We start from the raw sequence: 126,635 nt of genomic DNA, 5'->3' as shown, positions 1-126,635 counted from the left end.
AAATGCATAAGAAAGATAATGTGCCTACCATATCGAACACATATAAATTCACTGCCTTATTACTATCGAAGAGAGTATAGTTGAAAAAACGTGTTTGCCTCAGGGAACATTTATTTAAATATGTGTTCTCATCTGATCTTGGAGGGTAGTTCGTATATTGTCAGCAAAAAGCTCACGAGGTTAGCCAGAAAACATACAGTTAAGCCCTAAATTATTCATACCCTGCCAATTTTTCTATATTTTTGCCGGACTTTCGTGAAAGGGTAATTTTCTTCTCAGTCAACTGACTTGATGAATTTGACAGAATTGTAAAAGAATTTATTGCAGAGTTATTTCATTTATTAAAATCCTTTTTGTGTTTTATTTGACAGATACATCTGTGTTCAGAACTATTCATACTCTCAGTCAATGGGATAGCGTTTGTTTGCGATCACAGCCTCCAAGCGCCTTCTGTAATTGACACAGAGGTTTCTGCAGGTCTCTACGGGAATGTTTGCCCATTCCACCTTAGCGAATGTCTCCAGTTCTTTGAGGATAGACAGTTTCCTTGCAGTTACATTTCGCTTCAGGTCTGTCCAAAGATTCTCTATCGGATTTAAGTCTTGGCTCTAGCTTCACCAATGCAGAACATTGACATTGTTATCCTGGAACCATTTCATGACAATTTTGGCAGTATGTTTGGTGTCATTGTCCTGCCGAATTGTCCAATGCTGCCCAAGGTGAAGTGTTTCTGCAGACTGTTCGACGTTTCCCTCCAGAATTTCAACATACTGCTCCTTCCTCATGATACCATTCACTTTAACAATGCTACAAGGCCCACTCGCAGAGAAGCCAGCCCACAGCATGATGTTTCCACCACCATGCTTAACGGTTGGGACTGTGTTCTTCGGGTTGTATGCTTGACGTTTTTTCCTCCAAACGAAGGCAATGTCCCTGTGCCCAAACAGCTCCACTTTTGTCTCATCAGACCACAGTATTGATGACCAAAAGCTTGGGTCCTTGTCTAGGTGCGCTCTTGCAAAGGCTAGACGGGCTTTTATGTGCCTGGCTGTTAGGAGTGGTGTCTTCCTTGGTCTGCATCCACAGAGGCCCTCCTTGTGTCATGTTCCCTGGAGTGTGTGCCTTGAAATATTGATCCAGGACTTGCTCAGGTCCTTCAAGAGAGCCTTGATGGTTATCCTTGGGTTCATGGTGGCCCCTCGCACAAGTTTTCTGGTTGTTCTTGGTGACTACTTTGGCTTCCGACCACGCTCCTTGAGGTTCTTTACAGTATTGAAGTCATTGTACTTTTTGATAATGCTCTGCACTGTGGCAACTACTACTTCAAATTGTTTTGAAATCTTTTTGTAACCTTTCCCCTGTTTGTGAGCATTAACAATGCGCGACCGAAGATCTTCACTGAGTTCCTTCTTCTTTGCCATGTCTAGGGTTACCCTACTGACTAGGAAATGAGAATGCATGCATAGCAGTCCTTCTGATTTATAGTGTCTAGGTATGATATGGCTTGGAAATATTGCATGATGTATGGGAAGATCATCAAGTTCACATGGCCACTTCATTATTGTACTCCAGCAACGACCTCAAACACATTTTGTCAGTGAAGAGTATGAATAATTGTGAACGGGCATAACGTTTGAAAAGAAACTGTTTATCCATTTTCATGCTTATTATCATGCCACCACTCTTTCTGCAGGTTTGTGTGTCACCTAATCATAATTAAACACAGCCAAAGATTCACCGCTCTTTTCTGTTGTAAAATAGAACGTTAAATTCTCAATTTACCGTAGGGTATGAATAATTTAGGGCTTCACTGTAGTTTTGATAGGCACGATATCAGGGAAACATCCCGGTATATTGAAAACTGGACTGTCGGTATCGATGTTTATGTAGCATTCAGGAGATCTGCACATCAGTTAAGGGAACTCATAGAAATGAAATGTGCAAAACAATCTTTGAACGTGGGACGAAATACCCAAATCATCGTGGCGCTGTGTACTATTAAGTGATTTGGTTATAAGTTCACATATTTGGCGACCTATATTTGAATTTTGTTTTCTGTATTCTGCATCTGTATTGTGAAGTCAAATTACCATTGACACTCCAGCACCCTGCACCGTTCTTTGCAGGTGCTGACCCCATAATATGTACCTATTCTGCAATTCAATTTCATTTTAATTGTCTGGCGGATGTGGAATATTTCAGAAACATCTGTCAAAATGTTTGTACAGAACTTGAAGCAAATTTGCATTTATTGAAATATGCTTTTAGTCCAGATGCCTCCCTTTGTGAACGTCCGCTCATAATTTTACTCCCAGACGCTCTGATGAAAGTGTCCTATCTGTGCGTGAGCATACAGTACATTTATTGAGTACTGCATGGAAGTAAGATGAATTTTTGCAAGCTCCCGCATCAAGATAAAAGCAAGCCTGGATCCCATTGCATTGGGAGGGGGAGGATGGTGCATGGTGATGGCTTAGTGGGACCCCGCAATCCTCAGGGGATACCCTAAGGTACACCGTGAGAGAAAAAGATACCTCGTCTTGAGGGACAAATAAACCACTCCGGGGACAGACAGCTTATATTGTAGGGCACGATAAGACCTTACATTCACGTCGTCGCCCCCCCCCCGTCGCTTTGCACTTCCGTCATGCAGACAAGAAAGCGACAGTACGCTCACTCACCGCTAGGATCATTGTGAGGAATTTTTAATCGGACACTGTGAATTCTCCTTACCACGCACAAAGGCAAGTCATTGTTGGTTAGTTATGCAGGGGCTTAATCATGATCAGTTACCTGGGCCCGTATTCATAAAGCTACTTAAGTCAAAGTGGGGTACCTAAAATGCATCTTAAGTTTAGGTGGGGTAGTTACTTAAAATAAGTCATATTCATAAATATGCTTAAGTCAGGTTGCCCACTCAAATCGAATCTTAGATTTGAGACACCTCCGGGGCAGTCTTAACTCTAAGTGGACTGGTTCTTTCAGTTCATTTTTAGCACGGCGCTCATCGGAGATGAGTTTGTTAATGTTGGCTTGGCAACATGAAATTGCAAACAGGCGTGCAATTCGCAGGGAAAGGGTTTTTCGTGATCGCCTCCATCCGCAAGACTTCTAAAACGACTTATAATTATATCAGCGATATCGGTTTGATCGGCAAACATTATTCTTGTGAGGGATGACCACGAATCGGAAACTAGGAGGAATTACGCGCTGCCTCCTGAGTTAAAACTGCTAGCGACTCTCCAGTTTACAATTTTTACCCTTGCGGATCATTCCAACAGCTGGTGATACTGTCAACATTTCCAAACCAACCACGAGTCGAGTAATTGCGGAGGTAACAACCTTACTGAACCGAATTTCTGAAACAAGATGACACTCCTCAATTATCTGTTTTTATTATCATTCTTCGATTTCACGGTGTTATCAGTGTGGTCGATCGAATGCCAACAGTACTTGGATTCTAGGACCTTCGTTTCATGAGTGGAGATAATATGAGACGTTGGGAAGGGGATGAGGTCATCCTTAGGGGTATCCATTGCGGCCTTAGCTTATGACGCCATTTTTGAACCCTAACATCCCCGGGCAACGATGATACAATTGTGTACAGAACAATGATTTGTAATTTGCACTATTGAATACCCACGATCAATGAATAATGATATAATTTATAGGCAGAAATCAACAAGAAATGTGACACGGGTATACCTGATGCGTCGTTTGAAGAAAGATAAGTGTTACACTCAAACTTAAGCGGTCAACCTGGCTAAGTCCCGGCCCCCTCACTCCATTAATTTAGGGGGTACCTATGCTTGTACCAGAATTTCAGAGTGACCCACTTTGGTAGGGAACACAGAAAATGATAGACCCCTTAAGTAGGGGACAGGACTGATTTTTACCACCCTTTTTGAGGGATTTTTCTAAGAAATCAACCCCTTTATTAAGGTGAACCCAATATCAGTGCCCCTAATGTAAGGACAATTTCCTACTACTTGCAGGAAGTAGCTAGGGTCCTTTCCTTTCCCCTTTGCTGGTACCACATTTCACAGAATCTTCGTCACTCATGAAGTCGGTGCATTCAGGACACCTTTTGCAGCGGCCTCTCGCCACTCCATTGACATCGGGAGCCATTTTGCCAGGTGATGTAGGAGGCCCGAAAGCGTAGCTGGAGTTGATATAACATACTGCGATATCGATGTAGTTCGGGATATGAGACCTCCCAATCTCCAACGGTCCTCGGGGTCCTCGTTGATGGAGAAAAACCGGGAGAAAGCACGTGTCTGCGGCGTGGTCGTTTACCGAACAAAAAGGATACCCTTAAATACGGGGTGTGGACCCTAAAATACGGGGCAGATAAAATACTCTCAGCATACCCTTTTTACAGAAATTGAACGGAACTGATCGGCAAAATTGACCCTTTCTTCATGGTTTGAACGGGGTTTTCTCCGTACCTCAAACCTGAAAAAGTGACCCTTTTCCGTACATTTCCCGTACGCGCATGCGGTCACAAAAAATTTTGAGTGAGGGGGCCGGGGGCTAAGTGGGGCGCTGAGTAGTTTTATGAATCCCATTTTAGGTGGGGAACTTTGGGAAGTTGACCACTTAGGGCTTTATAGCACTTAAGTTAAGAACTTTTATGAATATGGGCCCTGCACTCCATGTAGGGTGACTAACACAATCTGTTGAACAGCTGGGTGTAGAGGGATGATTGGAACGGTAGTTGATAAAGCTTGGAATCGGTGAAACCTTGGAACCAGTGATTAACCTTGGAATAGTCAGTACTAAACCGTGGAATCACTGTGCAAGTACCGCGTGAAATCGGGTGCGTTCCTTCCACGATTTATACCTTTCGAACTGCCAATCTCGTCCCAGCTGACTTTATTGATAGCAATTTGCCAGTAGTTCCAGAAACCACCTTTTTATGGAGGATGACGTCATCATGGAATGCATTTGAAATGCGTTGTTGTCGTTAGAATATAAACTTATATTCATGACGGGCCGCAATTGCAAATATCTAATGATTTCTTTTCAATGAAAGCAATAGAAAGGTTTTGTGATTGTTTTGTATTCCTTATACTGAAATAAAACGTTTTTGGCTCACCTGTGAGCCTTTACAATGACGCAGCGTCGTCGTCGTCGTCCGTCGTCGTCCGTCGTCGTCCGTCATCGTCGTTAGACACCAGTGGCACGTTTCGTAACCGCTACAGCTACTGAACTCAAACTTGGTACACATGCACCCCTTGGTGACTGCTACTCAGAGACCAAATTCTGACCTCATGTAGCTCACGGTTTGGCCACCAGGGGGCCAAAGGTCAAAATTAAAAATCTGCAATAACTTCCTTAATACTGGTTCAAAAATTTCGAAAAAAATATGGTAGGTACTTCTACTAAGGACACATCATATATCCTCCGGGCTTTTGGATTTGATCTACTTTTGAAGGTCAGAGAGGTCAAAGTATGATCGCGGCACCGCCGTTAGTCAATGGTGGCACGTTTTGTAACCGCTTTAGCCAGAGATCTCAAACTTGGTACAAATGTACCCCTGGGTGACCCCTACTCAGAATTCGAATCATGGCGTTATACGATTCATAGTTTGGCCAATAGGCGGCCAAATATCAAAAGTGAAAATATGCGATTGCTTGCTTAATACTGGTCTGAAAAATGTGAAAAAAATATGGTAGGTTCTTTTACCAAGAGTACATCATATATCCACCGTATTCGTTTTTCGATATACTTTTCAAGGTCAAGGAGGAGAAAGTGTCCCGATGGCACCACTGTTAGACAAAAGTGGCATGTTCAGATACCGCTGAAGCTACTGAACTGTAACTTGGTACAAGTATATCCTTGGGTGGCCCCTACTTCCACACCAAACCCCGGCTTTTTATGATTCCCAGTTTGGCCTCCAGGGGCCAAAATGGTAATCTCACCTTTTTATGATACCTTGTCAAGAAATATTGAAAACTGAAACTTACGGGGGGACAAAAAATCTTCTTTTTTTTTCTTTTTTTTAAAAGTGAAAATAACCTCCCTGAGGAGTTTTAAGCACCTTATAATGCCCAATTCTGCTTCTAAATGACATAAATTACCCTTAAAAGTCATTAAATTTCCAAAACCAAACAAAAACAATTCTTTAAAAAAATTTTTTTTTTGCCGAGCGCGCCAAAAAGGGTTAAAAACGCCATACCCGCCCTGTTAAACTGAAATATTGTGGAAAACACTGCTCTTTATGTATGTGTGTGCACTAGTATAAAGATGTTTCTTCACATGGGATAACAATACAATACAACTCAAGCTACAGTGCCTTTGCCCAGCTGTTATAAAGTTCTTTTGACCTAGAAGAAGTTGTTTTCTAATAATTTTCCTTGGAACCAAAAAATTATTTTCATTCATGATTAATCATTGCAAAAATCATTGAAAGATCAGCAGTTTTCTTCCAACCTGTTGTAGGCAAGATTCCCTTCAGTGAGTATTCATTTTCCCCACCCAACAAAAGCAGAAATGGTATTTCTTATTGAAACAGGTCCATGGCTAACCACAGACCAATAAATGCAATTCCACAGTCACTTAGGGTCATGGAAGATGATTCAAGCCTGTGGTTAGCCATAGACCAGCATTGTTACCTAATACCACTTATGCTTTGAGGAAAATGGATTGTCACTGAAAAGAATCTTGCCAATAACAGGTTGAAAGAAAAATGATTCAATGATTCAGTGATTTCTGCAATAACTAACCATGACGAAATGAAAATAATTTTCTTGTTCCAAGGAAAATGATTATAAAAGAACCCCTTCTACACAAAGGTCAAAAGAATTCAGGATTTTTTCCATGTTTTCCTTGTTTTTATGCACCTACATCTATTGTTCTTGGCCATTAATCAACAGAAATATCTTACTTTGATGTGACTGAAATTTAATTCCTGTTATACTTGTTCAGTCCCACAGGTGAGCACATGGTCCATGGACCATTTCATTTATTAGAAGAATCATTTTGTATGTATAATGCTCTGATTAAGCTTAGTAGATAGGACAAACATGCACACGGGAATCACTAAAAAATGTGTCCGCTTAGAACTGGTGACATCACGAAAAGATATTTACATCCCTCGATGTGTACATAAAGATGTACGAAATCGCTCACAGCGAAGGAATTTGTTCACATTTTTCATCTCCAAACCCGGCTAAAACCTTCGGTAATAAACCTTCATCTACGTTTCTTGTCATGTTTAAGATGATGTACGGATAAGTGCCAGTCGGTACTGCATGATGTAGTCAATCTTCTCTGTATCACCCTGTATGATCACACCGCTCCGTAGTGGAAATAGGCCCCGTGTGGTGGCGTAGTAAGCGGAGCGCTGATTGGTCCATATAATGGGTGTGTGGTGGGCGTTACGTGACGTGCATGCCCATATTTGGGAGATCAGTATTGTACACTGGAGGCGAGGTATGACTGGTTTGTTCTAAAATATAGATTGTTGAATCGGATATGCGACTGATTTCTAAACTACCGTCAAATTCCGATCTGATCATGTAAAAATAATCTCCAAATACTGATTCGTAACCACCTTAGGTTCCAATCGCATTATTTCATGTTTTTTATGCATTTTTAGGACTGATTCCAAGGTTTCACTGATTCCAAGCTTTATCAACTACCGATTGGAACAGCCTGTTCCTGCTGACCTGCTCAAGTTACCGGTTTCTATTCACATCAGTCATGCTGATTACATTCTGTCTGGATCCTGCATAAACAGTTATTGAAACTAGGTGTGTTTTGTTGCATGGATTGAGAACACGTGGCAGTAGCATGCATGAAATGGGGCATTTCGTGCCACAAATGATTTTAAATCAGAGCGGGCGGGCCTGATCAATGAAATGCTGCATACAATCTTTCTCCAATGTAGACATTTCGCTTCATCACACGACTACTATCACTGCGCCGGAGTATGGCATGCATCCAAACACTAATGACCATGTGTGCCCATGTGATATTACACGTTGTGCCCGGTACCCATCAGGCGAATCGATTTGACCAGGATCGAATGAAATATATCCCAACATGAAGAGATCACTGCCCGCCAAAAGCTACTTTTGATGAGCACATTTAGAAACTACAAACATGAACAAATCAGTTCCAGACTACAATAGACCTGAGGAGATGAAAATTTGGTGGCAATAGCATCCCGCGAAGTTACTTTTTATAGCCATCAATATTGCGGTGCCGAGCCCGTGACGTCACCAGTATCCCGGATGTCGGACATTATTTTTGTTTGGATGCAGCTAAATGCACTGCTGGCTCGCGCTGATCGTCGAATAAAGTAATATTTCTTGCAATTTACCCTTCGCAATATCATCAGGAATACACGGAATGGTAACTACGAAACATTGCTGCTACGGCAGATGTAATAGTGACTCGAGATATGCAGATAGGCCATATATGGAAGGGGTTAGATTCATCACATTCCCGAAAAAAATCCAGAAAAGTGTAATAGGTAGGCAAGACTGTGTGGTCGTGTGGGGTTAGATCATACTCGTGTGAAAAAGGATACATACATCTGTACAAAACATTTCATCGGCAATGCAGGTCCAACACCGGAGCATCCAGATCCTGTTCCTGCGCTTGCTTCTCCAGAACAGGTAATCAAAACCATTGTGAATAATCATCGATATCTACGTACCATGCATGCATGTGTACTCATCTGTACTGTATGTCACTATGTGTATTGCATGTACTGGGGCTAGAACAATTAACACTGACAACAGTTTTAAAACAACTTTAATAATATAACTCTGAATAGTTTTACACATTCAATTACATGTATTCTTCACCATAGTGGATTCTTTGGGCGTCCTCAAACTGGCACTCAGCATTTGGAGAATGTGGGTTGTCGCATTCTGGGCAGCAGGTTGCATCACTCTCCCAGTTAAAGTTGAGGATGGAGCAACCAGATGAGGGCTCGTGTGGTTTTCCACAATCTGGACAGCAGGTTACGTCACTGTCCCAGTTTCTTTCCTGGTGGTCGACAATGGAATCGGGATAACAAGAGGTCGAACTGTCCTGGTCGGATTCAATTTTACTTCCCTCGCTGCTGTGCCAGAACCACAAGGCGTTGCAAGAAGGACATCTGCCGGATGGGAAAGTGGCTGACTTTTCGGATGAAACTGAAATGTCATCCTCATGATCATCGTGATCATCATCTGGCATGTCTGCTTCTGAAATAAAGAAATTGAATAATATTTAATTTGAATTCTAAATCTTTTTCAGGTTGCGAAAATTGGCAGGAAAAGGAGTGGTCCGAAACCCAGGGCTATGCCAGTGAGTAAAAAGCTGAAACAAGAAGCAGCCCTTGCCTTATTGGACCTATCTGCAACGTTTACAAGTAGTGTTTTAGATGAAAATGATGCGTCTACAAGCAGTGTTTTGGATGAAAATGATGCGTCTACAAGCAGTGTTTTGGATGAAAATGATGAGTCTACAAGCAGTGTTTTGGATGAAAATGATGACACAAACAGTTTTGAAAATGCAACAGCCAGTTTTGAGGATGTTGCAGCGCCAACGGTGATTACAGTAAACATGGTGCATGTCGAGAGTAAACATGGTGCATTATGAGAGACCAGTAAACATGGTGCATTATGAGAGACGTCGGAACTCAAACTGTATATGAAAAGTACACTCTGGGTGCTAAAATTGAACATATTGTCCAAAAAAATGAAAAAGTTTTAGAGGCATGTAACATTACCCAACCATCTATTGTTACAGGTTCTAAGCCTTGCATTGATGGCAATGCTGGTCAGATTCTGTCATTGGAATCAATGCTGTCAATTCTGTCATTGGAATCAATGCTTTCATTATTAAAGGACTTAAAAGTCAGTGTAGTCTGTTTAGGGTAAATTAAAGTAGAACAGTAAATACGACACCAAACCTCGGTTTTATAAAAAAAAATTCAAAATAATTCAATTTAAACTTACAAATATTTTTGAAGAATTCATTACAATTACTTTTAATTATTCATAGAGACAACATGTTTTTCCAGTCATTACTAGTATATTCTAGTGACAGTGTTCTGTTCACTGAGATTTCACTCAAATCACGAGGGGATCTTGAAAGTTCACCAGGCAACAGGCAACAAATACAGCTTGGTTGGTCAAAGGTGCAAGCACCATTGGTATTGTACCTGCTATTAATCTGAATTTCTTCAAACGCTCGTTATAGCGCTCAACATGAATCCTGACTTTAGCTATACGTCTGGTTAATAATTCTTCTTGTGGAGTAAGCCTAGCTCGCCCATGCAGAAATGATGGAATGTTAAGTTCTACATTTCGGTTGTTCAAAATTTCCTTGACTGTGAATCCTCTGTCAGCAAGGACCAAGTCACCAGGATTTAGGAAATCAATGAGTCCACACTTCATAAATACATCATTATCACTCATGGCACCTTCAAATAAATCGGAGATGAAAACACCAGCACCATTTGGAGCAACAGCTATGAGGCATTTAAAAGTATGGTGATGCTTGTAATTAGAATACAGATTTCACTGCCTGGAAAAGTCTCTTGGCATTTCCACAAAAAATTATGTGCAATCCACCACACACCTAATATTTTTGAATGACTGAAATGACTGTGGTAAATTGTTTTTGATATGAGCCCGGTCAGGAAACATTAGATGGCGTAAATCTTTGAAATGGCAGTGTAGAAGCTGCAGCCACGTCGTGAATATTGTCCTTAAACTAGTCTCACATAACTTGAAAAAAGTGTTAATTGCAAAAAAGGAATAGCCTCTGCGTAGTCGAACAAGCATGATGAAAAGTTCCTCCTTTGGTGAAGTTTTCCTATTTGGACCTCGCCTATAAGTAGTAGTCTTAGTGCTGTCAGTACTGTCACTTTTATTAGAAGTAGTCTCACCTTTGTCACTTGAACATGTTCCGATATCCCTGTATCTATATTTGAGATTGTTCACTGCATCCCCAAGAAATTGAAATAGGGCAATGAATTGAAAGTAACGCAAACCAGTAAAGAATTTCATTTTTTGTCATTGTCACAAATTGATTCCAATGACAGAATCTGACCAGCATTGCCATCAATGCAAGGCTTAGAATCTGTAACAATAGATGGTCGGGTAATGTTACATGCCTCTAAACCTTTTTCATTATTTTGGACAATATGTTCAATTTTAGCACCCAGAGTGTACTTTTCATGTACAGTTTGAGTTCCGACGTCTCTCATAATGGGTGAACACTGTATCTCGACATGCAACATGTTTACTGTAATCACCGTTGGCGCTGCAACATCCTCAAAACTGGCTGTTGCATTTTCAAAACTGTTTGTGTCATCATTTTCATCCAAAACACTGCTTGTAGACGCATCATTTTCATCCAAAACACTGCTTGTAGACGCATCATTTTCATCCAAAACACTGCTTGTAAACGTTGTAGATAGGTCCAATAAGGCAAGGGCTGCTTCTTGTTTCAGCTTTTTACTCACTGGCATAGCCCTGGGTTTCGGACCACTCCTTTTCCTGCCAATTTTCGCAACCTGAAAATGATTTAGAATTCAAATTAAATATTATTCAATTTCTTTATTTCAGAAGCAGACATGCCAGATGATGATCACGATGATCATGAGGATGACATTTCAGTTTCATCCGAAAAGTCAGCCACTTTCCCATCCGGCAGATGTCCTTCTTGCAACGCCTTGTGGTTCTGGCACAGCAGCGAGGGAAGTAAAATTGAATCCGACCAGGACAGTTCGACCTCTTGTTATCCCGATTCCATTGTCGACCACCAGGAAAGAAACTGGGACAGTGACGTAACCTGCTGTCCAGATTGTGGAAAACCACACGAGCCCTCATCTGGTTGCTCCATCCTCAACTTTAACTTGGAGAGTGATGCAACCTGCTGCCCAGAATGCGACAACCCACATTCTCCAAATGCTGAGTGCCAGTTTGAGGACGCCCAAAGAATCCACTATGGTGAAGAATACATGTAATTGAATGTGTAAAACTATTCAGAGTTATATTATTAAAGTTGTTTTAAAACTGTTGTCAGTGTTAATTGTTCTAGCCCCAGTACATGCAATACACATAGTGACATACAGTACAGATGAGTACACATGCATGCATGGTACGTAGATATCGATTGATTATTCACAATGGTATTGCTTACCTGTTCTGGAGAAGCAAGCGCAGGAACAGGATCTGGATGCTCCGGTGTTGGACCTGCATTGCCGATGAAATGTTTTGTACAGATGTATATTGTATCCTTTTTCACACGAGTATGATCAAACCCCACACGACCACACAGTCTTGCCCACCTATTACACTTTTCCGGATTCATAATTTGTTTCGGGAATGTGATGAATCTAACCCCTTCCATATATGGCCTATCTGCATATCTCGAGTCACTATTACATCTGCCGTCGCAGCAATGTTTCGTAGTTACCATTCCGTGTATTCCTGACGATATTGCGAAGGGTAAATTGCAAGAAATATTACTTTATTCGACGATCAGCGCGAGCCTGCAGTGCATTTAGCTGCATCCAAACAAAAATAATGTCCGACATCCGGGATACTGGTGACATCACGGGCTCGGCACCGCAATATCGATGGCTATAAATAGTAACTTCGCGGGATGCTATTCTGTCCACTCGCGTCAGCCATACACGTGAGGTTCATCGATCATGCTGCAGCATCCAAGGCCGGGAACCGATGGATTCCGTAGATTCCCGCCTTTGGATCGCCGTATGATAATGATGAAGTTTCCCCACTGGTTGATCATGACCAGAGTCTTTCAATAAATTCATAAACCTATTTTGAAAGGCTCTGCGGTGACTAACATTCACAGTTAAGAACTGGGTCTGGAAAGACTAGTGTCGATATACGGTGAAATTGCACAGACAACTATTGGCGTTCTATGTATTTTTCAAATCGCTTTGTTTCGGCTGCAGCACTAGTGGTGTCGCAACCTTCCACGTAATATCACTGTCCTTTTGGGCAGCTGGCGCTGAGCGAAAACGGCTCGGCTTATTTCTTCAAAAATTGCTTTTCCTTAAATGTGACTTTGCGACCAAATTTTTATTTAATCTGCGTTTCGGCGATCAAGTACGTACACTAAGTATTGTTAAAAGTCCGCTAATATACGCAATTGATCGCTAAAATTATGTCGGATGATAAATTATACTTAAAGGACCATTGGCATTGGCACTTTTCTGAGTCCGATTTGACCAGAGTTAGCTCTCCATGCATCGACCCTTTCCACGTGGAACGATGCACCAGTATCCTGGAGTTAGGATCTACCCTAATATCGATTTTTCCGACGTCACGCTGATGGCGCTTGATTACCACGTAAACTGCGACGATAATGGAAATGACCGTTGCTTTTACACGAGGACGGTTTTAGCCCTCCTCACCTCGAGCCACTTGAAGCCGGATCACCTGTAACTGGCTTTGCGCTGTCTACACGGAGACGGATCAAATCGCCGGCCCCAGGTCAGTTCAGGCCACTTAAACCACTCACCCGTCGCATGGTGGCGCGTGTTTTCATGAACTGCTATACACCGCACTACTCGATTTTAGTACCGTGCGCAAAGTGACTCGAGGCCAGATCGGTTCAACACGAGAGATTAAGCGTCTTGAAGTGCCTCCAACCCGCCTCAAGTGACTCGAGACTGCAGTGCTAACGCGCCTCGGGTCAGGTCACTTGGAGACGGTTCTGATTTCGTTCTACACGGTAAAAATTATCCTGACCCGCCTCCAGCTGGCTCGAAGCCGGTTCCAACTGTCCTCGTGTAGAACGGGCTATTTGACGTGAACTCGGATCTCGGCGTGCACTCACGTGGTGGAAAGGTCTTTCGCGCAAGGACTTTTGCGTACTAGAAATAACGTATAACGCGTTTTTCTACTATCTAAGAGCTGAAACAAAATTGTAAAAACACCAAACACGTTTTGAAAAATAGTTTACTGATGAAATAGATCAGAGGAAGAACAAACATTCTGCAATAAAAAGCCGCATATAACTTTAAATAAAAACCAACTTTGAAGATATCCGCCAAGTGTTTTTCGAACAGCAGCCTAAGAGGACGGTGATATTTTCTTATGAAAAGTACTAAGCGGAGAAAACAGCGCATTACCCATTTCCATTAAGGCTGGGGTTCACCTATGACACATCTGGTGTGCGCGCCCAACAAAAATACCTATAACGTATTATATATATGTTTATTTCGTACTCGTAGGTACAATACAGTGCAAGGGGTGCATTACAAATACTAGTGCATTACAACGCGATATTACAAATGGAAATTAAAGAGGAAGAGAAACCGACATCATGTAAGACATGCAAAAACTACGTTCAAAGGTATAAGCAATTAAGAAACGCACAGTACAAATAATATGTCATCAATTCCCCCCCCCCCCCCGTGAGTATACACATCCCTTTATCCCGGCCACATAATAATTCCCTAATCTGTCCCGCCAATCTTTTCTGCACCTCTGTTACATTTGACCTCCCAATGTCCCGTGTCATAAAAAATACATTTGGCAAATTGCCCCTATCCTAACCATACTTAGCTAACAAAAAATTAAAACTTTTCCCAAGCGACGATCGAATCCCATCCTCAATGATACGTTTGCATAGTTTGAGATATACATTTTTAGATTTCCCAAGAGTTTTAAAAAAGTTAACAAAACGCTTCTCTATTTGAGCCTGAATCGGAGAATCATGTATGATTAATGGAAGTAAAAACTTATGAGTGCGAGACGGTAAACTAAGAAGTTTTCTAATACATATCCTCCATGCCACGTATACATTCTCAGTTCCTTGAAATTATATATCCCACCCCTGGAACCCGTAAAGAGACATGCAATAAGATTTGAAAAGCCTGTATTTTACATGGTGAGTAGCAAACCGAAATTGAGATAATAGAATGTTTGTTATTTTGTACAAGTCATTAATCGCCGCCTGAAACTTTCTCTTTATAATGTCCGGCCCAAATATCATACCCAAATGTACCTCATAGGGAGATGGTCGAAGTGCCACTCCCTGAAACCAAATGACAATGTCGAAACCCACGGTAGCACCAAAAATAATTAGCTTACTTTTGGACGCATTGAAAGTTATCATAAAATCAACTGAAAACGTAGAAGCTACACGTAACATTTTGTTCAAAGCACATACAGTCGGAGCTAACAGAACCACGTCATCGGCATAGGCGAAGGCGCCAACAAAAAGTAAACCGATATAACACCCAACGCCCGACTTTTCAAGAGCAAACAAAAGCTCATCTAAGTAAATACTGAATAAAACCGGAGACAACACTCCACCCTGTTTTACCCCGTTTTTAGCCGTAAACTCGCCTGACATGTGAGTCCCCCACCTAACTCGTATCCCCTGATTTGTACACAATATAGCAAAGAACCTAGCGACCAGGGGGCATAGCCCCTCACGTAGGAGAAGTCGAAATAGTTTTATAAAATGTACCTTATCAAAGGCCTTAGAGGCATCAAGCATTACACAATATACATTGGTAATTTGAGAATTAAAATAATCAATAACCTCATTCACTACCGTACTGCAAGTGGCAGTAGATAACCTCTGTTTAAAACCAAACTGCATGTCAGACGAGGAAAAAACATTACTATATTTATAAAGGAAAGCGTAATCCAAAATCTTGCCCATAATGCTGCTGAGTGAAATGCCCCTATAATTATCCGATGCGGTCAATGATTTTCTTATGAAAAGTACTAAGCGGAGAAAACAGCGCATTACCCATTTCCATTAAGGCTGGGGTTCACCTATGACACATCTAGTGTGCGCGCCCAACAAAAATACCTGTAACGTATTACTCACAAAAGGATATTTATTTATTTCAATGTATGTTTTAGTTTAACCTTTATCTTCCCATTTGCATTCAAAAATATATAAATTTGACTGATCAGAATAGAGTTTAAAATTAGCTTTTAATTAGAGACCATAATTTAAGTTTTAAACGATTCTGCAGACTTTACGATGAGTCATATCCGTTTCAGATTTTGATTCACACATCGAGGCATGGTGCGTGCAGATGCTAACGATCCATCTTTTCTAAAAATACATACCATTTAGTTGGTATAAACAAATGAATGCCCTGAAAGGCATCGGTTTACAATTTTCTGAATATTGCCTATTTCCGCCAAAATATTAAAAAGCGATCGTTTGGATCCGGAATGTATCCGTCCACAAATTAAAAGAGAAACTTGTTACAAAACCCTAAAAATATCGCGTGCCGACCGCCAGTTACCGCTTTGTTATTACAATTCTCTTCATTACCGCCGCTGCGTATATTATGTGAGCATTTGTGGTCACTTGTGGTCAATTGCAAACCAGATCAATGGGCCTATATATCTTACTGACCGACCATGACAGCCGAAAACTGCATTGAATAAAATTTTCGACAAGAGCACATCTGCGTGACGAAGGGAATTAAATCTGCATGTAAATCGTGTGAAGTCAGCATTAGTTCAGAGGTAGTTCAGACTGGTTGGTATGTCTAGACTATAGTTCTGATATATGGTGAAATTGGAGAGACACTTGCTCTATGTGTTTTTCAATACGCTTTGTTTCGGCTGCAGCATATGGTGGTGTCGCAACCTTCCGCGTAATGTCACTAATGTCACTGCCCTTTGGGGCAGTGCGAAAACCACTCGGCTGATTTCGTTTTCTAAAATCTAACTTAGCGACCCAAATTAACTTTAATCTACGTTTCGCCCCCCCCCCCCCCTGCCAGGACTATTATGTTGGATCGCAAAATCTATCATAAAGGAGGACTATAGGCAGGAGGAGAGGGGGCCAATTTGACCATCTTCAATTGACTAGCATAATTACACAGTAAGGGCCCTTGGTCATCTCAGACTTAGCACTCAGTATATCCCTACTACAATCGCGAATCATCTCGACCTACTGTGAGATGTGAGAGGCCCCTATTGGCGGCTTTGTGTAACTTTGTCTTTCCTGCCTAGCTGCTGCTTATATTGTCCCTTTAAGAAAAATCGAACTTTGAAGATATCGGCCAAGTACCTTTCTTACAGTGGCCCAAGAGGAAATTGACATTTTCTTATGAAAAGTACGAAGAGGGGATGCAGCCCACTACCCATCTCCATCAATGGCAGTATATCTATTCAAATGTCGAAAATAACGTTGTTTTCTGAGTCTCTCTTTCTTTTTGAAATCCTGCCTTACATTCAGTATCTCATTGCAATGGCTGGGGGTTATGCAGGCAGTAGCAGTATACCTGGGAGATGGTGTGAGGGAGAATTGCCGAATTCGTACGGAACCTTCCGCTGAGACGCCAAGAACCTCAATAAACGACACCAGACGTCGTCGATCCTCTCTCATGAAAATTATTTGTTCCTGATCATGAGAGCTGAGATAGTTACGTGAAGAAGATATAAATGTAAAACCTAGCTTTAAACTGCCTTGAATTCTACTCAAGTTATGACGCCGAGAATAGAGGCAAATATTTATGTTTGGTTGTTTAAGATAGCCACCAAAAACGTAAAAATCCCCACTAAGCATTTGAGCTGTGCTTCTCCAATCTCCAGTGCAAGGCGAAGAATTATCTATAAGAGTTCGTCCTTGATTTAAGTAGAGAACAGATGCATTAAATGTTATATTATAGACTTTCACCAACGTCCTTTGCCTGTATTGGCAGTCGACAAAAATGATATCGTTTTCATGTGAATAAATATACGGATATCCCCTTTTTACTTTTCGTTTTTTTTCTCTGACGCACGAATCACCTGCCAGCCAAAATATTGTATGTAAGTGTTGTCCATTCTTTAAATCATATAACAACATTTTGAGGCGCTCGTGATCAGTTGATGGTAGGCGCATGAGCATTCCAAAGATCAACCACATTCTGTCGGCGTGCAACTGAAGAAAGTTCGAATCTGGACGATCCTCTATTGAATAATTGTATCTAACTCGAAAAGAATTGTCTTTGGCATTGTCGTAGTAAACCAGGACTTTATCTGAATCAATCATTCCATCAAAGAAGAATGCGAATAGTTTGTACTCTCCATTACGAAACCAGCTATCCCATCGTCCCAAGGTCAACGGGGGTATAAAAGGAACGGGTGGCAATGTCTTTCTGTATCGTTTAACGGCACACTGTGTGAATTCATAAGAAATTTGGCACGACTGCAAGTCATCAGGCACTGGACAATGATTGAAGCTTATCTTCTTTTTTGTGAATGTCCATACCAAACGGTTCAAAGAGGTACGCCATTCGTAATAACTGGTGATCCAGGAAAAAAGAACCAGTCAGAGTTAAACACAGTGCCACTGTGCATTGTTATGAAAACGAATTGGCTGAAACTTGGTATTCATAGTATTTGTATATCTGTCTACAGTTGTTATTCACGCAATGAGAAATTTTCAAATTACAAATTTCAAATTTTTAACGGAACGGCGTGGGCCTTTAAAGCTCAAATAAAATGCTTTAAATTCAGCAAGTGGCCCGCGATATATTTGAAGGTCTTGAAAATGTATCTCTTGTGGCTGTGCGGTAATAATAACGAAGACATCGGGGAACAGATTTTTTAAATCTAGAATTGACGTCATACACAAATCGTGACTTTTGTACTTTTGTGTGTTGCGTCAAAGATAATGCCATCTTTAATACGTCAACAACGCTATGTGACATTACACAATCTTTTTTCACGGGTTCATAACTTATAACCCCAAAACTTTTTGTCGCATATATCTAACTTACATATTTGTCATCAGACCGTAGTTGTTATTTTAATCTGCGTCGGAGGCGGTTGTAAAATTAAGCATTGCGATTGACGTTGAAGTAACCATCGAATATTCGAATTACCAATAATCTTACCCTCCTCTTGTACAATCTCCACCATCTTTGATTTCCTCCGTCATCACGAAAGTACTTCCGTCCATCCATCTGACACATCTGACGGTTGCCAAGGGAGTGTGTGGCTATTGACCTACATTTTTGAATTCCCAGGCAGAATGTAGCACAGTTCAAACGAGATACAACCAAAAAGCTTCCAATCACTGGCATGAGGATTGTCATATTGGTCATAACAATATCGAAGCATGCTGTTTTCTGCAGGTCTCCCATTTTCTCAGCGACGTTTCCACCCTGAGAGTCAAAATCCTAACTTAACCCTCTCAGACCCAAGTGTTTCATAAATAGCAACTTTTTTCGACCCGATTTTTCCTACATGAACCCAAAAGGCCCTACCGGCCTTAAACCCCGTGTGAGATATTACAAACTGCGTCACACAATGCAAACTAAGTGTGCCACAGGTCGATAACGCCGTTGGAGCTCTATAGGGCTTATTTAGGCCCCAACAGGGGTGAAAAAGCATATTTTCTCAAAAAAGCGACCTCTCCTTTAAAGAGATTCGAACGTCCAATGCATTTTGTTACTCGAATAATGTGCAACACACGAGCCTAAAATTAGCAATGATATATTTCCAAGGTATTTTGATTGGCGTTTGTCCTTTGTTTCTCTAGCCTCCCGATCTTCAAATATTTCTCTGTTGGTGCAATTTTCAACTTTTTACAGAAATCGACCGGCAACTAAACCGGGATTTCTCACTATGTTTCTGACAAAGGAAGGGTTTATTTTGTTTGTAAAGGGGGGGGGGCTTACAATGAAATACCTGAAGGTATTATCAAAATCGATCCACTCGCTACCGTCCTACATAGTAATATACATGTAGGAGATGGGGTGACTGACAAGTATCGCCGTGTTGATTAACTGATGACAACTGTTGTCGCCGTGCCTAAGAGCAATAAACGGAATATTACGCCTGAAAAAAGTCCATGTTCCGAGCATCTCGTACTCCTCAATGAATTCCACGTTCCTCCAATTTATTTTTTTCCCGAAATATCAATGTCTCTGTCCTGCCTTACCTTCGTATGTTTGTAATACCTTCGTTTGGTATGGGTCTCGCGAGACTAGAGTAGGTTAGGCAAAATGGGTTGGTGCAAAATATGGAAGCTGTCAAAAATCTTGTTTTTAACCCAAATTATTCGGCATTCAATTTGAGATGTTTTAGAATAGAAATTGATACCTCACTGTCGGTATTTGTTGTCTCACCAAAACCGCTCGGGTGGCGCTGTTATTATGAGACAACCAACTCCAGTTCCTTAAACGGCCCATAATCTCTCGAACTAAGCCCCCAACAGGTTTTCCTTTTGGCCTTCTGTCATTAAGTCACGTCCCATCTCGTTATCTGCATCACTCAATAAGAAGGCCGAATAAGTTATGCAGCGGTCAATGAGATGTCTGTACCCCCGGGGGTCAGACACTCGACACCTATTCATCCCTTGGAAAAAAGTGAGGGTCAGAACTCGACACTTTCTCACAAATTGCCAAGCATCATTTCATCAGGTTCTCACTTTTCATCAAATCAATTGAGACCAGAGTTCACTATTTTTTCACCATGCCCGAAGGGGAGAACAGACATTAAGTCTATTCACATTTCATTGTTAGAGCAACATATTTTGTAAAAAACCATCGTAAACACTACAAAAATTTGTCCAGGTAACCTCGACCCTACGGCGCGCTAGCGGAGGGTCGAGGGGGATGCGTCGATTCACTTTGAGGAAGGAAGCCCAATGTACAGCTGATGTACACTGCACTGAACAATACTGAACGCTCTGGTATTCTGTAGGCACGAGGATTTCTGGGAATCCCCTTCTCATTTTCAAAAAGGAGTTTGTTTTCACAATAAATATTTGGAGTAAGTACTAGAGTTTGGCCGATTTCATCATTACAGATTAAGTAAGCTAATATTCTTTTGTCGAAATCGGTTTTGAAATTAATGTTTTATTTGAAAAACTCGATAAACCACGTGACCAGACACCGGAAGCCAACGCCCCCAAATCTAGTTCGTGACGAGAGAAATGTCGTGACATAACAGTCTCAGTAATGTGAATGAATGAGACTGGTTCCGAACGAAAGAATTTCCAGCAACCTTTTGCTGCCGGCAGTCATCTTTCCGGTTCTGTGCGTAACACGTGCGTCAGCCGACGATCCGCATTTTCTTTTAATTTTTATTTCTTGTGGTTTATCGCTCGACAGAAACTCGACATTTGCAAAATCCGACTACCCCAGACATTCGTCGAATTTTCGACACCTTTCCCAATCCCATTCGCCAGAAACTCGACGTTTGAAAATAATCAGGCACCACAGCTGCACTCGACACGAACTCGACGTCGAGTGCGTGTCGACCGCTGACCCGGGGGGTACAGACATCTGATTGACCGCTGCATTACACACAACAAAATATCGCTGGAAAACGGAATTTACCCTTGGATATGATATAACATGACTCTCTTATAATACGAGTCTCAATATATACTACATCCTCAGGTCAAAAAGATGTCCCTCTATTTGCGAGAGTTTCCCTCCAAATGCGTCAATACAAGTACGCAGTGTCGTGGTCTGAGATTACCATATACTTTTAATATGCAAACCAAATCTTCAATATACTGTGGTTGCTGTTTCAGACTTCTGCGGTTGTCCGGCCATTCGAAGCTCAATATCCAAAATGCGAGCGCAAGTGTCTTTCCGACGACGACTATCATTCGAAATGATGACATTGCTGCGACGCTTTGTCGGGGGGAATTCTAGCTCTCGGACAATGATAAGACGTCTTCCCTGTATTAACTTTATTACTTCTTTTGTACAATCCGACACGGATGTAGAGCGAACGTGCTCTACACCCGTGATTCCGATCACTGGTTATTCTGGGGATTCTCTCTGGGATTCTCCGAGGTTCTCACTCGAGGGAAAGAAATCCCCCAGATCTATACATTGGTTTGTTTTTAACCTGTGTCTAAGGCAACAGTGATATATCTCCATGGTACAAGTGACGTGGCGGGTCCCTCGAAACGGCCTAAGTTTGGTATTGGTCACATCACTTTGCATCATTGGATTTGTGAATCAATATCGCCTCCCTCTAGAAGGAAAACTCAATAACCTCACGTACCGTAAACAATTCCAAACTCAAGAGTTCACATTACATTTAGCTTGTTTCCTTTTCCGTTTACTGTTCCTTGGTTGCTACAATACAAAAGTTACTTTAAGTATTTCGTTTTAAACATGAATGGAAATCAATTGAATTATTTTAATTGAGAGGCCATATTCTTAGTAAATTTACAAGGGCTATTTGACTTTAAAGGTTAAGTGGAGTCGGAAGTACCCAACATTCTCACAACATTGCGCCAGTGAACATCGTGTTTCTGTCCATGGAGTGGTGGACAACCTTATATCTTAAGACCAAATCGGTTCTGAGGACCGTAAACTGGCCGTCAAAATAACCATTGTGTCTGGAGAAACATTTAAACCTGAATGACATTTTAAGTTTTTGACATAATTTCGCAGTTTATAGCGACAAAATCAACATTATTTAAGGCCAAGCGCGCGATACTCATCCCGTCAAACATTTAAACCCTTCAACAATGATAATATAGGATATGTTCCACCTTAGAAACGGTCATCGCCGCGATTTTTCATTAGTGTTGGTTCGAAAAGAAAAGGTCCGCCGTCTGTACACTCTGTTCACAAACTTAGGAGGTAACTGTTATTGCATTCACGAAGTCCGGCCGTTTTCCACAATCTCATAATTGTTATGCATAAGTCCATTCCGGCGAGAGTCCGTGGGCTGAGGATTAACTGGTTTAATGTCCATCCAAATAAAAACAATCGTCACATGATTTCATCCACCTATTTCGATAGGAAAAGCTGGACATAGAATCTTACAAGTGATACGAGTTGTTGGATTTGGACATGGGGCCATAAATGTCTTTATTTCATACAACATCAATGATAATTTCAATGTGAAATTCTTGTTTCTTTGCGGAGTACTGGGTTTTTTTGGATATTGGACATAGAACTAGTTGTTAGTCCTCAGCCGACGAGTTGTCTATCTTTCAGTAGCTATGACTGCATTTTAGCGGTTCAGCATTCTCAAGGAAGAAATTTTAAAAAAACCTTCAGCGAAGTCCAATGGTCATTTGTAGGGTCCTCTGGATACTCATTGGCCATTTTTTTCTGGATATTTATCATTTGTTCTTCGCTAATGAGTAGATGGACAAACACAAATAAGTAAATGGCCGATACACTACGTCAATGTACACAAATGCATATTATTTCATTACCATGGTAACTAAAATTACAAAAATCGTGTTGGGTTTTGAGGTAAGGATCAATAAAAACCGAACTTCAAAAAAATCCGACCGTAGTTCGTCCTCCAGACCCCAAACGATGCGGATGTAACATTTACGAATGGGCTATAATACACCGCGGTAGCGTTCGATTAACGAGGCCATATCTCTCTCTGCAACGGGTCTGACAAGGCAGTCTGCGGTAAATTATGAATATATACTGATAACAGTGAGGATCTCAACGTATCTGCGATTGATACACTTATTCGAAATCGATAAGGATCGATAACCTTTACGATCGGTAGGTTTTTTTCAAGTTGAGGAAAGTTGAAATTTCATCTTATTTTAGTTATGGTATAGTAAGGATTGTATTATGTACTTGGTATTTTTCAAATGAATAGTTTGGCCTATTCGCTCTGAAAAACACCCGTCTCTGAAATGTTAACCCTTGTACGCGACCCACCTGGTTTTCCCACACATAAGCAGACGGTCGCCTCGCACAAATATTCCCGCTGATATTGTTATCTATGAGATTACTAGTATATTCAGTTTCTGATTCAACTTGACCTCTCTATTAAGGACACCCTCGGGACTGACAAATGCTGTCCTTAGTAGGGAGGTGTCCTGATTAGAGAGGTCAGGTTGAATGTAAACAACCAATTTGAGACCAAAACTAGTGTCCTTGACAGACAGGTTGTCCTCAATAGAATGGTGTCCGCTAAGGGAGGTTCCACTGTATGCACGCAGAGTCGTTACAAGATTACAGAATGTTCACAAGAATATTGTGAAGACAGCCCTCTGTCTGTAATCAAGGCTCAACATTATCTATAGCAAAGGCTCTTTAATGCCCAACATTATTCATTGCAATGTTCACATGGCTCTTAAAAAGCCTTTCCGTTTTTATAGATAAAACTTGAATTCGAAATTTTGTAGTTGTGTAAATACGCACTGAAAATCTAACAATGCCGTTGTGTACTCAGCATTACAACTAAAGTTGGTGAATTTTGTAATTAAAATATTATAAAGTTTCATTATTTTTGCATGCATAACTGCTCTACTGCATTGTGCATTTCCATTTTCCTGATCCAGGTACATAAACGCGAACGGCGTACCCCAACATAAACCTGGTATTTCATCGTATAGGGAAAAACAGAACCCGAGGACATCATAGAGCCCGGGGACACAGGACCATAGACTATCATACCTATACAGTGAACGGACCTAAATTAACTGACCACCTGATATTATATTGGTTCACATGGCACGTCTAATTTTAAGTTTGTGTGAAGAAATCCCAGTGGTTTAAATTAAGATAAGATAGAGGACCGGGAGACGACAGGGAGCTCTTATCGGCTGCAGCGCTATGGTGTCGCAACCTTCCACGTAATGTCACTGTCCTTTTGGTACTGTGTAAAAATTACGCGGCAGATTTCTTCAAAAATTGCTTTTACATGTACTTTAATTTAAAGGATAGAATCGGCTTTCTACTGCTACCTTCGTATTTCAGAAATATTGCTCAGAATTCTAGTATTCTGCATTTAAAGTTGGGTATACTTTTTTATGGACACCCTGTTTATCAACGCAATTTGGCGTGAGGTATATATACACCTTTCCAGAAATGGGGCGCTGAGTGTCCGAAATAGTGATGTCATAAGGGGAAACCAGGTCTTATGGTGTATTCTGCATTTAAAGTTGGGTATACTTTTTTATGGACACCCTGTTTATCAACGCAATTTGGCGTGAGGTATATATACACCTTTCCAGAAATGGGGCGCTGAGTGTCCGAAATAGTGATGTCATAAGGGGAAACCAGGTCTTATGGTGGAGGGACAAAGGAGATAGCCATGGTTGACCAACACACTTGAATGCCTTTAATGACGGACAAGGGGGAAAAGTTAGTTCCAATGCAAGCCACCAATTTCGGGAAGCATGTATACCGTACCAACATTGTTGGAAACGCCGTTTGACTTAAACCATGTATACTAGCATTGTAGGCAAACACATTGCTTCGCCGTTTCAGCAGATTATGATGTCGCATGACATCAAAAATGCATTTGTAACTTGACGTGGAGAGAAATATATGTACATAATTATATAGCCTATGATTAAATCACATGAATTGGCCTATTTAGTGTTCATTTCTCGATACCCGAACAAACAGGGTTTTTTACTGTAGGGTGACAGCACAATGATATACTAATTGCCATAATTACATGTATATCGGGTAACTCAGAAGAAAATAGATTGTCTTTAATTCTATAACAGGGATGGACGGCCAAAAGTGTAAAAATGTTGTGCACATCTCTGATGACGTGAGGACACAAACTGCTCTTGATCATGGTGTGACGTCATTAATTAGTCGAATCAGCGCTTTACAGATGAGTCACGCGTAAATATTTTACTTGGAGAATGGCCCATACTCGTTTTATCATTACTGTATTTGTGCCAAATGTAAAGGTAGACCATACAGCCAAGAACGATGTCGATACTTTTCGTAAAACTTACTTTCTCTTTGCCTGAATCAAATTTCTTAATAAACATCGTTATTTATGGACAATTTAGGACTGATTACGTCATCAGAGCGATAACCAATCAGATGTTAGCAATAATACCGGCCCAAGCACATAGTACGCAAGCAATTACATGAATAACGTCTCATTCAACAATTACCACCAAAATGAGTCAAAGTGAACACTTTGATCTTTGAGGTGATCAAGATTATATTGCATATATTACCTGATCCCCTTGCCGAAATATTGGATAAAATCGTGAATTCTGATACGGAAATGTTTGACGCGTCTCACAGGTTTCAAGGGTGTATAAAATCTACAATAGCGCCAGTGCTAACATTTACACGAGATATTTGTATCATTCCAACTTAGATGTGCAAAACGTTTTGCCTATATATATTTTTTGTGCGTCCATCCCTCAGCTATACAACTTTAAAGAGAAGCAGTCTTTTTTCTGCATAACCCGATATAATATAGACTCTCTTAATTACACTACAACGGTGACAAAGGGATGTTATAGTGAGGTCTTGGTACCGGTATTCGTCATTAAAACATTGCCATTCTTCTTATTCTTGCCGTCATTTCTGGGCATCGAGTTGTGAGGCATTCAAGCGTACTGAAGGTAAGCAAGTTCTTCAAGCAGGGGATGTCTCCTCTATGACCATATTACATCATCAGAATATGGACTGCATAGACATGTAAGTTTGTTGTTCATTTTCGTTTATTTTGAGCTCATCAAGTACGCGTATTTGCAGAGAAAGGAAAATCCGAACTTGATTGTATTTTGGACATATTCGTGCCCCAAATGGAATGTTGACCTGAACAGGGACCCCACACACATCACATTTTTAAATGTCTTCTTTTAATTTTTAGATGTTGTTGCCGATAGTTATATGTTCTTTTTATGCTCGAGTGATAACAGTGGTGTTGTTTTTGAGTTCGAGGACCCATTGTAAGTAATGATTACAGTAGCTGGCATGCCGGTGTAAAAGAAATGCAAGTCCCCACCCCCGGAATCTAAGTCCGGTCCTTTTGTTAAATTGAATAGAGTCGCCGAATTCCTTTGTTGAAGATTATGTAGCTGACCCTAACCAAACCATTAACCACATTCGTTGACAATACACAGTATTGTATGGGGTCCTGCATTCCTAGGACGTCCATTCCTTTTACACCTTAGTCGATTAAAAAATTTCCCTCTGGAAAAAATGCCCCGCCCTTTAGTTTTTCGACGGATTATTGTATATACATGTAGTTCTATAGAGGCCATGAACATCAACGGCCAAGAGATTAAAGCGCATGATAGGATCCTATGTTCCCCCACCAATCTACCCTTGGACATTAATACTTCTACGCTAGGCAGTGATCGGGCGAGGATATTTTCTTATTTATTTCTTATATGAAAGACCTCAAAACAGCAGATTTACATGGCAAATACGACATGGAACTAAATTCAAGTGACTCTATTATCATCATGAATAATGACTATACGAGATTCGGGATTTTGCTTTAGCAGTTGAGCACATAGGAAAATTCGTATTTCGGAAGTTATATGTCACGTATGTGTGCGTGCGTGCATAAGTTTGTATGTTGTGTTGTCGTGTTGTATAAAAGATGCCTCAAATGTTATTTCATGCTAAATAATATTGTTACAAATGGAAGCAGAATTTCCTTTCATCGGCGTGTAGGGCCTACTCATTGGATGCCAAAGGGTTATTCCGCGGCGCTGTCACACCACGACGTATATAGCAGTAATTTATGCCGAGGTAGGCTATGTGACTTTTCAACAACAATGAGCGCTGCCATAAGTAGGGGTAAAGGTTGGTTTGGTATAAGTCGTATATTTCATGTATGTACAGTTCTTCTATGATTTCTCATAACCCAGCGGCAAGAAGACACTCCATCATTTGTTAAAGTATTTTTACTTTCATTTTGATAATGCCATGCACTGTAAAAAAGCTTATTTTTCTCAATCATCGTATGTTTTCACATACCCCCAGCTTGAGCCTAAACATGTCATCAGTTGTTAATGGTTTGCCGCGGAGTGCGGGAACACTAATTAGTCGGATAAAACCCTCGAATCCTCCAAGCGCGCAGATGTTTGTGGACGACTGGCAGGCAAAAATCACTTCAGGATAAAAACTTTACTTTCCTCTTTTAGCTTTGGAACACATTACCAAGTGTGTGGACGAAAGAATCTCCATCCGCTGTCCAAGGAATGAGAGAATTTGGATCCAAAATGCATACGGATGCCTCAATTGTGAAAGATCGTGCGGCAAACGGCTGTATAAAACCCCGGATACGAATTCGCTCTGGGATCTGTGTAATCTACGTGACACCTGTGACCTCAAGGTGACCAAGCATCGTTTAGATTTGGACTACGAATGTGGTAGGTAAAGTTACTTCTTCCCAGAGTGTAACTTTACTTCATTTGCATTAATATCCAGTCAGGCGCGATTCCAGGATTTTTCGCAGGTTTGTGGATCTAAGCTGCAACCGCCGTAGAACGCCGCCAGCTGCCGTTTGGCGCCAGTGCCTACAACACCGACAAGCACCTATTAAAAAGAATTTTTGGAAAACGAACAACGCTCAGATGTTTTTTTCAAAAACTCAAAAACCTTAAGGGGTTTTACATTTCTCTGAAGAACCTAGGGGTTGCATATTTTTGTTGGCTAAAAAGACCTAAAAGGTTTACAGTGGCAAGAAACGCAATTTTCGTATGGGTACCATATATATGGAGAAGTTTCCATCAAATTAGGCCTATTTCCAGACATTCGCTGCACAAGCACCTTACCAATCTCGAGAGGAGCATTGTTTATTTGGCCAACGTCCTTAAACAACCAATGACTGATCTGATCTTCTAAATTAAAAGTGGTGTGACATGGATGTTTGCGCCAGTTCGATCGGTTTATGAAACACCAGCCACAGAACTTTAAAACAATAGGGGATGCCGTACTGTGGTCTCAAAATTTGATTCTCTACCAATCAAATTTATCCTGCTCGGCTGCTGAGGTGTCAAAAATTGCAAATGTCTATTGTAAATGCAAATACATGTAATGCGATCGAACACAGGAAACAAAAACTATTGATCTCAGCTACATGTGACCACATTTCCATAAATTCATTATTGATATCGTGGGAATTATTCAAAATCGAAAGTATATGATCTAGTTTGTGTCACCTAATAGTCTGAAGGCTCGTCTCTACTCATATTTCATAGTTATGGACGAGACGTCTCTTTTGCACTTATGCCGGTGTGACGTTTTTTAGTGTTTCGGTTTCTGAGTGTTTCCCCTCGTTTGGAATTGCTGAATGACAGGTTGATACGTTTTCCTCTTTGTCCCTCTAGCTTTGTCTAGTCATGGTCACTCAAGATGTCTACTGTGTCTACTGTATATGAACAATGGAATATCCACAGACACACCGGCTGTATAGCTTTACCACACTTTCATGCTTTCTACCGATTGTATTTTATATGCTGACGGATTAAGGTTGATCTACAGGGTGACCCAGAAAACTTTTCCCTTGCACAATACAATTCTATTGTGTATCCACTGTGTGAGGTAAATGTTTTCTGGGCCACTCTTTATGAACCTACAGACCTATGGCCCCAAATGCCTCAGATATGCATAAAAAGCGCATGATATCTAATCATTTGTTCACTGACACTTTATCCATCGGACAGATTTTCCTAGCACGATGGGTTCAAAAGAACAATTATCTCGCCTATCGTTATTCCCTTCTTATTGCAGTGCCTTTGGAACGGATTCCGATGTACAGTATATGTACCCAAGGCGAAATCAAGATGACGCCATTTTACCTCCATAGCCCGGGATACCCCAAGGATCTGTCCAAAAACAGGCATTGCGAATGCAACACGGAGTTGACAAAACCAGCCAAATTTAGCGTGACGGTTAATCAGGGAAGATTTCAGTTTGCAGATCCGGAAATAAAGTTTGGTCATTTCGTCAAGAAAATCAGGGGTCCACTCAGTGTCACCATTCCGACGATGTTCAAGGTGGTCTACAAAAATAATAACGAGAGTAAAGACCACCGGTTTTGGATGAAGCTGTCGGGTGAGTTCGATGAAATCATTGTTGCGAAAAGACGGTCATGCCCAGAAATATTAAGTTTAATGTCTCGAAGAGAAATCCATGTCAGAAGTGTGCTGACTCCTCATTGTAGATACCATCGATTATCAGAAATAATTCACGGTGACTGAAACGTGATTGAAAGTGAAAGAGTCATCGATTCTTCCCAGCCTTAGGCCTGTTCTTGTGTTATGTAATGTTTTCTTCGAAGCATGATAAATCGGCTAGGGATATTTGGCAAGCCGCTCGCCAAACTAGCATCCTTTTTTTGTCCTGTTTGGAGAGCCGCTTGCCGAACAACACTGAATTATCAACTCAGTATGTAGCCTGGCAAAAATAACTCTACCCTGTTTAGCGAGCCGTAGACGAGCAGTGACGTCTAATGGAATTAATATGCGCAAAATCAACAATGGGCGACTTCTCGCTCTCGATTCACTTTATCTTAACTCGTGTTTTGTCAACAATCAATGATGAAGATGCATAATACACGTATGGGTCACAAATTAAACGAAATTTAAAATGCGATTAACTACTGATAAGCGTGATAAATACATTGGGTATATTGCTAAGGTCATTCACTATAACTTTTGTTTACGAATGTAGGTGATAAAGGCACTGGAAAAAAGGTACGGAAAAAAAGGCACTAGGAAAAAAAGGCACTAGGCAAAAAAGGCACTGGAAAAAAGGCGCCAGGAAAAAAAGGCACTGGGTAAAAAAGGCACTGGAAAAAAGGCACCAGGAAAAAAGGCACTGGGTAAAAAAGGCACTGGAAAAAAAGGCAATGGAAAAATGGCACCAGAAAAAATGTATGGGAAATCTCGTGAGAAATCTCTACTGCATAGATAAAAAATAAAAATAAAAATTTCTATGTGCATTTCTATGTGTAGTTTTTTTCTACATCAACCGAATACTGGGTGATCCAAAAAAACGGAACAGCCTATTTTCAGTACCCTCCGACCAGAAAAACTAGCCTGGTTAGGCAGGGAATCCTTATAAAAAATGATACAAAGATCATCCAATTTGGTCCAGTAGTTTAATCAAGTTAGATTCAGGGTTCCCTCACCAATAACCTATTTCTACAAGATACAATAGTTTATCACAAGAGTGGCTATTGACATCTAGCAAAACATTCTTGATGAGTCTAATTGCAGTTTTATTGGTGAGAAAGACTTGGGAGCACATTACACATAGCACATTACACATATAGAAATGCACGGGGGGGGGGCACCCCAAATGAATTTTTCACCTAGGGATTTCCTGGTGCCTTTTTTTCAGTGCCTTTTTACCTAGTATAGTGATTTCCTGGTGCCTTTTTTCCAGTGCCTTTTTTACCTAGTGCCTTTTTTCCGTACCTTTTTTTCCAGTGCCTTTATTACCGTCTACCGTTGTTGACATGCAGCATTGCCAAAATGAATGATAATAAGCTCCTAGAATGCTAAGTATGAATGAGTTCTGATCTCCATCTATATACAGGGTGTATCAGAAAAAATTAGACTGTCGAAAAAATCATCATAAAATTAACATAGGGAGGAATTTTGAAAAACTGGCTACACCCCTTTGTAGAGGGTGTGATTCTGCATCGTATTATACCAGTGTCATCGTTAACACTTTACGTTCCAATGAGCATGGACAATTTGAATTTTGAAAAATTAAAGTCCTTTGCGCACGGGAATGTGAGGGTTAAAATTGGATGTGTCAAAGTGAATGAAAAATTTAGATGGAGTTTTACTCGCATGCCAAAGCGTTTTTGAAATAATTAACCCTTTCACCCTCTAATCCTGAAACAAAACTATCGCATTTCTGAGTGTAGATCTTCATCAAGGGGTTAACGCAATGGCTTGAAGTGGTCGTGACCATAATAACCATAAGTCCTCTCTTGTCAATTTCATATTTTCTTCAAATAGCTACCTTATGTTGGTTAGATAATAGGCCTAACGTAATTCCCGGCCATAAATCTGTGAGCATCTGTGCATTTTGTCCTCACTGTTTGGCTTTGGTCCTGTGGTATGGATGCAAAATGGTCAGGCCACAGTACACCCCTCATCAGAGGTCTTTTCTGGTTACTGAATATCTCCAAACCAAAAGTGTCCCTGCTGTTCTTGAGCGGTTCCAACGTCAATTTCCAAATGTGAGAGTTCCAAGTCGTGCCACCGTCTTCAACAACGTCAATAAGTACCGTACTTCTGGAACCAGCCACAATCTCAACAAAGGGAGGTCGGGCCGACGAAGGACGGAACGTACTCCAGCCAACATTGAAGCAGTGAGGACCCTCCTCGACGAACACCATGTCGGACAAGAGAGAGAGGAGACCATCAGCTGCAGAAGGAACGGTCTTGGCATGTCGTCAACCACATTCAATCGTATCACGCGCCTTGACCTGCGATTCCACCCGTACCAAATGATTAAGAGGCATCAACTTCTTCCCGGCGATTTGGCACGTCGCCTACGATTCTGCCAGTGGTTGCTTGGACAGCGGCAACGTTTCCTCGATGACTTTATCATCGGAGATGAGTCTGGCTTCGCCATGAATGCTTTTGTGAACAGCCATAACGTAAGGGAATATCACCCGAGGGGAGAGCAACCACTTGATTTTGCATACGAGCGCAATGACACCCGGCACAAGGTAACGGTCTGGATTGGCTTAGTCGGCAACGGAGCCATCGTCGGACCTTTCTTCTTTCGCCAAAACCTGAATGGCCAGGACTACCTCCAAATGATCAATGAACGTGTGGTTCCCGCTATCAACAGAATGCGCAGGTTTAGACCACAAGGAAGGGATGCCATCGAATTCCGGCGCGCTTGGTGGGCGCAGGATGGCGCGCCACCCCACAGACGGAGGGTTGTTACCGAGCGGCTGACAGAACTGTTCGGAGACAGAGTTGTTGCGTTGAACAGACCAGTGGAATGGCCTCCGCGGTCTCCCGACCTTACACCACTCGACTACTTCCTGTGGGGCCACCTTAAATCAAAGGTTTATGTCACACCCCCTGCCAACCTGGATGATCTTGAGAGAAGGATCACAGCCGAAGTTGAGATCTTAAGGGAAGACGGAGCGGTGATAAGGCGTGCTGTTGGGCACATGTTGCGAAGGGCACAAATCTGCGTTCAAAGAAACGGTGCCCACGTGGAGGACTAAGGAACTTTTGATTGTCCCATTGCACCATGACAGGAAATTCCAGAAAGTACGAGAACTTTGTAAGGAGAATTGTGTGATTTGACAGTTTAATTCATTGTACATTTACATGTTCATGTACATTGTGAATGCTTTGTTAAAATGCCAATGGGCTACTGTACAATTAGGTTATTTTTTCTTTTAAGTGATCTTCCTGAGCCGAACAATGACGGTGTACGCTTACATTCATGTAAACCTAACAGTCAGTACATGTAAAACAGTTTAAGTTTCTAGACCCCTTGATGAAGATCTACACTCAGAAATGAGATATTTTTGTTTCAGGATTAGAGGGTGAAAGGGTTAATTATTTCAAAAACGCTTTGGCACGCGAGTAAAACTCCATCTAAACTTTTCGTTCACTTTGACACATCCAATTTTAACCCTCACATTCCCGTGCGCAAAGGACTTTAATTTTTCAAAATTCAAACTGTCCATGCTCATTGTAACGTAAAGTGGTAACGATGACACTGGTATAATTCGATGCAAAATCACACCCTCTACAAAGGGGTGTAGCCAGTTTTTCGAAACTCCTCCCTATGTTAATTTTATGATGATTTTTTCGACAGTCTAATTTTTTCTGATACACCCTGTATAGGGCAAAAAGTTGTTGTTTGGGAAGGCGAGCTTACCAAATAGTCACTTCCTCGTCACAAGTTACTGACCTAATTAATAAGTCACTGTACATGTGTAGTACATGTATGTTACTGTTTCGATTTTGACAACATCAGCGACGTTTATAGGCCTATATTGTTTGACATTGATTAATGGTATATTTCACAATATCAATATTTGCTCCTGTATTGCCACATTGTATGCGATCGAGGGCATTCTAGGCTGGGCGCAAATCGAGGTAGGTTTTCCTGGAAATGTCTTCCATATTCCCGAGTTCATCTCGCTAAACCACAGAAAATGCTAAAAAAAATATCATAATCACATTTAGATTCCTCGAAAATACTTCTATATGGTGATCCAATTAAAACTACAGTTCTCCAGACAGTTTTATTTACTGCAGAGAGTCATTTAAATGCGCTAGACAGCGAGAACTGAACAAATTCATTGTTCCTTTTGAATGCAGGAGTACTTAGCTCAGTGCCATCGCTTCGAGAAAACGCACACATGGATAGACTGCAATAACAGAGACCCGGCATTCCCGTGGAATTGATAAGAAACAGACATCAAGGATAAAAATATGAAATAAACTAAACCAGAGAAATTGCCTTCATAGTACATTTTCTGATAATAATTTCGAGTCTATGAGGGGATGTTTCAAATAGATAGATAGATAGATAGATAGATAGTTATATAGATATAATAAATATATATAGAATATCTTTCTCCAAAGCAGACATGATTTTCAAGCATGTAGGTCATCGCCTCACGACACTATTATCTAATAGTAGATCGATAGGCGCTATCTATGAGATGATATGATAACAGTCATCTACCCTGGTTCGCTAAATAGGCGTAATATTGCCCTAAATACAGTAAGCTCTGCTAGTCTCGAATAATCACCATTTGCAAGTATGTATTTTCGAGCCATCTACGTGTGGTTTTCTACAAAATTTTAGTACTTTCTGTGATTTAGCGAAATGGCCTGGGAAATAGCGATGACACATCCTAACTCGATCCGAGCCAACCCAGGCTTGTCTGCGCCCTCGGGAAATGTGGTGCTGACTCTCCAGGCTGATATCAAAGCTACCAAACTATATAAGTGCTGGGCCATGCTTTCTGGCATAAACCGACTTCGTTATCCGAACTGATCACAAGGGCGGGGGTCACCCATATTAATGCCTTGGTATTTGATTGATTTTGAAAGTAGAACCATATATATGATATTGACCACCAGAATCAGATGCAATTCTGGAACCATTATTAAAGGAGACCGTATTTTTATCTTTATTTTAACTAAAAAATGCAAGAAAATATGTGATCCTCTCTTACTGAAATGTTTCTGCGCGGTAGAAGCGATCACCACTGAATCATTAAAATTGTGATGAACATGCTTTTTTCAGTGGACAGTGACGAAGACGTTACTTTAACATGCAAGGATGTGAATGCAATGCAATCTGGTAGGTGGACCTGACAACTAGTGAGATTATAAGAGTGGTCATTACGTTATACTTGCAAGAATTATTGTAAACAAGACCGACTTGCTATTTATATTTATTGGCAGATTGAAATTTGTTACCACTTTGGAAAATGTCGTCTGCTTGGGGGAACGACATAACTCCTCGCGTAAATTTGAATCACCACCGTGTTAATGTCCATTCGTAAATATTTTGTCCGGATCGTTTTGGACTCTTGAGCGTGAACTACTGGTCGTATTTATGGGTTTTTACTGATCTTGGCTTCGCGACCAAACCATGATTTATTTTACATCAGCTGAGTGTTCACCCATAATGCATAGGGCCGAAACGACCTATGTGCAAAAACATTCCGAGTGTAATTTTAGTTCGGCTAAAGGATTAATCTTGATGAGCACAATCATAGAATTAAATTGCAAATGATTTGTTCAATGATACGACAGTCAACTATGTAATCATGTGACTTGGTTTGTGAAAAAGAACGTGTTCGTATCTTGGAGCCCAAAACAACCTGCGAGACATTTTTTGCTGTTTTCCCAAGACACGAACATGCCTCAAGGTTTATCTGGCTCTGATAATGATTCCTCTTACGATTATACGATCTTGCAGACCGTCATTCTACGTAGTTTTGAAATCGGGTTTTTGCGAATTGCACTAGAAGTAGGCGCCGGTACTCCATCTTGGACTTCAGTCAATAATCTAATTTTTTGGTCAGATCATATTAGAGATGTACAAAATGTACATGTATAGGCTAATTTTTTATGATTAATAAAATTAAATAATTGCCACGGCAGGCAATGCTGAATGTTTTTTCCCCCTGGATCTAATTTTACCCTATACGTTATCCCCATCAGCTGCATCCTTATACGATATTTTACATCATCGTATCCCTTTTGATCTGACTTTGACCACGATTTGCGAGTCCCCCCTGCAAGATACACCTTTACTATATAATCTGGTGTGCGGTATACTCAATTACCTCATTATGTAGTGAAGAGCTAGAAATTATTTAATTGATGTTTCCTAGAATGGCCCACCAATTTTGTAAAGAAATATCTATATAGATTTTTCATAGATTCTATAGATTCTATAGATTCTATATAGAAATGTTGGCCTGTGATAGATCTTTCACCTGTCATTGCATGCAAGACCAGTGCAATAAATGAAGCATTTTCTCCCCGGTTTCCAGCTGAAGAGAATTTACATACAATAGCTGGCCCACCAATTTCGACCGTTGCTGGTTGCGCCACTGCCAGTATCGTTCTGATAATCCTCGTCGTTGTTGTGCTTCTGGTCCACAAGAAACGGAAAGGTTGGTACATGTATTTCTTAAATTTGTCTCTTTAGCTGGCCGATAGGGTCATACCCCTATCACACGATGAACGTAAAAATTATTCAAGTTGAATCTAAATTGATTGCGTTGAACACATTGAACAAATTATGAGGCCGTTTACGCGGTACCAATTGCAACTAAACCCGACCAGACCAAACCAGAGCAGATCACATCACATCGCTCACATTTGGCTAAACATTGTTTTCAGAATATTTTCAAATGTTTTCAGGGTAACCTGCACACGGCAAACAAAATGACCCAATCAAAAACAAAAGGGTAGTTTTCAGGCCAGAGACCTCTACTAGCCAGCGTGTACAATCTGTGTACATTTTAATGAATATAGGTTGGTGAAAAATGTACACCAAGGGTGCTTTAATTCCCACCAAATTTTATATGCGTTATGAAGAGGCTTTTTATCGAATAATAGTAAAAATTCAAAACATTCCAATACCGATTGCCTGAGAAAAATTGATTTGTGTACAGCATTGCCATCAAATCGTCACTCGCGGACTGATATGGGCCTATAGAATACAAGTTCTAAACTGGCCAGTGAGACAATATTTCCCTAAATTAATTATCAAAAAGTATATCCCTGTTATGGCCTGGCACTGTAGATTAAGAATCCACCAAAGATTGAAGAATAAATCCACTTTCACCCATCACAGTCATGTATTTACCACAGATTCACAGTTCAGTACGGACTGTGCCACACTTCCGCCTGTGGATGAATGCATGTTTCTGCCCTTCAGCATATTTCGCCGAAGACGAAAAACAGAAATATCGTTCCGGGCAAAAAAAACATCGCACACGATTTATATCCGAGAACTTTGTGCTGGAACAGTGTTCTTGGTTTTCGTCACCTTTTAACGACGGACAAATAATGCAAACAATGTTTTTTAAATAATTTTGGTCATTTTGTCCGTCGTGTGCGCGTAATTTGAAGGAACAACATTTTTTAATGGGCGCTGAATCATTTGGATGATTGTCATCCTTGGCTGAGTTTAAGCAACGTTAGCTTTAACGGACGTCTGTGTTTAACTGAACGTGACTTTTGTGCTTTTGAACAAGCGAGCCCTGATCTCTTTTTGGGTCTACACTAGCAAACACGACCAAACAATTGCTTGCAAACATGAGCAAACTTCGTGTTTGGCCATGTTTTCCGAGGCATGTTTGCTCTTGTTTGCCAGTGTGGACGAGTCGAAAAACAAGTGAAAACTACTAGCAAACACGACCAAACAATTGCTTGCAAACATGAGCAAACTTCGTGTTTGGCGAGGCATGTTTGCTTTTGTTTGCCAGTGTGGACTGGTCGGAAAACAAGTGAAAACATCAGCACAAACTTGTTTGAAGCCCGGTCTACACTAGCAAACACGACCAAACAATTGCTTGCAAACATGAGCAAACTTTGTGTCTGGCCTTGTTTCCCGAGGCATGTTTGCTCTTGTTTGCCAGTGTGGACTGGTCGAAAAACAAGTGAAAACATCAGCAAACTTGTTTGCCAGTGTTAGGCCATGCACCTTCTGGAAAACATGTTTGCTGGTGTTTGCAATCAGCAGCCAATCAGGGAACAGATTTGGATTATGTGCTGGAGCTACTCACTCAAATATATTCATGCCAAACTTTTGTTTGGCAATGTTTGCCTGTGTTTATGGTGTGGACGTGTGCCCAAAACATTCGCAAACTCGAAGTTTGGTCATGTTTGCAAACAAATGTTTGGTCATGTTTGCCAGTGTAGACCAGGCTGCCAATAGTATTCTTGAAACAGGAAATATACCATCGTTGGACGGTCTGGATCTTTTTTTAATCTGAACCAGTTGCAGGCAATGTTATCCAATGAGAGCATACTTGTCAAGCCTAATAAGACCATTCGAATAATATTTTTTTACAGGTGCCGTGACGAACATCGTGAACGTTGAAAGGTAGATAAAGCAATCATCAAGCATGCATGCATGCATTCTCCCGGCAGACAACATATTCAAGGATAGTCTCAATGCCAGTAATATTGCGTCAATTGCCCGTGTATTGTACGCGGCGAGATTACTCGAAAAAATGCCGTAAATGTGGCGATTTACTACTAATCTTCGAGTCTGATCTGCTGTATTGTTATCCTGTTTGATAAGGTGAATATTAATTCCATTCTGAGATGATTGAGACGGTTCAAAACACAACTCGCTTCAAATCGTCGTCTGCATGAAGAAATAAAACCTGAACACACAGCAATTTTCCATACGCTATTAAAATAGTGTGCGTGAAACCACCAAAAATCGCTTGGTCTTAGGAGGAATTTGTAGGACAAAAAGACTTACTTGTGGGCCTGTCACATCGAGCCATTAATAGGGTAACGTGAGAAAAAAAAATGTTTCAATATGTTATGGCATTAGCCTATGGCTGGTCAAAAAGTTTAGATTTTTTCTGATGAAATTTTTAAAAAAATGGGTTTTATTTTTGTGTCATAACAAAAATAAATCTCAGATTTTCATCAGAAATCAAGAAACAAATAAAGAATTTAGATTTTTTAGGATTTTTTCTTCACTAATTTATAATGAATTTCCTACAGGTTTATTTCGCAACAAATTTGTTACTGAACAGAAAAAAAATCCCTTCTAATATATTAACCCTCTCATGGGGTAAAATGTAATTGGTGCAAAGCCCCGTCAAATTTTCAAATATCACAAATCCGATTTTTGTGTGGCAGCTATATGCGAGGCACGACGAAAGGCTTTTAAGACATGACGAAATGCCACCCTCACACGTGACGTCTCCAAGCAAATGATATTCACGAAATCTCACTTGAGAAACGAGATAATCTGTTTACCTGTCAAATAACATCCAATATTTCATATATATTTATATAATGCAGATCCTTGGCTAACGTAACAGACCATTGGAATGCCGCATTTCCTCGAGTTCATGATGATGAACTTTTTCCTCAAGGTGAGTTCTTACTTTGTTTGGAGCCATAGCTTCCAGAACAAACCGATGGCAATGTGGGAATATAGCCCCGAAGCTTTAGAGTGTGATACCACATATAGCATCAGGAGAACAATAGTGTATCCTTTTGTATGTTTGCATTCGTAATTTCATATGAAGAAAACTTAAGAAGTGATTTTCAAAATCTAAAAGCCAGAATGGTTTGACTTTGATAAGCCGGGGACTTTTTGACTCCAGGACGTTTTTACCGGACACCAGACCAGATTCCTTATACATGTATGTGTTCGAGTGTTTGCTCCAAATGAAAATTGGCTACATCATTTAACTTACAAAACCTCTCCTTTACTAAAGTGTAGTCTACCTTTTTGTTAATCATGTTAAATTTATACTTCTTGTGCCCTTAGTTCAGGACCGCAACTAGGTTTTTCGTAATAAATCCCTCACCCGGACGATCTAGGTAGCTCTGACTGTTCTCGACTCCTCCCCCACCCTCACCCCAACTCCTGCGAGTCTTGCCTCAGCTATCTGTATGATGTTTTTCCATAACCACATGTTCTATCTTCTCGATCTTGCTGTCAGCGTTTTCTTTTCTTACGTTCCGCATGCCTACTACGAACGGTCTTATTCTCAGTTTCATTATGTTTTTGCCATTACTACACATGTCGCCACCAACCTGGCTTGTAAACCCGGACCTTGTCCAGTCCGCTTGGATAACTTTTTCGTCGTAGTAATGGATATTTCTTAGGCCAATACCTGATCGGAAGTCCAACACTCCTGATTGAGGAATATGGCGAATGACCGAGGTCAATAAAGGTTTTACCATCATTCTGATCTCTTGTTTAGCATCTCCCCTCACGAGTATAGTGACCCGCTACCTCCGGAACGTGTGCAACAACACAAGGAAGAAGCTGGTTGAACTCTTTGCAACACTTGGTGTTCAGGAAACCCAAGACTTGCTGTTCCTCGATGCAAAAGACATCGTGCCACCTCTGAAGCTGGTGGAGGCTAGAAGATTCTTGCAGCAGTTGCAAGACCACGAGCACAGCGGTAAGTGATACCATGGGCGTTTTTGTTTGGTTAAGAAGTTCTACTAGCAAACGTCTTCGTGGAACATTGGTTTAAGAGCGAGTTGAATTCTGGGACCCAAGTCCATCAGATCTTTCGATCGACGTAACACCATATTATTGATATATTCATCATTTAATATTACACATGTAAACTCTCTATTGTCTCGATCCACTCCTCTAGACCGGTAATTAACTGGTATTTCTCATTCCTCTGAAGCTTTTTCCCTGCATCTTTCTCGGCCATATAAAGATTAACTGACTTAACTGACTTATTTTTTGTGAAATGATCGGAGATATTACAATGGTATGAGGTTCCCGACTTTATATTTAAAAGGTGGTGATGATGACGGAGGTATATACATCGAAACAATCGACGATCGTGATCCACAAGGTAATTAAAAGATGCTTCTGAATATTTTGTACACATCTATGATTCATCCGTCACTTAAACCATGCAAACCCCTTTTTCATACGGGTGCCATACTTGTTATTCATCTGACACCCACACCATACCAAACTACACGTGCCTTTGTCTTTCTTCATCTAACACCCAAACCAAGCTAATTCTTTCACTTTACACGTGTCCTTACAATATCCGACACCCAAACCGTTCTGACCTTTCTCCATGCAGGTGCCCTTCTTTTTATTCATCTGGCACGTAAACCGTACCAATCCTTTCCCCACACAAAAGCCCTTCAATTTGTTCAACTGGCACCCAAACAAAAGGGCCACCTCCCCTTAATGCACCTGCCTTTATATTTTTATCATCTGACATCCACACCATATCAACCCCTTCTCCAGACAAGTACTCACTCAATCCGACATTCAAATCGTACCAACCCCTCCTCCTACAAGTACTCTCCTCTTGGCTACTCCGTACCGCGAGTCCATATAATACCGCAGAGAGTCCGTATTCATCGTCCGTCGTCGTCCGTGCGGAATTCACAAACAGTGGCCTGTAACTTAACCACGTAAGCTATGAACTTGAAACTTCGTACACATAATACCAGTATGAACAATCTTTCAAGGTCACACGCGCCAAATGACATACGCTAGCTATTTGACTTGTGTACTTGTAGAAGCACATCTCTTATCCAACGTTTAACCGGTGATCTCAATGACCTTTGGCTGTTTTATCATTTATCGAACGCTCAGACAGTAATAATAATAATGATAAATAGCAATTACTACAAATTAAGTTTGGGGCATGGACACATGGAGTGTTCGATTAAGCTGCTTAATATTTGTGGTGGGGCGTGCCGGATTTGGTAAGGAATAACCAACAGAGAAAAACATTTGCATTTCATATCGATTATAATTTGGCCGTTATTTGCCGCTTCAAAAGAACAATATATACTATTTACAAATATGCTGATTAGATACTTTTAACCGAAACAACTTCTCCCTGAAAATTCAACCGAAAGTTTAGAACACTGTTCCATATAGAGTCCTTTTGGCATTTTCTAGTATGATGTGACATTCCGATGGGATTTAAACAGAATCTGTGAACATGGTGGGACTATGTACACGTAGTTGCCGTTATAATTTATTGTGTATGTACTGAAGTTGTCCGTTTCGGTGTTGGTAGTAACCACTTGGCGTATATATTGGCGTTGGTCAAGGCTCGGAATCTATATTACATTAGTTGGTTAAACTAACAACAGGCGGTGCGCCCGTGTCATATCGCCCTGGCTTTGTCGTTTTCTTCATCTTTAAAGTACGATTTATCTGATTTTATGGGTCTTTATGCACTTTAAACGTGGTCGCATTCAATCCACAAATTTAATGTAAGAATACGTATAAAGTAACAAATCTGCGCGATCAGAACAGCCATATTTTGAAAGATTTTGTCTATTACAGAAAGTGAGATCCACTTATGAATATAGATATATTCACTCCGAAATGATAAGAATCACGGAAAAAATAAGAAGAATAAAATTGACCACCGCGGGTTTCGGGCCCGGGACGCTGGCGTGTGTGGCCAGTGTTTTTACCATTAGACCACCAGGATACTTAGAAAGTCGGAGCGATCTTGTATCTAGACTTCAGGTGCCTGGCTACGATGGCAGCATCGTCTATTACCCTTAGCATGTTAGCCTCGCCAGTGATTCATGCGAAAAAACACACGAAAAACACATTTTGCTAGCTCTAAAGCCAACTGGTCTCACTCGCTCAAAGTACTTCACATTATTACCTCTAGCTAATGGCCTGTACATTCGTGGTTCAAGCTCTACCATCTGGGAGTATCACAGGGATCCAAGCTGCAACTACACAGCGCTCAGGACCATCATTTATAGTGTGCCAACTCTGCCAGAACTCGGTACCCATTTACTCCTGCATGTGTGGAGAGAAGCAAGTAGGGTAAAGTGCCTTGCTCAAGGACTCAAACGCGAAATAGCGGAGACCCTTCCGATAATCGAACCCACGACCTCCTAATAACCTATCCTTTACCTACAAACAATGCGCTTCCTGTTAATCATCTGAAAAAATAGACATCTGACACCCAAATCCGTACCAACCCCTTCTCCATTCAGGTTCCCTTTTCTGTTAATCCGACATTTAAACCATACAAACCCCTTCTCCATGCAGGTTTCCTTTTTTGTTAATCCAACATTTAAACCGTACAAACCCCTTCTCCATGCAGGTTCCTTTTTTTGTTAATCCGACATTTAAACCGTACAAACCCCTTCTCCATGCAGGTTCCCTTTTTTATCAATCAGACATTTAAACCGTACAAATCCCTTCTCCATGCAGGTTCCCTTTTTCATCAATCCGACATTTAAACCGTACAAACCCCTTCTCCATGCAGGTTCCCTTTCTTGTAAATCCGACATTTAAAAAGTACAAATCCCTCCTACCAGGTTCCCTTTTTTATTAATCCGACATTTAAACCATACAAACCCCTTCTCCATGCAGGTTCCCTTTCTTGTTAATCCGACATCTAAACCGTACAAACCCCTTCTCCATGCAGGTTCCCTCTTTTGTTAATCCGACATTTAAACCGTACAAATCCCTCCTCCCAGGTTCCTTTTTTATTAATCCTACATTTAAACCGTACAAATCCCTTCTCCATGCAGGTTCCCTTTTTCATCAATCCGACATTTAAACCGTACAAACCCCTTCTCCTTACGGGTGCCCTTCCTTTTATTAATCCGACACTCAAACCGTACCGAACCCTTTTCTGTACGCGTGCAATTCTTTATATCAATCCGAGACCCAGACCGTACCAACCTCTTCTCCACACAGACGCCCTACTTTTTTGCATTTGCGTGCACTTATTTTTTAAATCAGAGAACCAGACCGTACCAACCTCTTCTCCACACAGACGCCCTACTTTTTGTATTTGCGTGCACTTATTTTTTGAATCAGAGAACCAGACCGTACCAACCTCTTCTCCACACAGACGCCCTACTTTTTTGTATTTGCGTGCACTTATTTTTTAAATCAGAGAACCAGACCGTACCAACCCCTTCTCCATACGTGTGCCCTTCTTTTTATTCATCTGACATTCTCTATACGTGTTCAGTAATTTTTGTTAGTCCAAGACCCAAACCGTAAAAAACCCTTTACCATTTTTTTATTCGTCTCTCTGACACCGAAACCTTTCCAACCACTGCTCCATATTCACAATGGAGAACTTCGGTGTTTTGATTATGCCACTTAATATAGAAATGCTTTGAAAGAGGTTTCGGATTAACAGCTTTATGTATCCCTTTCAAGTTAATGTAATGTCAGTATATGAGGTGAACACTGGGTTTGGTGAACGTTTCACCCGGATGTTACACCAGTATTATGTAAACGTTGAAACGAGCCAAATGAAACAAGCCAAACTAAACGAACTAAAGAAACATTCTAAACATGAAATTGAAGATCACATTTAGATGCAATATGATTGCAAGCGTTAGGTTGATATTTGCCTGAAATGAAAAAGCACTTTTATTCACCCGGGCCTACTTAATTCGGCTCGTTTAAGTTTTGAACAAGCCAAAATAAACGAGTAAATGAAACGTTCCATGGTTCACCTTGTAAAACTTAAAATGAACCAAATCGAATGGGGCTATGTGAATGATATTATATTTTATGCCATAAACATACTTGTCCGAATCCTGCAAAGAATGTTACAATGTAAACTTGGATCGTTTAGTTTGGCCTTTTTTATTTGGCTTGTTTCAACATTTTTTTCAATCACTTTTAACTGCCTTTATCATGATTAAAATTATGATAAGGCAGTTGGGTTGCAAATCATCCCAATTTAGTTTTTCCTTTGTCAGGTGACTGGCATGAAGATTATTCCTACATCAACCCAGATGCAGGAATTGGTCGTAGACCACCGGAGGATGGCCCAGCAGGGGGTAGGCTGTAAAACCGTTAGCGTCCCTGCCAATGTTTGACAAAGCAATTTTTGATATATTGAGTTGAGAGTTTATCTCAAGCTCTGGTGACTCAATGTACAAACTCGCTGTTAGACTAGAGGAGTCTCCGTTAGAATTGTGTAGGCCAACATGGGGTAGAAGTTATTCGACCATGGTAGAAATTAAACCTGCGACACCCTGGCCAGCGACCTCAGTGATGACAACAGTTGATGCTACACGGGTCAGTTGGCCAGCTTTTCAGAATGATAAGATGGCTCGATGGTGACGCTAAGGTGTCGCTCCTCCCAGTGCGCACCAATGAAATCTTCGGCAGGCAGTTCGGGTACAAGCACAACCCAGACGACCAGCGCCCAGAGGTATTTTCCTTCGTGGCCTCACTGCAACAGTGCAATGCGTCCTATCTAACATATAACAGGCTATGAATTATCATACATGCATGTGAACTATGCCTGACTATTCCCCTTGTGAACTAGACGCCAGTTACTTCAGCTAAATAAGTTACAAAATATCACCAAAAATAACGCTAATACAGATCACATGACTCCGAGAATTGCAGTTGGCCGAGTTCTCCCCAAATATGCATAAAATCACGAGTATATCAGTGCCTACGTCAAGCATACCTGCACAGCTGTACATCGCTGTACACATTGGACTGAATAGCATTCCGCGAAGATGACGTCACTGCAGCTGCTGCCCTCTATTTCCCCATCGCTGAATTACAGGCAATGTCGGACAAAATGCGGTTTCGTAATGGATTCAGGCGTTCTAACTTGGGCAGTTAGATTCAATCTGGCACATGTCCGAGTGTTGGAAATACTACATAATTGTTCTGAATATTTCTTTCTCTGACTATGGTATCATTCATGCTAAAAACAATGCAGGGTCAAAGATAATTTACTTTGGAATAAGCTCAAATGCGTAGAAATAAGTGTCGATGTCCGCCTGTCACGTGACTAAAACGTCATCAATATCTTATGCAAATGATCTTGTGAGCTATAAATAGTAACTTCGCGGCATGCTATTGCTCGAGACATATTAATTGGCGATCATTATGTTTGACTGTGGACTTTGTCCAATATGCCTGTTTCTCTCTTTTTCAGGCGGCGCGCCACCTTTATATCATAACAATACGAGGGACACATCGCAACGTGGTGAGTGTAATATTAATCCTGACATACGCTGTTCAAAATATCTGCGGTCTCGCTCAATGCACGCCACAGGCCACCTGTCCACAGCTCCCTGGCAGACTGGTCACGCACTTCTTAAGTTGAACCGGCATTTAATTGCGAGTCTTTCCTCATTTTTATTCAGAATGGCATCTGTCCCTCCATCCATCAACATGGGGTACGTTTTGTAACCGTAAGACCAATGTACTTCAAATCTGGCCATAAGGAAGACCAGCAAAGGAAAAACCCCTGACAGAAACTTTAGCACAGTTCGACTTAAATTCTTCTCACGGGGGGGGGGCTAAAGGCGTAATTACAAATGATTTTTTGTCGCTTTATTCCAATAGAGAGAGGCTTGAAATAAAGTTGAGGAAGACTGCATGCAAGTAGGTTTTTGATATAAAATTTGAACAGTTTTGTTTGTTACTACCAGTTGGCGTTACTGCGTTGACCTAGTTTTATCTTTATTTCAATTTCCCGATCTTGTACAACTCCGAAGGTTGTGGGTTTGATCCCACTTCAGGGCCAAAAAAATCTTTTTTTTCCTTTTTACTTGTATATTTCATTTTCTTTATTTTTTTAATTTGGCAAGCGGCCATCTTGGAAATCATATTTTGCCATTTCGAAGCCTGTGGCTGTACCTAGAGTGGCAAAATGGTTGGTGTATCTAATAAGTCTCAATTACAACCCAGGTTATCGATTTGACCAACGCTTCAAGGTCATGGGCTCAAGTTCTTAAATTTCACTAATAAGTGGCAGATTTTGTCATTATTTGTCCCTGAGTCATTTTACTTTGGTATATATGGTACATATCAATATGGTAACAAAATTTAGGTTGAAAGAGACCTACCAGGTACTTTCCATGTTTTGTACATTGTACCCATGTATTTCAGCTGAGCACCAGGCCCTTGGGTCTCTTGTTCAGAATAGAGCATGAGAGGTTATAGGCTCATTATTGCTAGGTTCATTATTGGTGGCTCTTTCGACAATATTTGGGCGATTTAGTGCTGGTGGACGTTGGGCAACTTGGATAAACCTACATGCGCCGATGAGAGCCCCAATCTCCATCTCCTTAGTATACCGGGAATCAAAACCGAGGACCAAGAGGTGCATGATATGCGCCGATGTGCACATTGCACCAATCCGACATTCCTTGGGCTTTCACGAAAGTTTCTTGACATATTTAACCACTGTTTAGGAATAAAACTAGTTTAGGCGGGACTTGACGAGGCAGGAAGTCAATCTCTAAAGCAAAGCAGCCGACTTGCACTTTAATATTACAATCGCAAAACCAAATAACGGGTCCTATTTTTTTTCAGCTGGCTACCAAACAGACAACCCGGAGTCATCCAACAATCAGGAAAATGAATATCTTTCCATGCGCAGGTCAGTTAAAATAAATGGGGCCTTAATTTCACTGAGAGATATTTCGGGGGTGGCTATAGCCGCAATCGTCATATCAACATAAGGTCGAAAGCTTGCTTCTACTAGTTAACATGGTTGATTAGCAGTATTTACTTCATTTTATGCATACCACCGTTGTGACTTTGTAGCCCAATGGGTTATATAACATGTCGTCAATGCAATACAAAATTATACTTTTTAGCTCACCTCTTAGCAGAGGTGAGCTTATCCCATACCGTGGCGTCCGTCGTCCGTCGTCGTCGTCGTCGTCGTCGTCGTCGTCGTCGTCGTCGTCGTCGTCGTCGTCGTCGTCCGTCGTCGTCCGTCGTCCGTTAGCAGGGCACGTTTCGTAACTGTTAGAGCTATTGAGTTGAAACTTGGTACACATGTACCCTTATGTAATGACACCTTGGAGACCAAGTTTCGGTCCGATTCGTTTCATGGTTTGGCCACCAGGGGGCCAAACGTTAAAAGTGAAAATATGCAATATCTCCCTTAATAGTAGTCGGGAAATTTTGAAAAAAATATGGTAGGTACTTCTAGCAAAGGTGCATCATATATCCTCCGGGTTTTTGATTTGACCTCCTTTTCAAGGTCACAGAGGTCAAATGGTGTAAATTGGCCGTTAGGATGTAACGATGGCACGTTTCTAAACTGCAATGACTATTGATACCAAATTTGGTACACATTTACCCCTTAGTCAGGTGATCTCAGGGACCGAAGTTTGGTCCAATATGATTCACCACTTGACCACCAGGGAGCAAAATCCAAAAACCTTAAAAATGTGATTATTCCTTAACTTCTTGCCCGATTGCCACCAATTTGATATCATGGGTACATCTAACCACCATACAGTATATGTCACACAGGTTTTTAATTTGACCTTCTTGTCAAGGTCACAGAGGTCAAATGGCATAAATTCGCTGTCAGGCCGTAACTTTGGCACGTTTCTTAACTGCAATGACTATTGATCACAAATTAAGTACACATGTACCCCTTGGTCAGGTGATCTCAGGTACCGAAGTTTGGTGCGATCTGATGTGCCGTTTGGCCTCCAGGGAGGGGGCCAAATCCTAAATTCTTCAAAATGCCATTATTCCTAGTAATGACTTGCCCGATTGGCACCAATTTTATATCATAGGTACATCTAATTCTAACAACCACTCAATGTGTCACCCGGGTCTTCTTTGATTTGACCTACTTTTCAAGGTCACAGAGGTCGAATGTACTGTAAATTGGCCATTTTGGGGAAATTGTAATTGCTTGGACCTACATCAAACCTAACACTACATGACACAATACCATGCTCTTTATCCATCTTTCCTCCACATGAGGTGAGCACAATGGCCCTGGCCATTTCATTAATATCAATTTGAAGTTATCAAAATCTAACCAATATTGGCGTTTATTTTCAGGACTTAAATGTAACCTCCAGACCGCAACATATACCCAGATTGAAATAGACACTGGTGCGGGTGGTGTATCGTGATGGCGTCAAAGCACGACCCGAGCATGAAATCACGTGACTTGCTTGCTGTCGTAACCACCTCTGGGCATAATAGGCAGGTTTCGAAACATTTACGAAGTGCAACGAAGTACTAAGTATGTAAATGTACTTTATTGACGACCTTTTTCGAAAGTTTCCCCGATTCCTCGTACAAATCAGTACAGAAGATGATTAACGAGAAACCTGCATTTTAAAGGATTCCATCTATATAATAATACTGGAAGGGGGACGAATAAAGTCACACTTAGAGGCGTTGGATTGCCTTGAAATTTTGCATGAATTGTGGTGACACCTTACCCTGATGCAACGTCTTGGTTTTGTTCAAAAATTTACTTCAGTGGAGCAGTAATGAGGGATTTTTAATCGTACACTGTCAATTCTCCTTACCACTTATTGCTGTTAAATTATGCAGGGGCTTAATCAATTATCTGCACTCCCTCTGGGGTGAATAACATTACCTTTTGAACAGCTGGCTGTGGGGGATGATTGGAACAGCCGGTATACCTGCTGACCTGCTGAACCCAGGTTAATGTTATTCTCAATCCACGATTTCGCGTGAAATGAAATTGTAAACAAACGCATGTGTGCAGTTCAAATGTAAACAAAAATGTATTTTTGGTACTTTGGTTGCTGGACTTGGGTTTTCCCGCAGTAAGGAGCTGGGGTCAAATTGATGGTCTATTGTTTATGGGTGCTGTTTTAGTCAGAGCTAGCCCTTGATTATGAAGGAATTTTCAAATGAAGGTTACCATGGTCTGTTTATGTGCTCACCACAGCTTTCAATACTTGATGTATCTGAAGAGGCACGCTGAACCTGACATGGCCTTATCAAGGAGCTGCTCACGATGCTGAACTTCTAGCTTGCCTGTCGACGAAGTGCCTTGCCCGAGACATTTGGAAGCCGACATGTGAAGGCCTATCTGAGTTCTCCTTCTTCTCCGTATAAAAAGGGGCATATTGCTGACTAAGGAACGAGGCATATTGACATTGCCTCATCATCTCTATCGGACCAATTGACACACTTTTTATGCACACATACAGCACGCCACAGCTAGGTCCGAGTTTGTGGACAAATGGTTTGTTTAATTTGCCTCTTCAATATTGCTCCTTTGATATTGCATTAGATTTTCATTGCAATTCAATCTATTCAAGATATAGCCCATTTGAACCTGCCTGCGCCACGGGTATAATGCTAGTACACTATAATATCCCATACTGAAGACAATAACCGTAACTGATCATTTTGATCAAACTACTAACCTTACGTACTCATATAGCTGTATATATACTATAATGCAAACATATCCAGGATGAGTGAAATGTAATCCGAAGGTAATATTACTAATTGTCCATAATACCCAGACGTTTTAAGCTAGCAGGCAGGGGTGGGCGTTTGTGGTTTCTGAGTGTGAGGGGGTATAGTGGTGTCTGTTGACTGAGGCTTGATGCCAGTCTCTCTTTAAGCACAGTCAACAGACATATGGTTTCAGTATTAGGTCTTTCACTGTAGCAATGCGAAATGTAAGCAATTTTGGTTACGTTCAATTGTTATCACCAAGGAGCTTCTAAAGTGACTCAACCACTCTCTTGATTACAGCGGCCGCCTCAGCGCCACCACGCTGGGCCTAATGGTATTATGCTAATGTTATTAGGCTAAGTAGCTTCGCGCGATATGCACCATTCTGGGAAAACTCAATGAGGAGTATGCTCATTATCATAATATATTCTTAGCACCAGCTCGAGGTTATCTTGCGCAGTGTTTCTTCGGCCCAGATACATTGTGGTGGAAAACGTCCAGTACAAAGAACGCCTGGCTTGCGCCAGGCTTATAAGTGCGCGAGACTACTGTGATAAAAATGACCATTGTAGAGACTTTGTGACGTGCGCGAGACTACTGTGATAAAAATGACCATTGTAGAGACTTTGTGACGTAGGCATATACTTTTTACAATTAAAAATGCTCTCAAAAGACGATAAGGAATGATTATTTATTAACATTTCCTGAACCATATACATTCTAATTATCACTTTACATATATAGCCTTGGTTGGCGTTAGGTCGCGTGCTTTTCTTTCCTCGTGACAATATACAGCAAAATAGTTACAACCCCATAATCGCGCTATAAGTCCATAGCGAGGTCACGGTGACCCGTTATAAATGTTTCGCCAGCTTCGCTATTTTGCCGCTACGCGGCGCGTTGGGTCCTTGCGTCAAGTGCACGTACTTATCTTCTGAATGTAGTCACATGGATTATATACCATAAAGTAGGAGAAGTGACTGGTCTATTGACACCTCAAAAATTACCCTCCGATCATGCATCATTGAGCGCCATAATCATGAAAATGAATGTCAAAATCTTTTTCGCTCAGGCAAGTACATGTAGTTCAGACGCAATATGTAGGGGCAATTTGACAAGTGTTTTAATGTCACCTTTATATTTAGAAAAAACAACACTATAACGTTGGCGAAATAGAATTCGACGTTTACCTCTTTCAAGCAAGGGTTTTAATGTCACTCATTTAACTATGATGTTATCAAAGAGTTTGGAACTTGAGCTTTAAATTGATATCATGGTCTAATAATGTATATGCTATCTGTAACCCGTGAGAGTCGCTGCTTTGAAATTGCTATTTTTGAAGAATCGTGGAAGAATCTCACGTTTGTGATTACATCATACCTAAATTGATGGCGTGGAAACATTCGTCAGATTGTTTTGAAAATGGGATGTCAAAAACGACTTGGCGCACGCATGTCGTCACAACGTAATGGGGTAATTTGATGAATGTTTTGGTCTCAATTTAGATATCGTGATGGTGGTTTGGTATTAAATGGCTTCCATATTTCCAAAGTAATGATGTCAAACATTTTCTGGGAATCCCCAGAAGGGGCCACCTCACCAGACGTCGATGAGCTACCGCGATATAGCAAAATATTATAGAACAAATTTATGCGAATATAGTCCTTTACTCTAGGGGAATATTTTCAACGAAGGTTTCTTTGCCGTAGAGTGAACGCGGTGGCCCTCCTATCTAAATGACTTGCAGCCTCAACATGGCGCCATTGTTGTTGTTGGTGGTGGTGGCGGTAGTGGTGGTGGTGTTGGAAAGCCGTTAGATAACGTATTATGGTGCCAAAAGGCCGCTCGCTGCCTGGTGTGGCTGATGTTGTGTCTACCGCTGAGGATAATGTCCACTTCATCGACAGATACAATGCAGCGGAGCAGACTCTGAGAAAACTCGCACTGAAGGTTGTTTTTGTTGTTGTAATTGTAACTGTTACTTAGATGTATAAACATGTACAATTTTTTATTCCCGTTTGTATTCGCCTTCCTGGCGGTTTTAAGATTTCACGGTACAGCTGGGAGCCACTTTCGATAAAAAAAAAACAAACATATATCACAGGCCAGTCTTGTCACTACCGATTATGACACTCGTCGAACACTTTGACATTAGAGTGCATGTGCATTGTATATTGTAACGTTACATGTTATATTCTGTGGACTGCCAATTATTTTTGCACACTTTGAATTAAATGTGATTTGTGTTTTCGCTTCCATTCTGTATCGCCCCCAGTACTGACCTCAGCTAGCAATGTAAAAGTACATTATGTCCCCTGGGGAACTAGTCCTACTCGACAGATTACATGCTGCATGAATATACAGAATCACAAATGGACAGTGCTTTACATCCGTGACAGCATTAAGCACCGTATTACCTTAATAGATGTAGAAGTAGAATGCCCTAACTCGATTTTTCCCAGTGGTCTGAAGATCACCTTACATCATCTGTCCCCTCACCTCACCTTGTCCTTCTTGTACACGCTTCCCAAAGAAACATTAAAACATTTGCCCGGAACATTAACCAACGCGGAATTTGCGATGTGTTATTCGTTAGGGCTAAATATTGCAGGATTGAAAGTCGGAAAAAGCTTTCTTCATGATCGGGCACCGGTGGACTACATGTATAGGCTTTTGGTTGGTAAAAATGCTCCGAGTTGTTGCCTTTTATTTCATTTCATTATTTATAAATGTTACCACGTGTCCCGTACCAGATCTCCCACCTGAACCTTCATGTAAATTTAATTTATAACCGACACAATGCTTATAATGCTGCACTAAAACTTCAGTCTATGTTCTCTGTATACATTTTGTGCATTTTTGCCAAATCAAAATTAATCAGGCTAAAAAAACACGCGTAATGTTCACTTCCGTACACAACAGACAACCTGTATTTGCCTCACCGCTTCCGTCAGTAGGCCCTCTATCATTCTATCTTGTCACAAATGTCACAATCTTCCCTTTTCGAAGTTTGACTCATTTATGAATGATGATAGAGAAGTTCAGTGTTCAACGCCACTCACGTGAACTTGAGTCCCTACACCCATTGTCAACAGAAAGATTCTTCCACGTTGCGTTGCATGTATATTGCTGTTTAACTCTCTCTTCTCTTATCGCCATATCGAATTTCTCCAGTGTTTGCTCGGATATGATCATCGGGTACCATTGGTGCAGTAGCTGAAAAAGACACGGTGGTTTCCACTGCTCGGGTGTAATTACGATTTTGGATTACGGTCCCGATGCGGGTCAAAGATAAGACTTCCCTCAAAACGGCTTCCGCAAAATGTATCTGATATTACATGTAATTAACATCCACTGCGGTATCTGGTACAGCCGCAAGACCATCGTCACATTTTATTATGAATTGTACTCGGGGAAAAAACATTCACCCACTAACTGCAGCCAAGAAAACATCTTTCGAGTCAAGCTGCGGTGCGAGTCTATAAAGCACCTCTCCAAATATCCATAATTTGCTTGTAGTCCGTGCTTTATTTGGGACAGCAAACAACATCATAGTTTCCTTTTCGAGGTTCAGGCGAGGACGCTCCTCCTCCTTTGTTATGACTGGTGTAATTCGATCACTACCCTGCATACATGTACCGATAGAACTGCTATGAATTTTGTCTAAAATAAGAGCAATTAGTGCAAATTATGGATTACACTAGCGATTCGATATCTCCGGCCCGTGACATTGAACTCATGGACAAAGGATTGGGGGAGAATTGTTGTTTTTGCGGGGGGGCAGGGGAGGGGTCCAGTCAGGCATTCAGGTTATCGACTTCATATTTTGTGACAAGCCACATAAAACGATATTATCCACAGTAAAAATTAACAAGAACACCAGTTACTGAAATAACAACTTTTATTATCAGCAATGTTGCTAGTCCTGGACTCGTTGTATCCCTGATTAAGGGAGTACATGTAGTTCCATTTGTTAAGGGGAGTATTATTGGGCTATCAAGGACATTATTAGACGATAGCTACAAAGGCCGGAGGCAAGTCACAGCCCAGTGCAGGCAGTAGATGACCCAAAAGCAGAAGCCACTCGATCGCGATTGGCTACGAGATCACTCAAAACTCGTTCTGCTAAATAACTGAATCCACCTTCTTCCAGAGGCAAATTCATTGGTCCAGACTACTGCCTGTGTTGCTTTGTTGCGATATGGCCAAGATCAATGGACAATTATTGACATTGGCGCTTATCTCTGGAACCAGAAAACCATGGCAGTCCTTGTCGACCTTTTTAGCAGCCCAGATCGATAAAAATGCCAGTTCTTAAAGGCGTAAAACCCCTATATAATTCCAATGGAGCGCTTTCCCGCTTTCATTGCAACCGCAGCAAAACTACACTTGGCTCCAGCGTTTGTCTGGAAATCGACAATTACTCACTGGTGTGGTTGGCGTCTTTCAATCGACGATACTTGTGTAACATGATCAAAATAACTAATTGTGACTACACGTACTTTTGACTCGCGACAGCCAGAAACCCACTCTTCATTATCATAACGTTCACAGTTCAAGGAATTGATACCGAACTGGGCTTTTGGTCGATTCACCAAACACCGCGAGGGCGGAGCTAAAATGTACGCCAAAACGGGTGAAATGGCAGGTCCATCACCAGATATCGAATACCGAGAGTGAGGTATCAACTTCTACTATAAAATACACCTCAAACTAAACACTGAAATGACATTTGCTGCTCTTTGACTGCATCCATATTAAAGGGGGACTATAGGCAGGAGCAGAGTGGCTAATTTGGCCATCTTCAGGTGACTAATATACTGAGTAAGGGCACTAGGTCATGTCAGATTCAGCACTAATATATTCCTCGTACAAGCGGGAATCATTTCGACGATTTGTGAGATGCGAGAGACCCCTATTGGCGACTTCGTGTAACTTTATCTTGCCTGCCTAGCTACTGCCTATATAGTCCCTTTAAGTACTAAACCAAGCGGTTATGGTTGCGACAGCCAAACCACTACAACGAAAACGAGGTTCTGTGTAAAATAACAAGACCGCAATCAGTGTGCTTTAGAATAATCTATGATCGAAAATATTTCAAATCTCGATCAGCTCAAACATTCTAGATATAAAATGTATCTTCCAAAGGCCTATCTCGAGGCTGACCAAGGAACATAGCGGCCCCTGTACACGTCTTGGTCACCATCTTCAAAGAGTTCGTATATTTTCTCAAAACTTTCAACTATTTTCTTGTTCTTTAGTTTCTCGTCTGCGGCGATAACAATAACGTAAATTTCAACCCCTTCTTTCTGACGTTGAGTGATGGTGGACACATCGAATGGCTCGCCCTCTGCTGGCACAATGCAGATTGAGTCGGGGGCCATGTACTTCGGTGGTTGCCCCTTAGGCCCCGCAAGCATGACTTCGTTCTTGTACCAGAGTTGCATCTCACTGCTATCATCATCTCTAACTGTTACATAACCAATATCGTGAACGGTTAAATCATCGTGAAGTAACTTGTCAGAAATATTGCCGTGGAAGACAACTGCGCAGTCTCTCTTGTATTTCTGCATCACTGCGCATATATCGTCAGCACGTTTTCGACCTTTGCTTTCGTTCAGCACCTTTCCTATCTCGAAAGCCATAGATAAGCTGTTTTCAACTGGGACACCCCTTACCTCGGCGCCGCTGACGACATACGTACCGTAGCCGATGTAGCCGTGGGCAAATGGACCCTCCTCACTCGAAAGCAATGACTTGGCTATTAGCTGTACCATACCTTCTGTCCCTGCCGGAAAGTCCAGCGTGACGGACGCGATGCTCTCAAAAGCTTTATCATCCAGGGGCGACACAATGACAGTCGGGGAAACATTGAAGCGATCGGCGTAGGTGATTTGGCTAATTAACGGGACAGAGCGACCAGCGCCATCACAATCCGCCACAGGAATATTCATAGCCGACGATAGATACAAACTAACCGCGATGTTGACGGCACCCAACTCACCAGTCAGAAGATGCGTCAACTTCTGAAATGACTGAAAACGTGGGTAATCGTCTGGATCCTTCGCTCGCAGACGACACTGTGCTTGTAAAAATCTCAGTGCGTTCCTGGCCGCTACGTTTGGATTCACCACAACGCCATCAGACGCTGTTGAGCCGTCCACACTATCAAAATCAGAACTGTCGACTACATCAACAGAACTTTTTGGGATCAAAGGGCCATTGACGAAGAAACTCAAAGGCGCATCTTTGTTCACCGCGAATTTCGGCATCCGCGCATCGTTTCGGACTGGTCCGTCTGGTACATCAAAGGCCTCAACGTGCCTGCCTGGAAGAACGTCGTGAACCTTTGAGGGTTGCCCAACCAAGGCAATCATAGTCAACCAGTCGTCATCATGGACACTATCAAGTTGTTTCACTTCAGCAGGGCTGGTTATCTCCGCGATTATTTTCCTGAAATGATTTCAAATTTGTGTAAGGTAAACTGGGGTAATTGTAGCCCCTTTATCAGCTATAATTTTGGTTACGCAAGAGATTTCAAGACAGATTCACTAAAACCGGCCTGCATCTTGTAGTGGCACCCCTTCCAATTTTACAGCCTGCAATTTAGTGCACTTAATCTAAAACAATGTCTCTGAGAGACAATATAAGACTCGTGGTCAGGGGCTACAAATACCCCTGACTAAAATTTAATATTGCATGGTTTTTTATGTTTGAGAACATTTTTTCACAGGTTTATGATCTTTATTGGTAAAAGTTTTCAGTATTTTTCCAATCTAGGTTGACGCCAAGAGTTTGCTGGTATCAAACGATATTTATGATTGAACACATTAAGTGGTGTTCGATGCGATCACTTTACCAACAATCTAAACAATATCGTCGCAAATCAGACTGATTTTAAACTGGTGTAAAAACACAAAGTTTTATCTATCACCTCTGTTGTACATTACACCTTGTGTCAGACAACAGCTTGTGATATTCTGAATTGAATGACGGTCTTGTCGTGCGCCATTAAAAACTGAAGTTTCAGCTATGGGTCGTGTATCAACCCAACCACTGAATGGCAATAGATTCCGAGATATTGCAGGAAAACGGGCCAAAAATGGCGGCCATATTGGATTTCAAGATGGCGACCGCCAGGGGGCGTAAAAAATTAGGGTCTTAATCGATAAATGACCCCTAGGGGCTGTTCTACCACTCTGCCAAATTTCATGCTTTCCCCATTAAAATGCACAATTCTTGCTTTTTTCGGAACTTAGCAGCTGGACTATACCTCGAAAAAACGGGCTACAAATTCCCCGAGGGTACCTTGGTCTGAAAAATTTACTTTTACTAATGACATCAAATGCCGCATACAAGACTCTCTACACTCAATACTGATCACCTGAACCAAGTTTCAAATATATCAATGGTCTGCAAGTGTGGAAAATTCGGACCTATAAAGAGTTCAATCCCAACTTATTTTGTGCATGTGTCTGATTTATACTCTTATAGCCAAGAGAAGCCTCAGGCTGACTCTTGCACATTTGATGGCCCGAACCATGTTGCAGTTAAGTAAGTAAGTACTGTTGATCCACCCTATTAGTGACACCCCGATTGGGACTGACAAGTGCTGCTCCGAATTGAGATGTGTCCTCATTTGAGAGGTCAAATTGAATGGAAACAACCTTTTTGGGTCTAAAGCTAGGTGAGAGCTTGAAGAGAGGTGTCAGCGGGGGTCCATTGAACTAGTAATCAGTAGCAGTGTCTTTAGATGTGCCTCTTAGGGAGACGATTATGCTAAGTTTTGCTTTAAAAGTCTCATTCAGGCCTCTGGCGGTACATAGGATTCATTTCTGCCATCAACTGGAGCGGACAGAGTCGATTTCGTCTCAAAACTGACAATATACCTTGCAAATGGTAATGGTCCACCCCCTCCGCTGCCGAGGATCACAGCCCCCTGAACGGTCAGGTCACATTCCTTTTGATTTAGGCTGAAAGCCATGCTTGTATTCCTCACAAGACAGACTGTAAAGGAAGCAAAAACAATGGTATACGTAGTACCTTTATCGACAATAAATAACGGCAAACTGGATATGGTTTGTGCTCTGGTGCCCCAAGTTCAGGTTATCAAGTGGCATCAACACCAGCTAGTCTCATTCAAACCCGCATTCAGAGAACGTGACAATAGCCGTAAAGTGATCCGCCCAATGTTAAAAGCGGTGTTCGGATCATGAATCCGATAACTAAAAGAGCTCCCGCTATATGAAGCAATTTTGCAACCATTTTCTATTCACAAACATCAACAGGATCAATTAAATCATAAAACCTCAACAGGGCCAATTATTTCTTTCCAACCTTGTAAGATAAATATACCAGTAAACCCAATTCTAGTCATCCTCGCCATGCTCATCTACATAATGGAAGAATGACTTCAGAGCCGGAAGTGACACTTTTAACTGGCGCCAAATTATTTAGATATGCACTGACTAAATATTCATCTGCGACTGAGAATGAGCAAGCAACTAATTATAGGAGTCTGTTGTGCCTAATGCACAGTCAGTTCGATTGCAATATTGAAATAACTCGAATTAGAATAACTATGGAGCCTTCGATTGACGAACGATTTGATTTTCGCGAATGTATTGAAAGTAGTACTGTAAATATAGCGAAGTTCACCTGTAGCCTGAGCATCGACTCTTACTTAAGAGTTCTCAACGAGCAATGAGGCATTTCGGAAGCCGAATTCAGTGGGACTTCCAGCAGTTCTGTCCATTCAGAAGCTCTATAGATTCTGCAACAACGGTGCAGTCACTAATAATAAGCCAATCACTGGTCGTGTTAATTCAGGGAGACTTCCGGTAAACTCAACTACATGTAAATCTTTTAATTCGGAAAAGTGTTAATAATGCTGATTTGCAAATGAGGAGAGGAAATCCCGAACGGCGTTTGCTGCCAATTTGGGCGACAATGGCCCAACCAAACTTCCCGATTCGATGTAGGAGATTGCACGGCGTACATGTATCAAGATCGAGGAGTTTCACAGAAGTAGCTCGATGTAGTTGTGCCGGCACGTGGCCGAATGTACAACTTCTCGCTAAATCTTTGTTAAATCTTCTGGCTAAACATCTTGTTGATTATCAGAACTGGTGTTACACCAGTGGACAACTATTCAATTGGTTGTTGCCAAACTTCAGCAAACACGTTTTCAAGAATGAACATGGCGAAACAATTCGAATTTTGCTGGTGATTGGCAACACGTCTAAATTACCAAAAGTTTGTGGCCAGCACGACCAAACACAACGCTTGCTGTATTTTGTGAGCAAAAGTTACATAACCCACATCACTACATGAACATGAGGACCTGATGAGGCCAAAGTTCATGATCAGACACAACGAAACCCTACGCCAAAAAAAACAAGTTGATGAAGGGTATTAAAGGCCACGGTCTGTAGCTTTTGCCGTTCTTTCATTTTCAAAGACCGACTTGAGATTATAAAGCACTGCACCAAAATCACATATAATGGAAATCAGAAATTATGTGATAATTCCTCGTGAGATCTTTATTCTCACCGTCAATGAATTTCGTGTCAAATAAATAGGCCTCTATGTAGATATTGAAAAATCTTAATGGTTTAACTCGAAAAAAACTTTTTTGGTCTTTTTCTATTCTGCTTGAAGGGACAAAGCGCCCTTTTGATCGTTATTGTAGCCTAAACCAAATTTGAGGTAAGATATTTTTACTGACAATCCGTCGGAGTTCAAAATGTCAGGCTTTGTACATGTTCGGGTACCATTCATAGATCTTAAAAGAAAACAAAAAATACAGCTATTCTTAAATCTGTTTGCAAAGATCGGTCCCTTAATTCTCGCTCACTTCTAGCGCTCTTCTTGGGCATGTGTGCTATTCCCGCTTCCCCAGTGAATGTCTGTGCACGAAAAAATGGACTCAGTCATGAACTTCATCCTGAGCAATTTCCAGAAACACTGGACCGAAGGTAAAAATAAGGATAAGGAAGGCGTTGCAGAGTTAGATGTTTGGACTGAAACCGGGGGTTTAACCACTGCTCATACATGTGACGTGCTATCAGAGTCTTTCAATACTGAAAGACTCTGATACTATTTAACAGTGGCTGGGAAAGGTAGTCATAGAAATATCTTCCTGAAATCACTTGTTTGAAGCACCTTGTTTCTCGATCCAACCACTTCCACCAGCACCACTTCCACCAGTCGATCCTCCTGATTTACCTTTGAACCGGGAAAATCGTGTGAAGCCTGTGTACATCTTTATACGTGTCTTATAGCCAATCAAAAAGTATCTACGGCGTCGACCCCTCAACTCCCTATACCGATGCTTGATTGGTCGGCGTTGGCTAAATCGGATAGCCAGGCAGTACGCAATGGTGGTTTAGTTAATATTCTATACTGTAGAACAGTACGCGCGGGCGGATTACAATTATCGTACGGTTTTTAACGCCTCGTGTTTTATACTCTAAGTTTTACGGTCGTACCGCCTGGCTATTCGATTGAGAATCTACCTTGAATGATTGGTCCGTGTTCAGAAAGTGGACGTCATCGAGGTTGCGGCCAACCATGCCAATATTAGACTCTTTCACCAATCATTACAGAGACTGGTACTTGACGGCATTTCACCCGTCATGAACTAGATTAGGGGGCGTTAGCTTCCGGTGTCCGGTCACATGTTTCTCACAAAGATGGGCAACCTCGAGCCAAAGATTACCTGCGGGGACGGTATTGACAGTGCATCAACTGTATGCACGGCTCGCCTCGGGTAAATCAACGAGGCCTCCTCGACAGTCCGCTGCGCGGCGGATAGGGTCGAGGTTACCTGGACTAGGAAGATATTGATATTTGAAAAATAAAGGCTTGAAAAAGAGTAATAAATCAACCAATAAGTAAAACATTGTACATGGACCAACATGAACCTTAGTATGACACACTTACCAAAGTAAAATAAGAAAAGGATGTATCGCGTCGGCGTAAATACGTATATAGATGTAGTTTCTCGTCAGTCCAATTGGTACTACATTTTCTCTCGGCCGTCCCATGCACTTAAATTGCGTTTATATCCTGGATTCCAGTTCACGATTCGTATCGTATTATTGATTTTCAATTGAACCCCGATAACCGAGAACAATTTATGTCACCTATAATTTTCGTGTCCGGCATGATTGTTTTATCCGAACTCATCGATTGAACCTTTCACGACGGAGTTATTTCTAAATCTCATATCGGCCTAGTTAAGCGCACACATTTCAATTCGACCCAGTATACAAGGATAAGAGGCGAGAATTGAACACTCCGTTGGTTCAATCAGAGTCTTTCTATAGTCTTGTATAGAAAGACTCTGGTTCAATCAAGTCCCTGATTTAAGCCTCCTCGATTGTGAGGCAGACCTGCACTGTAAACTCGACTCCGTCCCGCTAACATTTATCGATTATACTCACATGATGCTGAATTCCTGGATTGATCGGTCACTTTAGTCTCTTCTGGAGGGACTTACAGACAAGTGCGACCAAAACGCCACACATAGGCATGGACAAGTTGTTACTAAGACTAATATACTCTAAACTCACCGATTTCTGGATATGCAAGCCAAGCCTCCTGTGATTTTCGAATGAAAGACCGGAGGTCTCGATTTCTTTGAGGAAGGCGCCGAACTCCTTGATTGGGACATGAAAGCGACGTTTCTGGTGTGCATATACAAGGACCAACAAAGGACCCCATCAAATTTGGGCAGCAGCTTGAGATCGAGTCAATAGGCCTATAATCCAATTGGCGCCTCTCATCGTAGATTGCGAGAAACGACACGGTGCAATACTCATTTAAGACTTTTTTTTTAATATAAAAATATTGTAACAAAAATGAGGCCTACTTTTAGTGTCAATGAAATTCCTTGAGGAGAAATCCGAGCATTAGGCCACATTTGACCAATCCCCGGACAAGTGGCAATATTCGACACTCCACTTAGTTTCAAGCCTTCTTGTTAGCACAATAGCTGTAGAAGAACCCGTTATGTTAGGGCTGACAAAATCAGGCGACAATTAAAGTTTAGGTAAAGTTTAAGGGTTCTTTTTAAATTAGGAGGGCAATTATATTATAAATGATCTGTGTTTTTTAACCAAGGTTCTGCAAGTCTAAGCTGTATTCTACAAGGTTATGCAAGTTCATGGTGTATCCTATATTCATTAACGCTCTCGCTGCAAACAGGTGAAAAAGTTTAAAATGTCCTGAATTCAACAAAGATAGAATATCCGGGGAACAACGGATTCTATTTGTATCATTCGCTTTTAATCTCTGAGGTACTGATGGTCACGATCTGCCGCAATCCTCAGACATCTGAATTTTTCCAGGGTAACATTTTCTTCTTCTTCTTCTTCTTCTTCTTCTTCTTCTTCTTCTTCTTGATAACCAGGCTTAGATATGTCTCTAATAAACCTGGCTGTCGTCTCTTGTCCTAAGAGCTTTAGTCTCCAGTGGTGCGTCTCGATGTCCCAGATTGAGCAGTTCTGGAGCACTTGTCCTGGTGTCTGATATGAGGTATATGTGTTGCACTGGCACTTTCCGGACTCGGTCACGTTCATCCTCTTGAGGTAGGCTTTAAGTCTGCAGTTGCCTGTCCTGAGACGAAAGATTGAAGTCGCCTCTATTATGTCCATGTCCAGGAGGGACATTTTTGACTGTCACTCGGGCAGCGGGATTTTACAGCCAACCTCGGAAATATTCTTCATTCTCCATGTACTGTTTAGAAGACGACAATCACCAGTACAGTAAAGCATCCGTAAAATTGGCTTCTTTTAGCCAAAATGTGACCCTCTCTGATAAAACCCGCCTAAAGTCGCCAGGACTAATTATGAGTAATGCACTGAAGCAGCTGACCTTTTGAAAATATCATTTCTAAATAGCAAATGCGATCAATGATTTCTGAAGGAGTTGGGAGTAGCCGGTCTGAGAATTTCATGTCAAACGTTTTCTAAGATTTTACAATGTTATTTTCTTTTGTTTTAGAGGCCTTTAATTACACGATCCCCAGGATGGAAGTTTCAATTCCTTTATGATGAAAAAATGAAAAGTATTGTCTCACCTTGTAATATCAGAAGACAAACCAGGACTGTCATCTCCACACCGACCATTTTCATCTGTAGCCGGCACAAATTTCTTCCAAACTTACTGCAAGCTCATGCAAGAACTGTGCATCATCATCTGCAACAAGTGTTCGAATGTTGTGGAAACTCATGAACAATATTGCTGCGGTCCATCTGTTTGTTTTCACGTTAGATACGTGTAACCAACCGGTTTTGGTATAGTGATGTGCGTGAGTTATCTCTATATTATCTTGATTAACATCAATGCACGCATGTCGCCCATGTCTTATCACTCTTCGGATTTCCGGAGTACTCCCCTCCCACCTGCCCAAGGTGTAACGTTTTTCTTAGTGTTTACTTTCCTTTTCCGAGTTTTTCCCCTTATTGTCTTGGAACGCTGAAAGATAGATTGACACGCTTTCCTCAGCTCCCCTTTTGAAGAGTCATGGTATCTCTAGCCGTCTGTTGTATTGAAACACTGAAATAATGGGGAATAACAAACAAAAATGTTACACCGGCCTTAAAAATATAGACGAAACCGATGATACCGACATTCTTATTATTTCCGGAAATTATTCAACACTCGTCGCTTCTTAATTTCCTCCTTCTCCTTCCTCCTGTTTCTTTTTCTTCTCCCTGCTTCTACCTACTTGTTCTTAGCTCTTCTTAAGGCCAGAGTCCTCTATTAAAACATGTGTACATTACGTGTACATTGTTGTGCATAGGTTTTGGTAAAAAAAGTACTCATTGGACCAATCAATCTGCACAAAATTTTATATGTGTCAAGAAGAACCCTTTGCCAATAGCATAATAAAGTTTTAAAAAATTCCAATACCGATTGCCTGAGAAAAAAAGATTTCCGTACACCATATCCATCAAAACGTCACTGGCGCATTGATATGGCCCTGTCAAAGTACAAGTTCTAAACTGACCAGTGAGACCACATTTTCTTAAATATATTATCAAAAAGCATATTTCTGTGATGGCCTGACTCTGTAGATTAAGAATCAACCACAGATTGAGAATTAATTCCACTTTGGTCCATCCCAGCCATGTATTTACCACAACTTGACATTTTGATAAGCTCTATGTGACTGTGCCACACTTCCGGTCGTGGATGAATACAGGTCTCTGCCCTTAAGTCTTCTTCCTACTTTTTTTGCTTCTTCTTCCTACTTGAAATAAAAATTCCTTCTTCCGACCCTGCGCCTTTCCTCCTCCTCATTCCCTCGTTTTCTTTAATACCTCCTTCATCCTCCTTCTTATTCCTGATAAGTCGCCCGGTCTTCTTCTCCTTCTTCTTCTTCCTACATCTTCTTCCAACTTCTTCCTCCCAATTATTTGTCCTATTTCTTTCTCCTAATTCATCTTCTTAATTCGTCCTACCGGTATACTACGTAATTCATATAGCCTCTTCCATTTCAATTTCTACATTTCCGTTGATTTCTTGTGCCTACATTTTCTTCCGACTTCTTCTTCCTATGGCACCTCTTCTTCTTCTTTTAGTACTTTTAGTACTAATACTAGTACTTTTAGTACTTTTAGTACTTTAGTACTATGTCGTCTAATATCCCACTTCACTTCTTGTTTCAACTTCTTCTCCCACCTTTTAAATTTTCATCTTCCTGCTTCATCTTCCCTTTTTCCACTTCTTCCTACGCCTTTCTATTACGGTCTTCTTCATCTTCTTCTACCGACTTCCTCTCCTGACTATACCCTTCTTTTGAATTCTTCCTGCCGGTCTTGATTCTTCCAGTTTAGTAATTCTCCCAGTTCTTCTTAATTATCATCTCCAACTCCTTCTTCATACTTCTTCTTTCATATATCCTACCTCTTGATTCCCGTACGTATATACTTCTTAATTGCTACTTCTTTTTCGGTCCCTCTTCTCTCCCTTTATCTTCTTCCTTTAACGAATTTGACTTCTTCCTCCTACTTCTTTTTCTACTATATACTTCTTCTTCTTCTTCTTTATTCCTCATCCTGAATAATCGTTTTCCTATCTCTTTCTACTTCCTTACTTCTTACTTCTGGATGGTACTTCTTCTTCCCACTTCTTCACCTAATCAAATTCTTCTTTTTAATTCTATGCCTACTTCTTCCTTTTATCATTCTTCTACCTACTGTCTTCTCACTTCCTCGGCGTATTTCGTCATATGTCGTCTTACGTTTTCCAGCTTCCAGTTTCCAATCATGATGAAACACATTTGGAGCCGCTTTGTGGACTACCCTACTCTACTGTGTCTACCCTCAGGTTGCAGCACAGGCACATTGCAATACGATCACAATCACCTCATTCTGAACCGGGTTTAAATCTTCATAAAATGCAAATTCCTTGGTCAAGATGCAGTAGGCTTAGCTAAGTGCTGCTGGACTTGCCATTGTTGAAAGACATCCTTAGCATTGCTGTGTTGCATGAAATAGAGAGACATGCAAGAGTTACTCTCATTCTTCCTAAATGCCGGGTATTTTGAGGACAAAGTCGCAACCAGTATAGGACTATGCAATAAGATGTCGAATGACACCTCTATCGCAGTTGGTTGGTATATATGCAAATGTAAAATAAAACCACTCTTGTAGGAGTTCTGTGTTAGCTGATCATGATACAATCCTCATGATAATTACATGTCCACGCACTGGGAAAAACTCGTTCTTGTTGTCTTTACTAGCACGTCGGCTGGTGAGGAATTGGACAACGACGCAACAACAATTCACATGCAATTTTCAGCATGTCTGCTTTTTTCAGAGGTCGTTCGGCATTTTGCCGTATTTTACCGTTTTTCGGGCGATCTAGTGGTGCAGGGAGATTACATCTAAATAATGTGTCACCAAAGATCACTTTAAAGTGCCAACCGGCGTTTTCATTGAAGAGGTAACCCTTCAGAACAAGGGCCGAAATGGGTCGCCTGCATCACTTCTAGTGATGTCATTGTTGTTATGTAGACTAGAGTGCGTACATGCGTGCAAATACACACATGACATACCCACATCATCATGACATCAGTAGGCTTTTTAGCCTGGAGCAGGTTTTTGCTTCTTGTACTTTGTTGGTGAATGCATGAATGTTATTGGGGGTGAGAGGTAGGGAGTTAGATTCACAAAATAGGCCCTTTCCCCCCGGCCCCGCCACACGCCGCCTGCCCGCCCCGCAAAAGTCCAAGGCCGAATGCCAATGGTGTTGGAGCGATTACGGGGCAACTCGCCTATTACCAACTCGGCCTGGGTTATAAATCATTGGTTTATTGGCATAAGTTTTACTTATATTGTTTTTTTTTGTTGCTATATGGAGGCCTACTATTTATTCATTCCTGGTGGAAATTTGAAGAGAATTCATCAAGATTTGGAGGAGAAATCCATGAAATCACAGTCAAGAATGTGCATTTGGAGTGCTACCGCGACTTTCCGCACTCGCCGCTGTTATTTCATGGATTTCTCCTTCAAATCCCAATGAATTTTCTTGAAATTTCCAACAGGAATGAATACATAGTAGGCCTATACCATCGTTCAAAAAACAAAAAAATATAAGAAAAACTTATGCCAATAAACCAATGATTTATAACCCTGGCCGAGTTGGTAGGCTGAGTTGGTCATACACCGTTGGAGCTAGTCCAGCCTGAATTGCTCAACAAGGCTGGAACTGGCTAATTGATACCCTCTTGGATAGGCCGTTCCACATTCTGTTGGTCATCGTCTAAATGTCTTCCTGAGCGCATATAATAGGCCTAGTACCTGTTGAAATTTACTGTTGCGGCATGATGGTTTTGTGGTGTAACCTATAGGCCTGCCTAGTCGAATGAACCATCGACGCATATTGGCTGAGACAATCGGATTCACGCCAGCTTCTTTGAAGTATTTTTTTCTTTTATCGTCTTAAGTTTTAAGACTAGTGTATACCTTGTTTGCTTTGGTTCATGGTAACATTGTCGTCACACTCTCTCGTCTCTAGCTGCCTGACGTTTGACCATTTCAATGTTCTTGATGGATTTCTGGTCAAGGGCATCACTAGCCATAGTGCTGCACTAGGCCAGTGCAAAGTAAGCAATCTCTTTGATTTTCCTCGAGTCTATGCATGGGTTTCCTCTTAGAACTTTCAGTTCACTCATAAATCTCTGAAATTGACCACTTGCTAATGGCTGCAAAAGTATGCAAAATACTAGATCGGTGGCCGATTTTGAAGCGTATTTCCTGTGACAAGTACAATGCCCTTCCCGCACCTCAGTAGATATCAAAGCATCATCAAGTCATATGCAGGTTACTGAATGAACCCTATTCTGCAGACTTATTGTCCACATGTTCAGCAGGCCTTATCCAGCTAATTGATCTGCACCTGAGTTATAAATAGGAAATGAGGTTGTTCATTTTCACCACCTGAGGAAATGTAAAAATTAGGCTAAATCGTTGGTGTGCAAAATCCTCTTTAACACGTTCATAGCCGCCCCATTTTTTTTGAGCGCACCGCCGTGTGCCACGTTTGCCAAGTTTTGTGTTTTGCTCCATTACCCCACCACGAGTGTTGGCTGTGGGCATAGAGCTCACCTAGTGCATAATAAACGGCTCTAGGAAAATTCGTCCCCGGAAAATTCGTCCCCGGAAAACTCGTCCCCGGAAAACTCGTCCCCTAGGAAAATTCGTCCCTGGAAAATTCGTCCCCGAGGAAAATTCGTCCCCGGATAATTCGTCCCTGAGGAAAATTCGTCCCCGGAATATTTGTCCCTGGAAAATTCGTCCCCGAGGAAAATTCGTCCCTGGAAAACTCGTCCCCGAGGATAATTCGTACCCAGAAAATTTAACAAAAGTTGAAAGTTTCTGACATTATTTTCTAGTATTCAGTGTTATATCTCTCTTTACTAAGCCACTAGCTAGTAACCTACTCCACTATTTTCATAGTACTAGTAGGTAGAGGTAGGCAGGGGTAATATTTTATTATTTTTAAATCAGTATTTTTACTGGTCAGAATGAGAGAAAAGCTCTAAAGGTGGCCTTATTCTCTTGTTGTCAAGAAAATAGAGGGAATTAAAAGAAAAGCAAATTGACAACAATTACATGTACAATAGAAAGTTTATTGATACGAAAAGATAATTTTACCAAAAATTTTGTTTACAAGTATGTCAGTATCTTTCATTGTCTTTTAAGTAAATTTTCTGGATAAATGCAAATCTGCCGTACAAATGTATATGGCCCTGGGTTGCACAATTTGGTATTTTACATTAATAAAGAGATAATGCCAACATTTTAACATAACACTCGAATGATTGGTTAATGCTAATTGAGCAACTTTGTCCTGATAAATATGTACAATTGAAAGGAAATTTTAAAAATTCTTGATTCACTGTCTCAAACAGTTCATACTAATTCAAGACAAGAGTAAACTTGAGACACCCATGTATTCAAATGCTCTCAGGTATTCCACAACAGTCACCAACTTTATAAAGTCCTTCATTATTCATACACTGCATGACAAATTTTGAAATATAGTCTGTTTGACATTTACTAAGACATTTCGATATTTAGCTATATAGCTAGGTCAATTCTTGTAGAATGTACTATATTTCGACTTTTGTCATGCACTGTATGGAGGCCTTAAGAGTTCACAAATCTGTTCACATCTGAAGATTGTGTGCAATTGCTCTCAGGTATCCCACAATATCACGATTGTCATAATTCTGCACGATAGCAGCAATTCTCCTTTGACAGTCACGATACCCACGACGTTGTTGGGGAGGCTGATGTCCACCAAGAATTTGTGTAATCTTCAACTCATTAAGACTTTGTTCACGGCGAATCACATCAATGAATTTCCAGATGTTTGGGTGGAAGGCTGCGACATTCGACTGGAAACCGCGATGCCAGCCCTCGATGGCATTGTTGGTTCTCGGAAGGTTTTCGACAGTTCTATCATACACGTTCCACTTGGAGATATGATACATTGGATTTCTACGTCCCTGGCGTCTTCTCTCTCCAATGTAAGTTGTTTCGAAATATCGTACAACTGGTTCAGCAGCATCTGGAATATGTGGTTGCAAGGCTTCATAACTTTCAATGACATCATCGACTGGGACAAAAGCCAGTGCAGTCAGCATTCTCAGATTAAGCGCGAACTCGTCATCCTCACGGTAATCCACGGCAAGACCTTGTTCCTGAATCTTCCTCCATACTGCTTGGGACAAGTGGTAAAAGCAGTATTTGATATCCACATTAGGAAAGATTTCTGAAGCGGCATTTGAAGCTGCCCTTTCCATGTCCATCAAAAATGTTTCTGGATTTGCATTGGGAATTAATTGTCTTATGGTGGTGAAAAGCCGAGCGTAGGTCTCCTGAGTTTTGTTTGGTAGCAACGCATAAATACATGCAGTCACAGAGTCATTCAGCAAGACATGGATGGTGCACAACTGGAAGAAGATGAGCGGAACTGTTTTAAAAGTGCCATCAGCAAACCAATGTTCACAATACGCCAAAAGTTCCAGATTCCTTTGCGTACAAAATATCAGAATGCGATTTGGATCGCCGACTCCACTATCGAACTGCAGGAACAATTCGCCTCGAAGAGTTCGAGTATACCGTTCAGGAATCTCCATGTTCATGGCATTTTGTGGCTGGGGTTCAGGTTGCGCCGCCGTTTGTCGTTGCATTCGCAGAGCTCTCCTCATATTGGCAATATTCGGTAGCAGCACAGCAGCCCCTTCACCAAGGTTACCAACATTCTCTGTCAAGACCTGCTGGATTGTCTCTTGTGTGGTTTGGACACGTGCTTTCATCTGCTGCTGCACCCTCTGCGCTTGGACAGCAGGTCGGTTTGGAGCATGTGTATGCTGATTCATGGCCTTTACTACACGTAGACCATCTGTCGTTACTCTGGCTTTACATTTGGATCTCTGTTCGCAAATCCACGAAGTGCGGTTTCCTGCCAGCAGTTTCTGTCTTGTGTATACGTAACCGTCGTACACCAGCTTATCTTTTCCTCGCTCGGATGTTATAAATTCAGCCATGATTCCAGTTGTATCAGCATCGGTCACTTTGAAGAGAATGAGGAACTTCCCACACTGAGGGTTGTTATAATACCACCTGACACTTTGAGCAAGCAATTAGACTTAGAGCCAAGAAACCAAAGGTTGAGAAGAACCTTGTCTCTGTTACGTCTGGACTTTTTGTGGGAATTTTAGAAGACCTCTACTTAATTGCACCCAGTTAAAACTGGATATGCAGATAACACTTCCATGATGCAATTAATAAGAAAATGGCTTCTTGTGGACTGGGAACAAAGGAGTCGGTCTAAAATTATCCAATTGTCCTTTAATTGCCAATAAATAGCTCCAAAACATTAAATGAGCAGTTGAATAAAGGACACTAATAAACAATCTCCTTTATTAAGGTGATAATTCAATGATTTGAATGGCAATTAAGGGACAGTTGGATATTTAGAGTGCACAGACTAATTCTTGTTAATTGCATCATGGAAGTGTTTTATCTTAATCCCCAGTTTTTACTGGGTGCAATTAAGAAAAGATCTTCTTCTAAACTTCAGACCTGCTCTTCTCAACTTTTCAAGCATTGTTTTAATATTGGCAATTACTGTAAAATTGTGTACAAGATGCTTGGATAACTCAACCTTCATAGTTTGGTTTTTGGGAGAATAACAAGTCCGACATTTACTGAATCGTGGTGCGGAATTGTGGAAAGAAGGTCCAATTCACGGAAGAGTAGGTTTTCCTAGATGTTTCAAAAAAATTAAAACATTCACCGAAGTCACTGTTCAGTTGATAAGATGGCAAAAGAAAAGAAACGCAATAGCATTTTCAACATGGCGATCAAATAAAATATTTCGCATGCCTACCTCTACTTACTATGAAAATAGTGGGGTAGGCAACTAGCTAGTAGGGTAGTAAAGAGAGATGTTACACTGAATGAGAAAAGTCGAAAGTAGTAGTTATTACTACAGTCCATTCCACAAGACTTAAGAGTCTTAGAAAGTAAAGTCAGAAACTTTCAACTTTGAAAAATTTTCTGGGGACGAATTATCCTCGGGGACGAATTTTCCTAGGGGACGAATTATCCTTGGGGACGAATTTTCCAGGGACGAATTATCTGGGGACGAATTTTCCTAGGGGACGAATTATCCTCGGGGACGAATTTTCCGGGGACGAATTTTCCTCGGGGACGAATTTTCCGGGGACGAATTTGCGGGGACGAGTTTTCTGGGGACGAATTTTCCGGGGACGAATTTTCCTGTAACCTAATAAACACAATAATAAACATATATCCTGACCCATAATGTTTTACAGAACGGAAGCGTATTCGACCTTGCCAGTCATTTGAAATACATTGAATAATGCATAGACTGCTCCGAATATACTCAAGGCTTAGCAATGGTGGCGACAACTCGTGCCTTGGCAATGAAGCAGGAACCAGCTTTCGAGTATCATCGTGGCTTGGCAGTGAACGTGTTAAAGTGATACTATGATGTGATTTACAACTTTGCGGAAATACCTCCGTTTTTAATTGTTGATCACAAATGTAAAGCTCAAATTTTCCACTTTTGATTATATTTATTATAAAATCGCTGAATGTAAACCACCGCGACCACGAAAATGTTCATGTTGTGACGTCATCAACGAAAACGGCATCGAAGCGAGCAGTCCGGGCGGGATTAAACCATCAGTTTCTAGAAAATGTGTATTTCGATTCAAAAACCTTACCAATTTATGAGAAAGTGACGTAGTCATTTGTCAAAAACAGCTAAATCATTATATGGTGAAATTTGACACGAGTTACCCTTTATGGTGTTTTCACGTAACAGCACTTCAGTGTCATGAAGGCGTCTGCAATGTGGTTTTGATTGTCCTCTTTATTTTTCTTTCAGAAACTGTAGTACGAATATTGAGAATGCACGGCCCACCAATCAACACACGCCACGACCATCCCTTGCGTCTCTTCCGGGGAATGTTGATGATGCACTTAACATGATTGACCGAGAAGTGCGGCGGGTTGGAAGAATCAGGAAAGATGTTGTAATGAAAACATATCAGTTGCTACAAAAGTCAGGTACTGCTGGATGTTCTGTAAATGCTTTTAAAAGATGTGAAAAAACTGAAACAAACTGAACATTAAGGGATCAGAGCCATAACACGGTTTTGTCACATCTTTAACCTCTTGAATCCCAAAACTTGAAAATCCCGGGATCCCAGGGTGGTCACGTGGTTGCAAAATTGGGTCTGACTTTCACGATGTATAGGGCCCACATAAAACCACCAAAGTTCGGTACCGAGGTACCCAGGCATGCTGTAACTGACCCTACTGTACATCAAACACGCTAAAACAAGCAATAAACTAGCGTCCCAGCTCAAGGGAACAAAAATATTACTGAGATCAACCTGTCGGTTGTTGGGAAAAAAAATTGTTTCAAAATGACCGACTGGTCGGTCATCGGGCTGGTCGGTCATTGGGATTCAAGAGGTTAATAACCACTTCTTCACTACTGGACATTTTTCACGTTATTTGGTTGAGTACTTGACCCAGTAGCATCATTCCCGGCAATGACGTAATGACTTGCAATGCATCATACATCGTAGTGCATGACGTAATCAGACCGAAAAACCTGTCTACAGGAGCATGCGTCATCGCACGTCAGACCGAAATTTCAGGCTACAGTAGTGAAGTGGTTAAAAAATTGAGTCAACTCAACTAAAATTAACAAAACAAATCTTTCAGCCCTGAGGACTTACATGTAGTAGCTTCACTTGACAGTGCTTTATAGTATACATAAAATGACACTCTGCCGTGCATGAAGTACCCCTCAGTATGGTGAATGCTTTCTAGAGCACTATAAACCCAATAAAATTATAAATTATTCCTACCATCCTACCCTCAAATATCTTGGCTGTTGCAGGAAATAAGGCATGAAATACTCCCAATAGGCCTTGAGCTATCCAGGTGTCTGGATGGTCTTGTTACAGTGACACAGTATCTGATCATTTCTTTGTCACAAATTGTCACCGCAAATACTCTATCATATATTTTTTTTCAGGTGATATCATCATAGAAAGTCCACATTCCAGTTCCACTGTAAATGTCTTTTATGTGTCTCTTTTCATTTCAGGTCATGTCACAGAACATCAGAGTCTGCTTATCTTGCGGTGCTTTGGCAGTGTCATGGTGGATGAACACCCTGAGGTTCGAACCAAACAGGCAGAAGAGGTCTGGTCTGGACTAAAAGAATTAGGTAAGGGGCTGTGGATGTATAAAAAAGCATTTCTTGTCACTATGCAAATACTCTTCAAAAGCCTTTAGTCTATGAAAACGATACCTCCCACATCCACTTCAATAATAAGCCCTGGTGATGAAAACACACAGCATATCAACCTTATGATTACTGATATGCACAGACATGACAAGGAGATAGATGCCAGGGTGTTTGCTTACAATTTTTTATCATCACATGTTGGTCCTACTTAAACTCATCAGGAGGCCAAGATGAGATTACTGTTTAAAACAATAAAATTGATAAATATACATGTATACTCACCAAAAGAATATTTTTAAAAACCATCCGGAAGTGGCAAGATTTCCAACTAGAGTTTCTAACCAATGTAAACGTGCGAATTTTTACTGCTATATACAGTTAACGTTTCTGTGATATCGTAACTTAGGCAAAGCTTTAGTGTACCTTTTTGACAACCATCCGCAAGCCTCGAAATTCGCTTTTAAAAGGGCACAGTAATTTTTTTCTCGAAAAAAGGCCACTTTTGTTAGTTTCATGAAAAAGGATGCACTTTAAGTGGGAATCAATGAAAACAAAGTTGCCTTCGTGATGGAAGAAATTTGAAGGGCATCGGAGGAAATCGACTTCGAATAAATTCGATCCCTGCCTCCGTGAATGATAGTGACAGATTATTATTATCAAATGCTAATTCATAAGCAGGAGGTCGTATATATCCACTGGTTAGTCTTGTCCAAGTGACTTCACCCTGGAGTTGCCAGAGTTCCTTGTTCTTGGTGTCAATGTCACCCATCAAGTAAGAAAAACTCTACTTCTGGCCAAAGGCAGAGCCACCAGTATACACCTTTCCAGAAATGGGGCGCTGAGTGTCCAAAATAGTGATGTCATAAGGGGAAACTAGGCCTTATGGTGGAGGGACAAAGGAGATAGTCATGGTTGACCAACACACTTGAATGCCTTTAATGACGGACAAGGGGGGAAGAGATAGTTCCAATGCAAGCCACCAATTTCGGGAAGCATGTATAGGCCAATAACTCCATCATCTTGCCTTGGAGGGGCTGCTCCTCATCTCTGGAAAATAACGCCTCCAAGTGTAAAGCGAATGCTGAAGAAGGAAAAGAAGAAAATGGAGTAACACTATAGTCTTTTCCACGATGTTGAGAAATCTTGAAAATCGCTCTCAAATTCTTAATTTCTGATGGTTTTAAATGAAACCTAAATGAATCTTTCTAGTTTGTCCTAGGGTTCTATTCCATTCCCTAGATTGTATTGACCACAACCACTCCAAAATAAGGCCAAATGTAACAGCATAAGAAATTTTTTGGACACAAAATTTGTACAGGCATTGAGAGCCAGAGTCAAATGACGTCGTCAACAATGAGATTTGCATTGTTGCATTGCATTGTTGCTGCCAGTGCATTTCATTGCATTTAGCACAGGAAACGTATGTTGCTGCAAAGTCAACATTTCTGGTGCGGTTGTAGTCAGAGTAAAGTTTTGAATGGATTAAAACATAGGGAAAAGCTGGGAAGATTCATTTGAGGTAGGTTTCATTTATATAAATATGCAATTGTTAATTAGAGAGCGATTTTCAAGATTTCTCAACATTTTGGACAAGACCATCATCTTGGACAAGACCATAGCATTAAAATGAGCTTTCTTGGTGTCAAGTGCTTCGAATTCCATTTCATCTTGCAGGTGTGAAGTATGGTGTGAAGCACTACAATGCCTTACTTGGGATCTATCTCCAGAATGAGTACAAGTTCTCGCCCTCCGAGTTCCTGGGGAAAATGGAGTTGGAGGGTATTGCACCCATGAGGGTAAGCAGAAAGTTGTAGCATTGTGCTTCTTGAACAGGTCTCATTGTCTATATTGTTCAACAACTGACTACGAAGATTAGCAACCCCAAATGTTAAAGAAAACACTGTTTTGAAATACATGTACGGTAATACCAGTAGCTCCCTATAGATGACCCGCCACAACAAAACCAGTCGCATGTCGCACAGAAGATGAGCCTAAATGACACCAGGAGATAATGGAAGAAATTGATGTGCTCATATTTCACAAAAGGCAGACAACAGAGAAATGACAACAACAGTCCGTCTCAACCTGCCAAGCTCAGAGCGACATAAGACTGGTTTTGCTATGACGGGCGACATATTACAATTTGCTGACTACTATATTTAACCCGTTCCAGCAAAACCAGTCGCATGTCGCTCTGAGCTTGGCAGGTTGAGACTGACTGTTTGTTCATTTCACTATTGTCTGCCTTTTGTGAAATCTGACGACATCAATTTCTTCTATTATCTCCTGGTGTCATCTAGGCTCATCTTATGTGCGACATCCGACTGGTCTTGCTAGAGTGGGTCACATATTTGCGACTCAAAATGTTTGACGTAAAAGCCAAACATGGTGTGATCAATTTTGAGTCCCAAACGAACTTCGTTTTAGAATATGATAACAGTAGGTAAGGCCCCACATTTCACAACAGAAATTTAAATTATAATTTCATGGCGATCAATGACACTATTTTGCACATGTTGGATCATTACTTTCTCATAGTTGCATTTTTCATCTTGCAGCTGACGTATCAGCGTCTGGTGGCTGGTTATTGCCAATCTGGAGATATAGCTGGAGCAAGGTAATGTAATGTACCTGCGCCATGCCTTGTAGGCAGGCCTTTAGAGAGGTATCCTGGTCAGGTGGTCAGTAATGCATTTAAGCATGTAAACCTCGAGTGTGTTCAACTTAAAAAGTGAAATAAAGGGTTAAAACAGTTGTTTTAGTGGAGAGAAAACCTTTCCAACTGTCAGAGATACCAGACCACCCTATAAAGCTTGGAACCTCCCATTTTGCTACCGATCACAAGTTTTTTTCATGGTGCATTTGATTAAATTTTTTCCTCCCTTATTGGTTTTTCAGAGGAAATTAAGTAGAACTTCCATTAACCTCTCCATGCATTTCGTTTCTTTTACCGCCTTGGTTTTTATTCTAGCCAGTTGGTAACTCGAAACTACTTCTCTATTCGTTACGTTTTTTTTTCAGTCGGGTTCTGGAGCACATGAAAACTTCCAATCTGCCAATCAATGAGACAGTCTTCAATTCATTAATCGTGGGACATATGAGAGCTGGGTGAGTCCTCAAATCGGCATATTTGCTAATGGCTATTAACGGCGCTGATAGCCATATGCCAATCAGCAATTTTTGTTGCCGCAATGTTCGACATAACCATGACATTATGATATCTGATAACGATTAGGAAAATTCGTCCCCGGAAAACTCGTCCCCGAAAAACTCGTCCCCGGAAAACTCGTCCCCGGAAAATTTGTCCCCTAGGAAAATTCGTCCCGGAAAATTCGTCCCCGAGGATAATTTGTCCCTGGAGAATTCGTCCCCGAGGATAATTCGTTTCTGGAAAATTCGTCCCCAAAGAAAATTTCGTCCCCGGAAAATATGTCCACTAGGATAATTCATCCCTGGGAAATTCGTCCTCGAAGATAATTCGTCCCCGGAAAATTAAACAAAAGTTGAAAGTTTCTGACATTACTTTCTAGTAATAACTACTACTTACTACTTTCGACTTTTCTCATTCATTATATCTCTCTTTACTACCCTACTAGCTAGTTACCTACTCCACTCTTTTCATAGTAGGTAAAGGTAGGCAGGCGAAATAATTTTTTTTTTTCAAATAAGTATTTTTACTGGTCAGAATGAAAGAAAAGCTCTAAATCCTTCAATAAAATATTTCGCCTGCCTACTTCTACCTACTATAAAAATAGTGGGGTAGGTAACTAGCTAGTATGGTAGTAAAGAGAGGTGTTACACTGAATGAGAAAAATCGAAAGTAGTAGTTATTACTACAGTCCATTCGACAAGACTTAAGAGTCTTAGAAAGTAAAGTCAGAAACTTTCAACTTTGTAAAATATTCTGGGGACGAATTATCCTCAGGGACGAACTTTCCAGGGACGAATTATCCTCAGGGACAAATTTTCCGGGGACGAATTATCCTCGGGGACGAATCATTCTCGGGGACGAATTTTCCGGGGACGAATTTTCCTTGGGGACGAATTATCTGGGGACGAATTTGCGGGGACGAATTTTCCGGGGACGAATTATCCGGGGACGAATTTTCCTGTAACCGCCCGATTGAATACGTCAGTGGCTACTTTTCAATCACAATTGTCATGTTATCGAGGCTACGCCATAGCATTCATTAATTTGCTCCATCTTATTTTTTTCCCATGTTTGCACATAAATTTTCTGTAACATTTCCTCACCTGGAGACTACCAATTAAATATGTACATGTACCTCCTGCCGACAAACCTCCTTGAAAAATTTCAATTTTTTTCAGTGATGAAGAGAGTGCCACAGGAATACTAAAAATAATGAGGTAGGAAATATTCGTTTGTTATTGTTTCTAGGATAGCCATCAGTAAACCCGGAAACTTTAGCTGACTGGTTAACATTGATTTCGCCGACACCCTGTACCTGAAAATGAATAGTGCTGAAATAAATTTTTCACCACTTACTCAAGTTTGAAATTTGCCAAAATAAAAAGCATCAAAAAATAAATTCAGAAGAAATATCCACAAAAATGTGAAAATATTCAGTTTTTGTTTGTGTGTAGTTTCTGCTTGCGATGTTCTCCAAATTGCGGAGCATCTTATCAGGCCTTCCAACTTACCGAGCAGACTGCCTTGGATAGTGCTTCTTTAGGCCTGGGAGAACGGCTGCCTCACAAGAAAAACATCAAAAATGTATGCTCGTTGGTAAATTTTTAAAAATAAACTGGATCCATCTGGTAACCTGGACAATTGCCATCATATGCACGAAATTTTGAGGTAAATTTACCAGCGGGTTACTCTGCATGCATTACTCTTCCATGCATAATTCACAATTTGTGTGCTTTCCATAGGACAGACCAGCAGTGCACTTTTCTCTACATTTGATGCAAATCATGCTTGAAGAACCTTATTACCAGATAAGATAAACACAACAATATTTCATTGAAAGACCCAACAATGCATTTTTTTTAGCTCAGCTGACAAAGTCAGCGGAGCTAGTCAAATAGCTATTCGATTGGTGTCCGTCCTTCCACCCATCCTGCCATCCTTCCATCTAGCCATCTGTAGACAAAATTGGGCATTTTGTAATCATACAACCGAGGCACTTCAAATCTAGTCTTGCTTATAAACAACGCAGAAAATGTTGCTTACGGAAAAAAATTTGGGCGATTCGACTCAAATTCAGCTCCCCAGGGGGCAAAATGCGTAAATGAAAAAACTATTTTTTGACGCTCTATTCCAGCAGATAAAAGCTTGAAATAAAGTTGAAAAGGTCTTCATGATACAGAAGTTTTGATATAAAATAGATTAGTGTCGATTTATATCACCAGTTGGCGGTAGTGAGCAAAACTGTTGTTTGACCCCGGATGACCCCACTTTAAATTTCCCACCGCGAACTGACATGAAAACCTCGAACCAGGGAATACCGGACTGCTGGTATTGCCAGTGCATCCACTATATGAACGGCTCGTCTGGGATAAATTGATCACTGCGCGGTCGAGGTTACCTGGAGTACCGTACTATCATCAAGAAAATGGCGGTGACCTTTTTATTTCTACCGGAGCGATGATTTTGTAAGTGACAAATTTTCTTATTTAAGCCTTTACGGAAATGTATTTTGGTACGAAACTTCACACATTTATAGAAAAGATCAACGAGAATGTGTTCAAATGCCCTCATAACGATGAGTTCAACGGAATTTGGTCAAAACAACCTTCGAATGGAGTCAACTTTCTTTGTGAAATTGAAGCGACGACCTCATTATTTATCGTAATTTATGCAGATCTTAGTCCAGCTGATGGGCCAGGGTGATGTTCTGATTTGTGTTCAAACTATTGGAAACTTCGGAAATTAGTTCTATTAGTTCTACTATTCTGCAGGAGTATATTATAGCCATTGATGTTGACAGCTAAAAGCACGAAAACTTTGTTTATTTATCAAACTGTATCGAGTGTTATCGAATCGAATGGATGTGTCGATCGTCGGGGCGGATTGATATGTGGTTGTGCGTCCAAGGCGATTAGGTCATTCAGTTAGTTTGAGAAAGATCATGATCACGAAGATGCGTGTTGTGTTATCATAACCGGAAAATAAGTTGAAGTTATTAGTAGTACTACGATTCTTACATGAGTAAAAAGTACGTTTTAAGCAACACAATAATGTTACTCTCATAAAAAAACTGTCAATTCTCCTTACCACTCACAGAAGCCAAGCCATTGCTGTAAAGTTATGCAGGGGCTTAATCAATTACCTGCACTCCCTGTGGGGTGAATAACATTACCTTTTGAACAGCTGGCTGTAGGGGGATGACTGGAACAGCCGGTATACCTGCTGACCTGCTGAACCCAGGTTAATGTTATTTTCAATCCACGATTGCAGGTCACCTGATTTTCGAGATTTCGCGGGAAATGAAATTGTAAACAAACGCATGTGTGCAGTTCAAATGTAAACAAAAATGTATTTTTGGTACTTTTGGTTGCTGGACTTTGGTTTTCCCACAGTTTGGAGCTGGGGTCAAATTGGTGGTCTATTGTTTATGGGTGCTGTTTTAGTCAGAGGTAGTCCTTGATTATGAAGGGATTTTCAAATTAAGGTGACCATGGTCTTTTTATGTGCTCACCACAGCTTTCAATACTTGATGTATCTGAAGAGGCGCGCGGAACCTGACATGGCCTTACCAAGGAGCTGCTCACGGTGCTGAACTTCTAGCTTGCCTGTCGACTAAGTGCCTTTTTGGCCGAGACATTGCTACATGTAGGAGGAGCACGCATTTTAAATCAATAGTAGTGATAGGACAGTTGGTTCGAGCCATTTGGCAGCCGACATGTGAAGGCCTATCTGGGATCTCCTTCTTCTCCTTATAAAAAGGGGCATATTGCTGACTAAGGAACAAGGCATATTGACATTGCCTCATCATCTCTATCAGACCAATTGATATACTTTTATATGCACGCATACATCACGCCATTTCAGGGTAATGTCTGTGGACAATTGGTTTGATTAATTTGTCTCTTCGATATTGCTCCTTTATTGCATTAGATTTTCATCGCAATTCAATCTATTCAAGATATAGCCAATTTGAACCTGTCTGCGCCAAGGATAGATTGGTTCCCGATCGACTCACTAGGGATAAGCAGTAGAGCACAATGTCATGAAAAATGACCCTTTGTATTGTAAATTCCAATCACCTGCAGGACAGGTCAATTTCTCTCAATAAAATTAAGTTTGTTGACTCCTGTAATCTCTACCTAATTAAAAAAAAAAGACAGTGGTGTTAGTCCCAAACTGGTAATTTCTATTTATTTTGACCTCTGTTAAATCAGGATACCTCTCAATTACAGACAGCATTTTGTATCCTTGTGCTGTACAACCCAGCCTGGACATACCACAGTTGTCCATGGAGAAGTCTCATCCTCTCTGACACTTCTTTTCTGTAAAGCTACCGATACAACATACTGAACTAGGGATATCTTCCGTTGCCTCCTGTAATATTTACATACCATGGCTGAATAGTTCAATCATATTTCATCCAGCTGGCAGCTCTGCATTGAAAATTTTAGTGGTATAACGTGTTCTCTTGACCTTCAAACAGTAGTATAAAGCCGATATTTACTACTTTGCACCATCAGTCATGTTATTAGGTCATCCAGCTGAGCGCCAGGCCCTTGGGCCTCTTGTTACTTTATCAAATGAAATTTCCTCTCCCAGGCCAGGCAAGCTCGGCAAACCGGAGGGCTGATAAGATGCTCGGCAATTTGGAGAATTGATTCTCCACAGGGTGATGATAAAGACAGACAATATTTGCATTGACTATTTAAACTTGAGTTTGAATAAACTTTTGATGGTATAACACGTTGTTTCGAAGTCTCCACACTGTATGGAATTGGAAAGGTCCCAGAAAAGTGCTAACAGAATTTGTCATTTCATCATTTCTATATCCTAATTCTTGCAGAGAATCTGGCGTTCCTCCATCTGGTGATACCTACACCACTTTGATGATAGAATTCGGAAGAAAAGGAGACATTGAGAATATAGAAAAGGTCAGTTCCGGGAGGCCAGTAGTGAAATGGTTAAGACAGGGCATTCTGTTGGAATATGTAAAATCATGTAAACGAATAGTTTATATAGGTATTCACAATTTAAAATGGCATCAAGAAAATAAACACACAACCTCAATTTTGCTTGCACTTCCCCCTCTGAATAAAAAATTGTTTTGTCCAAATGGTTCTGATTTTAGTCTGGAGAAGTTAACTAGCCATAAGACCCATTTTTAAGTGTATTTTTATCAACTTTTCTTTTGCTTTCTTGGTTCCCCGCGCATAAAAGGGAAATGATTAAAGGTGACCTGAAATGCTTTTATTAAAATTTTAACTTGGGTTATAAATTATAGGGCATAACATAAGAAACGCAAGTGTGAAAACCACATAAAAATCAAACTACTCATCTTAAATTTAAATAGTAGTTTGTAATTCAAACATTCCAGGTGGTGCAGGAAGAACAAATTGATGATGTACATTGTGCTGTACTGAAGTAAAGTTTTGATAGTTTCATGCTTATATCTTAAATACCTTGTCACAGGTATGGCCTTTAGTGAACATGTTAAGGTCCAATTTTAGAATATAGGCATGAAACTATATAAAACTTTATTTCAGTACAGCACAATGTACATCATCAGTTTGTGCTTCCTGCACCACCTGGAATGTTTGAATTTTATACCTGCCATAACTTGAAGATGGGTAGTTCGATATTTATGCGGTTTTCACCATTGTGTTTGTTATCTTATGCCCTATTATTTTTTCCCTAAGTTAAAAAGTGTTGCATGTGACCTTTAAGCTGAATCTCATCTGGCCATCTTGGAATACTTTGTATGAAATGCCTAAATTATAGTTTTATTTTGTTTTAGATATCAGCTGAAGCCATTGAATCTCAGGTGGCTATCTATCCGAGCAATCACCTAGATGTAGTGCAGGTGCTATGCTCCAGTGGTTACAGCCAACATTTTGACAAGGTAAGTCTTCTGTTAGCATGCTAACCACAAGTCCAGAGAGGAAAGTCTTAACCCTTTCGCTACTGCAGGGATTTGGGAGTGTACCGTACCCCTCGCCCACACCCAGTATAGACCGGGCGGCCAAATTTGCCTAGGAAAAGTTTCATCGTACATTTGTTTTAAAAAAGCTAGCATTGCCCAATCTTGGGGACAGGGACAGGAGGGGCTCTACATTGAATTGAGTGCAGTACTGCCGTCTTGTTTTTTCAGGTGTAACCAACAAAAAACTTATAGGGATTATGGTGATGATAGAACTTGGGGGAAATTTGGCAGTATGGATTACTGCGGGCCAGTAGTACGCAGTGCACGGGCCCAGTATATGCCGGGTACGGTAGCGAAAGAGCTAGTGTCTCCATCATTTGGCCTGAGGCCAGAGGGAGAGTCCATCACAGACTATTGTCCACTTGGATGGGGTCTTTGACTATTGTCCACTTGGATGGGGCCTTTGACTATTGTCCGCTTGGATGAGTCTGACTATTGTCCACTTGAATGGGGCCTTTGACTATTGTCCGCTTGGATGGGGCCTTTGATTATTGTCCACTTGGATGGGGTCTTTGGCTATTGTCCACTTGGAGTGGGCTCTTAACTGTTGTCCACTTGAATGGGGCCTTTGGCTATTGTCCACTTGGATGGGGCCTTAGACTTTTGTCCACCTGGATGGGGTCTTTGGCTATTGTCCACTTGAATGGGGCCTTTGACTATTGTCCACTTGGATGGGGTCTTTGATATTGTCTACTACTTTGCAGGTTTTGGATCTCTGTCCGAAGTCCAACATGGCCTGGTACAACCAGGATTGCATGAATGCCGTTCTGCAGGCAGTGGCACGAGGTCACGATGATGTCGCGCACAAGCTGTTTCTGTCGATGCAACATCCCACATTGATGGATGAAGCGGAGAAAACATTTGGGCGGTTTCTACTCAAGGCAATGATCAAACATGATCGGGTAAGTTTTTCATCCAGCTGGTTTTCATCAGTCTCTCCAAACATTTGTCATCACCAATTTTCTCTACTACAGAGCGTGTCAAAAAACAGCTACACAATTTAAAGGGAGACTATAGGCAGGAGCAGAGGGCTAAATTACCCATCTTGAAGTGACTTATTTTCACTGTAAGGGACCTGGGTCATGTCAGATTCAGCACTAGATATTTTCCTTGTGCAAGCGTGAAGCATTTCGACATACTGTGAGATGTGAGAGACCCCTATTGGCAACTTTGTGTATCTTTATCTTGCCTGCCTAGCTGCTGCCTATATTGTCCCTTTAAAGGCCTCGTTGTTATTTTCTTGTTGTAATCAATACAATATCTTTCCACACCCACCTTTGCATCATCCGCTCCTACATCTTTTGGTACCAAATATGCCTTCTTAGACAATCTTAGACTGCTGAAACTGATGCAGGAAAGGAAAGAAAAACCAATCTCCTTTTCTTCAGGTTTATTTAAAACTTGTTTGGTAGATTTTAAAGAGGAATAGGAATATATTCTCCACATGGCCTCCTTTCCGTTGAAAGCAAAGCTGTGTCATGTTCCTCATTGCCAAGACAGCTCAGCGAATCATCTGCCGGTCTTGTCTGAAAATATTCACTTCACGAGTGACCCTGTTTTCATGGTCATCAAGATGCATGGGGAATGGTGAAAAATCTAGCTAAAAATCCATTGCCGTCAAATCTGGGGTTGTTAGGGTGCGACATCACACATCAGGCTAGAACGCTGGTCTCTCGTAGTGAAGTGTTAACTTTTGTTGCCACTGCTATTTTGCTAGAGGTTGTTGGCTCAGCAGTGATAACTGACCAAGAAATCTGCTAAAGAAGCAAAACTGCAATGTTGAACCACTGTTGCACTATAGGTGACCATCAGTCTTTGCTTCTCTTCAGCCGTTGGAAAGAGTTGTTAGTGTCTTGAATGACCTGACATCAAGAGGGCTCAACACAGATCGCCTCGACTTCATTGCTCAGTGGGCGTTGGTCTATGAGAAACCGGAATATGCTCTGGAGAGCTTTGATAAAATGGTGAATGAGGTAGGTGGCTCCATGGAATATTCTAGGGAAAAAAATGTTTGCTTAAAAGAGTAAGTAGAGAGCCTTTAAAATCGTTCGAAATACAGTTTACCCATTAGACATTAACTCGATATATCACAACTGACCAAATTTCCGTGCCGAAATATTGCCACATGACCTATATCAGGGATTTGAATCGGCCGTTTAAGGGGCAAATATCTTGGCGCCAAAAACAGACTTCAGCCATGTTTGGAAAATGACGTCATACCATGTAAAATCCAAGAAGGACGTCCTCGTGACGTCGGCGGTCGGGTACTTGCAAAATTTACGCACCTCAGCGCAATCGAGGTCGATATGACGTAAAATACAATTTTGTGACGTCATACAATGTAAATGGCGGCCTCCATGGACCAGTGCGGGTTTTTTGGCGGGAATGGTCAGCCAAACGTAAATTGGCCCATAGAAGTCATATGCGACCTGATATCTGCTCAGAAGTTTCTGGGTCGTTTTATTATGCTCGCTGTGACTAAAGTAATGAAAAGCAGTGTGGCTCCAATCTACTTACTCTTTAATGAATTAGACTGACTTGGCGACAGTCACCTGTTGAACATTGCCAGCCATTCACTGGCTGATGAGACAATAGAGTGGTCATCACCTGCCACGCTGGAGGGACAGACAAAAGTAAGCGAGCCCGAATGACCAAGACAGCAGTTGAATTTTAGGTCCAAATAATCAAGAATAGTTCCTTTTTTTCAGGGCCTTCCTCTGCGGACGCATTACTTTTGGCCAGTGTTCATAGCCTATAAAAATGCAAAGAATGCTGAAGGTAGGGGGTTGTTTCATGGGTTCAGTTGAAAAACTAAGAATTAAATATTTCTTGGTCTTCACACTGGCAACTGTGCTGTTGTTAGCTCTAATGAGGACAGCTCTGGATTCAATATGCCTGGTAATAAGTGAGCTATCCTTATATACTTTGTATCAAAAGTTCATAGATAGTTCACAAATCTTGAATCAAAAGTTCATAGTAAGTTCATAAATCTATGCTCTGAACCATTTGTGTGTAGCTTGGGAACACACTTTTCAACTTTGTGTCAGTTGCTAGACTTTTGACTTTGTTGCCAGGAGGGTAAGTGCTCAGAGATGGAGTAGCTGTCCACCTTCGATGCACAAAACCTGCCCTGCGATACTGGTGTTGATTTAAACACAAATTAATAAGGACTAAAAATTTGGAATCCATCCGACACCATGTTATCAAGTTCCAGGTACCCAATTCTGACAATGGGGGCTTTTATTACAAGGTTAGCTCTGATCCAATGGCTGTTGGACCTATTGGCTGGCTGTCACTGTGATTTACATCACAAAATACATGCCTTGATAACTAATTTTGTGGTGCTTATCAAGCTTATGCATGTGAATGTCAAAAGGAAATGGTGTTTTTATGCGATCTTAAAACCTGTCGAACATGTCTAAGATATCCGAATAGCCAGCACTGCGGCTTGCACTGCATATGAAATAGAGGATTTCACACTGATGACAAAATGCCCCATATTTCCTTTATCTTTGGGAGTTCACAGCAAAATGAGGCATTATTTTGTTTATATTGGTTTTCTCTTTGGAATGAATTTACAAATTATAAATTTCTGAGTTCAAGGTATCTGGGCTGGCAGTTTTATGAAATGAAAATTTTTGGGCCCTTCTGAAGTTCTAACTTTAAGTTTTGAATTATTCTTCATCTAAGTAACAAGAAAGATGACTTCAAACCAGTTTCTCTCAACTTTCAGGCATTTATAGAGCAGTCCAGACAATGGAACAGAAAGTCAGCAAGTCCTTTGATTTCTTGACCACCTTACACGAGTACGTCGTGCCATCTTTGTTGGAGATTGGAGAGGACATCGATAGTATAGTAGAAAAGCTTGGGGTATGTTTGACCAGATTTATGTACACTCCGGGTGCAGTGGACTGGCTAGAGAGACTCAACCACTCTCTTGATTCAATTACAGAGAGTGGCCCGGACCTGGCCAATAGTGGTTACACACTGGCCACCTAGCGGGGGCTTATACATAGGGACAACGTATATAACAGAAGTTGGCCCTCAATTTTCTACATGGAATATTTTTTTGAACCAAATCTGCTTGTCCATACTAACAATCTAATTTGTGTGATTTATGATTGAAACGGACAACTCATGAAAAACCAGCTGTTAGAAAATTGTTTGCGTCGTTAAAACACTAAAACTTATTCCTAGCTGAAGATCCTGCCATTCCAAAATTCTGGTCAAGGATTACAAAAATGAAATCGTTTAGAATTCGGCCCCCGGCCGCGGCTGTCTCAGCACCACCACGCGGGGCCTAATGGTATTAGGCTATGGACCGGCGTCTTCCTTCCCGTTAACCACTGCAGCAAGTCGGAGATTTTCCCCGGGGTTTGCACCAACAGCTGCAATTAAGTTGGCTTGACTGGACTCCAGACCTCATTCTTGCTATGGCGGTCAAACTACATCGAGACTGGGGGACTATGCATGAAGTTGGCAGGCTGTCTGGCATGGTGCCAACAAGTGCTGGTAGCTCATTGGCTGCCTAGAAGGGGCACTACAGTTAAATAACTAATCAAATTTGAATTACAGTAGAACCTCTCTATTAAGGACACCCTCGGAACTGGCAAGTGCTGTCATTAATAGAGAGATGTCCTGATGAATTGAATGGAAACAACCAATTTGGGACCAAAAGAAGTGTCTTTAATAGGGGGTGTGTCCTTAAAAGAGAGGTGTCTGCTAAGGGAGATTCTACAGTACATGTGCATTGTAATGTTCTTCCGTTTTTGGCTCACCGTTAGCCCTGTGTCCGTCGTCGTCGTCCGTATCCTGTGTGGCACGTTTCTTAACCGCTTGTGCTATGAACTTGAAACTTTGTACACATGACCTCCTAGGTCAGAGGTACTCTGACACTGAATTTCGGTGTGGTCTGGTTCATAACTTGGCCACCAGGGGGCCAAAACTGAAAACATAAAAAGTGTGATATGTCTCCTATTAATGATCCGTTTTCAATAAAACTTTTATGGTAGGTACTCCTAGCAAGGATACATCACATATCATACGTGTTTTTGATTTGACGTACTTTTCAAGGTCACAGAGGTCAAATGGCGTAAATTGGCCGTTAGGATGTAACTATGGCACGTTTCTAAACTGCAATGACTATTGATCCCAAATTTGGTACACATGTACCCCTTAGTCAGGTGATCTCAGGGAGCGAAGTTCGGTCCAATATGATTCACCACTTGACCACCAGGGGGCGAAATCCAAAAACCTTAAAAATGTGATTATTCCTTAACTTCTTGCCCGATTGCCACCAATTTGATATCATGGGTACATCTGACCACCATACAGTATATGTCACACATGTTTTTGGCTCACCTGTGACCCTTTACCATCACGCAGCGTCCGTCGTCGTCGTCTGTCGTCGTTAGACATGGGTGGCACGTTTTGTTACCGCTAAAGCCACTGAACTGAAACTTAGTACACATGTTCCCCTTGGTGACCACTACTCAGAGACCAAAACGCGGTCTCATATGTTTCACGGTTTGGCCACCAGGGGGCCAAAGGTAAAAAATGAAGAAATGCGTTTTCTCCCTTATTACTGGTCCGAAAAATTTGAAAAAAATATGGTAGGTACTTCTACTAATGGGACATCACATATCCTCCGGGTTTTTGATTTGACCTAATTTTCAAGGTAAGATAGGTCAAAGTTCGCCGACGGCACCGCTGTTAGTCAATGGTGGCACGTTTTGTAACCGCTGAGGCTTTTGAACTCAAACTTGGTACATATATACCCTTGGGTGACCTTTACTCAGAGACTGAATCGTGGCGTCATACGATTTACGGTTTGGCCAATAGGGGGCCAAAGGTCAACAACTGATTACCACACCAAATTAGACCTTGTATTTACAAATGCACATCATGTGCACCATACAGGGATCATTGACAATTGCTGGTCTGACCATAAAATGATATATACAGCTTTACCAATGTCAGAATCACTGACTCCATAGCCTCCCCTTCGACACAGGTGAGCACATGGTCCCTGGACCATTTCATTAATTTGACCTACTTTTCAAGGTCACAGAGGTCAAATGGCGTAAATTGGCCGTCAGGCCGTAACTATGGCACGTTTCTTAACCGCAATGACTATTGATCACAAATTAAGTACATATGTACCCATTGTTCAGGTGATCTCAGGTACCGAAGTTTGGTTCGATCTGATTTGCTGTTTGGCCTCCAGGGAGGGGGCCAAATCAAAAATTCTTCAAAATGCTATTATTCCTTAATTACTTGCCTGATTGGCACCAATTTTATATCATAGGTACATCTAATTCTAACAACCATTCAATGTGTCACCGGGGTCTTTTTTGATTTTACCTACTTTTCAAGGTCACAGAGGTCAAATGTACTGTAAATTGGCCATTTTGGGGAAATTGTAATTGGTTGGACCTACATCAAACCTAACACTACATGACACAATACCATACTCTTCATCTATCTTTCCTCCACATGAGGTGAGCACAATGGCCCTGGCCATTTCATTTTGAGTGAAAAATATTTTTTCATGAATTTCGTTTTTGCAAATCTTCGGATCAGCGAATAAAATAAAACGCCCACTAAAACTATTTATTGTTGATTTAAATTATACCAAAGTTTCATTGAACTGGTTTTATTTGCAGTCGGCCGGCATAGCAGCAGGAGATGTGAATTTTGCATCTATGCTTGGTCTACTGAAAAGTGGGAAGGCTGAAGAAGTTGTTACCTTTGGTAAGTAAAAGTTTCGGCATTTTGAAATGAATTTACGCTTTAGATTTCTAATATCTTTTTGAAGCATCTGAATCAAAATACCAACTAATGTTGCTAAAATCAATATTGAAGGAGCGGTAATGCACATCTGACGCAGTAATTTTCAGATCATTTTTGGGTCAAATATTTGTTGCCAGAGTGGACTATGCAATTTTGTTCCAAAAATAACATCTGTTTTGTAAAAAAAGATTGGAATTAGTGGAAGGCAAATACGTGTTGGATCAAGACAAATTTACTAATTATTTGTCCTAAATGTTTAGGACTCAGATCCCTAGAAATCCTGTTCGCTCACGTCGCTCGGGTCAACAGAATCCATACTTCAAACAAATCCCAACCAGAAATTTGTGCTCAAGAGCCCAAAAACATGAAGAACAAAGAATGAATGAGTGGATTCGAAGTGAAACAATTGGAGTCCTTTGGGACAATGGTGAAATTTGACACTGCCTATTTTTGTCGTTATCAAAAATTGCAGATTGGACAAGTCAGCGATAATTTCACGAAGTGTCCAATCTGCAATTTTTCTGAAATTGTCATAACATCGCCATCTGGGTTCTACTACCCATGTCTACTTTCATACCAATAATCATGGTGATATTCAAAGTAGTTTTCATAATAAAATATAGGGCAGTGCATCCAATCCAGAGTCATTCAAATTAAACCGAATCTCTCAAAATGAAAACATTTCCTGATTGACCACTTCGAGAAATCATCGACAAAGTTATGCATTTAGTTTGCATTATGGAAGCCGGGGCTATTTATGTAGGGGCTTACATATTATGTTATTGTATAAAAGGGAGTTAAGCCTATATTGTTACGGGCTGTAGCAAAATGAAAGTGAAGCAAATAAAAACGAAAACTTTTCTTCCTTTTTTTCGACCTCATCAAAAATATACAAAAAAGATTCTTTTTAGGGGTATATATTTATGATCCTTCCTGAAGTGTTTTCTGACCCTCAAAATGCCCAAATCTGCTCCTAAATGCCTTATAGCCTCATACTTTTCCTGGGTAGCCTGTTACTACCAGAATTTTCAAACCCCCTGTTGCCCTCAAGCATATTATGATCCTGCCTTGAAGTATGTCCCAAAATGCCAAAAGTCAAAAGGTGCAACACAAGCCTATCGAAAGTGAAACCAAAAATCATGACACTTTTAGTTTCTGGAGGGAGGGGGTTGGAGGAGAAACTAAAATATTTCGTTTCTATTGGCTTCACTTTCATTTTGCAACAGCCCCTTACAGTTCGTTGTTTTCCCTTCAGCGAAAGGGAGAGATGTGCGATTCTACCATGCTCTCTTGCGGCCTTATCTCTTGGATCAGTTCAAAAACACGAGGGATTCGGATGCTGCAGTCCAGGTTAGTAAAAAAAAACAAGAGTTTTAAATGCAAAGCATGATTTACACAAGAAATCCAATATTTTTACTTAACCATCCCATGGCATAGCCCGTATAAAAGATTTCTTTGCAATCACACCAACATAAATATTTTCATATCACATTTTTAATATTCAGTTGTATTTTCAAGTACCGTAAATGTAAATATCCATCTTGAAGACATCGTTGTCAGAATGCCCAGAATGGATATAGATTAGAATCTCCCTAGCGGACACCTCTCTATTAAGGACACCATATCTATTAAGAACACTAGTTTTGGTCCCAAGTTGGGTGTTTCCATTCAATTGGACCTCTCTAATCAGGACACATTTCTATTAAGGACAGCACTTGTCAGTCCCTAGGGTGTCCTTGATAGAGAGGTTCTACTGTAACATATTCACGTTCACCATCTAACGACCATGTCGATGTTGTATTGCCAGATGAGAAATTTTTAAAGCACACCCAAATGTGCTGGCCACATGAACTGGCTCTCAAACGTGCAAGAGAGCCTAGACAAGAAAGAAAATGAATCCCTCAAGAAGGGGATTCCCTCCATCTACACTTTTTCTTTAATCTGGTCTTGGCAGCTGAGATCATGAGTCTCCAAATCTCACTTGCGGGACTCAAAAGTTAGAAGTCATTTTCCCTCTTTGCTGTTGATGTGAAGTAGGTGGAGTTTGATCAATAAGAAATTATACCAACTCGTCAAAATTCGTTGTTTCATCTTGCAGCTGCTGGAGTTGGCCCAGGATGGTGCATTCATGAGTCGCGATTTCCGAGTGACAGATCTCGCTACAACATTTCTCTTCAAAGTGATGGATATGTATTCTGGTGACACTGACCGTCTAGAAGCTGTTATACAGTCTATGGTGGACAAGGTGAGAAAACTCTCATTTTAAAGTGATCTTATTCCAGCCTACTTCTTAGGACATTGTCCTCAAGACTGACATGGGATGATGAGTGGAAAACATACACAAATACCACAGCGTCTGTATTTCAGCGCACAATAGTCATTGTAAGGTTGATTAATCGTAACCGTGTGTTTCCATGAGAAGTAAGGGAACACCATCACAGCCTGCAATGATAGATATTAAAGCTGAACTGTGTGTTTCCATGAGAAGTAAGGGAACACCATCACAGCCTGCAATGATAGATATTAAAGCTGAACTGTCTACATAAAAGGGGCCTGCGCCATGTTTTTAAACAAGGCGCCAACCTGCTTCCATTGCAAATACTTCTTTTTCTTCTTCTGGTTCGAGTGCAGTACCTTCGTGGAGTATTGTCGCACTGTCGGTTGAAATTTGTACTTGTGCCCTGGATATTCTGTAAACTCTTTGTTGTTAAAAAGTACGCTCAGTTGCCATGTCTTACACCGAGAAAGAAATTCTGTATGTCAATGTGTACAGACCACTTTGTAACATAACCATATTGCGCTCCCTGACCCACCTGGTTCCTGGTAGAGTTGATCAACCATGAAAAGATGGGAGATATATACAGAGCACATATCTACAGACCATGCTGTGACATAACAATATTGCACCCCCTGACCCACCCTGTATCCAGGAGAGTTCATCGACCATGAAAAGATAGGAGATATACTTACATCTTACAGTTAAATACTTGAGATGAAGTTTATAAGATCATTGCTGATGAATAATTTCCAACTACAAGATAAACTGCTCTTGCAGGTTCGGTGTCATTACATCATTTTTGCCTACTTGACGGGTTGTTCATAAAAAAATTAATGTTTTTTGCAGAAATTGGGAGTTACTGAGAGTGAAAGATTAACAGAGAGACTGACTGCACTTGGTGTTTCATTAAAGTTGATTGAGGTTTGTATTCTGAACAGTGATGGCTGGGATGTTCTGAATTCGGCCCTGGATCTAAAGTTGCCGATCAAATGTTGATTTCTCTCCAATCTCATAAACTGGCCAGTGAAAATCAACGAGTGCGAAAACATTTTATTGGGCTTTCATGAGCAAACCGTTCTCAGGCTCAGTGAAAAGCACTGATGGTAGAACTTTCTCATCTTTGATTGTATTTTGATGTAAATAATAATGGGTTTGCCTTTAATTTACGAAATACAGTAGAACCTCCCTTAGCGGACACCTCTCGATTAAGGACACCCTCTCTATTAAGGACACCCTCTCTATTAAGGACACTCTCTCTATTAAGGGCACCCTCTCCATTAAGGGCACCCTCTCTATTAAGGACACTACTTTTGGTCCCAAATTGGTTGTTTCCATTCAATTTGACCTCTCTAATCAGGAAACCCTGTATTAAGGACAGCACTTGCCCGTCCCGAGGTTGTCCTTACTAGAGAGGTTCTACTCTAGTTACAATCTTTGAAGGGTTAAACTGTTCTTATATTCTTGATTTCATATTCCAGCAACTGGTAGCAGTGAAAGTGACAGTTCCTGTGATAGCACGAGCAGAACGAAGACAACCGGTAAGATATTGGGCCAATGAATAATAATGAACATATTTGAGCTATGAGCTGTTATCAGGACATTCCATTGCATTGGGGTTGGGTTGGAGATTGTGAACTATTCTAGATATTGAGAGCTACTTCAGTAATTCATTCCGTGGAGGGGGCGTCTCAGTGTTGGTGTGTTCTGTGAGGGGATTGCATTGGGTCAATACACATCTTCATAATCCTTTGTAGAGGAGATGGTGTGAGGATTGTTCCAGTGATTTTCTATGCTCAAAATCTGTTACTATTAGTTAGAATTAATAAAGACTAGTCTTTATCAACTCTTGCTAAAGTATGACCATAACACTTGTGAGATATGAAATAACATCCGACTCCACAGGGTATTCATTTTTATTGGCTCACCTGTGAGCCTTTACCATCACGCAGCGTCCGTCGTCGTCGTCCGTCGTCGTTAGACATGGGTGGCACGTTTTGTTACCGCTAAAGCCACTGAACTGAAACTTAGTACACATGTACCCCTTGGTGACCACTACTTAGAGACCAAAACGCGGTCTCATATGTTTCACGGTTTGGCCACCAGGGGGCCAAAGGTAAAAAATGAAGAAATGCGTTTTCTCCCTTATTACTGGTCCGAAAATTTTTAAAAAAATATGGTAGGTACTTCTACTAATGGGACATCACATATCCTCCGGGTTTTTGATTTGACCTAATTTTCAAGGTAAGATAGGTCAATGGTGGCACGTTTTGTAACCGCTGAGGCTATTGAACTCAAACTTGGTACATATTTACCCTTGGGTGACCTTTACTCAGAGACTGAATCGTGGCGTCATACGATTTACGGTTTGGCCAATAGGGGGCTAAAGGTCAACAACTGATTACCACACCAAATTAGACCTTGTATTTACAAATGCACATCATGTGCACCATACAGGGATCATTGACAATTGCTGGTCTGACCATAAAATGATATATACAGCTTTACCAATGTCAGAATCACTGACTCCATAGCCTCCCCTTCGACACAGGTGAGCACATGGTCCCTGGACCATTTCATTTTGTCCGTAAAAGTTTCCGATTTTGCATAAAAACATACTGTCGAACTAAACATGATGGCAATGTACATGTAATTAACCTCTTTGTTAACAACGCCAGTTACGTGCTCTGTATACACCACACCAGCACTTGGGGCCTATATACTTGTTGAATTTAATAGGCCTAGTCTAGTTCCAATGAAGCATGACATATTGCCCCACTGCGCCATCTGCCTACAAAAAACCAAAGCTATGACATCCTTAAAGTGATACTATGATGTGATTTACAACTTTGCGGAAATACGTCCGTTTTTAATTGTTGATCACAAATGTAAAGCTCAAATTTTCCATTTTTGATTAGATTTATTATAAAATCGCTGAATGTAAAGCTCCGCGACCGCGAAAATGTTCATGTTGTGACGTCATCAACGAAAACATCGTGGGTGGGATTAAACCATCAATTTCTAGAAAATGTGCATTTTGATTCGAAAACCTTACCGATTTATGAGCAAGTGACATAGTCATTTGTCAAAACATTATATGGTGAAATTTGACACGAGTTACCCTTTAAGGCTCTAATACACCAAGCTGAAGGCGCTACAATTAACCACTGTTTCTGTTGTCATCTACTCTTAGATGTATGATCAATCTAACTCTTCATATACAGGAATTAACTCTTTGAGACTGTTGAACGGCATAAGTCGTTTGGGTAAATCAGGCGCCAGTAACGTTGAACGACCTATGCCGTTTGCATACATTACTATCTACACACGGTTAAGCTGTGCTCAGCACTGTCTGGAATCGATCTGAGAGACATCTACAGTCATTCTAGATTACTAACAGCTGTGTTCCAATATTTTTTCTTACATGTACTGTGGTCGAGTGATGGTTTGGTGTATATGGTGGAGACAGCTAGCAGACGATTTTCTGTCAAAATGTCCGGTCAATTCAGATTTACAGCCCATAAGGTTTTGGATGCCTTAGACAATGTTTTATTATGCAGTTTGTTGCTAGGGAGTTCTAGGAACATTTTCTGTGTTGTTTGTATGACTTTTTGTGGCTTTTTAGAAGAATCATAGGGTAATGTCCAGTTCTGCCAATTATTTCGGAATTCGGTGAGGGGTGTAAACTATATTTCTTTTAAAAAATACTGTAAATCAGGTGTTTTACCTAAATTGTAATGCCGACCAAAACCTTGGCAGAGCCGAGGTTTTGGCCAACATTTCAGCTCCACCCGGGCAGTTTTGGTGAGACAATCAATACCGATACTGAGGTATCAATTTCTATTCTAAAATATCTCAAATTAAACAACGAAAAATGTGAATTTAAATGCTTTTTGACAGCTTCCACATTTTGGTTGCCTAACCATAACCGCTGAATTAAAAACGATGCTTAGTTTGCGCATAGTGCATTTGCACTGTAGAGTGCGATTCGTTCAAAATCCATATATTTTTATTTTAGAACCATGGAACAAAGCATGATAATGCATAGTGTGCATGATCGTGTACATGACTTGTAAACTCTCTTTTTTCCATTTAAGAGATTCTGTAGTAATAAAGTTAGAATAGAGATCACATCACCAATGTCTCCAGAATTTGATTGTTAGAGAACTCTTTTCCAGTTTGAGCAAACTATGTTGGGATCAAAATCAATGGAAGAACTTGAGGCACTTTTGCAAGAAAGCCGAGCAAGTGATGCGAATATCCGGGGCCCTCTCAGATGGCTGCTGGAAAAACATTGCCTTGCTGGGGTAAGTCTGCATTCCATTTCATATTGAAAAAAATGTTGCAATTTTGGCAATGGAGAGTGCGATATTGAGTTCTTACCGTTTTAGTATCAAATTCATCAGGAAAGATATCAAGTTGGTTTGCCTGGACCAACCAAGATTGACAAAGGAGCCCCAGTTAGGATAAAAAAACGTTTTAGCCAACATGATTGATTAATCCAAGTTGAAAGGTACAGTAGAACCTCTCCATTGATGACACCCTCGGGACTGACAAGTGCTGTCGTGATAAGAGAGGTCAAATTGAATGGAAACACCCAATTTGGGACCAAAACTAGTGTCCTTAATAAAGAGGGTGTCTGCTAAGGGAGGTTATACTGTACTTTCTTTTTGTACCAAAACTGTGTGACTTTTGTATAGATGACGTTTCGTAGTCCTTGGTCTGACACCTAGATCAAGTCTGAGGCTAAGCCATTGTTACGCATCAACTGAGATGGAACCATATGATTGATTAGGGAGGCACACAGATAAGATAACTTTAAGGAAGCTTTTTCAAAATTGTTACACTCTCTGCTGATTTTCGCTGATACAGCAGTCTGGCAACATCTGTTGGGAGTTTCAAACCCTCATACATTCTATCTTATCTTGACATTTTCAGTAACCAAGGCCTTTAACTTATATCTCATGTGTTTAGGCCCTTGCTAGACAGTCTCAGAAGAGCCGACAACTGGAGGAAATCTCAGTACATGTGGGACTGAAAGGGTTAACCTGCTTTCACAATTTTTTTTCAGAATGTTGCCAAAGCCGACGAAATCAAAACTGAACTTGATGGACTTGGATTTATCTACACGCCCGATATTATCAGAGCGTTGATGTTTCTGGCCACACGACACAAACAGGACCTGACTGAGGCTCTCAAATACAAGGAAATGCTGTAAGATTTGAACGGAATCCTACATGTATTCTCTGCAAGTCTATGGAAAAAACATATGAACTTGCTCCTGTTGTAGCAAATTCTAAAACAACTGGGTTTAGAATGAACCACAGATTACAGTGTGAATGCACGATGCACCAATGAAGCCTTGTTTTGAATTCAGCGGTTATGGTTAGGCAACCATAAACCATTTGGGTTGGTACAAAATGTGGAAGCAGTTCAAAAGCATTTAAAACCACATTATTCATTATTTAATTTGAGATGTTTTGGAATAGAAATTGATACCTCACTGTCAGTATTGATTGTCTCACCCAAACCGAACGAGTGGAGCTGAAATATTCACCAAAACCTCAGCTACGCCTCGGTTTTGGTCTACATTTTAGCTCCACACCAGCGGTTTTGGTGAGACAACGGTGTACCCCCATTTCGCCTACACCCATTTCGCCTACACCCATTTCGCCTATTCACCATTTTGCCTACACCCACTTCACCTATTCACCATTTCGCCTACTAAAAAGGAAAAGAGTGGTGTGCGCTGGACATTTGAACAATTTTACGAATTGTTGAGCTTGGTTTTTTTCCTTCATATTATAGCATATTTCCCAGTTAAACTTTACCCTACTTTATCATTCCAACCCAGCCTCTTGAGACAAGACCACCATTGATATTTTAAGCCTTTTTGCAGTTAAATTGTCACAGTTTGACCGCCTTGCATCAAATAATGCTTCGGGTTGTGAATCTGAAATTTGGATATGACATTCCAGACAGTCAGGCGAGTAAATGGTGAAATTTTATTAAAACTGGTGGTTGTCCACAAATTTTTTTTCTTCAAATTGGACAAATTTGAGAGACCATGATATTTCCACTGTTTTCGGCCAAATCATGACCCTACTCATGACCCTACTCAGTTCGTCTGATAGTATTTAGTTGGTATTTAGTTGGATAAACTGCATATTTCTAAAAGTGTTACAAAATTTTGGCACCAATAGACATTTCAAATTAGACTAGAAGGCTGAAACGTCTTTTGAATTTGAAGTCACTTTCATAAAACATTTGAAATGATGTAGGCAAGATGGGTAATAGGCGAAATGGGTAATAGGCGAAATGGTGAATAGGCGAAATGGGTGTAGGCGAAATGGCGAGTAGGCAAAATGGTGAGTAGGCAAAATGGGTGTAGGCGAAATGGTGAGTAGGCGAAACGGGTAAATTTTGTAGGCGAAATGGGTGTAGGCGAAATGGGGATTAACCGAGACAACCAATACCTCCAGTTCGGTATCAATACCATAAACATCCATCAACAGGGTCAGCTATAAAACCAGCCATGAAAAAAGTTAGGAACCTGAAACCAACTATAACTCTACTTGATAGTTTAGTTTGATAATTGGGGCAACTGGACACGTTCACTGTTTCAGTGCTAGTGTTTCAACCCCTTTTTAGAACCCACGAAAAAAATCGATTAGAAATACATATAGCTGCGTAACATTCTTTTGCAATATCTTCCCCAACCAGAGCTTGATGAATCAACAGAGAAAAGATTACTTTGTTGTATATCCCCATCTATATTTAACTTCTCTGGTTGAAAAGTAACCAAAATTACCCCTTTTCCATCACCCCATCCACCCCCTAAAACTGTCAGAATTGCTTTACAATGGATATTTATAACCAAAGAAAGTACCTATCTTCCCTTGAGGATGTTTTTGTAGTTCTTACTTCAAAGTCTTGAGAGAACAGATCAGCAGCTGGAAGTGGGGTATCTTCGGACAGAAAACCAAGACATAGGTCATATTGCATTAAAAGTGTTAAAGGGGGACTATAGGCAGGAGCAGGGGGTTAAATTGGCCATCTTTGGGTGACTCATATGCACAGTACAGGCCCTGGGTAATGTCAGACTTAGCAGGAAGTATATTCCTCGTACAAGTGTGAATCATTTCAATGTACTGTGAGATGTGAGAGACCCCTATTGGTGACTTCATGTAACTTCATCTTGCCTACTTAACTGCTGTCTATAGAGTCCCTTTAAGAAATGCTGGCAACTGAATGTAGCCATAGAGGTACCAGTAAACAAATACGTGTTCCTATTTCTTTCCAGTGAGAATGACTTTGATCATTTCCGAGCATATGGGTCGGAGATCATCAACTTGGCAGCCCTTTATGCAAAACAGGGAAATGTTGAAGGTAAGAACCAAGGGAGTTGACTTGATGATAAATAAATTGCATAGTAATTATGGCAGTTTTTATACACGATTCCCCGGACATATTGGTGGAACGTCATCTGGAATGGGTGTGTACCAGATGGGGGGGGGCGAATTTCGTCAGACAGACAAGAACTCACCACCCAGGTCAAATCACTGCAGCAACGAAACGTGACTGCCAGCCTTGGAATCATCTATTGCGCTTTCTACCAACCAGTTTTTCACTGAGCCACTCTGGAGTCCTAAGCAGCGGCCATCATTTAAGCGCTCACCTGAGGCCTAAGGTCAACCTGTGAAGTACAAAAAGGTAACAAAATTGGGTCCCAACCAATGACCTAAGTTAAAAAGAGAGCTGGTCAACTTAAACAGTTCGCAACCGTGCTCCATTTGACCATGTTATGACCAGGTTACTTTTGGTCTTCTACACCAGTTTCAAAGGAAATTATTCACTAGTTTTGAAGATAAATTCTGGTGTTGTTTTAGCACTACTGAAAGTACAGTAGTTAATAGTAGTAGAATGCAATGATTACGACATTAAACCTGAAAAAAGAAACTTCCTTCATTGTGGCATGATCAATCATGCTTAGTGTGGTGTTGCGCTGCACTGTTAGTAAGTCAATGTCATTATTTTGTCCCGTCACTTTCAACCTCATAACAGCCCAAGGCATCCCTTTGCTAATGTTATTCATTAACACATACAGTAGAACCTCCCTTAGCAGACACCTCTCTAGTAAGGACAACCTCTCTATTGAGGACACTAGTTTTGGTCCCAAATTGGCTGTTTCTATTCAATTTGACCTCTCTAATCAAAACACCTCTCTATTAGGACAGCACTTGTCAGTCCCGATGGTGTCCTTGATGGAGAGATTCTACTGTAGTTCATAAGTGAGAAACATGATACCATATTTTGATCTTTTTAATTTTTTTAATTTTTTTGGTTGACATTTTTTATGACAATCTGGACTTCTCCTCCTTCCAGCCGCGGTCTCCTCCTTGCGGGATTACCATGCCAAAAACCAATCTTACATGAAAGAGAAGGACATGGCAGAGAGCTACGTGCATGATGATCACTGTATCAGACTGATTGAGAACTGCCAAGCCGCCGGGCAGATGGAAGCCCCAGTGGAGCTCATGAAGACCCTGTTTGAATGTGGTTACATTAAGACTGGCTGCTACAGTCTACTTCAGGCTTATGTCAAAGGATATCTAGACAAGTAAGTTTGTTTGCACGGTTAGCATTTGTGACGGTTTGACAGTGCCCTTTGAATGAAACAAAAAGCCTAGGCCCTGGGCCAAGTCCAAAAAGAGGCTTAGTTTTCGAATTTGTGAAAACATTCTGGAGGCAGAGTAAAATGCTCTTATGCAGTAGTAAGTTCCAGTAAAAACAGTTGACATAAGTCTCCAGAAAATCCTTCCTACTGCTCTTAACTGATAAAAGATTTTAGTTCTTGAGTTGCCTCCAGGTGTCAGGACGGGATGAAGCAGATTTGGCCACCTAGGAGTGAACTGATGAACTATAATAACTGCACTAAGCATTGAATCCTTTTAACATGCTACTATTTTGAAAATACAGTGGAAACTCCCTTAGCGGACACCTCTCTATTAAGGACAACCTCTCTAGTAAGGACACTAGTTTTGGTCCCAAATTTTTTGTTTCCATTCAATTTGACCTCTCTAATGAGGACACCTCTCTATTAAGGACAGCACTGGTCAGTCTCGAGGGTGTCCTTAATAGAGAGGTTCTACTGTATATGGATTGACGACTTTTCTCTGATGAGTACGAGCCACTTTAACCTCTTGAATCCCGGTGACCGACCAGTCAATCATTTTGATATAACATTTTTTCCCAACGACCGACATGTCGGTCTCAGTGATATTTTTATTCCCTTGAGCTGGGACACTAGTTTATTGCTTGTTTTAGCGTGTTTGATGTACAGTAGGGTCAGTTAGAGCATACCTGGGTAGATGGCGCCTCGGTACTGGACTTTTGCGGTTGTATGCGGGCCCTATACATCATGAAAGTCAGACCCAATTTCACAACCTTGTGACCTGCCTGGGATCCCGGGATTTTCAAGTTTTGGGATTCAAGAGGTTAAGTTGTTAACTTTTCCAGGGATGATATCGACGGAGCAGTACAAGCAGTGACCTACTGTAACAAGCAGTACAGAAGAACACCCAGGGTTGAAGACATCTTTAAACGGCTGATCGAGAAAGAGAGTCCGGAGAAGCTACAGGAAGGTTAGTCACATTAACCCTTTGAAGCCTGATCTCGACTTCAGTCGACCAAAAAGGAAACCTCTCTATTTGCCCAATCTTGACTGTAGTCACAGAAAGTTATTCGGCACCCCTTTACTTAAAACACTTATTACAGCTTTGTGAGGCTTGTGATATTCAGGCTTTATTGGGTGGTATTTCTGTGGAAACTTGGGTTTTAAAGGGTTGAAATGAATGGAATGCTACACTGGTAAAGTCGATCTGGTTCTTTGGGGTCGTCTGGACAAAAGACGTTCTCAAGAGAAATTTGGGTCGGTAGACACTTAAACGCCCTTCATCAAATGCAAAACCTTGTATTGTGATATTACCACCCATTTCCACAAGATGTAAACAGAACACAATGGTAGTTTTGGGTAGTGGTCACCTGTATGGGCCAAGTTTTTTACAAAATTTTATTTTCTGGTTACTAAAATTTAAAAATCCTCTTCGCTTGTGAGAATCAGATCAATAAAAACAAAACTGAAATCTGACCAGTAGTTTGCACTCCAGAGCCCAAAACGATGTGGACATGTCATTTACGAATGAACTAACGCTTGACTCTTTTATACACTCGTCACATTTTCAGTAATGGACATTGCCAGCTCAAGTCTTGGAGAGATGCAGGCCTTGCATCATTTGTTCTTTAGCTTTGTGGAATGTGGGAAGGAATCGCAGGCAAGGAGGATCTTGGAGGTATGGCATCTGCAGCTGTCGAATAGCCCCTCACCCCCCCCCCCCCCCCCCCCAATGCCTCAGGTTTAAATCTTGATTTTAAGGTGCCTAAGATAATATTTTTCTACATGGTTTGATGGCTACTGTGCTTAAACCTTTAAGGAATAATCTCGCACTGCTGCGAGCAACCATTTTCCGTCGTCTGATCTCACATCTGTGCGAGTTATAGAGTACACGTTAGAACTTTGTTCCGGCTGCAGCAGATGGCCCAGTCCTGATTTTAGAAAAACTTGGAGGGGATTCCCATGATTCTACGCTGTACATTTTTTATTCAGCGCAACGGACTGGTGTGATCATCAAAATACCTTTAGTCCATTCAGTTTGCTTTTGTTTTGCAACCTATTTAATTATATCAGCCCCCTCCCCAACATCAGTTGATGACCTATTCCGCTTATGTCACTTTTCTTATTTACCATGGAGCCCCTGCTGGCTGTTAGGGTGCAAATGCTCCCACGTCACTGTTAAATTAAGGGATTAACGACCACAAGTTTGATATCAAAATATCAAGCTGGTGGTCGTTGGTTGTCTAATCAAGACCACTGCGGTAAATTGAAAATGCAACCAAAACTGAGGCAGCATCTGCAAGTTTGAAATATAATTTGAGGTCTATCCAGCTGTATTGACTAGACAACCTATAACGAACCGCGAGGTTTCAATTTCTAATCTATAAGGCCTCAGAGTGAATTTTTGCCTTCAAATCAAACTTTACCACACACCGAGGACCGCTGCGATCAAAATGATATTAAATGATACTTCCGTTACAGCCTAGGATATCCTGTCACAAAGGCCTTTTACAATTCCTTATTAAAATCAGCAAGACCCAGCTCTTCCCTCTTAGAATTTCGGTGATATATTTTCGTAAATATATTTTCTCCTCCTACAGACCCCAGGTATGCGCGCCATGATGGACGTAATAGACAGCTATGGAAATCAGCTTATAAACAGAAAGAAGGTAGGTCTCCTTGATTTACAGTGGCGTAGTGAGTCCAGACCTTTTCAAGGCTTAGGCAAAAAAAAGTGTTCTGTTTCCGCACGCATCAGTTCCAACCCCTGCGCGTCAATATTTTTTCTTTTTTTCCGTCAATATTTTCAAGCAGACGATATCGAGTGCCACGTGGCATTTTCTGGAACTATACACGCTGAATGACCTATAGAATTTCCCTCTGGGCATTGATCATGGCCGCTCTCTGCTATTCAATCTTCTCAATAGCAGAAACCTGAACAAACATGGAACGATATTATATTGTTAGTCAAAATTGATTGCTGAAGCTGAAAAGTAGGCAATCTGTAGTGTTTTACCTAAGTTTTTACTGTTTGGAAATCGCCACATACACCTACAAAAGTAATAAAAATTGACCCAGAAAAAACAAAAAAACGCATGACCGCATCAATTTTCAGTGGACCATGAAATCAGAAACAGAACACTTTTTTTGGCCTCAAATGCGGGAAGGTTTTATCAGAAGAACAGCGAACTGAATGAAACAGCGGCTGCAAAAACCATCACATCTTGCGAGATCTATTCCATCATTGTGCTTGCATTGTGATGTCATTTGCTGGCTCTGTCATCTCATGTGACATCATTTACATTATCAGCGGTTTGCGTTGTCTTTAGGCCTACTAAGTTCACATGTGACATGTAACACAACGTTAGGATTGGCAACGCCATGATGTTGACGTCTTGTCATTTTGGCCACGATGTCACGTCATGGACCAATTTCCTTATGAGAGGGCTTGTTGTCGTTTTCCCAGAGAAGCATCTTGCCTACTCCACTACGACGAGTCAGGCGGTGAAGATTGGCTGGGGCCGGTGTGTTCAGATTGTGTCAGAATCCATCAGCTTGGGATTTTTCTGAACTTGCTTAAGGAAAACCACCTAGTACCAGCTCAATATTGATGTGCCAGAACTGGCAAATATCTACTCTGGTAATGAGGAACCTGCAGAAATAAAAATCCAGATGGCAGCACCAGTACTAAAAAGTACACTTTCCAGTGCATTTTCCATTAAAATTTAAGTTTTGTTGATTTTCTCCCTAAAGCTCATCAAAATCGAATTAAGGACCAATAAAACAACATTTTTGGTGCTATTTCCACATGTAGAGTAATTAAGGGATGAAATATTCAATAATCATTGACCCGGGAAATGGTTTTCTTATTACAACCATGGTCCACTTGCCTGCAGGTTTTGTTGTGCAGGTTCCTCATAAGGTCGTTATCAATGATCATTTTATCAACCTGCTGATTAGGCCTTGTCAAATGCGACTTCTCTGATAAGAGAGTTCTATTTGCTGAAATAAATCGCAGGCTGTGCTTTCCCTAATGAAATGTTTATGCCTTCATTATAAGATGACAGTCTTATTTTATGTCTGACCTCTGTGTTTCAGATAAAGGAATTAGAAAGTTTGGTGAATGTCACAAAGGGACTATTCAGTCTGGACAGAGAACACCTGCTCTTCTTGCTCATAAAGGGTTATTGTAAGTAAGGTTTAAGCAGGGGTGTCAAATTTCCAATTTTTAGCAGATTTCAGACTTTATTCCTCTTACAGGTTTAATGCAAACCACAGGCGTTAATGTTTTTGGTGAATTTCGTCTCCTGGGATCAAAACGTTTAAAAACATGTTGAATAAAAAAGTTTTAAAAACCTTAGAAAACTTAGGAGATGGTTCCATTTATATGTTTATAACTTGCTGATTTGTGAATTGTGTTTTCCTCAGACCATTTACACTGTGGTGTCACTAAAATTCTCTAGTAAAACACACAAAGGAGTTACATCTCCAAATGAAATGATACAACAAATAGTGATGACATAATTTATTCATTTATTTAACAAATGGGATAATCAGACGAATTGAATTGTTGGTGTTGAGCTAAATCAACTATTTGATATGGCCACTAGGTGGCCATCGAATTTGGTATTCCCGATGGTGCTGGTTTGATTTTGCGTTTTGATGGCATAGCGAGAGTTTAACAGGGTGTGATGCCCAGTTAATTTCAGTTAGAAGCAAGGTTCTTGATCCTGTTGTAATTACAGGTGTGGAGAACGACATGGATAAAGCATTGAATGTCCTCAGTGTGATGGAAGAGGAAAACCTCAACCCGAGAGGCAGAACGCTGCGCTACCTAGGCAAAACACTGATGAGCAAAGGAAAGGAGGTGCCATTTGAAATACCAGACATACCGGTAAGTTACTTTTTTTTCATTCAGATACCGTTAACATTGTAAACCGGGAAATGTTCGCGAAGCTGGAAGTTGGTGACTGTGCTGATTTTCGATAGGCCGTGCATTTTAAATATATGGCGTTTGCTGGCAAAATTTAGGGAAGATCAGTGGTGTAGTGGTTAGAGCACTGGGCTCATAATCAGGAGGTCGTGGGTTTGTTTCTCGGGAAGGGTTACCGCGGTTTCGTCTTTGTGTCCTTGAGCAAGGCACTTTACCCTATTTGCTTCTCTCCACCCAGGAGTAAATGGTACCTGGCTGGCAGGGATGGCAAACTATGAATGTTAGCCCTGAGCTCTGTATAGCTGTAGCTCGGACCTGTGATACTCCCAGAGAGTAGAGCTTGAATCACGAATGTACAGGCCAATAGCTGGGGGTAATAATGTGAAGCACTTTGAGCGACTGAAACCAGTTGGATTTAGCGCTATATAAGTCTCATGATTATTATTATTATGATTATTAAAATTGGTTAATGCATTACAGTTGAAAGTTACACGCTTCTAAGTTCATGTTTGACTGTGCACCCTTTGCCAATTTCAACCAAGATACAGATTTTCATACCTGAGTTCTATGATCCCCTGGAGTTTTGTTACTAATGATTATTATCATGAGACAGTCCATACCTCTAAATTTACCTGCATAAAGAAAAACGCATGTATAAAAAACAGTATATGTGACTCGCTCTACCAAAACTAGGCGCTTGTCGCATCTGAACTTGACAGGTTGATACAGACTTGTTGTTCATTTCCCTATTGTAGACCTTTTGTGAAATCTATTACAAACTGATTTGGTCACATTTCACAAAAGGTCTACAATAGGGAAATGAACAACAAGTCCGTATCAACCTGTCAAGTTCAGATGTGACAAGCGCCTAGTTTTGGTAGAGCGGGTCACATATTTGGGCAAAAACATTTTTTTTAAAAACCATGCCGTAACTTTTCTCTTTAACTTGCTATGTTCTGTAACTGTTTTCCTCTTTTTTTCCAGCCCATGACCTCTCAGTCGATTCAGGAGAAACCGAGGCAGCGGCCAGATGTCAACCAACCTAACCTACCAATAAGAACTAATCTCACTCCAACGGAAAAAGAAGTTGTACAACAGCTGAGCTCTGGAGGTATAGGGGCTATCAGAGATGTAAAAGCATTGAAGGAAAGGTAAGATGATGGTCTCATGTGTATATTTTGGAGGAGTAGGGGCCATCTGCTCCCTGTTTGGGGTCCGGTATGAAGTTGTGCAGGTCATTGATTTACTGGTTTAAGGAAGTTTTCGCAAAATATTTCAAAGGAAGTGGCGAGTTCATTACTAGCTGCCGTTTGTACTGAATAGGGACAGTGTTCCTGTATGAAGGGTGCTGGTGGGTAATGCCGGAAATTGTACAAAACATTTAGTAGTATGTTTGTGTACATTTTATGATGCGTTCCAGTGCCATCCTCTATATATGTGCAAATGGTACTGTCTCACGGGGCTATCTATTTTGGGGTACAGTATAAATTTGTACAAGTCAGAGTACAAAAACATTAAGCATGTTTTTTCAAATTTGCACTTTCTTGTGTTCTGCGTGCTCCAAGCCCTTCAATATGGTGCTTGTTTTTAATAGAAGTGTTCCCATTGGTGGTACAAGGAAAACACGTTTTCATTTCATTGGTTGCCTACCTGTTTGGTGCAATTTAATTTAGCCAAATCCTGAAGGTTTTTTTCCTCTTCATTTCCAGCATTGGGGGCAGTTTTAGGCTTGAATTCATAAATGAAATTGCACGTGTTCTCCATCAAACCAAGAAGAATAGAGGTAAGTACCAAGAATGCAGAAATATTTCAAGAAACTTTTCCAAAAACATTAAGCATGTTTTTTCAATTTTTCACTTTTTTGTGTTCTGCGTGCTCCAAGCCCTTCAATATGGTGCTTGTTTTAGAAGTGTTCCCATTGGTGGTACAAGGAAAACACGTCACCAGCTACACCCCATCATGAAACTTGCGCCAAAATGTATGGGAAAATCGACCCTGTTTGTGTAAACGACGTCCTTCGGCTGCCTCAATTGATGAGTGCGCTCATTTCCCCAAGTACATATTACACTACTAGTTGCGACGACATAAGGTCGGTTTAACGTGTAGCAATGAAAAATGAAAAACTCAGTTACACAGCAAAGGTGTTTGAAGGTAGCTGTGTGAGGGAATGCGTACTGCCCAACCTTTGGGTGTTTGTCACTACTCATGTCGATCTACCGTCGGTGGGCATATCCATACTTCACCGTCGATAAACTTCCCCCTGCTCGGCGTCAGAACACCTTTTGCTACATTTTTGGATGTCTCCGTGAATTCCCTTCCTTTCCCACACGTCCATATCGCGACAACACTTACATTACACTCGTGGGTGTCGCACGTGATGCTCACTGAAAGCCGTTGTCAGTGGTGAAAGACCCAGGTAGTCAATGAGTTATAACGATTGCCTGGGCGGTTCCAGGCCCGCTGACCTGACACAAATGCACTGTGTGTGTTGTATAGAAGAAGGGTAACGTTGGCAATATCAATTCTGGCCGTCATTCAATGAGGAACCTGCAGAACTAAAAATCCAGATGGCAGCACCAGTACTAAAAGTACACCTCCAGTGCATTTTCCATTAAAATTAAGTTCTGTCGATTTTCTCCCTAAAATGCATCAAAATAGAATTACGGGTAAAGACAAATAAAACAAAAATTTTGGTGCTCTTTCCCCATGTAGAGTAATTAAGGGATGAAATATTCAATAATCATTGACCTGGGAAATGGCTTTCTCATAACAACCATGGTCCACTTGCCTGAAGGGCCCCCTATTGGCAGGTTTTGTTGTGCAGGTTCCTCATTACTTTGTGTCGAGCAATTTCATTGGCCACCCGTTTATGATGTGCCTTTGACGGTTTTCCCGCCCTCTTGGGTCGGTGGTGAAAGGAGGAGACTTTAGGATTGATGTTCACTGCCGGCATGGCATGTTGGCGTGTTACTGCTTACTTGTGTCAAACATTTCATTCCATTCTTTCAGCTTTGCAATTTCTACTGTATGATCTTGCTGAAATCGGAGAAGTTGAGACGTTAGAACAGTTAGAGAGTTCCAATTCCAATATCTACCGTGGTGTTTCAACTGAGTTGGCACTAAGCAGAGCTTATCTTGAGGTGTACGTACCTTTTCAACTTGCCTTGGTTAAAGTACAGTAAAACCTCTCTATTGGGGACACCCTCGGGACTGACAAGTGCTGTCCTTAATAGAGAGGTGTCCTGATTAGAGAGGTCAAATTGAATGGAAACAACCCATTTGTGACCAAAACTAGTGTCCTTAATAGAGACTGTGTCCTTATTAGAGAGGTGTCCGCAAAGGGAGGTTCTACTGTATTTTTATCATTGTATCGCCCCTAATGAAAATGGACAGCCAGATTTGGCTTATGAGCTCTCCGTACTTTCAAGCTTCTATCTCTAATTCCATACATCTTGTGAGAAGGCAGTTTCTATCCCATAATTGAACGGAAGTGCTAACCGACCACCTGCATCGGAAAGGCTACCAGCAGCCACAACCGAGAGGCTCAAACCTTTGACATTCGGTCCCTGAGGCAGATGGCTTGGCCACTAATCCATCAGGGTTGGGAGCACTAGAATAGGTCTTGGTTCTAACGAAAGGTTTTTGGATAAGGTTGGGCAGTAAATGATGAGTACAGGTGCGAAAACTGCAAAACGCTATTCAGAAAAAAGTTTAGGCCATTGTGGCATAATGAAGCTGACAGTACCCCAGATCTGAACACTTTTTAAAGCAAACGTCACGACATTCCATTGAAAATCATTCAATAAGATGTCTGTATTAACGCAAAAACCATGGCATTAGAGTCACAGCAGAAATGTTGCATTTACTCAAAAACACCTGCATTGTAGTTCGTGGCTTTTGCATCTAAACTCTTCAAATGTGAACTGCTCTGAGACCTATTTTTTAGCTCACCTCTTAGCAGAGGTGAGCTTATCCCATACCGTGGCGTCCGTCGTCCGTCGTCGTCGTCGTCGTCGTCGTCGTCGTCGTCGTCGTCGTCGTCGTCGTCCGTCGTCCGTTAGCAGGGCACGTTTCGTAACTGTTAGAGCTATTGAGTTGAAACTTGGTAAACATGTACCCTTATGTAATGACACCTTGGAGACCAAGTTTCGGTCCGATTCGTTTCATGGTTTGGCCACCAGGGGGCCAAACGTTAAAAGTGAAAATATGCAATATCTCCCTTAATAGTAGTCGGGAAATTTTGAAAAAAATATGGTAGGTACTTCTAGCAAAGGTGCATCATATATCCTCCGGGTTTTTGATTTGACCTCCTTTTCAAGGTCACAGAGGTCAAATGGTGTAAATTGGCCGTTAGGATGTAACGATGGCACGTTTCTAAACTGCAATGACTATTGATACCAAATTTAGTACACATTTACCCCTTAGTCAGGTGATCTCAGGGACCGAAGTTTGGTCCAATATGATTCACCACTTGACCACCAGGGGGCAAAATCCAAAAACCTTAAAAATGTGATTATTCCTTAACTTCTTGCCCGATTGCCACCAATTTGATATCATGGGTACATCTAACCACCATACAGTATATGTCACACAGGTTTTTAATTTGACCTTCTTGTCAAGGTCACAGAGGTCAAATGGCGTAAATTCGCTGTCAGGCCGTAACTATGGCACGTTTCTTAACTGCAATGACTATTGATCACAAATTAAGTACACATGTACCCCTTGGTCAGGTGATCTTAGGTACCGAAGTTTGGTGCGATCTGATTTGCCGTTTGGCCTCCAGGGAGGGGGCCAAATCCTAAATTCTTCAAAATGCCATTATTCCTTGTAATGACTTGCCCGATTGGCACCAATTTTATATCATAGGTACATCTAATTCTAACAACCATTCAATGTGTCACCCGGGTCTTCTTTGATTTGACCTACTTTTCAAGGTCACAGAGGTCGAATGTACTGTAAATTGGCCATTTTGGGGAAATTGTAATTGCTTGGACCTACATCAAACCTAACACTACATGACACAATACCATGCTCTTTATCCATCTTTCCTCCACATGAGGTGAGCACAATGGCCCTGGCCATTTCATTTATATCTTGACGGCATACTTACAAAAAACATATTTATAATTATATTCGCTGCCCTGCATTTTAGGTCTCTTGGTCCTTATCACAATTTAATTCTCCCTCTTTTTTGCAGTGGTGCACCGGAGAAGCTTCTTGATAAAATGACTGCCAATAAAATGAACCTTGGGAAGTATATAGCCCCCCTCGTGTGCAGAAAATTCTCTGAGAAATATCCAACAATGTTCTCACAAGGTTAGTTTCTGAGTTTTAAACAAGATTCATCGATATAGGATCAGTCTGGGTCCAGGTCAATTTGTAGTACCCGCGGGTATAGTGCTTTCAAGGATCAATCAATCAATCAATCAAATTGTCATTTCTATGGTGCAACTTTCCAGGCAAAAGTCCTGTTCAAGTGTGCCCTCCAATCTGTATTAGCAGTACTTTCTGTATAGTTCTGTTTTTAAGTGTCTCTTGAATGTGTCATATGGGCTGTTCCGAATGTCACTGTTCAGGCCATTCCAAAGTCTGGGAGCACTCCTGGAGAAAACTCGGCCCCCAAATTTCACATTTTTGAACCTTGGTTCAATAAGACCTACCTGCGATTGAGATCTCAGAGGCCTGGTTGGTAAGTACCGTTTCAGGAGTTCTGCGAGGTATACTGGCGCTCTACCGTTGATACATTTGTGGACAAATGTAAGGATGACTACGGCTTAAGTTACACAGTAGTGCATTTTTAGGTGCATTGGTCTAACTGGCCCATAGTGAGGCCTAGAGATCAGTGGGAGAATCCTGCAAGGTAGAATGCCAGTGCATAATACATGTATCCAGTAACACTATAAATTAGCCATTCTGGTCTTCTACTGTTTATTCTGCTTCCTTATTTATTCCACAAAGATGGGCCTGCAACGGGGCCTTTTTGGCCCTGGTGACAACAGAGACGACCACCTCCCGATGAAGGCGTCATTGGTTTGGTGGTGATCGGGTGCGACATCAGTGCTCAAGCATAGTTATAACCTGTTATAAGTGTAAATGACACTTTATTCATGATTATCCAGATTGTTTGATTTTGCTCAAATTTGGATTCTTTCAGTTGAAGAGCTGATCTTGAGTGCTGGAGACGAAGGTAAATTAGCTGTTGTCAGCAACCTTTGGAGTCATTACTACGCGACTGAACAGCTTGACAAGGCAACTGAGTTGTTACAGGTAAGGAAAAACACCAGCATGATTCGCATGAAGAGCAATCCCTGTTTGGGTGGTTCCAGCATAATTTGCATGAAGAGCAATCCCTGTTAGGGTGGTTCCAGCATGATTCGCATGAAGAGCAATCCCTGTTACGGTGGTTCCGGCATGATTTGCATGAAGAGCAATCCCTGTTAGGGTGGTTCCAACAGGATTCGCATGAAGAGCAATCCCTGTTAGGGTGGTTCCAGCATGATTCACATGAAGACCAGTCCCTGTTAAGGTGGTTCCAGCATGATTCGCATGAAGACCAATCCCTGTTAGGGTGGTTCCAGCATGATTCACATGAAGACCAGTCCCTGTTAGGGTGGTTCCAACATGATTCGCAATCCCTCTTAGGGTGGTTCCAGCATGATTCGCATGAAGAGCAATCCCTCTAAGGGTGGTTCCAGCATGATTCGCATGAAGAGCAATCCCTGTTAGGGTGGTTCCTGCATGATTCGCATGAAGACCAGTCTCTGTTAGGGTGGTTCCAGCATGATTCGCATGAAGAGCAATCCCTGTTAGGGTGGTTCCAGCATGATTCGCATGAAGAGCAATCCCTGTTAGGGTGGCTCCAGCATGATTCGCATGAAGACCAATCCCTGTTAGGGTGGCTCCAGCATGATTCGCATGAAGAGCAATCCCTGTTAGGGTGGCTCCAGCATGAAGAGCAATCCCTGTTCGGGTGGTTCCAGCATGATTTGCATGAAGAGCAATCCCCGTTAGGGTGGTTCCAGCATGATTCGCATGAAGGGCAATCCATGTTAGGGAGGTTCTTTCAGGAACTTCAACTGTGCTTGTTATCAAAACTCTAAGTGCCTGTGATTATAATCTTTTAATTGATGGCAAAAGTACCGGTATCTTTAACAAGAAGAAAGTATTCAAATTCTTCCATTGTGTTATGTAATCACGTAATGAGTGTTATGCAAAATGTTTTTCACCTAGGTGGATAGTATAGTACACATCCAGCATGTATTATTATTATTATTATTATTATACAGAATTTATATAGCGCCCTAATCAGAAAAGCCGCTCTAGGGCGCTTTACAGAGATAAAACATTCATTGCACACAAATATTGAAAAAGATAAGATATTGATAATACTTGTAAAAACTTGTAAAAATTTAAACATTGTAATAGCTTTTAAAGGCCATAACTCCAGGTATTTTGCCATTTTCTGCTGTAAGACGATTTCAAAAGTGTACCTAACACTTTATACAATACAGAAAACCCAATGCAATTAGCTCCATCCATTTTGAAGATATAGCCATTTATGTGTTTGACAACTTGATTACCTAATCAGGCTAGCAACTGGCTTGTTAGAGCCAGGCGGCGGGTTCAGCAAAAGTTGTGATGTAGATCAGGCTATTGCCCTACTTGGGAGGACAAATATCAATGAATGCTCTTAAAATTGATATATGAAGTCTGTTTTTCATTGACATTCGATATACCCTATAATAAGGTAAGGTAATACAGACAAATTTATACCATTATAGTAAGAAATCAAACATCAGTCTGATCTATGTCAGTATACTTGCCGCCTGACTTCACTTAGAAACCTAACCAAGGCTGTTACATAACATGCATGACATGTAAACAAAACTGTTAATCTTGCTTTATCTCTGGACTGGGTGCTTCAATTTTGATCAAACTTGATTTAATGCGGAGCTTTAAGTCTACTCTTTGAGGATCTGTACATGTCATGCAATCATAAAAGCAGAAGTCGTGGCCTTTAAAAAAAAAATGTAGAGTGAGTAGAGGTAAACTTGCTTGGCTACCTCGAGTAGATTGAGAGCAAATCAGCTACTTAAGCCAGGGCTACCTTCTGAGACAGATTCACTCAACCAATCTGGGTGTGCACATGTGTGTCCGGCAAAAGATGCTAATTCTTGTCTACTGTGCAGGCAGTCAGAAGCCCCCATTCATTGGATCCTTCCCGGAAAAGCCTAAAAAATGCCAAACGAACCCTCTTCTGCATTAATCTCTCCTAAAAACACACAATTAGCACCATGAGAAGTGTGGAAAGCCCTGATTTTGAAACAAAAACTGCTCATCTTGCAATTAACACTGTTGCCAGGCAGATTACACTCAAGGTAACACTGTCATTCCCTAAAATTAAATTCTCCGCCGGCTGAAAGGGGTCTTTATTGAAGCTGGTCACTGCTGGTGCCTGCCTGCATATGTGGCTTTAAGTAATCTCTGTAGACACAGGTGTGCATACCCCTTCTTTAGGAGTGACACCTCCCCCTTTGGGTATAGAAGAGCGCTCCTGTCTGTCGGCTGTGAAATCATCACTACTCGACTGAAAAATTCATGCTGAGTGTATATTTATTTCAGCGATATCCCGGTCTGTCAAATGTGCTCAGAATAGCTGGTCCATGTGGGGCCGCCAAGAATCAAAATAGGGTAAGTAACATGTTTAATAAAGTAAAGTGATTTTGACCCTTTCAATGCCTAAACTTTCGTGTTGTTCGCAAGACAATAGTACAGGAAAACATCTTAAAGCCCTTTCTGTCAATTGGGGGGTCATTTTGGTCCCTAATTGGTTGTTTCCATTCATTTTGACCTCTCTAATCAGGACACCTCTCTATAAAGGACAGCACTTGTCAGTCCCGAGGGTGTCCTTAATCATGTTGATAGAGAGGTTCTACTATGTTTTATGATTTTCTTGTCTTATTGCAGGAGGATCTTCTCCAGTATTTTATAGATGAAGTCAGCAAGAATAACCGATCAAATAAAGCTTTTGCCTACAGTTATCTCTTAGGCTTAAAAGGTACGTCACCAGACTAGGGATAAATTTGGCGGGGTACACTGTTTGTCAATCTTGAGTCAGGAAAGTAAAAGTGCAGTTGCAATGAAATACTGTAGTGCGGGTATCATGCATGCAGCTTTTATCAACAGAAGTCTGCATCCTCACAGCCGTTAACTCATTTGAATGGAAAGCAAATCTTGTCCACATGGGTATGCGAAAGTCTTCATCATGGTTAGGCTAAGAGAAAAAGGACATGGTACTTCACATCAAATAATGAGCATGAATTTTCTTTTTTCATGTTTTTAGGCCAACAAAATGACTGGCACGGCGCTCTCGGTGTTCTAGAAAAAGTGAAAAACGACGGCTTCACATTCGATGACCTTCGTCCTGCACCTCTTGCTGAATTAGAATCGTTATTAGTTGCTAATGAACAGACTGTTCCATGGCAGGTAAGTTTATTGTTTAAGGAATTGTTACAGAACTGGAGGTATTTGTCATCTCATCAAAACCACGACAAATAATGGTGCATCTAAAATGTGGACGAAAATCGAGGTTTCGGTGAGACCATCAATACCGACAGTGAGGTATCAATTTTTAGCTCAGCTGACAAAGTCAGCGGAGCTAGTAGAATAGCTGTTCAAATGGTGTCCGTCCTGCAATCCATCCATCCATCCATCTAGGGACCCATCTGTGGACAAAATTGGACATTTCTGACCGGGAAGACCCAGCCACTTCGTTGACGGTGGTAAATTAGGAGTTGCCCAAGGTGAACTCAAAAAACGAAAAATCAGCGCGATCCGACCTATATTAAGAGAATGAGGTCATTTCGCGTTTAGATTTCTTTCCCTTTTTACCTCGGTCCACAGAGCAAATATTGATTTCAAATATAGCTGAATATTTTTTAATATTTTTTCATTTTTTACTTTTAATGGAATTAATATAGATTTCACCGCCAGTTGGCGCTGCAGGCACATTGACTGAATTTTGGCGATTTCAAATTTGGCGGTGGCTCAACTTTTTGCAAGCAGTGCTGCTGATTGGCCGATCGATAGAAGAGATGCCACCATTTAAAAATGGCGGTAGTCGCTGCTTCAATGAAGGTGAGTGAACTTTCTCATGTTCAATCGGTTGATACTCTTTTAATCAACATGACCATGTACCTGAAATTTGTGAAGGTACTGCAAAGAGTCTATATAATTCAGATTTATCAATAGTTTTTTATAATATTGCGGAAATTTTGTGCACAAATTAGCGAAAGTTGGTGCTCGTCTCATGTCATTTTAGAGCGAGAAATTTGTTTCCGTCGATCTCTACCACTGAAAAATCGCTTGCATAGCTTCGAATTTTTGTGAAAATAAGTATCTGAACTTGGTTTCAAATAGTCTAGAGAGTTACCTTTGTGGTGATACATATAGTATGTGATAAATATTTGTGGAATTTGTGAAATTCGGCTTTCAAACGTGCCGATGATGCAAGCGATCTCGCGTGAATTTTGCAAGTCCTGATTTGTCGACCGGGTGTCAAGAATCACTCGCCTTAATTCAGTTCAAAGATCGAAAATAATATCTGAACTTAGTTTCAAATAACCTACGCAATTATCATTTCGGTGATATATAATGCATGCATGTAATAATTGATTGATCTGCCTAAAACGCGCAATTAAAACGGCGAAAGATCTTGATAAACACTCTGGTGGCGGTCGCACTAAATAACGGCCGGTAGGGCCCGAAGTCTGGCGGAGAAAAAAAGGTAGCGCCCGGAGGTTGAAACGGGATTTTTATGCACTTTTAACTGTATATTTATGTTGTTTAGATGTATTTCTAACAGTTCTGTAACTTTGATGACCAAGCTTGCACCCAAAGTTGGTAAAATTGATGCTTGTTTATGGACTGCGCGAGCGACCGGAGAATTCGCCGTCGGCCATTTTGGCTACGGTCCCTGAGTTGTTGTGGTTGGCAATTTTGCAACAAATCTCGCCATTTACGTTTGTTTTCTCCCTGTCTGGTCATTGGCCGTGAAAAAAATTATTTTGAAAGTCACATTATGACATCGTAGTATGAATTCCACTGCAGTTTCGTTAGGCAGCAATGCTCATGTTTTTGGTTTGCAATCCTGTACGGTTTACTGTCGTTTCGCTACATTGCCAGTTCGCTACCAGTCGTTTCGCTACATGTGGCGGTCGTTTTGTTACATGGTAGGTCGTTTCGCTACATGGGTGGAGTCGTTTCGCTACATGATGGGTACGGTCGTTTCGTTACATGGAAGACGTTTCGCTACATGGGTGGAGTCGTTTCGCGACATGGATGTAGGTCATTTCGCTACATCGTAGGTAGTTTCGCTACATGGGTGGAGTCATTATTTTTTCAAGTTTGTGCTAAACTCCGGGCTAAATATCTGTTGTGAATTTAGGGAAAAAATGCTCGAGTATATTACAATTACAGATTCGTCTTCGGGTAATCATCATCATCATCATCATCATTATTATTCACGGCGTAGTAACCAAATTTGATTTTTGCCGCATGCAGTTTGAACGGGCTAAGTGTGCGGGTGCATGACAAAAGTTTGAAACAAAAACTCGGAAATGTTCTGTTCGTTCCAAAAAAAGTTTGTTATAGGGTAACGAAATAAAAACGTAACAAATGTCTACCAATTCAAAGTCCTCCACACTTATTTACAAAAGTAATACTGGCGGTTTTAATTAATATGTAAAGTCGAGGACTTAGTGAGCCCCCCTTTAGGTCGGGGGAGCTCCCCCGAACCCCCCTACGAGCATATGTTATTAAGTGCAAGCTCTAACAACTACAGCTGTTACAATGGGGGGACACCCCCCAAACCCCCTTCCGTCGACATAGGTTTTTACCAGTGCGTTGGGGGGAAGCTCCCCCCAAACCCCTACGAGCATATGTTATTAAGTGCAAGCTCTAACAACTACAGCTGTTACAATGGGGGGACACCCCCCAAACCCCCCTCCGTCGACATAGGTTTTTATCTTGGAGACGACTGCTGCACCTGGTTGTGCTTGATGGTTATGCGCTTTTTTCCCAACAATAAATTGGTCCCCCTTCTGTGTCACCATAGCGCGACACGGATTATGCTTCGGCCGGATCGTGCATTGCCAATCAGTTGTAATATTGTTATTACGACGGCGCATAACGTTGTACGTGTAACCGTGGCTGTCAATCAATTTGTTTCTTGACCGTTTAGTCCCGACGTCAACGATTTGAAACGTCAATTCGAAGTCTTCCGCGGCCGGCGAAATTGAACTAGGTTCCTCAATGGATGATTCATTTATCTCCGGAATTCGTACGTCAGGTCGAACATTGTATGTCTGATCCCCGCGTGGTAAAGTCTCGTCTTCGAGCAGTGTGGAGGCATGCGTTGGCGATGGTGGAGTTATGTCCCGGAATAGGTACATACTGACGTTGGCGGTGGGGTCAGGTGAGGCGGCGGCGGAAATCTCCCGCATAGGTGGCGATGGACTTTCGCATAGTGTAGTAGAGACGTCCATGTCCATCATTGGTGGTGGATTTTCGCGTGGCGTAGTGACGTCCGCGGTGCCAGTGGAGTCAGGTGAGTCGTCTATCATGGGTGGTGGACTTTGGCGAAGAGGATTAGTGACGACGTCGGCGGTGGGGTCAGAGACGGCGGAAATGTCAATCGTTGGCGGTGCCGGTGGGTCAGCAGTAGTCGGACTTGATGTCATCACTTTGCGCTTGCGCTTGTTGGGCTGTTCGTCGTGGACCAAGGTTCCTTTTCGCTTGTTGTCAACTTTTAGGAGAGGCACAAAATGGCTGGGAGTCCATGTTCCGCGATTAAACGCAGCACTTCCAGAGGACCAGAGGATGTGAATGGCAGCATTCGTTCCCCTGTTCTTTGAAGTTCGCGGAACAAACGTCGTGCTGAGGCGGCGTACAGCAGGGTCCATATGACCATTCATTGGCGGATACATGGATACGATCGAGCGGCCGACCACTGAGGCGAGAGCGTGAAAACACCACGCGGAAGATTCGTTGCTTCGGAGGCAGTCAGAACAGGCGTCATCAAAACTTTGGGTGAGCGCGTCCCATACCGGATCAACATTCTGTTTGATGTAGAAATCGCGGTGAAGAATTAACTCAATGGCCGTTCTTACGCGCAGCTCGGGGGTTTTAGAGAGACTCGTATCTCCGCAGAGCGCTACTGATACCGCGTGATAGAGACAATCCCCATCACCAGGAATGCTGACAGGTAGCCTGTTTCGCACTCCCCCACTCTTCTCCAAGATACGCTGTGCGTTTGTGTCGATAGCGTGTACGTTTTCTTGGTACATAGCAGTAAAGCCTTGGGGCGGTACGGCAATCGGGCCGACATTTCGGCGCAGGAGAATTTGCTCACGTCTTGCTGCTGCCCTCAGGAGGTCAGGGGTGATGCCAATAAAAAATCTCTGAAGAGATGCGCCGAAATTATACGCGTTTGGGTCCGAGGTCAACGTAACGCACCTCGTACACCAGTACTCTAGTGGCAACTTACCTAACTCTTCGAAGATAGGTCCCGGAAGCCCTTGGCACTTAGCGTGGAACCACAACGAGCATCCCTCGCAAAAAATCACGTCCGAGATGCATTGTCGCTTGCAATCTCCACAGGGATAGGAATTTCGTTTCGGCATGCTTTCTCTTGGGCTCCACTACAGACTATGTCAATTCGATGATGCTGACAATATGCGGAATGATGTTGTTGTTAAAGTATTTATTGCTAGACCCTTTTCAATTTACATTGTCTTCAGGCGTCGACACGATACAACTGTTACACGAGGTGTTTGATCAATATGCGTACATGATTATGTTGGCAGATTAACAGGACTACTGTCCTTGAATACTTGATCATTAGCACAAATATATCATTAAATACAGCATAAAAGAGAGTAATCAACTTATATACACTAATGTACAAATCAGACAGTTACAATATCATGAATAGTTGCATGATACTCGGCGGTGCTGAGGTTGTGACGGTACGATGCTCGAAATATCAAAGTCTACTAGTGGGAGCCTGGGTCGTAGCCCTTGCTTAGAGTTCAGTGTTCATAGACGTAAGGTCCTACCGATGGGGGTGGAGTACAGAGGATGTAACATCCTGAGCGGCATTTTGTTCTTCGTTGAGTCAATGAGAGTTCTAATACTCGGGGCGCGCTTATCGCTGTCAATGTACTTTTTGGCTAGAGTTTCTATGCGCGATTTTGGTGATTCACATTGCATGGAGTCCTTTATATGATTACCGTTCATCGATTTTGGAATGCCGTATGCAATCTTGTAGGCGCGAGTACGTAGTGAGTCCAACTTCTCAAATTGTTTATCGTTTAGGAGCATCAGCGCCAAGGGAGCATACTCCATGATTGGACGAATCATTGTTTTGTAGATGCTAATGGTGACACTAGGCGGAGCACGGGGGTGATCGAAAGTACCGGCGACTGCTTTTAGTAACGACACACGCTTGCTGACGCGATCAAAAACTTTTTTGAAATGTTTGGACATAGTTAGTTTATTGTCAATGATGACACCAAGGTTGTTTGCGTTTTTTTTATGTGGCCTAACCCAGGCCAGGACGACAAGAACCCCTTGCGCGCCATCAAACCGTATAAGTTTTTTTACCGGCAAACTGTGCTATAATAAATTTGTAGTCACCACCGGGAATTATAGTAGGGTAAAATAGAGTAAAAATAATGACTCCACCCATGTAGCGAAACTACCTACGATGTAGCGAAATGACCTACATCCATGTCGCGAAACGACTCCACCCATGTAGCGAAACGTCCTCCATGTAACGAAACGACCGTACCCATCATGTAGCGAAACGACTCCACCCATGTAGCGAAACGACCTACCATGTAACGAAACGACCGCCACATGTAGCGAAACGACTGGTAGCGAACTGGCAATGCAGCGAAACAGCCTGATACCTCCTGTACGGCCTGTACTGTCTGTACACTGCGCTGTGCATGGTTGTACTGTTGGCTGTAAAAAAAGACAAAAACGATAGCCTAAGACTAAGAGGATAACTCAACAGGCCCTCATGATTCAATTGATGGACACCTTATTTGATAGTACCTCATCATTAAGTCCACTAGATCCTGTTCTGTCACATGTCGTAGACGATAGACAATTTTCAAAATGTAGTACACCACTCGCTCATCTTTAAGCCCAGCTCTCGGCTCACATCATGTGGGCACAGTTGGCTGTTGAGTGTTATGGTTCAGTCTGTGAGACTAATTTAAAGAGGTTACACTTTTATTTTGAATTGGAAAACAGCCCACAGGACTGACTTTTCACTGAGTAAAGCCCGTTACACACGAGGGATTTCTCATCAACTTAGTTTGGATTTTAATTCATAACAGGAATCCAGACCAGGTAACTGATACTTTGCCCGATTAGTTGGAGTTGCTGACTGCACTACCGACTTGTTCTATTTCTCAACGACATCTTTTGTTTATATAAGGATTTTTTTGTTTATATAAGGAGTGTGGGGTAGAAATTTCCCTGTGTGATTCAGTCAACAACATAGTTGGGCCATATTTTGACTCTTTATCTTAGCCTTGACCAAGGTTTTGGCCTAAATATAGTGCAGGACCTAAATATTGCTGGGATTATGTCTTTCGTGTGAGTGGGTGAACGACTCTCAACTTCCAGTCACCTGTGCACCTGTTCTTAATTTTAAAACCAACTAAGTTGGTGAGAAGTCCCTCGTGTGTAACGGGCTTAAAAGTGTGCCCTTCAAAGGTTAAGTCTCTTTCTGGATTTGCTTCCATAGATGCCTTGTTCAGGATATCATCTGACCGATGCCTGGTCAAGCACAGACTGTATCCGGTGGTGTACATTTCCCCGTCTATGTCACCCTTTTTTATTCAGTCAGTGTTAATTTCTCTTCTCTTTTTTTACAGATTTACTGTTGTTGGTTATTGCAAGAGGAGTCGTTGGCACATTTCAAGTCCAGGAAAGCACTTGCTGTTCCCACATTCAGAGTAAGGTGTGCTTACTCGTTTTACTGCTTTCCATTCCCGGAGAGCGTTATCAAATATCTGCCGCAAGGCAACAAATATCTGCCGCAAGGCGCTTCAAATATCTGCCGAAAGGCATCAAATATCTGTCACACCAATAAAGTTCATTTTGTTAACCAACTCTTTATCTTCTTTTCTTCACATACAAAAAAGACCGTCCCAAACATTTGGCTGCATCCACTTCATCAATGTCCAGACAACAGTCGGTTCATTTGACCATTGTAAAGCACCAGGCCCCACCTCACAAAATACACTGTAATAATTATGTACCTTGTGTCCATGTGCATGTTATTAGTTCCACCTACGCTGCATAAAGACAAGGACTCCACTCTTTGACGTCACCACACAACTCCTTGACGTCATCACACACCCCACTACTGCAACGGCAATAGAAATGACTACGTCATATAGCAGGGTGACGTCAACTCAGTACTTCAGCATGCACTGATATAGCAAGAAGGTCTTCGCACCAGCACTTCTGCGTGCTAGACGTTATAGCTTCACGTTGCCTCATAATAACGGTACCGACACACACTTGGCCCTTGCCTTCACCTAGCCATTTCAGCTGAGCGCCAGGCCCTTGGGCCTCTTGTTATTCTAAAACATCTCAAATTTAAACAATGAATAATGTGATTTACAATGTGTTTGACTGCTTCCATACTTTGCACCAACCCAAGTTTTGCCTAACCATAACCGCTGAATTTAAAACATGGCTTCTCAGGTACATAGTGTATTTACACTGTAATCTGTCGTTCATTTTGAATCAAGTTGTTTTATGCTGCGTTCACACTAGATGCGGATTTAAACCGTATTCCGTAGTCCGCACTTCGGAATGCGGATTAAGCCCTCATTCCGAACTAGCCGTGTTCAGACACGAATCTCACTAGTCCGTATTTACCACAGCGCCATCTACAAAAGACGAATCAAACTGCTCTAGTTAGCGGTCAAGGTCATTCATTCCAAGATGACTGCGCCCATAAATGATAATCTGCTGAATGAGTTAAACGCAAATAATCGTGAAAATGAAGGGTTCGCTATGGTTTTTGCGTCCATGATCACCTGTATCACTCATCATGTAAATCGGGGCAGAAATTTTGGAATTGACTGATGAAACCTCGTGCTGATCTCCAGTGGAAAAAACGGAAGGAAGTGATCTAGTTAGCAATGCGCATGCCCGTACGCTGTACTACCCGGTAAATCACGTTAATGCGCACTACGGCGTTCATACCGCAAATGTTGATGCGGATTAAGTAAGTGCGAATTAATTAATACGCATTTAAAACCGTATTTGTTAATTCGCATATAATCCGCATTAAGGGGCCTCTAGTCTGAACGCTTAATCCAGATTAAGCAATAAATTCGGTTTAAATGCGAATTAAAACGCTAGTGTGAATGCGGCATTAGAATACAGTGCTAAAGGTACCTTCTTGGCTGGCAAGATATGTGACCTAGCTGGTCTGTCAAAAGAATGGGCTTCGGGTAAAAAATATTGAGTTTTTTGCATGGGGTGTTTAATCACCATATCGCCTGGCATATGACCTTGATTAGTAAGCTGCTTGAGAATTGATTTAAGTAATTGAACCCAAGGCAGAGGGTCTATGTTGAGATGCCAACTCCTCGAAGGTGAAACTAAAATTTAGTCAAAATTCGACCTTGTAGGCGAGGTTTTAGAGACTGGTAGTAAGCTCCTAGGGTCGAAAAAAAAGTACAATGGGTGGAGACAGATTAAAGGTCACCTGCAACACTTTTGAACTTCGGGAAAAAACAATAATAGGGCATAAGATAACAAACACTGTGGTTAAAACCGTATAAATATCGAACTACCCATCTTCAAGTTATGGCAGGTTTAAAATTCAAACATTCCAGGTGGTGCAGGAAGAACAAACTGATGATGTACATTCTGCTGTACTGAAATAAATTTGTTTATAGTTTCATGCCTATATATTTTAAAATTGTACATTGACATGTTCACTAAAAGCTCATACATGTACCTGTGACAAGGTAATTAGAATATAAGCATGAAACTATTAAAACTTTATTTCAGTACAGCCCAATGTACATCATCAATTTGTTCTTCCTGCACCACCTGGAATGTTTGAATTACACACTGCTATTTAACTTTAAGATGAGTAGTTTGATTTTCATGTGGTTTTCACACTTGTATTTCTTATGTTATGCCGTAGTATTCCTACCCCAAGTTAAAATTTTAATAAAAGCGTTTCAGGTCACTTTTGAATAATGTGAGAGGGTTAATTCTTACGAATTCTGTACTTTTTTCAGGTTGGTAAATATGGCCAAGTGAAAAGACAGCAGTCGTCAGACTCATCATCGTCATCATCCTCAGATTCAGATAGCGACACATCGGCAGAGCCATCTGTTGGTTTATGATAAAAGTAGCTGAGAGTTTACTGCAAAAAAGAAATTACTGCTAACTTATTTTTATGGTTCGATATGTTTGAGCAGCAAAGCCCAGTCACTTCAAAAAAATTGTGTTAAAGGCCTACAGCGTTTGTTGAAATTTTTGAATTTGTTATCGAATTTGAAAACACCCAATTGCGTAAATACATACTATATGTAGATATAAATTCAGCATTGCCTTTCTGTAGCTGTAGACAGATAGACAAATACTATAAATACAAAGTTTCAACAAATTCATGTTCATAATAAATGTACTACGGTATTGTTTATTAGTGATTTCTATTTAACTGGACCACAAGTAATTACGAACGGTGTACCCCTTTAAAGGGAGACTAATGGCAGGAGCAGAGGAGTTAATTTGGCCATCTTCAAGTGACTAATATACACAGTAAAGGCCCTAGGTCATGTTAGACTCGGCACTAAATATATTCCTCGTACAGGGGTGAATCATTTCGACATACTATGAGATGTGAGAGAGACTTTGTGTAACTTTATCTTGCCTGCCTAGCTGCTGCCTATATTGTCCCTTTAAGGGTAGAGAAAATAACATAGCTGCCAGCCATTACTATTACAATCGAAATATTGCACATCGCTGCAAATATCGTCGAAGGTCATAGCAATGAAAATCGCTCATATGCAGGATGCTTACCCTTTAAATAATTTGTACAATAATTTCCCCCTTGTTGAATAAGTAAAGCAGTGCAGTTAACAGGGAGGTTGAGATCAGCGACTTATCATCTTTCCTTATACGTATACGGAGAGAAATGTACACGAAATTTGTCTCATTTCTAAAGAGTTTTATTTGTATTCGTGCAAGGATCTTTGATAAGTCGCTGTTCTCAACTTCCCAATTCATGTAGTTTTCATGTTGAAAAACTGAAGTTATTCTAAAGGATTGTAAAACTAATAGTGTATTATTGAGTTTTTAAATAAGCATTGATGTGAAGACATTTGTGGTGTTTCTTTTTCATTCTTGACTGTGCTTTCTAGAGAGTCTCTCAAAAATACTGTTGAGCCAATGACTGGATATACAACATTATACAACACCGAACAGTACAAGTGGAAACAAGAACATATAGTCCCGTCTAAGAGCAATTTCTAAGGCTGATCGGTTGTCTTTATTATTAAATGGCATTAGGGGTGACAGCTGCCTCCTGTAAGCAGTTACTCGGCATTCCCTGTCAGTAGCAGCTCTGCTGTGAAACTAAATGCTGTCATGCTTGCGGGCTGACAACAAATTTGCTTTGGGCGGTACATGTAAAAGGATAACCCCTCGGCAACCATGTCTACCCCTCACACGAAAGCTCAACCATGCTCTTGGCACACCAGAGCAGATCCTCCCCCTGGGAGTTTGCTATAGGCACATGGAACGTCTGTGGCCTGTCAGCCGCTTCGAAAAGACACAGACACAGACACACTCTAGACACAGACTGCAGACACTATAACATTGACATTCTATGCATCATCCAGAAGTATTAAGGTAGCAGGAAGGGTTGGGCGTTTGTGGTTTCTGAGTCTGAGGGGGTTGGTGTCTGTTGACTGTGCTTTAAGAGAGACTAGGCATGGCGCCAGTCTCTCTTAAAGCACAGTCAACAGGCATTTAGTCTCAGTATTTGGGTAAGTACATAATCAAGCCAGCTCAGAGAGCAATGATTGAACGATGCTGTGGACAAGTCCAAGGATACTGCATCAGTTGTGGTGGACCGCAGCAGAATGGATAAATTAATATAATAATAAGTGTTCGAAACGCATCTTGTCCTTTCTTTCTTTATTCAACCTTGACATGATGGTTCAACTGTAAAGATAAACATAACAAATGCCTTAACACTAGACAAGTAATGATTTTGACTAGGCCAGTAATATAGTAATAATACTCATAGTTACGAAACAAGCCAGGAAACCTCCCTTAGATAATCCAAACTGAGGACAAGGAATGACTCCAAGCCGACTACAGTAGAAGACAAGGCGTTTGGCTATATAGATTTACGGCAGGTGGCAGCACCATACGGCCACAGCTGACAGCACTCTCTCTCTGTGCTCAAATTAACCACTGCGAACAGCAGATTGGTCCTAGAACAAGTTGGACAGTCTCATTAATCTCTTACTACATTTTAGTGTGTCCTTAGACAAGTAGAAAAGGTTTTATAATCACTTTAAGGGAGCAAAAGGTCACGTGACCAAAAGACCGGGAAGATCTGTCAGGAGTGGAGGTGGCGTGGCTGTTAGCAACCAGAATATATGATCCATTTTGATCAAGACGCGTAAAAGATGCTTACTATGGCATCTATACTTACATCACATTATTGTCCATACTGCTACGAGCAATATAAAGAGCCTGGCGCTCTAAAACCCACAAAAGGGTTCCGGACAAACGAAACCACACTGGTTTCGGGAAGACAAAAAATGGCGAAAGCGTTGATGTAAATGGGCCCATTTTCACCTCCGCCGGAGGACGCTCCGAACCATCCCGTCTTCGGGCAGGAAAAGACACAACAGCGGCCCCAACAAGCGAACCAGCACTTGAGGAGCTTGTTCAAACTCACAGTGTCTTTCCCGCACACGTACAACCTCAGAATGAGGTTGAAATCATCCAACCGAATTTTGGCCAACCACCAAGTCACAACCACTTCATGACAAACCATACCAAAACCTAGGGAACATGACTAGAGTTTACAGTAACCGATAAAGAGTTAAAAAAACCTTCAAGGTAAAGATGGCATGGGGGTTCATATGCACAACAGGCTATTGTCCTATACTCCAAGACGACGGAGCACACCAAGAATCCTTTAGAGTCTGTCTATTGGCGTTTCAGTTTCACAACATAAATTGTCAATCAATGTCAGTGTGGGCTATTCACAATCTACACACTGGCAAAACTCCACTTAAACCTTTAAATTAAACAACTGTTCAAGAAGTACAGATATGCTTTTC

General features: G+C 41.2%; 3 protein-coding genes across 4 annotated transcripts; 2 read left to right on the top strand and 1 right to left on the bottom strand.

Annotated features, from left to right (window-relative positions):
- Positions 1–26,211: 26,211 nt before the first annotated feature.
- Positions 26,212–52,296, top strand: LOC135485704 (uncharacterized). Its single transcript, XM_064768098.1, has 14 exons — positions 26,212–26,292; positions 26,544–26,622; positions 27,829–28,056; positions 29,420–29,743; positions 34,943–34,999; positions 36,204–36,326; positions 38,236–38,266; positions 39,208–39,281; positions 40,122–40,325; positions 40,680–40,736; positions 44,617–44,697; positions 45,819–45,869; positions 47,204–47,270; positions 48,704–52,296. Exons 2-14 carry the CDS (start codon positions 26,544–26,546, stop codon positions 48,708–48,710), a joined length of 1,383 nt encoding a protein of 460 aa, XP_064624168.1. The 5' UTR covers positions 26,212–26,292; the 3' UTR covers positions 48,711–52,296.
- A 1,689-nt stretch (positions 52,297–53,985) lies between these two features.
- Positions 53,986–63,305, bottom strand: LOC135484728 (uncharacterized). 2 transcript variants are annotated; one of them, XM_064766383.1, is made up of 3 exons: positions 63,177–63,305; positions 57,982–58,099; positions 53,986–56,545 (listed from the first exon to the last, which is right to left on the bottom strand). In XM_064766383.1, the coding sequence occupies exons 1-3, from the start codon at positions 63,229–63,231 to the stop codon at positions 55,243–55,245; spliced, it is 1,476 nt and encodes a 491-aa protein (XP_064622453.1). In that variant the 5' UTR covers positions 63,232–63,305; the 3' UTR covers positions 53,986–55,242. The 2 variants fall into 2 exon arrangements, with proteins under 2 accessions (XP_064622453.1, XP_064622454.1); XM_064766384.1 differs by lacking the exon at positions 63,177–63,305 and adding an exon at positions 61,037–61,125.
- A 2,595-nt stretch (positions 63,306–65,900) lies between these two features.
- On the top strand, positions 65,901–124,652 carry LOC135485698 (leucine-rich PPR motif-containing protein, mitochondrial-like). The gene is made up of 36 exons (XM_064768086.1): positions 65,901–66,049; positions 72,035–72,216; positions 73,271–73,393; positions 75,089–75,210; positions 75,973–76,031; positions 76,436–76,522; positions 77,744–77,782; positions 81,409–81,496; positions 82,360–82,464; positions 83,250–83,447; positions 84,375–84,518; positions 85,254–85,323; positions 86,279–86,415; positions 89,211–89,298; positions 90,593–90,687; positions 91,436–91,582; positions 92,462–92,536; positions 93,094–93,153; positions 95,791–95,919; positions 96,684–96,826; positions 98,916–99,001; positions 99,998–100,232; positions 101,132–101,256; positions 101,858–101,964; positions 102,887–102,955; positions 104,385–104,475; positions 105,032–105,180; positions 106,204–106,370; positions 106,929–107,002; positions 108,229–108,361; positions 110,417–110,535; positions 111,374–111,486; positions 113,842–113,910; positions 114,187–114,277; positions 114,563–114,705; positions 123,567–124,652. Exons 1-36 carry the CDS (start codon positions 65,907–65,909, stop codon positions 123,672–123,674), a joined length of 4,113 nt encoding a protein of 1,370 aa, XP_064624156.1. The 5' UTR covers positions 65,901–65,906; the 3' UTR covers positions 123,675–124,652.
- The last annotated feature ends 1,983 nt before the right edge of the window (positions 124,653–126,635 follow it).

Source organism: Lineus longissimus, chromosome 3 (assembly GCF_910592395.1).
Source record: "Lineus longissimus chromosome 3, tnLinLong1.2, whole genome shotgun sequence".
NCBI lineage: Eukaryota > Metazoa > Nemertea > Pilidiophora > Heteronemertea > Lineidae > Lineus > Lineus longissimus.
The sequence above is the reverse complement of the archived record's forward strand: the minus strand, read 5'-3'. Positions and strand labels throughout refer to the sequence as shown.

What these genes read in the sequence shown, in the direction of transcription:
- LOC135485704 (XM_064768098.1), top strand. Translation starts at nt 26,544, where the DNA reads ATGTTGTTGCCGATAGTTATATGTTCTTTTTATGCTCGAGTGATAACA. An exon ending in GTTTTGGATGAAGCTGTCGG is followed by an intron (nt 29,744 to 34,942) that starts GTGAGTTCGATG and finishes TGCTTTTTTCAG; the next exon opens with TGGACAGTGACGAAGACGTT. An exon ending in GGTCCACAAGAAACGGAAAG is followed by an intron (nt 36,327 to 38,235) that starts GTTGGTACATGT and finishes ATTTTTTTACAG; the next exon opens with GTGCCGTGACGAACATCGTG.
- LOC135484728 (XM_064766383.1), bottom strand. Translation starts at nt 63,231, where the DNA reads ATGAAAATGGTCGGTGTGGAGATGACAGTCCTGGTTTGTCTTCTGATA. An exon ending in TTGTCTTCTGATATTACAAG is followed by an intron (nt 58,100 to 63,176) that starts GTGAGACAATAC and finishes CTTCCTTTACAG; the next exon opens with TCTGTCTTGTGAGGAATACA. An exon ending in GGACCATTACCATTTGCAAG is followed by an intron (nt 56,546 to 57,981) that starts GTATATTGTCAG and finishes AAATCATTTCAG; the next exon opens with GAAAATAATCGCGGAGATAA.
- LOC135485698 (XM_064768086.1), top strand. Translation starts at nt 65,907, where the DNA reads ATGTCTGCTTTTTTCAGAGGTCGTTCGGCATTTTGCCGTATTTTACCG. An exon ending in CCGGCGTTTTCATTGAAGAG is followed by an intron (nt 66,050 to 72,034) that starts GTAACCCTTCAG and finishes TTTTTCTTTCAG; the next exon opens with AAACTGTAGTACGAATATTG. An exon ending in CAATGATCAAACATGATCGG is followed by an intron (nt 83,448 to 84,374) that starts GTAAGTTTTTCA and finishes GCTTCTCTTCAG; the next exon opens with CCGTTGGAAAGAGTTGTTAG.